Raw genomic sequence first — 144,179 nt, forward strand, 5'->3', positions numbered from 1 at the left:
TTACATTCTAAAATGTTGACCTTTAGGGAGTCTGGCTTTTATACAAATCTGCATCTCTGAAAGATGAGAAGCTAGGTCTGGCAGAAACTTTGGTGGTCACCTGACCTTCCTCCTAATGCTACCTCAATTCTACCCTGAGGATTGAGCCCAAATGGCTTCACTTAGTTTACAAAGCCAGCTCCTGACCTGGGTCCCACTTGATTCTCCAGCTTCCATGTTCCCATTCTTCAGTGCAAAGAAGAAGCTGAATTATTTATTATTCTTTGAGGTCACCACAACATAATGGTGCTCCTAGGATAATAAATAGTCAACCAAATACTATTACTACTATGATTAACCTATTTATATCCTTAATTTGGCATGTCATCAGAAACATGGTTTAGATATGGATTGCTGCTACCAGCACTGCAGAACACAGACTACTCAGTGCTTGACCATAACACCACGTGAAAGGAAATTGGGGGCACAGACTATGTCCAGTTGTGGAGCCTTATAAGTATACTAGTGGCCCGTTGCACGAAGATTCATGCAATAGACCTTCCTTCACCTGGCTGCCAGCACCAATTTTCCTCTCAGCGATCGCAATGGGAGCTGCGGCGGCCAGCGGTGCGGGGCGGGAGCTGCCGCTGCCCAGTCCCGTGCCGCCGGCCTCCCGGGTCCCTCTCAGCGATCACCCCCACCCCAGACAGCCAGCCACCCGGGTCCCTTCTCAGCGATCGCCCCCGCCCCGTGCCACCGGGCGCCCGTGTCCCTCTCAGCAATCACCCCTGCCCCGCGCCGCCGGCTGCCCGGGACCTTCTCAGCGAAGCGATCGCCCCCGTGCCGCCGGCTGCCTGGGTCCCTCTCAGCGATCACCCCTGCCCCATGCCACCAGCCGCCAGGGTCCCTCTCAGTGATGGGCGGCCGCTGCTGCTGCCCTGCCCCGCGCCGCCAGCTACCGGGGTCCCTCTCAGCAATCGCCCCCGATCCGCGCCGCCAGTGGCCGCCTGGGTCCCTCAGTGATGGGGGCCGGGGCAGCGCGTGGGGGCCACCATCTTTGCTGGGTTAATTTGCATAGTGCTCTGATTGGCTGTGGGCATAGCAAAGGTACGGTCAATTAGCATATTACTCTTTTATTAGGTAGGATATCTCTCATTAGTCGCTTGTCTTCCTATGTATTTGTACAATTTTTAAGACATTGAGCTACAAAAAGTTTATTGAAACAAAATCTTACACTAAGTCTAATGTACAAAGTAAAAGTGTGTCAGTGTGGGGTGGCCCTGCTGTCTGCCTGTCTCCCTGACATGTACCCCCAGCTGGACCTTTGTAGATCAATGGGAAACCTGGGGTCCCTGGACGTCTGGTTTAAAAACATTGACTTAAAGCACCAAACAACTTGTTCCAATGATCTTATTTTACTTGGACCATTCCCTATTACTTCACTCTATCAATAACTCCAAATCAAGCTTAAAATTAGTTTGTTTGTTGCAGGACAAAGGAGAAACCAATCTCTTTTCATCTTGTGCCCAAGATCCACTGCTTTAGCTGCAAATTAAAATTCCTCTCCCAAGTGATTTGGGCTATCAACACAAAGTCCTCTAAAAGCCCCTGTTTCTTCACAATCCTGTATCTATATCTCACATCCAAGACCCTGGTATCTCAACATCAAATAGGGAATTCACAGACTGCATGAGTCCTGGTAGAGGATAATGGAAAAGTGAACACTCCAGATATGTACTCCAGATAAACTTTTACACGTATGCCTAAAACGACTAGTATAGAAATGCTCGCTGTAGCATTATTTGTGATAAGAAAAATTTGGCAGAAACTTAAAGCAACAGAAAAATGACACATACATTACTTTATATGAATACAATGGAAGGCAATGTTGGTTGATAAAACCAGCTTGCAGAAGGACACAAAGAGCATAATAACATTTCTATAAGTTTAAAAACATATAGAGCAATGTTACTGTCTACAGACATTTCCACTGTTAGTAATAGCATACACATATGATGGTGGAAAGCAAATACTAAGTCAGGATAATTTTGTATGGAAAGAGAAGCAGACTATGGGGGTAGGAATCAGGTTTATAGGGTGCTTCGGATCCATCACCTTTTGTTTTAAAGGAACATCTGAAGTCAGTATAGCACTATCTCAAAAATAATTTAGTCGAGTTTAGTGGTAGATATACTAGTATTTGATAGGTCAGTTGCTGTACTTTTCTAAAAGTTTGAAATATTACATTTTTTTTAAAGTATGTTTTGGAGTGAGGAAACTTGAATTCAGATTCTGGCTCTATCTAACTAGCTATGTGATCTTGGTCAACTTAATGAAACCTTGGAACCTCCCTTTCATCATCTGTGAAATCAAATAATAAAATGCCTCATAGCGCTGATGGGAGAATGAAATGAAACATGTACAAAGTCTTTGGCTCTGAACTTGAACCTGAAATAGCACAAATATGAAAATGTTCACTATTATTATTATTAATGGTTTAAGGCATATTAATAATCGTCTACTCTTTATTTTTAAAAAATATTTTAATAGACTTTTAGAGAAAGAGAATGGGAGAGGGAGAGAGAAACATCAATGTGAGAGCGAAACATTAATCAGCTGCCTACTGCACACCCCCTACCAGGGATCAAGCAGCAACTACGGGCACATGTGCCCTGATCAGGAATTGAACTGGCAACCTTTTGTAGCACAGGAGGACGCACAACCAACTGAACCACATCTGCAAGGGCTGTCTACTCTTTATTTTTAATATGTGCATTGGATCATAGAAATCTGTATTTAATTCAGTTTTACTCTTCGGGAGAGAAATCGGTAAGTTGCCTCCTGTATGTGTCCCAACGGGGATTGAACCGGCAACCTAGATTGAACCCTGACTGGGAATTGAATCCACAACCTTTGGTGTACAGGATGATGCTCCAACCAACTGAGCCACTTTGCCAGGACAGGATGAAAGAATGTCTTTATCATTGAGCCCAGAAGAATTTTGCCTCCACTTTGTTTGTTTGCTGTCAATTAAAAGTCTGGGATTTGATGACTGACCTCTTAAGAGTCCATCTAATTGCTACATCCTAACATTCTTAGTGAGCAAAGGAGCACAAAAAGGTTCCCATAGACCAGATCCTTTTCAGATGGTTTTCTCTTGTTTATGGCATTGATTGCCGTTAGCAGATTATGTGTACTCTACCTCTTTATCTCATAAGCTATAAAAGGTCTTTGCTCAGAAAGCTCCTCCTCACTCTGACTGTTATTTAAGATGTTGTTGAGGCATTTTCTTACTTCCCTGGAATTGTAGTAATTCATTATCTTAACATGACCTACAAACTCCAGTGCATTTTAATAGATGCTATACGGATTCAGACATAGAGGACATTTTCCCAACTTCTGCAGAGCTTATCCAAATAATGACAACACATTGTATCCTAACTCCTAACATGTATCAGTTATTGCAATAATTAACTTTCATAAATTGTCTCTAATCTTTACAACCACTCTGAAGAGTGTTATTACTCTTGTGTGACTGAGGAAGAAACTGAGGCTCAGAGCAATATAGTGACTTGTCTCAGGGCACACATCTAGTAAATTGTAGGGATGGGGAGTTATGCTGGGATCAGTAGGGAAAAGAGGGAGAGATTCCAAACCAGGCTGTAGTCTTACCTTCTCTTTGATACCTTCTCCAGCTATTTTGTCTGTACTTGATTTTTCCATTTTAAAGACTCGTGAAGAATTTATAGCCTGGTCCACATATTTTGATTCTTCTTTATAGTATACTATTGTGCATTCTGGCAAAGGCTCAAAGGTACAAGAAGGGAATAAGTGTTATATAAGTGAAGAACTTAGTCTGACTTATGTCTGGTTCTCTCTTCCTCACAAAGTGCTGGGGTAAGACTGGCTAAAGTGACAACCCAACAAATGGCAGATTGGGGAATTATTTGAAAAGGCTAAAGGGAAACTCCTGAGAACACAGTGGTTCAGAGCTAAGGATGGATGGATTTGTATTTTTAAGTCCCAAATGGTAACTAAAGAATCATAAAGAAGAAAGTTGTTGCTCAAACTATTCTTGTAAGTCACCAGAGTAGTGGTTTGGAATAGCATGTCCCAAAAGGCCACTTCAGATTACTAAATCAGTAATGGAATAGGAGAGGATTTCTGAGTAGAGGGTGTGAAGGAAGTGGAAAATAACAAGATAAAAATAGAAAATCAAGTATTCATGATGGAATGCAGTTAAGCACATTTTCTTCAGAGAAAGCAAAGTGACAAAAATGAAAGAAAGTGCCCACCATCCCTTTATCTCTCACTTTTATAACCTCACTGAAGCTGTCCTTTCTATCTCCTACACCCTCTAACAGATTAAGCTGGGCCCATTAACTCCCTCTTTGGCTCCACTATCCCACACTTTTTCAGATACTCTTACTTCTTGTTCAACCTGAGTTATCTAATTCTAATTACTACTCATCCATACATATCTACTGACCCAGTGGCTACATGTGATAGCCAGTCTCCAAGATGGCCCTCATGTCCTGACCTCCCTGATATTCATGTCTTTGTATGATCCCCTCCTATATTGTATTATGGTTGGTCTATTTGATCAATAGAATAAAGCAAATATGAAGGTGTGTGACTTGTGAGGTTAGGTCACATAAGACATTGCTGTTCCCTCCTTGCTCTCTCTTGGTTGCCTGCTCTGCGGGAAACCAGTCACCATGTAGTAAGGACATTCAAGAAGCCTAGGGAGAGGCCTATGTTGAAAGACCTTGGAGGCCTCCTGCCCAGAGCTTGTGAGCAAGCCACTGTGGAGGTACACCCTCCAAACCCAGTCATGCCTCTCGGTGACCACGGCCCAGCTAACATCTTGACTGAAAAATCATGAGAGAACCCAAGGCAAAATAACCTAGCTAAGTCCTTCCTGGATTCCTGCCCATAAAAACTGTTGAAAATAAATTAATGTGTGTTGTTGTTTTAGCCCATTAAGTATAGGGGTAATTTTTTTTTTACACAGCAATAGTTAACATGTACACTAGTATAGCTGTTACATTAAAGATATAACTTTCACGAAAGTCCCTTGCATTCACTCCCACCACTACTGGGCATTTGCTCCTCCTTGGTCGTCAATACTCATACTTTAATTTGCAAGTGTACTTTAAGTTCATAGAGAATAGCCGGCTGATAGGCCTACTTAAAAACACCACCTGCTGCTCGTAATTTAACAGCACCCCAAAGCAAGCTGGAATAATTGGTGCTGCCTTTCCATGATAAGTCCTGACTTCCCATTTTATGTCTCTTCTGGGAATTAGCTTCTTTATTTCCTGGAAATAACAACACCTGCCTTGCCTTCTTCACAGGAATGGTGAAATGTGATATCCCTGAGCACTGAAAATCATATAAACATGTAAGAAGTTCTTAGGCTTATTCTTTCTAGCATCTTGTCTTTCCTACTTTATCAACTCTGTTATTTCTGCCTGTAAACATGAAAAAGTCATTAATAGGAAATAAAAACAGATAAAAAAATTTTTCAGTGGATTTTCCCCCCCAAAATCACTGATCAGGCCCCTCAACTTTATATAATTTTCTTTTCCCTTATTCATCCACAGAACACACCCCCTACCCCCCAAATGCTTCATGGATATCTTTATGGAAGTTAGATAGAAAGAAAATAAATACATAAAATGATTGCCCACAGCAGAGGCCACTTGATGTTGGTTGGCATGATTTTGCATCATTATTATTAGACAGAAACTGATGATCAGAAAGGATTAAAAAGAAGAAAGGATGGAAGGAAGGAGGGAGGAAGACAGAAGGAAGGAAAGGAGAAAAAAAAAGGCCAGAATCACAAAGAAAGAAGTAGCCAGGGCCATCTATTCAATTTGAGGGTCCCAGTACAAGATGAAAATGTAGTCTTGGTCCCTTAGCTAGTTTCATCTCTGGATAATTTATTATCCCTTTAATTTTTTAACCCTGTTTTCTTAAATTTCTGTATTTTGCTTCTTTATTAAACCAGCTTGGGTAAATTTGAACCATGTTAAATAAATGTCCAAAAAAGGAAAATCTATAGAAACAGAGTAAATAGTGATTGACTGGAGCTGGAACTGGGAATGGGGATTACACGAAAATGAGTTGATTATGGTGATAATTGTATTATGGTGCTCTTGATAATGTAGCAGTGGAGACAAGCCAGACTAGAGAGGGTTGAGATGTAAGGAAGTGAAGACAGCATGTCCAGACAACATGGCAGAATGGAGAAGTGGGAATTGACAATAGTCCTGTTTCAGCAGCAGGACTTGGTGATTGGTTGTGCCCAATAGGAAGAGTCAAGGATGACTCCAGGTCTCTGGCTTAAGTAATTAATGATATGAGATACTTTTTGCTGAGATGGGATATATTGGAGGAGGAGGAGCAGTTTTGTTTGGGGGAAGAGACAGCGGTAAGTTTAGTTTGGACATGTTGAATTTGAGTTGCCTCTAAAATGCCGATGTGGTGGTATTGAGTAGGCAGGGGAATAGTAAGCTTTTCTCTGTCTCCCACATCCATCATGGCTATCCCCAATTGTAGACAGAACCTTCTTCATCATTTACCTGCCAATACAAACTCATCTTACCTCTTCTAGAAATTTGTCTCTAGTTCACTTCCCTTCCTGATGCTATTTTGAATTTGTTCCCTTTTGGATAATATCTTTACTATTGTTACAAAAGGAAAGTAATGATAGTAAATCCTTTTGGGAAGGATTAAAAAAATAAGAGTTATTTCTCTCAGTTCCCTTTGTAAAGACACTTTTCCTTTTGTAATTAATAAGTAATCTGTGAGGTAATATTTTGAGAGCAAGAGAATATCTTATTTACCAACAATATTTCACGTAATGGGTTTAATATCTATTGATAATCCTAGTCCGAATCAAATATATCGAGGGCTGTAAAATGGTGATTTCCTAATTAGGTCATTTCACCTATATTAGCAGGAAATCATTTGAATAGAAGAGCTTTCCCTTTTGTAGAAATTAAATTTTTTTTTTTTGTATGTGTGTGTGTGTGTGCTTTTTTTCTTCTTCTTTTTTTGTTTTTGGTATGGTGATTGCCAGAGGGAAGGGGGCTGGGGCTGGGGATCCTTTGAGCAAGCAAGCTATTAAGATTTTAGGATTATGGGAAAAGAGAGGTAGGGACTGTATTGGAGATTTCTGGAGATGGTGCAGCCTCTGAGGGTGACATGGTCCAGGGTACAAGCTTAAAAAAATGAAAGGCTGGAGTGGAAGCAGGTGTCCTTGGTGATAAAGTTTTTTTTTTTTTAAAAATTCACTATTCCCCTGACCCAGGACAGTATGTGCTAAAGTCTCTTAATCTGTTGGATATATGGTGAAATCAGCACTTTTAGAAAAGACCCAACCAACGTTTCCTCAAAAACGCTTCTCGCTTTTGCTTTCCTGTCACCAACCAGAGGACTCTCCTCCACAGCTCACAGGAATAGTCGCTGCCCGGATTCCCAGGCTCGTCTCGCTCCCTCAACCGCGGCGACGGCTGGAGCCCAAGCTGCGCTCGCTCCGCGGTTCAGCCACCTCCGGCCTGTTGGTGCCTGAAGAGAATTTGCCTCAGAAAAGCTGCACCGAGAAGCGAGCTGCCAGCCTCGCACGTTCTAGGCCAGACGACCAGCATCGGAAGTGCGGGAACTTGGCGACAGCTCTACGCTGGTCTCGACCTAACGTCGTCCTCTGGCGCCCAGCCGCCAAGGAGCATCCGAGCCCCAGCGTGAGGCGTCTGCAGCTTCGCCTCAGCGACAGGTGACGGGGCCGACCGCGGCACCGCAGGAAACCTGAACTCCCTCAGGCGCCGCACAAGAGCAAGGATTCCCCACGCCTTCTCCCGCCAGAAGCTACGGCGGAACTGGCGGCGGGAAGCCCCTCCCCATCCCCCCCCAACAGCACGGGGAGGGGCGTGGTCGCGGCAGGCCCCGCCCACGCCGCGCGCTCTGCCCCCCGGCAACCGGCACAACACAACAAGATGGCCGCCGCGCCGCTAGGCACCTGAAGGGAGTGACGGGCGCGTCTCCGCCCGGCCTCGTCCCACGGGCCCGCTCGGCTTGGCTTCTCCGCACTAAGTGCCAGGTCTGGTCGCAGGAGTTCTCCGGGATGCGGACGGAACGGTGGGGGCCGGCGGCCAAGGCGGGAAGGCCTGGACCAGTTCCGGATGGATTCGGGGCGGGGGCGTGTGCTTGGGAGTTGGGATTGGATGTGAAGGAGGGGAGGGCGTGGGGAGGAGGATGAAGGCGGGATGTTTGGTTGGGAAGGGAGGGAGGTCCGGAGTGGGAGTGCGGGATAGTTGGGGATGGGGGCCCAGGGGTGCGGCGCCGGCGCCGAGAGCGGGAGGGTGCCGGGTGCCAGGGATAACGGATGGTTTGGGTATCCTGATGAGAGTCATGGTACCAGGCGAAATACAGTACATGGAAAAGATGAGAATTGGGATATTGGGAAGAAATGTGAAGAGGAGGGTTAATATAGGGGTGATTTTTGAAGTAAAAACTTGGTTCAAGTCTTGATTGTGTCACCTCATGAATCACTTAACCGGCTCTGTCTGTGACAAATTCCTGAGCATGTTTTTTTCTTTTGTACAAAAATAATTGCTAATTACTTTTGAGTGTACAGTATATGTCAGATTCAGTTCTAAATTGTTCCCATGTGTTAACTCATTTAGAATTTAAAATAATTTGTATGAGGTTACCATCCCCATTTTAAAAATGATGAAACCAAGCATCAGAGAGGTTAAGTAATTTCCCTAATTTCACACAATATGGAATTTGAATTTAAGCTGTTTAGTTCCAGAATCCACTCTTAATTCTTAATGATACACTGCTTCTTGTACATGAGGTTAATAATTCTGATCTTATGCAGTATCTGCAAGGATTTAAATTTGGTAATGTCTTTAGCGTCCTTAGAACAGTCCTTCATTCATTCAACAAGTATTTATTGTGCACCAAACAGTAGACAGAGTCCCTGCTGTCTCATCGCTTAAACTCTAGAAGGAGAAACAAGCAATAATATAGTATTTTCATAATAATAATTTAATTCTAATTAGAAGGTGCTATAAAGGAGACCACACCCTAGCCAGTTTGGCTCAGTGCATAGTGCATTGGCCTGAGGACTAAAGGCTCCTGGGTTCCATTCCCTCAGTCAAGGGCAAGGACCTCAGTTGCAGGCTCAATCCCCAGCATGCCGGAGGCAACCAATCGGTATGTCTCTCTCACATCAACGCTTCTCTCTGTCTCTCACCCTCCCTTCCACTCTCTCTAAAAAATTCAATGGAAAAATATCCTCAGGTGAGGATTAAAAAGAAAAAGAAAGGAGACCATTTTGTGCAGAGACCATATATAACAGGAAGATAGAATCCTGGTGTGCATCTTGAGTGTAGAAACCCTGTCTTCTCAGCTCTGTATTATTAGAGCCTATCACAGGTCATGGAGCAAAAAGTTGCTCAATAAAGGTGGATGACTGAATAAATAAATAAGGTGTGGGAAGCTTGTGTCTTAGGGTACCTGAGTGGAGTGGAGAGCGATATGAGAGGATAATTCAGGATGTCAATAGACCAGAGAAGGACACAGAAGTCAGGGTGTTAAAAGGGAAAAGCAAGCAGCTATGTAATTATATTGGGATGAAGAGAAATAGGTGGGGGTTGAGTATTTTCTTTGAGGAGGGAAATAATTAGGAGTCAATATTGGAATGGATTAGGGTGCCCGAATATTTGCTGGGATGAGCATTTGGGGAAATCATGATATATATGAGCAGTTTGGGAAATCAGAATGGATATAAAAGTGCTGAGGCAGAGTACTGAAAAGAGCTATCTTCCTATATAATAAAGAAGTAATATGCAAATTAACCCTCACGCCCTCACAAGATGGCTGCCTATGACCAGGGGGGTTAGTGAGGGACGACCAAATGACTGAACAAGCAGGCTGCATGGGGTGACCAGGCCGGCAGGGGGTTTAGTGAGGGATGACCAAACGACTGAACAAGCAGGCTGCTTGGGGCAACCAGGCCGGCGGGGGGGCTGTGAGGGGCAACCAGGCTGGTGGGGGGAGGGGGCAGTTGGGGGCGACCAGGTAGGCAGGGGGGCAGTAAGAGGTGACCAGGCCGGCAGGGGGGGATGCAGTTGGGGGCAGCCAGGCTAGCAGGGAGAGCAGTTGGGGGCAATTAGGCTGGCGGGGGGGGGGGGGGAGTGAGGGGCAACTAGGCTGGTGGGGGGGGGCAGTTGGTGGTGACCAGACCGGCAGGGGGGGCAGTTAGGGGCGACCAGGCAGGCAGGCAGGTGAGCAATTAGGAGCCAGCGGTCCAGGATTATGAGAGGGATGTCCAACTGCTGGTTTAGGGTCAAACCCCGGGATTGGCCTAAACCGGCAGTCGGACATCCCCCAAGGGATTCCGGATGGGAGAGGGTGCAGGCTGGGCTGAAGGCACCTCCCCTCCCCCCCAGGAAAATAATACAGTGTTAGAGAATTGGGACAGAATTCATGGGGAAATTTAGCAATCAGAATGGGATGAAGGATGGGAGGCAGAGACCATGTATAACAGGAAGATAAAATCCTGCTGTGCATCTTGACAATTGCCTTTAGAAAGAAGAGCAGCTGGATTAGAGACTTTGGAGAGGAATGGGAATGAGGACAAGAGAAAGTTAAAGAGTAAGCGTATTTAAATGGGTCCAAAGGTATGGAATAAAGTAGAATTGTAGGGAAAGTATTGAGAAGTGATTAAAGGGCTAAGGGATGTAGTGGAGAGGGATATGGAGGTCAAGAAATGGGCATGGATATCTGCATATTGGAGTGGACTGGGAAGAGATGGAAGGCTTGGGATTATTGAGGTCTGCCTCATTTAGAGAAGATCAGAGTAGAAGATGGAAAATTAGGAATGTTAGGAAAGGCTGGATAGAGTTGGAGGTGTACTCTCTACCAAGCTGTGAAGGTTGGGATTGTTAGATCAGGGCAAGTATCTGAGTCTTAAAGTGACACGATGAGTAGTGTTTTGTTGCCTTGCCATATGATTCTGATTATCACATCACTCCAGTGGCTTTCTCTTGCTCTGCAGACTACCTTGAGTGCCTTCAATATGTGTTTCCAGTTCTGAATTTTTGTTTGGTTTTATTTTCTTTTTGTCCTGCCTCTTCACACACTCTAGCCCTACCTCTCAGCTCTGTCTTCTCTGTTCTATTGCTTGGTCTTTGTTTATGTTATTGCAAACTTCATCTTAGGGCCAAGCAACATTCCCATCTCTCCTTTAAAGTTGTAGTTCAAGATTTACTATCTCCAGGTGGTAGCCTCTGAAATAATGCTAGCCATTTTCAAACACAGTATATCCCCAGTTCAGTGAGTTGGCTATTCTATGAGATTGTAATATACGTATATCTGTTATTTCAATGTCCAGGCTCTGCGGGAGCTATGGAACTCGGGGAGGGGATCTGGGAATGCACTGTGACATTGGAACCATCTCTTAATCTTTCGTATTACAATTCATAAAAGGAAGGAGCTGATTTAGATTTCTGGAATCCATTCTAATTTTATTTTAATATCTGTAAGTGAGTAAGGCAGAGTTTTCTATCAGGAGAGGTAACAGAGGACTTCATGATAGTCTAGTAAGGCCCAAAGGGTTTTGGTCGCTAGGATGTTATGTGAGGAATTCAGGATGGTTCAGTATTTTAAGAATTAAGAGAAAAGATTAAGATGCAGGATACAAAATAATTGCACTGCATAAAAATAAGATGTGCTTGTTTTAACCAAGAAACTAAAAACATATAAAGTGTATTTTTTTAGCATGTAGCATACACGATTATTTTAATTTTATAAATTTCTATCATACTATGGTATAGAGAAAGATATATAGAAATGGGAACTGAGACTTGTCCCTCCACTCTTTATTTTTTAATCTGTTACTCTTATTTTTTTTAATCTGTTACTCTGATAAAAACTACATTTAATTCAAGAAAAAATGAAATTTTACCTTTAAAACATATGCTTCTTAGATCTTCTCAAGTTTGAGTATATTATTTTTATTTAGAAAGCGAATACCAATACAGCTTAGCACTGAATCATTAATATTACTAAGCCTTTTTCTGTGGCAGAATGGTATAATATCCTATATAATAAAAGCCTAATTTGCCAAGTGTCCAGTCAACTGGTCGACTGTTCAACCAATCAAAGCGTAATAAGCATAATATGCTAATGATATGCTAAGGCTGCTCAACCGCTTGTTATGATGTGCACTGACCACCAGGGGGCAGACAGTCGACCGGTCGACCAGTTGCTATGATGTGCACTGACCACCAGGGGGCAGAAGCTCTGACGGGTGGGTTAGCTTGCTGCTGGGGTCCGGCCGATTGGGACTGGGCAAGATGGGGCTGGAAACGTCCTGGAGCCCTCCCGCAGTCCCTCCCTGGCCCCGATCATGCACCAGTGGGGCCCCTCAACCTGGCCTGCACCCTCTCACAATCCAGAACCCCTTAGGGAATGTCGAAGAGCTGATTTTGGCCCCATCTCGCAGGCCAGGCTGAGGGACCCCACTGGTGCATGAATTCGTGCATCTGGCCTCTAGTAAGACATAAAAAGTATTTACCACACTTGTGAAATCAGGACCAAAAACCTTGTGACTATGTCATAAATAGCAGTTATGTGAATTGGGGGAAGCTTTTCTGACTTATCTGGAGTTTTAACATGAAAAAAAATGAAAGAGAAAGTAAAGACACATAGAAGTTTGCAGTTTAAAGTGACTGGACTACTGGAACAAGGCTGTTGGCCATATTGTACCATATAACTGTGAAATAAACACTCTTTAAAAACAAATATAGCAGGTTTTGCTTCCTTCAAAGTAGATCATGAGTTCAGTGATGCTATGGTATTGAATTTTCTGGCTTATTCCCATGGGCATTATTAACTATTTAGGGAACACTGGAGGAGGAACAGGACTGGAGAAAAATGGAGAAGTGGGGAAATGATAAATTCAATTTGGACATGTTGGATTTATGCCAGTGAGGTGTCAAGTAGGCAGTTAGGATTAGAAATCTGGAACTCAAAAAAAGTTGGATTGAAGATATAAATATTAGTAGACAGGTGGCATTGGGAGCCATGGGTGTTGTATTAGATTGTTTAAAATGTGATTAGAGAGAGACTAAAAGAGACTTGAGGACTCTGACATTTAAAGATTGAATAGAGGAGTGTAAGCCAGCAAAGGAGGCTAAGGAGTGGCCAGGGAGGCAGGGTGATACCTGGAGAGTGTGGTATCTCAGAAGCCAGAGGAAGAAACTGTTTCAGGAAGGAGAGTGTGCTCATAAGTATTAAGTACTGCTAGTTGCCAAGTATTTTCAGCTTCCTACGCTCTAGGACAGTGGTCACCAACCGGTGGTCCGCAGACCACTGGTGGTTCATGAGGTTCGAAAGATTGGTGACTGCTACTCTAGCACACCTTGCGGGTAGAAGGGGCTTTGTGACTAGTTCTGGCCAATAAATTGAGAACAGAAATGACAAGTAAATCTTCTGGCTGGAGCATGTGTCAATACAAGACCTTATGGAGGTCTTCTTTCCTTCTGGCAAGGTGATCAGCAATGTTTGGAATAGTGTACGCTCTTGTCAGCGTAGTGTGGATCCTAGTATCTATAGCTTCTGAGTTTATAACTTTGTAGTCTTGAAAATTCTAGAAATATATTAATTTGTTTTGTTATCTCTAAAAAACTAACCTTGTTAAATATACTGAAAACTCTTACAGGTTTTGGTGGACACTTGGCTGCTTGCAATGAGGAAAGGTTCCCAACAAAAATTTTCCAAGCCAAAGATGCCATCATCATCTCTTATGCCCAGTATGAGATCTAGGTCACTTTCACCTTTAGGCGGATCCGAGACTCCACCTTTTCATTCTGGAAGACAGTGGTGTGAGCAAGTTGGGATTGCAGATGAAAACACTATACTATTGGACTACCATGACCGTAGAGGTACCACTTTCTAATCTAAGAATTTGACCACATACTCTTAAATAGAGATGGAAAATAATGAACTTAACTATTTTGGGTCCAAATGTAACATACATCCTGGTACTAACTTGACCTATTGTTTTTATTGACAGACATTGTGGAGGATGGAGGTTTCTGGGTGAGGGTGAAGATATCTGAAAGATGTTAGAGAAGGGCATTTCAGAAAGAGAAAACTTTATTTCTTATGGTGGGAGAGTGCCTTAAAGCTCATCTGCCAAATTTATCATCATCCTTTCCTTAGGGGGGTTCACTTCAGAATGGAGTGCCTTAATTCCGTATAAACATGTTATCTGCCCTTGGGCTATCCACAAGCTGCTTATTGGCAAGCTGCTTATCTGTGAATGGACTGATTTCCATGTGTGGACATATATATGTTCCACCAAGGTTTTTATTTTTTTTTCTTGAAAGCATTCTGTTTGGGGAAAAAATAGGTGATTTTTTCTAAGAATCTCTTTAATTGATTAAATGTGAAAGAAAACTATAATTTATTTGCTAAGTCACTAAATCAGAACCATCAAACTCTCTTGACCTGAATATGTAATCAGTTTTTATTAATAAACATTATCAGCATTGAGTTTAGATTATACCTTACTATCAGTTGGTATACTGTTATTTCTCATTTGATTGATATTTTAGAGTATTAGTCATTTTCTTTCCTAGAATAGCCAAATTACAGAAAAAAATCATGATTATTTATGAGTTAATATTACATTTCTTTGCTAAATAATCATAGGGAGTCTTTGGCACACAACGTGAATCTGAACCCAGGATTAATTTTTTTCTGACTCATAAAGAGAGAACCAAGAGGCAATTTTTTTTATGATTGTTTTGTAAACTGTAACATGGCTTACATAAACTCTGATGGCAATATGGCAGGATGTGTTATCCATCATGTTAGTACTTTAATCTGTATAAAATATGATATGATCTTATTTATTTAAAAGAGCAACAAATTTGAGTTTCTCACTATTAAAAAAAAATAGGAAAAGAGGATTTTTTTTTTAGAATTTAAGCATTTTTTTGTTCTGGTCAGTGTGGCTCAATTGGTTGGAGCATTATCCTCTGCACCAAAAGGTCGAAGGTTCGATTCCTGGTCATGGCACATACCTAGGTTGTGGGTTTAATCCCTGGCTCCGGTCAGGTGGGTACAGGATTCAACTGATCGATGTTTCTCTCTCTCTAAAAATTATGAACGCGTCTTTGGGTGAGGATTTAAAAAAAAAAAAAAAGAATGTAGTGTTTTTGAACTTTAGATTGGAACAAACAATAAATAGTGCCAGTGTTTTTTAATTACTAAAAACGTCTGTGCTGCATATGATTAAAAGTGTAAGTCAGGGGTCCTCAAACTTTTTAAACAGGGGGCCAGTTCACTGTCCCTCAGACCGTTGGAGGGCCGGGCTATAGTTTAAAAAAAAACTATACAAATTCCTATGCACACTGCACATATCTTATTTTGAAGTAAAAAAACAAAACGGCAAAAACACCCGCATGTGGACCACGGGCCGTAGTTTGAGGACGCCTGGTGTAAGTTTTGGATTCATCTGCCAGGATTCAAGTCCTGGATTTGCATATTGCTAGTTGCAAGATTTTGAGCAAATTATAATTTTTTAAATAAATGTGAATTGTAATGTCTATCTCAGAGATTTGTTGTCTAAATTACATTTTTAAAATGTAAAGCATTTAGCACAATGCTTGGTACACAGCTAATACAGAGTGGGGGCAAAAGTACATTTACAGTTGTGAGTAATTGAAACAGAGTTTATTCTTGTATTATTACTCTAAATCTATTTTTGTTCCACACTGTATAGAGTATAACTATTGTTGTCATTATTATGAAATGCTATATAAAGTAAAATGTTGTTAAAGTATTGCAATTAGAACTCGCCAGATGTTTTTGCATTTGAATGGCTTAAAATTATTTTGGTTATTTAACATCAAAATAATTTGTTTTTCAAAATATTCATGTCTTCCTCTGCTGATAATGATCTGATTTGTAATTTCAGAAGCTGGTTCACGTGCAGGAGTTCGATATATTACAGAGGCTCTTATAAAAAAACTTACTAAACAGGACAATTTGGCCTTGGTAAAATCTCTGAACCTTTCACTTTCTAAAGATGGTGGCAAGAAATTTAGGGTAAGTTACTAACATTTCTGAACATAGGCATTATTTTTTATGTTTCTGTGCTTTAAAACTGAAAAAAAAAAGATTATATTAGATTTACAGTAACATCTCATCCTAATGTCACCTAATTTGTAGCAGACCTTTTATTTATTTATTTTTATTTTTTAATTTTTAAATATATTTTATTGATTTTTTACAGAGAGGAAGGGAGAGGGATAGAGAGTTAGAAACATCGATGGGAGAGAAACATTGATCAGCTGCCTCCTGCACACCTCCCACTGGGGATGTGCCCACAACCAAGGTACATGCCCTTGACTGGAATCGAACCTGGGACCCTTCAGTCCGCAGGCCAACGCTCTATCCACTGAGCCAAACCGGACAGGGCTGTAGCAGACCTTTTATTGTTTCCAGTGAAATTTCTACATCAGAAGTATATGACATCATTAAATTCATAAGTACCTATTATCTTATACATTATTGACTCTAGAGAAGGAGTTGGCATACTACAGTGTGCTAGATCAGGCTTGCTATTCACTTTTGTAAATAAAATTTTATTGGAACATAACCACACTCATATGCTTACATGTTGTTTGTGGTTGTTTTTACATTACAGTGGTAGAGGTAAGTAGTTGTCACAGAGACTATGTGCCCACAAAGCCAAAAATATTTACTGTCTGGCTTCTTGCAGAAAAAGATTGCTGGTCTCTTATTCATGTAAACTGTACAACATGAACACATTATAATAGACAACTTAATTTTTAAATTAAGAAATATAAACTTAGATGCCTACAACATTACTCACAAAAATTAATCCCAGAAGGTTGAAGATCTTTATGAAAATAAAACAAAAGTCAACAAAAATGCTATGAAAGTACTAGAGAAGAATGTAGGCGAAAAAATTTCAAAATCTTAGAGTTGGGAAGGCTCTTCTAAGCAAATACCAAACCTAATACCATGAAGAAAAATATTGACAGATTTAGCTCACATAAAGATTAAAAAATTGTGTTTAATGAAAGATATTGTATAAAAAGTTAAAAGAAAACAAACTGGCAGGTAGTGTTTTCAATATATGTAACAATATCCACATACTATAAAGACTCCTACAATTCAGTAAGAGATAACTCAATGGAAAATATTCAAAGGATATGAACAGGCATTCACAAAAGTATTAGAAATGGCTAATATTAACATGAAAATATGTTCATCTTTATTAATATCAAAAAAATGTGAAATAAAATTCATCAATTAAGTTTATACTTAACTGAGTTTGTATTCACCAACCCAGCAGTTCTCTTTGATATCTACTCTGTTTGATACTATTTGCCTATGTATCCAAAAGCGTCTATATAGTTACGTTTATTAAACATTATTTAAAATAGACAAATTGGAAATAACCAAATGTCCGTCAATAGGGGATTGGTTACTAGTAAATAAATTATGGTGCAATGATAGACAATGGAATACTATCAAGTTTCTTTAAAAATAAGTTAGAGCTCTGTGCAGTAATGTTGGAGTATGTCCACAGCATATTTAATGAAAGAAAAAATTCTAAAACATTTTATATAGTAAGGTCTCAAAATATTTTTAAAAATTCTTTTTTTCTATATGTGCTATCTTTGAACAGTGGGATTTTTTTTTTTTAACAAGGGCCTGGTAACCAAATGAGAACTTTTTTTTTGTTTTGTCTGAAATTTTTACTAGAATATATTTATGTCTTACTCGTGTAGTTAAAAAGGAAAAAGAATACATGCTATAGTGTAAAGGTTGCAAAAATGAAATAATCAAATTAGTAAATCTTTACTGTCTGATTATTATGTCAGGCATTATGTTAGGATGTGGGAGTACATAGAGAAGTGAATAAGCTTAGTTTCTAATCTCTGGGAATTTAGAGTTTAGTGTGAAGAATGCCTAGGATTAAGAGGAGAATAGTGAAGGAGAACCATAGAGCAGGGGAGAGGCCAAACAGGCAGGAAAGGATAATATGAAATATCACAGGACAGTCAAATAGGGTGAAAATTTAGAAGTCACTTGAATTTAGCAATTAAAAAGCCCTTCCTTCTACTTCTCAAATCTACTAAGTTGATTTTTTCAGGGCCTTTGCATCTTTTTTCTCTGCCTCCATATATTCACACACCTAGCTTCTTGTTATTAAAGTCTCAACTCAGTGTACTTCCTCTGTAAGCCTTCTCTCATCACCCAATCACAATTAGCCACCTTCTCCTCAGTCACTCTCTCTTATTTCAGTCAACAAATATTTTAGTACCCATTATTTGCCAACAACAATACAAAAGAAATCCCTGTCCTCTTAGTGCCTTGTATTCTGTCACATCATGCTATCTTTATTTTCTTGTTAGAATACTTCACTCTCTGAAATTTTTATTTATTTTTGATTTGTTTATTGGCTTTCTCTGTGAATGAAAATAATAACCTTGCTTTTCTAATTCATCATCATATTTCCAGTACCTGAACAGCTCCTGGCAAATAAATTATTCATAAATATTTGTGTAAAGGATGAATGATCTTGGAGAGAACTGTTTGAATTCATAGTAAGGGCAGAAGATACATTACCTTACCAATAGAATAAGAATGAATGGAAGGCAGAATGAGCAAATGTACATAATTTCTGTGAGAACATGGTGGCAAATGAGAGATAAGATGATGCCTTGATAGGAAAACAAGTTCAGTCTGAGCTGATCTGTTTTATATAGAAGAGATTGAGTATATTGAACATAGGCTTCTACAGCCAGGCAGTTATCTAGTTCACTGGTATATCCATTGCCTGGTGCCACACCTGGTATGTAATAAGTATGTAATGAATATCTGTTGAATAGTGACTGCTTTTAAACTTGAGGGGAAGATCCAGGAGGGAGAAAGAGATTGAAGATGCAAGAGTATGGGGAAAGGAGCTGGGTAAGGTTATGCAAGAGCCTAAGTCCCTTGTTGAACTTTGAAGAAAGGAGAGGAGGGAGGGAGAAGCATGAAAAAGTTAAGATGGAGGAAAAAGTTAAGTTGAGGTGGGGAATTCTTGTTGGATAGTCTTGGACTTCTTAGTATATAGGTAATGTTTTCCACTTGGAGAGTTTGTGGGCTTGAGGAGAGCTGCTACTCCTGGTCAGGAGAGCCCCTCCAAGACCTTGTGCAGGACAGCAGTAAGGGTGTATTATTCTCTTATGACTGATCAAAATAGCCTCTGATACATGTATTTATATGTTGTGCTTATGTCAGGGCATCTGTTGTATAAAGTATCCATTTGTTTTCAATTAGTATATCGAAAATTTGGAAAAATGTGTTAAACTTGAAGTACTGAATCTCAGCCATAATCTAATAGGGAAGATTGAAAAGTTGGATAAGCTGTTAAAATTACGTGAACTCAACTTATCATATAACAAGATCTGGTAAGTAAGTACTTCTTTAGGTAGCATTGCAGGGTCATTGTCTTTGTTAAAGAGGTAGATTAATGCTGCCCACATTACTGAAAGAAATCTTTGAAGCAGCAGGCACTTTGATCCTTTATTCATTAATAATCTGTCCCTTCACAAATGATAATTGCCTTCATGTTTTGGCATTACTAAAGTATGGAATAATATCTATAGAGTGTTATCAAAGAAGGAGATAATGTTTTTTGAGTACCAAATTTTACCTTAATTCCTTTTTAAAAAAATATATATATTTTATTGATTTTTTACAGAGAGGAAGGGAGAGGGAGGGATAGAGAGTTAGAAACATCGATGAGAGAGAAACATTGATCAGCTGCCTCCTGCACACCCCTTACTGCACACCCCCTACTGCCTCCTGCACACCCCCTCCTGCACATGCCCTTGACTGGAATCGAACCTGGGACCCTTCAGTCCGTAGGCCAACGCTCTATCCACTGAGGAAAACCGGTTAGGGCCTTAATTCCATTTTTGACAGGAAGTTTTCCCAGGTAGTCTTTTGATTCATTGCCTATTATATTAAGAAAGTTGGCCCTAACCGGTTTGGCTCGGTAGATAAGAGTGTTGGCCCGCGGACTGAAAGGTCCCAGATTCGAATCCAGTCAAGGGCATGTACCTTGGTTGCGGGCACATCCCCAGTAAGGGGTGTACAGGAGGCAGCTGATCGATGTTTCTTTCTCATCGATGTTTCTAACTCTCTATCCCTCTCCCTTCCTCTCTGTAAAAATCAATAAAATATTTTAAAAAAAGAAAAAAGAAAAAAAAAAGTTGACATGAAGCAGTATGTTTTAACTCTCATTTTGATGGCAAAGGTATTTCAACTCGTTTTCATCCTGTGTGTTTATCATGATGTTCTTTACTTATTGATATAAGAAATATACTCCCAATCTTGTTTCCATTTCATAATATGTATTACTGTAAGATAGAAACATAATAAAGTTGACTGGCTAAAACTGCACATAAAAACTTGTTATAGACAAAATGATGCAAATGTTTTTGCATCTGTATACTTTCTCTACATTAGACTTGGTATATATAATGACCAAAAAACAACTAACAGTGGCAGAAGTTCTGATATGACAAAAATAAATGGGAAAATAACTGGTTAATGAATCAAATCCTTAATATAAAGTTTGTCTAAAAATAATCTCGATAAAAATAATTTCAATAAAATTAATATGAAAATAAAGAAGCTTGGAAATATTTGCCCAGTATACTTCCCTCTTGATCAAGTAATGAAATTGACAATTAAATTGGAATTAACTTGGGAAAATATTTTATCAGTGATAATTCATCACTACGGGTGATAAATGTTTTATTAATTTAAATATTTTCATTAAAATATTTATGTTTCTAAATACAGTATTATTCTGGGGAGTCCACAAGCTCAAAATGGCAGGCCTATTCTGCTTGCATACCTAATCTTTTGGTAATGATTTAAGATAATAAGGATATCTTCTCTTGTGCAGGGCTGTAACGCTTAGCCCTGTGTGCTGTTGAGTTTTCCAGCTTTCCCACTGCTAGTACTCTTTATAGTGGCTAGTAAGAATGCCACAGACAGACTTTTCTTTTCTGTGGGATCACAAAGTTTGATAGTAAGACAGGTAGGATTCCTGGCAACAGTAATGAAGAGCTTACTAAAACTGTTGTGGTAGATTTTTTTTTAGCTGCTTTTTTGGGTTCTCACTTATGAAAAGGATTGATAAATTATAATTGTGAAAAGTAATCCCACATAAAACAAAGGCTGTTAATTCTAAAAATACAATAGAAGAACTCTATTATGGTACTTACCTAGTTTGACTTTATCCTTTGATTTCCAGCAAAATTGAAGGCATAGAAAATATGTATAATCTGCAAAAGTTAAACCTTGCAGGAAATGAAATTGAACATATTCCAGCATGGTTAGGGAGGAAGTTAAAATCTTTGCGAGTCCTCAATCTGAAAGGCAACAAGATATCATCGGTAAGTTATTCAAAAAATCAAGAATGTTTTTCAATTTTTTGGGCTTGTTAAAAAAAAGATTAAAATTTAAGTTTTTAAAAAATGGGGTCTCTTAAGATCAATGGTCTTTTGATGAAACATTTAATTCAGACATAGCCCTGGATTCTCTAGGGCAGTGATGGGCAACCTTTTGAGCTTGGTGTGTCAAACTTCGCCAAAAAACCGAGCATAACTCAGGTAGTGTGTCACTTTGAGGAAAAAACATTATTCCGCGGTATTTATAGTTTAAATAACATAAATGTTTCATCCTCAGCATGCGGCCGCCTCAGCGGCTGTGTGTCATCAGAAATGGCACTGACACGCGTGTCAGAGGTTCGCCATCACTGCTCTAGGGTAATCCTAATATATAAAAACCCTGGGTCTGTCACATTCACAATGACTGGGAGGCTAAACCAACTGGAAGTCAGTCCTGCAGTCAGTGCTGGGTTGCCGTGGCGACCCAGCACTGACTGCTGAGGGGGCTGTGAATCAGGCCTGGAGAGAGGCCTGAAGAGAGAAGCAGGGTCTGATTTGTAGCCTCTGTGGCAGCTGTTGATCAGCACTTGCCTCTCTCTTTAGCTCTGGGCCTGGTCAGCAGCTACGCCTCCATTTCTCTCCAGGCCTCCACCTGGGCTGCTGATCAGCCCTGCCTTTCTGATCAGGCCCTGTTGATAGGCCCAGAGATGTTGACTGGCATAGAAACCAACCAATCAGAACCAAATCTGGGTCAACTGTGAGGAGCCAATGGCTGCCTAGGAGGCAGAGCTTTTGACACTGACTGGCATAGAAACCGACCAATCAGAACCAAATTGGCCGGCAGAGGAGGGCATTTGGGGGTGAGATCAGGCCTGCAGGGGAGGGCATTTGGGGGTGAGATCAGGCCAGTAGGGGAGAGCAGTTAGGGGTGATCAGGCAGGCAGGGAAGGGCAGATGGGGGTGAGATCAGGCCGGTAGAGGAGGGCAGTTGGGGGTGATCAGGTCGGCAGGGGAGAGCAGTTGGGGTGAGATCAGGCTGGCAGGGGAGGGCCGTTGGGGGCGAGATCAGGCCAGTAGGGGAGGGCAGTTGGGGGCAAAATCAGGCTGGCAGGGGAGGGCAGTTGGGGGCGAAATCAGGCTGGCAGGGGAGGGCAGTTGGGGGCGAAATCAGGCTGGCAGGGAAGGGCAGTTGGGGGTGAAATCAGGCCGGCAGAGGAGGGCAGTTGGGGGCAACCAGGTTGGCAGGGGAGGGCAGTTGGGGGGGACCAGGCCTGCAGGGGAGGGCAGTTGGTGGCCATCAGGCCGGCAGGGGAGGGCAGTTGGGGGTGAAATCAGGCCGGCAGAGGAGGGCAGTTGGGGGCGAAATCAGGCCGCCAGGGGAGGGCAGTTGGGGGCAACCAGGTTGGCAGGGGAGGGCAGTTGGGGGGGACCAGGCCTGCAGGGGAGGGCAGTTGGTGGCCATCAGGCCGGCAGGGGAGGGCAGTTGGAGGGGACCAGGCTTGCAGGGGAGGGCATTTGGGGGTGACCAGGCTGGCAGGGGAGGGCAGTTGGGGGTGAGATCAGGTTGGCAGGGGAGGGTAGTTGGGGGCAACCAGGCCATCAGGGGAGCAGTTAGGGGGTAATCAGGCTGGCAGGCAGAAGCAGTTAGGGGCAATCAGGCAGGCAGGCAGGTGAGCGATTAGGAGCCAGCAGTCCCGGATTGTGAGAGGGATATCCGACTGCTGGTTTAGGCCCGATCCCTGGGGGTTCGTGCACCGGGCCTTTAGTTGAATATAAGCAGTTCTGGTTTTACATGGTTCCATGGTAACTGAGAGTTGACCTCTTAACATTTTCACATCCTTCATTTTATTTGAGACTGAGAACACTGTTGTTAAGGAGAGAGTGCAGGGATTATTTTTACAAAATACTCTGAGTTAGGTACTATAGTTTTATTCCCATTTTTAAGTAAAGTCTCAAGAGAGGTTAAGTCTCTTACTTAAAGTCAAAAACCTTGTACCAGAATTCAGGCTACTGAATTCCTGGAACAGATTTCTTTTTTTCAAATGTATGAATTAATCTCAATAATAGTTTTGGGACTAGCTTTTTATAGTAGAGGGACTTTATCATGGTTCATATAATCTGGTAATGATGTATATTTTTCTGTTGAGTGCAATTTATGATTTTATTTGATATACAGTTAGATGTTCAATAAACATTACTAAGTAAAAACATTAATATACTTGTCTGTAGTAAAATTGGAACAATCTGTTGTAATTTAAAGAACATCAGTCTTAAAATAGAAAATAAAAGATGTGCCTTCTAATATGTATCTAGACTTGCCTTCTGTGACCTTGGAGAATTCCTTCATCTCTCTAAAACTCACTGTTTACTTGGAGAAAACAGTTTCTACCCTGCCTCCTTTACAGGAGTGTTTATAAGCTCAGATGAAATGATAGATGTGAAAATACTTTAAAACAGTAACTCTAAGGTTGTATTCCTTAAACCTTTGTTAGTGGAAACCAGTAATAATAAACAACACTCGTTTAATGCTGTGCAGTTAACACTGTCTATGCTTTCTTATTTCATCTTTATAAAGATCTGATAAGGTGACAGCCCAAGAGCCTCAGAGCCTAAGCCCCATGCCATGTTGCACAGCATAACCTTAGAACTCTTAGGGCTTATGGGCTGATAAGAAGAGAGAGTAATGAATCCAAAGTTTGCCACAAATATTCCTCAAATAGTTGATCCTTAGATAGTACTAAACATTAGCTGATGTCAACAGGAAAATTATTCAATAAATACTTACGATTATTTCTAATTTTGTATCACTTTCTTATCCCACTTCATATTTGACACTAGAGGCCCGGTGCATGAAAGTCGTGCACTGCGGGGGTGGGGGGAGCCCCTCAGCCCAGCCTGCACCCTCTCACAGTCTGGGAGCCCTCGGGGGATGTCCGACTAACAGCTTAGGGCCATCAGTTAGACATCCTTAGTGCTGCCGCGGAGGCGGGAGAGGCTCCTGCCACTGCTGCTGTGCTCACCAGCTGTGAGCCTGGCTTCTGGCTGAGCGGCACTCCCCCTGTGGAAGCGCACTGACCACCAGGGGCAGCTCCTGCATTGAGCGTCTGTCTCCTCATGGTCAGTGCGCATCATAGCGACTGGTCGTTCCGCAGTTTGGTCGATTTGCATATTAGACTTTTATTGTATAGGATTACTTCTGTTAGGTATGTTTATGATTTTTAAATTATACCAATAATTTTATATATGTCATTTCAGCTTCAAGATGTAAGCAGGTTGAAACCACTTCAAGATTTAACTTCTCTGATCCTAGTTGAAAATCCAGTTGTGACCCTTCCTCATTATCTCCAGTTTACCATTTTTCACCTCCGTTCACTAGAAAGTTTGGAAGGTCAGCCAGTAACCACTCAGGACAGACAGGAAGCTTTTGAGAGATTCAGTTTAGGTAAAGTAACTTTAAAAAAAATTTTTTTGGGGGTGGGAGAGGAATAATTTAGAAGTTATCCATAAAAATGTATTATGAACTTTAAAATGCTGTTAAAATTTGCACCATAAATGAAAATGGCACCATAAATCAATTAATTTAATAAATAGTAATTGAGCCAGGCACTGAATCTGGTACCCAGGACACAATGGTGAGCAAGGCATATAGTACTGGTTTTTGTGCAGCTTGCATTTTAGTGGAGAAGATGGACAAAAAATAAGTAAACCCTGATAAAGTAGTAGAGGAGAATCCGCTTTTGGGGAAAGTGGTGTAAAGAAATGGCTCCCTGAAGAAGTAACATTTAAGCTGATGGCAAAGGCAACAATGGAGCGGGAAAAGGAACAGCTTATACTTTGAGGTTGGATAGACCTTGTTGAGTTAGGGAACTGAAAGAAGATGAGTATGACTGGAGGGATAGCTCATGAAAACGTTTGGAGAGATGGGGAGGGGTGAGATAGTGCAGGTCCTTAGGGTTTGGATTTGACTTCAGGTGCAGAAGAAAGCCATTGACAGTTTTTAACTGTCATGAGCAAGTTTATTATATATTAAGATTATTTTTTATACAGTATGGAGAATGATTTGGAGCAGAATAAAATGGAGCTATAGGGACATATGAGGAGGCTATTGCAGAAATCTAGGCTAGAAATGTTGATGGCTTGTATTTAGGTGATGGGTATGGTATTGATGGATCAGTTTTGGAGGTTCAGCAGCACTTTCTAATGGATTGGAAATTCCCAGACATTTGACTTGAGTAAGTGCTTGGATGGTGATGTTAAATATAAAAATGGGAGAACTTGGAATGCTGAATTTGAATGTGAGACAGACAAGAAGAATTAGAAATGTGAATCTGGAGTTCAAAGAGGTCAGTACTAGAGATATAAATTTAGGAGTCATCAGCATAAAAATTAATTTCACCAAAATCATTGAACTCACCCAGACAGGGGTTAGGATGAGCAAGAAGGAGAGCCAGCTAAGGAAACTTAGAAAGAGAGGTCAGCAAGGTAGGAGGAAACCAAGAAATAGTGGGTTGCAAAAGCCCAGAGAGGAAGGTTTCAAGAGAGGAAGTGGCCAGCTATGTTGAATGTTGCTGATACAGGAAGAAGTAAATGAGCACAGAGAAAGTGCCTTAGATTGGCAACATAGGATAATCTTCACAAGAGAAGTTAAGGCGTGGTTAGGACAGATGCTAGATTATAGATGGAAGAGTGAATGGGAAGAAGACATTTGGGTTAAGATTTGAAATTTTCTCTCCTAATGCCTAATAAATGAGTTAAAAAAATTAAAAGTTTAAAAAGTTTCACCAATAGCTTCTAGATCAGGAAGTGGGCAGAAGCCAATACTGTAAACCTCAAAATTAGTAATTAAAGAAACAAAGAATATTCAAAAGCAGAGTTGGAGAGACAAATCATGGCTCAGTTCTTTTGATCCTTGAGAAGACATGGAGATGAGATCAGAGAAAAAAAAGGAAGTCTTTTGATGAAAGAGGAACGGACACTTTCTCCATCAGAAGGGAGAGAAGATGTGTGCAAGTGTGGGTAGTTTTGTTGCTTTAATAGTGGGGAAAATGAGGAAGTTTCCACTGGTGGGGTCTGTTCTGTCATGAAATATGAGGTCATCAACTGAGAAAGAAAATAGAAGGAATATGGGGGGGTTTGTAGAGAAAGAGGAAGGTATGAAATATCCATTTTAGAATGTTAGGAAATGAGTTTGTGTATTCAACCATTTGAAATTGATGTTAGTCTACTTTGACTTACAAAAATGAAGATTTCACCCGTTGGTGTGGCTCAATGGTTGAGCGTCCATCTATGAACCAGGATTCCTGGTCAGGGCACATGCCTGGGTTGCAGGCTTGATCCCCAGTGGGGGGCGTGCAGGAGGCAGCCAATTGATAGTTCTCTCTCATCATTGGTATTTTTTAAAAAATATATATTTCATTGATTTTTTTACAGAGAGGAAGGGAGAGGGATAGAGAGTTGGAAACATCGATGAGAGAGAAACATCGATCAGCTGCCTCCTGCACACCTCCCACTGGGGATGTGCCCGCAACCAAGGTATATGCCCTTGACCGGAATCGAACCTGGGACCCTTGAGTCCACAGGCCAACGCTCTATCCACTGAGCCAAACTGGTTAGGGCCATCATTGGTATTTTTATATCTATCTCCCTCTCCCTTCCTCTCTGAAATCAATAAAAATATACTTTAAAAAAATGAAGGTTTCGTATGGTTTGAACCAAAACATGAGAAATATAAATTTTTATTAGTTTGAAATTCCCCTTAACTCCACATTTATTACCCTGAAATTTATGTTTTAGAATCATTAAGAATATAAATAATGCAAAGAAAAGTCATCATATAAATATTGTCTTGGAGAAAATGTTTAAATTACGATTCATTTATGATTTGGAATATTAATTAAGAGCCTTTAATGTGCTGAGCTCTTGGAATTCATTGGTGAGCTAGATAGGTGCAATTTCTGCTTTCACAAAGCTTTAGTGGGAAGGGCAGATAGCCAAACTATTTGATCACATTGTACAATTCCCTATGTGATGAAGGGCATAACAGAGGTGCAGAGTGGTCTGAGAACATTCCTGAGAAGCATCTAACCTGGGGCCAAGGGACAGTTAGGGCAGACTTTTCAAAATATTTCTAAAATGAAGACCTGGAGGATGCAAAATATTCTAGTCGTAGATAGAAGACAGTTCCAAGTGGAAGGTATGAATAAAAGCCTTCAGGTGAGAAGAGGAATTACAAATTTGAAGAATTAAAATCATTTCAGAAAGGCTGCAGTGAGTTGTACTTGCAAGTGAGGCTGGAGAGGGAGTTTGGGACCAAATCATGGAAGAGCCTTGTCATTCTTCATGTAGGCTTTTTGGATCCTATCCTGAGCATAATGGGGAGCAGCCTTTGAAGGATTTTAAGATAGCATAGTATTTTGTAAACATGCTTGCAGCTGCCTTTAATGTGTAATTACTAATATAAAATAAAAAAATCGCATATTTTTTTTACAAGAAGAGAACAGGAAAAAACCTCATTTATCAATATACTAATTGAATCAAATACTTGGAAGAAAAATGTTACCTTTAAAATTGTTATCCAAATTATGACTTCTTACCTTTTAATTAAATCACTCTAGTTCAAGATATTCTCCCCCCACAAAAAAAAAACAACAGACACACAAGTTATTCATAGTGAATAATGTTTTAAAATGGATTTTTAGAGAGAGGAAGGGGGAGAGAGAGAGATTGAACTGTTGCCTCCCATATGCACCTGACTCCCATATGCACCTGATTTGTAAATATAGATTATATAATGTTATAACAATATAACATTTGCTATAACAATATAACAAATATAGATTATATAATGTTATAACAAACCTGCAGCCCAATTTGTGCACTGACTGGGAATCAAACCTGCCACCACACCAGCCAGGGCTCATAGTGAATAATTTTAAAAGTAGAATTCTATTTGCACTATTCTAACTAATTTAGTTAAGTATTTAGTTAAGTAATATTCTTACCTTTCTTCGACTAGGCAGTATAATGTTCAATAAACTATTAAATTTGTATTGGCAGAAGAAGTAGAAAGATTGGAAAAAGACCTGGAAAAGAAGATAATGGAAACTGAAGAGCTGAAGAGCAAACAAACAAAGTTCCTGGAGGAAATTAAAAATCAAGATAAATTGAACAAATCATTAAAAGAGGAGGCCATGTTACAAAAACAGAGCTGTGAGGAGCTAGAGAGTAACCTAAACACGAAAAATGAATTGGTAAGTTTATATTTTACATTGCTTTGACTATTTATGTTATCTTAAAATAGAGAATTTTTTGTTTTGGGATTTAAAAACACAACTTTCTGACTACAGAATGGGGAAGATGTGGTTTAACAGAAATATGTGCAAAAGATTTTAAAAGTTGTATTTGACTGGTACTTATGATATGGCTGCCCAAAAGATGAATGCTATCTTGAACTGCACTATGTGAAGTGCAGTAACTAGAACAAAGGAGGGAAGTGAAGCCTTTCACTATGAAGAGCTGGTCAGACTACCCATAGATGTGTATATATTTTTAACAACAACATTGTTGATAAGACTGTACACTGGCAAAAACTTTCAGAAGGCAATTTGGCAAAATTATCCAAATTTAAATGGACATACCTAAGTCCTATATATTGGAAATGCGATATGTGTTTATATATTATAATATTTAATTATTATTATATAATTGTTATAACATTATATAATCTATATTTACAATAAGATGTTCTGTAGAAATGGTAGCAAGAATATGTAAAGATATTGTATATTTGCATACATACATATATAAATATGCATATGCATAAGTCTTCATGTAATAGGTCAACCTATAAAAGAAATGTAGTAACATTGAAGTAAAACTTCTGGTGACCATTAAACAATAATAGTCTCCCTCTCCTGCCACCAACAAATATTAACTTTGATTATCTTTAACATTAATATTGCTCTTTGTCTTTTCAAAAGTTACTTAAGTCCTGTTCTTTAATTTCCTCATTTTTAAAATGAGGGTGACTTATGTGTCCTGCCAGTCTCTCAGAGTTGTGAGGACTTAATGAGGTAATGAATGTGAAAATAATTTGAAATGAATCCAGCTAAGTAATGCAAGGTGGTAAATCTGTAACTTGTAGAATGATAATAAAATATGTCCATATAAGAACAATGCAAGTACTAATAACTATCTTTTTTAGGTAAGTTGTCAGTAAAGAGCCATTTACATTATTACAGCCTCACTCTCTAGATTTCTCCTGGTGATGGTTTCTGTTTGCTTCTTTCTCCATTTAGCTTTTGTCTTGGTTTCTTGCAGACACTTTTCTGCTGATTCTTTATTCTTCCTTAAAGGTAGCTCCTTCAGGACTGAATTGTACACTATGTTTTTCATGGTTTGCATGATAACTTGTATTAATAAGCTTGTGTATATTTTAAGTTTTGAAACTGGTTTGCCTGTCCAAGAAATGTGCTTGTGTATGTTTTTTTTTTTTTAATGGATGTATGTATAGGAGAGTGACTTTGAATGTCGGGGGAAAGAATTTGTATTATTTTTCCTATTGGTAAAAATGTTAGCTTCAGTCAGCTCTTGATTATCCACAGCTAATGCTATAACTAGCCTACTTCCCAGGTCCTTTGACTCCTAATTTGCTCTTATTTATGCATTTCCTCAATGGGCATTTATTGAATGTTTACTGTATACTAAACCTAATGCTATAAAAGACACAAAGGTGCTTTAAGATGCATATTTATTATTATTTGCCTGCAGAGACCAGTCCATGCATTCTCCATGATTCCAATCATATTGGCCTTTGTTTGGCCATATTGCCAGTGATCTTTAGGAGAGAAGCCCAAGATTAGTTGATACTGTTGGTTGTGAGTTGCTTTCTTGAAACTTGGGGGCTTATGAGCATTCACTGAAAGAGCATCAATGTGGGAAATGTGCTAGAAACCCTGCAGCAGGACATCGGAGGCAGTGTAGTAAATAGACAGTGTTAGGTTTTAAAACAGGATACTTAGAATTGAACTCTGCCTCTTCCACAACACGCTGTGCAACTGGGCAGGATATTTAACCTCTCTGTGCAGCTTTTATCATCACATAAGGTACTTGAGAAGATTCAGTGAGAAAGCACAGGTAATATGCTTAGCACTGTGTCTGGCACACTCGATCAAGATTACTTCTTACCTAGCTTAGCATTACTTTCCTTTGATGGATAATCAGGAGGTGACTGTAAGCTAAATCATGCACGACTTTGATTCCCTGGGCCTTGTAAAATGTTTATGTTTGTTTATTTTTCATTCTCTTGAGCTTGCAGTTTTATATTAATAGAGTTTTTATGCATGGTTTTTGGTCTGGTATCTACTATCAAACCCTGACAAAAAAAAAAAAAGGTGAAAATCACTTAGTAGACCTTTGAAATGAACTCAAAGGATCGGCGTAATAGAAAGGGGACTGGTACTGATAGTTAATAAACTATTTAGCTTCTGCCACTAATCTAATATGTGACTTTGACAAGCCAGTTCACCAATCTGGGATTCAATTTTTTAATTTACAAATTCAGAGAACTAGGTTGGATCTTTTTTTAATTCTAGCTCCAAAAATTTCTAAGAATAACTAAAAAGTTGTATTTATAGTAGAATTACTTTATTAAAAATTTAATGCTACATATTTGGATCTGATTGATCTTAATCACATTTCTTACCCTCTATTACAAAGAATAATATTCTGAAAACTTAAAACTGAAATGCCATTAGCAAAAATACTACAGCAATAACAGTACAGCAGTTAAAACCAAACTCTTATTTTCATCCTTCTTATTCCTCCTCCTGATTCCTCTATAATTGATGTTAAGTAACATTTCCTTGCATGATTTGAAGCTATCATTAAAATCATAGAGTGAGTTAAATTAGTGCTAATTATTGGGAAATCAGGAAGCAAGTACTTAGCAGACTAGTTACTTCAAAAATTATTGATACAGAGGTATTTTCATGTTTGGATAAAGCAAATTTAAATGATTTTTAAAATCTTCATTCATTGCATCCTGTAATAGCATATAAACTTCAAAGGTCTTTTATGTGATCTCTTATTAAGTGATACTTTTGTATTTCATTATTTATAATACTTTAGAATTATGATAAGATGCTCTGAATGTTGTGCTATTTGCTGTGGGGTTTAAAACAATCTACTAATTATGATTAGAACCATTGTACCATTGTACCTTTATACTAACTTACTGACACTATATGTTGTCTCATATCAAATTGGGCCAATAGCTAAAACAGAAGACCATGGAACTAACGCGAGCATGTCAGAAACAGTATGAGCTGGAACAGGAATTGGCCTTTTATAAAATCGATGCCAAATTTGAGCCACTAAATTATTATCCATCAGAGGTGAGTTGTTTTAACCTTTCAGTAATCCGAAGTTAAAGCCAGCATATAGTGGGGCAGAGGAGGGCAGGTGGTAGAGACTTTCAAGGGAGTTTATCAATAATCACTCTATTTTCTTGTTATGAGGGCATCAGCAGAGTAAATATATTTTGGTTGAATCTGAGGATTATTCAGCTCAGTAAGTAGAGCAGTATCAAAAACAGGCAAAAAGCCCAGAAGGATCTTTACCTATAGCTGTATTCATAGCCCAAAGCAGCTTTCCAACCCTCAATTACCTCACTCAAGAGTATGGCTGATCATCTCCCTTAAACCTAAACTTCCAGAAAAAGTACATTGCCTGCTGGACAATCATGGAATAGTCAGCACTATACATTGTTCAATAATCACTGGTCCAGTATTAGTCAACCATTATTTATACAAATGCCATAAGTGTTATTGCAAAAGAAAAAAGCATCTTAACTTCTAAGACCCAGTGATTCCAACCAACAACATATTCTTTAGTTAAAAATGCAATTATTAAAATTTATTAAACTGAGATTTTACTTATATATCAGCCAAGAAACCAAGATAAAGTACCTAGATTTCTGATTTGAAAGAGCACTGCTAAAAATCACATAACTGAAGATAGTTCTTTTATCAATCAAAGCTCACCTTTTGGAAATAGGAGGAGATATCCTTGGAGACCAGTTTTTGCTCTAGTTCTTTTTTGGTTTATTAAGAATAAAAGAATAGCCCTCACCGGTTTGGCCTGCGGACTGAAAGGTCCCAGGTTCGATTCCGGTCAAGAGCATGTACCGTGGTTGCAGGCACATCCCCAGTAGGGAGTATTGCAGGAGGCAGCTAATCGATGTTTCCCTCTCATTTATATTTCTAACTCTCTGTCCCTCTGCCTTGCTCTCTGTAAAAAATCAATTAAAAAAATGTATTTTTAAAAATAATAAAAGAATAGCCTGGCTGGCATGGCTTAGTGGTTGAGTGTCAACCTATGAACCAGGAGGTCAAGGTTTGATTCCCCATCAGGGCACATGCCTGGGTTGCAGGCTCTATCCCCAATAGGGGGGCAGCCTATCAATGATCTCTCATCAGTGATATTTCTATATCTGTCTCCCTCTCCCTTCCTCTCTGGAATCAATAAAAAAATATATTTTTAAAAAGAATAGAATAATGATATATATATTTTTAACTTCTAGGCATGTAGGATTATAATTTAGGCAGTTCTATGATATGTTACACTAATAAAATGAATAATGTCACTTGACTGCTTATAAGTTACTTATTAAACCATATATCTGTTCATTTATTTTGCTTTTAGTATGTTGAAATTGATAAAGCCCCAGATGAAAGCCCTTATATTGGCAAATCTAGATACAAGAGAAATATGTTTACCAGAGAAAGTTACATTATTGATAAAGCCCAGCCAATAAAGATCAAGAAGATGGAGCCAGATGAAGGGGAACAACCTATAAATGAGCAGAAGAACTTGAGAGCCCATATGCCACTGGACATACAGTTGGAAGACAAAGAAAGAAAAATAAGTGCAGGTTTTAAAAAGTTATTTTAAATTCTTTAAAAATATAAAAACGTTGAATGTGTAGGCAAATTGTGTTTTACTAGTATATTCTTTTAGTTAACATGCTGAAGGCATTTATTAAGTTGTTGTTTACATCAAAAGTTTAAAACAAAAGTAGTGATTTATTGAACAGATTTTTTTTTAAATTTCTATTATGAGAGTAATTTGATGGGAATATATCCAGGGGGTACAAGAATGCTTAAATCTGCTCCTGCCAACAGATCCTTCTTACCATTGGAGCTATACATGCAAAAGCCTAATTAGTAATACTTGAAGCAAGTGAAGTACCACTTTATTACTATTCATGTAGCCAAAACCTAAAGCAGTGCTTTGGATAAGCTGGATCAGTGCAATCTCCTTAGGCTTGAGCCTGAGGCTGGCCTTTGACTCTTCCCAACCTGTCCCACATTCCACCTCCTCAAACTTCTCTCCTACCCCCCAAACCCCAAAACATCTAATTCAAGGGATCTTACAAAGAAGTAGTTAATCCAACAGGGCACTTAGAGACTCTGACAATGACAAACTCTGAGTCCACTTACCCACTCAGCTGCATGGATATGAAAGAAGGAGAAAACAGACCTGATTTCATGCTTCCCACTAGTAACCATGGCCATTATGGGGCTTTCACCAATCAGATCATCTTCTCTTGGTTGGTAGCTAAATGGAAAATATGGAAGGCCAGTAGAGGTTGACTTGGAGAGGGAAGAAAAGAGACTGAGTTGTCCATGTCTAGATATATACTATATGCCAGGCTCCAGAGGGGAAAGCAAAAGTAAGTCAAACATTTGTGCAGACTAGCTTCAAGGGGCTCATCGTTTAATAGGAGTCAGGGAGAGAGGGAGGGAAAGAAGTTGGAAATGTGAGGTAGAAGGTAATTGATTTGAGATCACTTTAGCTGAGAAAGACTCTTTAGTAGTGAATTTCTTGATATTGAGTCCCTCTAATACAGGTTTTTAAAAATAGCTTGAACCTAATTATAACTTAGGATGTGTAAGTGCATATTTACCAATAAAATCCTTATTCTCCCAAAAGTTCTTTAGTGTTTGAATTATCCAATAAAGCTCCTTTTATGTTAAGAATTTTACAAATTAAAGGATCGATTCTAGTTATATAGCACATTATGAAACTATTCCAAAGATTAATGGAGAGGAAAAGCATCATTGGAAATTTACTTTTTTTATTCCTGTGATATACTAGTATAATTTAATATAATCTATATTTTTAACTGGGGGAAGGAGGTTATTGTGAATTTTAAAAATTTGGTAGAACTTTGAAAATTTAAGATTTTTCTTGTTTGTGTCTGTGTGCATGGTTTTAAATTTGCAGCACAAACTCGACTATTGGAACTGCATGATGAAATAGAAAAGGCAGAACAACAAATTTTAAGAGCTACTGAAGAATTTAAACAACTGGAAGAAGCTATACAGCTTAAAAAAGTATGTAAAAGCAAAGCAGCAATGCTAAGAGGAAATGTAAAAAGTGAACTGTATTTTATACCTTCAAAACCCTGTAAAACAATTCTTAAATTAGTGCTGCCTAATTAATTGTGGAATAACAGATTTCAGAGTCAGATACGGTTTTAGCCTTTCCAGTTACATTTTTCTTCCAATCATGATAACATCCTATTAGCATTTATAATGTAGAAATAAATCACTTATGATTTATGTAAAAAGATGTATTTGGTCTACTTTTACTATAAGAGCACCTATATTACCCAGGGAAGTTGCTTCTTGATATATCTCCTAATTTAATTAAGAACTCCTTACCTTTAAGATCCTGGGATCTAGATTAAGAGCCAGAAGACATTTCTACTACACCATGACCATTATCAAGCAAGCAGCAGAAATGTAAATGATATAAAATATGGTGTACAAAAATATGGAAGTGATACATTCAGAAATTACAAAATGTATCATGAAGAAGTAAGCAGTTCAAACTCATGGTGTAATTGCATAGGGAGAAAATTCAAAAAAGGAAGTATTTGACATTTTAGTTTTTAAGTGTGTAAAGGTTTTAGTTATTTGCAACTTTTAAAAATCAATATTTCAAAATTTTGATGGTAATTGCATTCATTATTATAATAGGTAGGACAAGAATGTAAAGTCCAAATTGATTCAAGTTTATTGGAAACTTACTGTATAGCAGTTGCTGACTGGGCCCTGAGTAAATGAGCAAAACAGATATGTGTCTCTTCCTCATGGATAGGAAATAGGTAAAAAGCAAGTAAAAAAAGAAAAAAAGAAATGTATAGTTAAACAATATAAATGTTGTAGGAAACAAATAGAAAATTAGAAGAGACAATAAAAGGATATAATTTAAATTGTGGGACCCCACAAAGTCCTCTCTGAAGAGGTGATATTTAAGCTGAGACCCAAAGGATGAGAGAAAACCAGCAAGACAGAGTTAGGAGACAGGTATTTCAGGCAGAGGTAACAGTGTGTGCAAAGACCTTCAAACTAAAAGATTCCTCTAAGCATGTCAAACGTGTGGCTGGTGGGCCGAATGCCTCGTAAATGAGTTTGACAAACTTGCTCTACAGCTTGAGGGAGTATAGTGGAAAATGAGGTTAAAGTCCATGCCAGGCTTCATAGGCCATTTTAAAGGGTTTGAATTTTGTTCTGATTGTAATGGGAAACCTTTGAAGGACTTTAGGTAGTAGAGTGGCTGATCCTATTTGTATTTATATAAGAGCATTCTGGCTACTGCAAGAGTGAAGTGAGAGGTGGAAAGAATGGAGTTGTGTGCAGCTGTTAGGAGGCTATTTATACAGGCAAAAGTTGATAATGGCTTGGACTAGGAAGGCGATGGTGAGCATGGAGAGAAAGCACTGATTCTAGGTAAAATTTGGCAGTAGAACTGATTGATAGGTCTTAAAGATGGATTGAAAGTGGGAGATGGCCCTGACCAGTGCAGCTCGGTGGTTGAAGTTTCCCTCCTCCCCACTCTACGCGGAATGGTCTCCAGTTTGATTTCTGGTCAAGAGCACATACCTGGGTTGCAGGTTAAATCCCTGGCCCCAGTCAGGGTATGTGTGGGAGGCAACCAATTGATGTGTCTCTCACATTGATGTTTCTCTCTCTCTCTCTCTCTCTTTCTCTCTCCCCACCCCCCTCCGCGCTCTCCCTATCCCCTGCCCTCTTCCACTTTTCTAAAAATCAATGGAAAAAATATCCTCCGATGAGGATTAAAAAGAAAAAAGAAAGTGGGAGATGAGGTGTAAGGAGCTAACAAGAATGATTTTAATAATTAAATAAGAATGTTTTGTAATAGTACTGGCTAAAGTTTTATATAGCAAATTGATAGATGTAAATAATGGACATAATTTTTAAACAAAATGTGCTTGGTAAAAGTTATTTTAAATGAGTATAAATCTAAATTTTTCATGATACTATTAATTTGCTTATAACATGGGTAAGTACAATGTAAATACTGTATAAAGTCAGCTACCATTAATATGGTTATTAATACTTTATAAGTTGCTTATACTAGAGTGACAACTTTATTTTTACCTACTTATTTTATTAAAGTTTATTAGTTTTCATAAACTTTTATAAAATAAGATTTTCTACATATATGGAGCATAAAAGTATCCTATCTAATAAACGAGTAATATGCAAATTGACCATCACTCCAACACACAAGATGGCCACCCCCATGTGGTCTAAGATGGCCGCCCCCATGTGGACACAAGATGGCCATCACAAGATGGCCGGCAGGGGAGGGCAGTTGTGGGCAATCAGGCCAGCAGGGGAGGACAGTTGGGAGGGACCAGGCCTGCAAGGGAGGGCAGTTGGGGGCGACCAGGCCTGCAGAGGAGGACAGTTGGGGGGGACCCAGGCCTGCAGAGGAGGGCAGTTGAGGGGGACCAGGCCTGCAGGGGAGGGTAGTTGGGGGGAACCAGGCTTGCAGGGAAGGGCAGTTGGGGGCAACCAGGCCTGCAGGGGAGGGCATTTGGTGGGGAACAGGCCTGCAGAGGAGGCAGTTGGGAGGGACCAGGCCTGCAGGGGAGGGCAGTTAGGGGAACCAGGCCTGCAGGGGAGGGCAGTTGGGGGGAAGCAGGCCGGCAGGGGAGAGCAGTTAGGGGTGACCAGGCTGGCAGGGGAGGACAGTTAGGGGTGACTGTGCTGGCAGGGGAGGGCAGTTGGGGGGGACTAGGCCTGCAGGGGAGGGCAGTTGGGGGCAACCAGGCCTGCAGGGGAGGACAGTTAGGGGCAACCAGGCTGGCAGGGGAGGGCAGTTAGGCATGACCAGGCTGGTAGGGGAGGGCAGTTAGGGGCAATCGGGCCAGCAGGGGAGCAGTTAAGCGTAGATTAGGCTGGCAGGGGAGTGGTTAGGGGGTGATCAGGCTGTCAGGCAGAAGTGGTTAGGGGCAATCAGGCAGGTAGGCAGACGAGCGGTTGGGAGCCAGCAGTCCTGGATTGTGAGGGGGATTTCCGACTGCCTGTTTAGGTGGGATTGGGCCTAAATGGGCAGTGGGACATCCCTCAAGGGGTCCCAGATTGGAGAGGGTGCAGACTGGGCTGAGGGACACCCCTCCGCCCCATGCACGAATTTTGTGCATTGGGCCTCTAGTAAGGTATAAATGCCTAGATAACTCCTACATTTTACTGTTATTTAAAGAACGGATAGAGCATAGAATACCTTTAAATTGTAAAAGTTGTTTTCTTTAAATTTGTAAATCAGTGTTGCTGTCCTCTGTTAATTGTGTGTTGTGGTGTGGGGGATTAGGTTTCAGAAGCAGAGAAAGACCTTCTTTTCAAGCAGTTGAGTGGTAAGATACAACTTCTGAATGAATTACGCCAAGAAGCTCTGGATCTAGAAATGCAGTTGGAGAAGCAAAGGCAAGAAATGGCTAAAAAGCAGAAGGAGATCAAAGACCTTCATATAGCCATAGATAGCTTGGATTTCGAAGACCCAAAACATGTAAGTAAATGAAGAGATTTTGGCTTATTCTATGGGGACTAGAATAAAATTTTATCTACATATTATGTCTCATAATTTTTAGCCACAGAATCCTTTCTGAAATTCTTTTTTTAGTTTGATGCACAAATTTGAGTAATATATATATTTTTTATATGTGTATATATATGTGTTGTATATATACTTATGTGTATGTGTGTGTATATATACACATACTTATATATAAAAATATGTATGTGTGTTTAAAACACAACAACCTAGGTTTTGAAGAAGGTAGCTTTCAGTAGAATGAGGATTGCATGGTATACTTATCTTTTTTAAGGGGTTGAATTTCATTATATTTCAAGTCAAGAGAAACCTGCTCCAAGGTGCTCTCTGAACTTCTTATCCTTTCTCTCTCTTTGCCTTATTTTTTTCTTTCTTAAGAGCTAGGTGGTGAGATAGAAGAACAGAAGTAGGTTTAGAGTCCTTTTTCTACCTCTTCTTTAAGTTTTTACGTAAATATTCCACTAAAGCTATTTATTGTTTTGTTTTGTCCTTAAAAAGGAAACATTTCTCTAGAGTATGTATTCCTAAAATGTGGCCAGAGGTGGTCAGGTGGCTGGATGATGGAGTTAGGTTCTTGTCTCTTTCTGTCTCTACCGTGAGAAGTCTTACTAATGGCTTATAGTTTAGCCAATATTTATACAATAGAAGTGAAAATATTTTCTGCATATTTTAATGATATATTTTGAATAAAGGGTGCTTTTAAAAAACGTTAAGATCTCTGGATCAAGAGAAATCATAGAATTTAACATGGCAAGGACAATGCACTATAATTGCTTTAAGTATTTGACAAGTTTTTAATTATTCCTTTAAATATTTTTTTAAGATATCATAGATATTTTTTGCAGACCAGCTAATTTTGACAAAAGGTGACTTTATCACCATAGACTTAAGATCTTTTCTAACAAAAGCCTAAGACTTAGTATTAAAATTGAAACCAAAAGTCTTGATTATTTTAAATAATTTTCAGTATATGAAATACTAGAGGTTTTGAATAATATGTGTAATATGGTCAGTATTATATTACTTTATTACATTTATTTATTCAGATGTCTTACCACCCCATGTGAGGCCCCTGAGGATTGGAACTGTATCCCCAGGGGCCAGCCCTATGTTTATGTATGCTTGCATCAAGGAAATTAGGAAGGAATCTGCTTATAGGTACTACCTCAGGCTCCTTTGTTGCCTCTTCAGTTCTGTGATCTATGAATCTACTTAGAACCTAGATTGTATGTTCACTTTCAGTAAATGACTATGATGTTCCTGGCAGACAGGGAGTCTAATGCTCACTGTATTTATGTAAAGAATTACATACTGGAAGGAGTTAAATGATAAGTAGGAATGGCATCCAAGTTTTGAAGGTAGCCAAAATCAATTTGTGTTAGTGGGGATGAAACATAGAAACCAGATTTAAGGTTCCTTTTTAGTATTGTTAAAACTACTATATGCTAGTTCTTAAGGTTTCCGCTTTAGTCTGAACACCAGAGGATATGTCTTTTGTGTGTCTGGTGAGCAACTTTTTCTAATTAGCACAAAGTCGCCTTATTGGCTAGTGTTAGGCACACCATTTTAGGCTACAAATATGAACATTTTAGCAAAAGGGATAGAATCCCTGCAGGAGTGGGATCCCTGCATATTTTTTACAGATGTAGATAGGCTTTTATTCAATTAATTTTTATCTAATTTAGATGAGGTATCTTTCTGAATAGCATATATAATTTAAAAGTAAAAGCTTGAGAGATTAGAAAACAGTATATGATTCTGAGATATGATGGAAAGCAAATATATTAAGTGCCAACAAATGTCTTACATAGTGCTGGTTTTTGCATATACTGGTGAGGAACTTTATCATAGCATTCCTATATCTGTTGACTTTTCATTTTCCATTTGCAGAAGATGAGAATATGATTTAGAAAAATTAAATGATTTCCCACACTCACCCTTTTAGGAAGAGGTAGAGCCCATGCTTATTCTGTTACAATGACCCTCTTCCCACAAAGGAATTAAAGGTCTAAAGAGATTAATTATTTTTAACTGAGCCTAAGTCAGGTTTTCAACAAACATAAACATTTAACTAGGTTTCAAAAGAAAAAGACATTAAAAATCAAATCCTCTTTTGGTTTTAAAAAGTGGTCATAGCTAGTAGCACATATATCACAAGAGCAAATAATAAAGGAGGATTTATATGGCTCTTCCCTATATGGCCATGCCCTGTGGAAGCAAACGGTAACTATTCTCTGTGGGGATTTAGCCTGAAGTAAGCTTTTGCAAAGAGTGTGCGTGATTGGCCCTCGGGAGCTTCCTGTGTTGTGGGACCAACGGAGGCTGCTCGTGATTGGACCAGCTGGGCTGCCACTCACTCTAGGCCCGGAATGTGGTTTGAAGAGCTGGGAAGTTACAGAGACTTGGAGGCGTTTACAAAAATGTGGCTGTCAGAGAGGGAAGTGCACTTAAAATTTGAAGACTTTAGAAAGCGTTCCGCCCACAGTTTCCTTGTTCTCAACGGCTCAGTTTTAACAGGACAAATTCTAAGTTAAGGTAGGAGCATTTTCTCTCTACAAAGGGCTTAAAAAGAGGTGGAGTCGTGTAAGTTCCTGTTTTTACCATAATTCTTTTGTGAGCTTTTGCTTCCATGTGTAATGCAAATCATGGGCATACTGAACCAACGTTTTGTCCTGCGTGTAAAAAGATTTCAATTAACATTTTAATGTGAATTTTAAAGATTTATTGATAGAGATATGAATGCAGGAGTTTTTTATTGTCTTGAGCCATAAAAATCCTAAATTTACTTAGGATTTAAGCTGTACCTGCAGTTACCTTTTCAGAAAGATTTTGGATGGGTATTTTGGGAATGTAGGGAAAAAGAAGAGTTTTGAAAAGCCCATCAAGTTTTACCAGTAGTACATTTAAAACCTTCTGATCAAGCTGCCATTCATTTGTTCTTGTCTTTGGAGGCAACGAACTTCTAAACTTGAAAAATGTTCATTTATTTATAATCAGTTGAGTCTTGGAGTTTGTTGTTTAGACTGTAATATAGTTCTTTTTCTTGATAACTTGATTTATTGTTCTTTTCCTCTGATGGGGGAAGGAGGTTAGAGCCTGTGAGGTGTTAGTGAGAGGGCAAAGATTCTCTGGGGAATTATTTTGTTTCCATATGAACAGTCTCCAAATAACCTGGGCAAGTCATTTGATGAATCTGAGACGTAGTTTTCTCATGTGTAAAAGGAAGAGTTTGACTGCTCCCTAGTTGTTAGTTTTCCCCCTCCCTGTCCCCCAGCACACCTGAGAAATACAATCCAATCTTTTCAGTTACCAGTAGCTCCCTAAATTGATTCCTGTTAGAGTGTGAGATGGTGTATGGGTTTGAAAGCTCTGTTTTCCACCAGTTGGATATGTAGTTAGTAGAGGAGTTGACCTCCTGAGGGCTGGTCCTCCATCTTGAGAATCACTGGGTCTAAACAGTCTTTGAGGTCCCTCTGAGCTCCCAGTTTATGGAACCTAAAAACAAAATGTGTCGTGTAAGGAATTGAAAATAAACTTGAATTTCAAGTAAGTTTTCATTTCATGTCCCTATTCTGTAAAAAAATCTTTTTTAAAAGTACATATGTTGTACAGTGAGGGGGAGGTAAGGGCAGAGGGTGGGGTGGGAACCGGGTGGAGGGGAGCTGTGGGGGAAAAAAAGAGGAACAATTGTAATAATCTGAACAATAAAGATTTATTAAATTTTTAAAAAGTACATTTTTTTTTCATTAAAAAGGTATCACTTGTTTATTATAAAAATTATTTTAAATATACAAAACTCATAAAAAAAGAAAAAAGCCTCTTGTAATCTTTCCACCCAGATATAATCCTTGTTAACATTTGGAATATATTATTTTTCTAGATGTATATGTAATCAATTAACTGTTTGGAAACCTTTTTAAAGAGACATATTTTAATGCAGTTCAATGAACTCTGAGCATTACCTACTAGCTGTGCCCTTACCCTCTTTTATACACAATTTGCTCATCTCTAAAATGGAGGTGGTTCCAATATCAAGTCAAATGAAAACTCATATGAAAAAAACAAAGGGCCTGACACACCACATATGCAAATTGTTACATTTTATTTTCCAGTTTTCCTTTAGAAATGTTAAGGATTATTATTTTTAAAAGAGTTTTTTGTATTTGCTTGTTTTTCAATTCAGTGCCATATGAAGGCTCAGAAAAGGGGTAAAGAACAACAGCTTGACATTATGAACAAGCAGTACAAACAACTTGAAAGCCGTTTGGATGAGATACTTTCTAGAATTGCTAAAGAAACTGAAGAGATTAAGGACCTTGAACAACAGCTTACTGAAGGTGAGAATTTAGCTGATTTAAAGGTAAATTAGTTTCAGTATTAAAAACAAATGGCACCCAGACCAGCATTAATCTAGATATTAGCTGAATATGTTTCAGCTCTTAGTGCTAGTATTTGGTAGGGAAATATTGACACAGTACACAGTATATAATAAAAATTTTAAAAATTTATTTAATTTTGTGTTGATGTCCTAGTGAGTCAGGTCATTGCAGTCAGTAGGCAAGAAGTTAGCTACATGATCATGATAAACTCTGGCATGGAATTGTCTTCCTCAAGGCATAAAATCCTTTCAGGAGCAAAGAGCCCATTGCCATCAGAGCATTCAGTGTCTAGTTACAAAGAGAGTGTAGAAAGAATTTTAGGATCTACTTTTGCAATGCAGATTTAAATTGTGACATTGCCATTGTGGAAGGGGAGGATGAAAAGTTATAGTGGTGAGAGCCTTCGCTTGGCATAAGATCCCAGTCCCTGTTTTGCCATTATCAGCTGCGTGACCTGGGACATATTATTATTGTCTAGGTCATTAGTTGTTGGGAAGATTAAGTGAGATAATGTTCATAAAGTGCCTGGCACATACTAGGTACCTAATGTATGGTTGAGGATGATTTTTTTTTTTTTTTTGTCTTTAGGATTCATGTTTATATTCTCAGTCTTGGATTAGTCTTGTTTGTTGAGTGGCTTTTGTTTTGTGTTTCTAGCAGCAATAACTCAGTTTTGTGTACATTTTTAATTTTATTTGGAAATGATTACTTTAAACTTTTTACAGCAAGAATTAAGCATTTTATAAGCAATGTTCACTGAATATGCTATTTTTATTATATACCTGCTTAATACTCCTGTACTAGGGATAATACAGGGAAAACTTATTATATCTTGAAAAAGAAAAATAAGGTAGTAGGAAATAATTGAAAGCTTATTAGACTTTCATTCTTAGTTGGTAACAAATGACTAAGGAGTCTAAATGCTGTATTATTTGTATATCTTGAAAGCATTTTCTTATATACACTATTACCTTACCTTTTTTTTTTTGTCTTAGGCCAGATAGCAGCAAATGAAGCCCTGAAGAAGGATTTAGAAGGTGTCATCAGTGGATTGCAAGAATACTTGGAGACTGTCAAAGGCCAGGCAAGTCAGGCTCAGAATGAGTGCAGGAAGCTCCAGGATGAGAAAGAGACATTGCTGCGGAGACTGACCGAGGTTGAGCAGGAGAGGGACCAACTGGAAATAGTTGCCATAGACGCAGAAAATATGAGGAAGGTATGATTTGATTTTTTCTTTCCTGTTTTCCCTTGCCTCAGAAATAGATGATGTCGCCGAAACCGGTTTGGCTCAGTGGATAGAGCGTCAGCCTGCGGATTGAAAGGTCCCAGGTTCGATTCCGGTCAAGGGCATGTACCTTGGTTACGGGCACATCCCCAGTAGGGGTTGTGCAAGAGGCAGCTGATCGATGATTCTCTATCATCGATGTTTCTAACTCTCTATCCCTCTCTCTTCCTCTCTGTAAAAAATCAATAAAATATAAAAAAAAAAAAAAATAGATGATGTCCAAATTAAGTAAGCTAAACAAGTTAGCAGCCGTGCAATTGTAAGTGGCAAAAAGTATTAGTGGCTATTTAGTCTTGTTTTTTCCCTTTAGTTGTGATACACTTGGAATTATTGTTTTCCTTTACTAAGAATGGAAGCTTATTTTAGCTGAGTTTCTGTTCCTGAAAGACATTATCAAATAACTCTAACTAATATGAAGTTGTGGCTATTATAAATGTGGTATTAAATGTTTATATTTTATTATTTGAGTCCTAAAATTAAGTACAACAATTTTTCTTATTTTTTTGTCATTACTTCATAATTTTAACATTAATTTACAGATAAGACAGACACAGTATTATACCCTTTTACCTTATTTGTTGCCATTTATTAGGAGATTTCACGTTCTCTTTTTTAGTTGTTTGGCAAACTACCATGCATGAAAACCCAGGTTCCCAAACCTCATCCTCAGTAGGGCTGGCTCTGGAAATTTGAATATTTTAACATGAAAATTTTCAGGCCTATAAAAATACCAAATTTAGTATTTAACACCATGTACTCACAATTTAGCTTAAGAAATAAAACATTGCAGATGTAGTTGAAACTCTCTGTGTACCCCATTCCATAGCTAACAAAATCCTGAATATGGTTATTTCCCTGAATCTCTCTTTCTTATTATATACTAGAGGCCCCGTACACAAAATCTGTGCATGGGTAGGGTCCCTAGGCCTGGCCACTGATCAGGGCCGATTGGGGCCTTCCGGCTGCCAGCCAGGGCCTTCTTTCCCTGGCTGCCGGCTGGGTCCTTCCTTCGTTCCGTGCTGCCCCCTGGTGGTCAGCGCACGTCATAGTGAGTGATAGAACTGGTCTCTTGGTTGAACTCCCAAGAGGACACTTTACATATTAGCCTTTTACATCTATAGATGTATGCATTTGAAGCAATATGTAGAATTGTTTGACATCATCCATCCCTTCAGTACACATCTCTTCAAAACAAGGACTTTTGCCCTAACCAGTTTGGCTCAGTGGATAGAGTGTCGGCCTGCAGACTGAAGGGTCCCAGGTTCAATTCCGGTCAAGGGCATGTACCTTGGTTGCAGGCACATCCCCAGTAGGGGGTGTGCAGGAGGCAGCTGATCGATGTTTCTCTCTCATTGATGTTTTTAACTCTCTATCCCTCTCCCTTCCTCTATGTAAAAAAATCAATAAAATATTTTTTCTAAAAACAGAACTTTTTTCCCCCTACATCACTATGATACCATTATTACATGTAGGAAAATTAATAATAATTCCATAATGTCATCTAATATTTGAACCATATTCAAATTTTCCCAGTTGTGCCAAGAATATCTTTTAAAATAGCTTGTGTGTGTGGGTATGTGTGTCCAGGTGGTAGTCTTATAGAGTGTCCCACATTACAGGGATTTGTCTGATTGTTTCTTCATGGTGTGTTTAACATGTTTTCTGTGCTCTGTATAAAATAGTGTCTTCTTTTAACTTTATTTCCCCCTGGTTTACTGGAGAGGTTGAGCACCTTTCATTTGCTTATTTACCATTCAGTGTTCCTCTTCATTGAATTCCCTATTCAATGCTTTGCCCATTTTTCTATTGGATTGTTTGTCTTTTTCTTAACAATTTGTAGGAATTCTTTATATATATAGATACTAATCCTTTGTTGATTATAGATGGAGTCTGCATTTCGAATAGGCAACCCAAATGATTCAGATGTGCTTTTTGGACCATCCATTGAGAAACTCTTCTATAGAAGTTCTCATCGTAGGATTCCCCTGTTTAATCCAAAATAGTTTGATCTAATTCTTTAAGATCCCAAATAAGTAGATACAAGCTGTAATGTTTAATTAAAATACAGATGGGCTAAAATGACTCAGAATTGAGGTATGCTGATCAATATGTACTTGTATTATTGTTAGCTACTCATTTAAGTTACTCTGTTATCCTTAATATTTGAGAGTGCTCATACCATTTTGTTCTGATAAGTGAACATACTGTGGTTTAATATAAAGAGTATGGGCTTTGGAGTCAGAGATCTCAGCTCATACTCTGACTGTGTCTTTTTTTAGCTACACAACCTCATGCCATCTACTCAGGTGTTCATTCTCCTAACTGGAGATAGAAGAATGGGGGGAAACAACAAAAATAATATCTTGTCATACACAGTAATTATGAAGATGAAATGAAATAATGAATGTGCAAACATTTATTCCAGTGTCTGATAGAAAATAAGTTTTAAATTTTATTGTCCTCTCTTTTTCTTTTCTTTCTTTCTTTTTTTTTTTTTTTTTAACCTGTGCAGGCACATTTAAAATATTACACTTTGGGAAACATGTTGGTAGCGTACTGGTTTTTCTGATTACATTTAGTCAGATTATATTTCTGATTACATTTACTTTTCAGCCTGGCCCAGCCTGTGGCTTCATGATATTGCTAATGAACACTTTCTGTGCCAGGCTGGCCAGCATTTGGTTTACTGTTATCAAGTTACTTATAATGATTTGCCGATGCTTAAACAGCTCAGTGGTGGTTTTGTAGTTCAACATACCCCGAATCCTTCCAGGAACTTGCAGAGCTAGAAAGTGCCCTCCAAGAGCAGCATGAGGTGAATGCATCTCTGCAGCAGACCCAGGGAGATCTCAATGCCTATGAGGCTGAGCTCGAGGCTCAGCTGAAAGTACGAGATGCTGAAGCCAATCAGCTCAAGGAAGACATGGAAAAACTAACAAGTCTCAGCCAGGTAAGTAAGAGCATAAAGCCGTCTAGAAACCAAGTAACCTGTGGCTTTAACATATCAGTCTTCCTTTAATGTAATGTAAAATTGAGTACTTAGTATAATATATGTGGAGTGATGGGAAGAGCATATTTTTGGAGTAAGACATTCCGCGTTCAAATACTACCCCTATGTGAACAAGTATAAATCGCTTCATTGTTCTGAGTCTCTGACAAATGCCTCTTCCTCTGTAAAATGGTTATGATGAGGATAAGGGAGATAATGGGCATGAAAGCACCTAGCAGTTGGTATTCAATAAATTCTAGTCTTTCTCAAAACAGCTTTAAGAGACCTCTTTTAAGTTGATGTTACATTTTATTTTGCAACTTTGTATTTTGATTGGATGAAATATCCACTCATTTAAATTATATTTGCAAATTGGACAAATAGTTATTTAACCATAAATACTTATTGATTGGCCATTGAGGGTCAGGTGCTGTGAATGTTGCAGAGAGCAGCACAGACATGGTCACTGTCCTTGTGAAACTGACAGTCCAGTAGTGAAAGAGGTGTGGGAGAAAGAAAGGGGTAGGGTTTTGAGGCTGGGAGAGGGGCGGTCAGGGAAGACTACTCTCCAGAAGTGATGTTTCAGCCAAGCCATGCATAGGGAGTGGGATGAAAGTCGTAAGGGTAAAAAGGCTAAGTGTTGTAGGCGTAGAGGCAAAGACAAAGAGCATAGTGCATTTCAAGTGCTGAAAGTATACTTCCAGTATCCCAGGAGCAAGGAGAGGAGTAGGGAAAAAGGGTGAGAGATAAAGGCAGAGGCTGACAGAGGCCAGTTATAGTATAGTATATTCTTTATCTGATTAAAAATACAGATTTATGTAGCACTTAGCCAAATGGGCTGCATCTTCCTCCAGGTTCAGGGTCACCCTGACCTTCACTGTCTGCCTGCTAAAAATCTGGGTCAGGATTCTGCTTTGGTTTTCCAATAACCTTGTGCTTGATCAGAGCAATTATCATGTGTCTGGTGATCATTTGTTTACATTGTCCATTTCCCCCCTAGACTCAGAGCACAGTGTGTCTGTTTCTGTTTTCTCAGAAACAGACTGGAACATGAGGGAGAGTTAATATGTTCTTATTCGATGAAAGTGAAATAAAATAAGATAGTTTGAATCCCAGGAATTTATGTGAAATAGCATTTGGCTGATTAGAAAAGGAAGTAAAAATAGGTCTTATTATATTAATTATTTTGTATTCCTTTATCAGATATCAAATGACCACTTGCCAATTGTCAGGATTATATTTTTTAAGATTATCAAGTTTTATAAAACTATAGTTGATAACAGCATTGGGGGGGGGGGAACTACAGTGCTATGATCAAAGTGCAGAAAATAGAAGATTGGGGGAAAACAATTAAAATAACAAAGTCTTGACAAAAATATAAACACCCTGGCCTTTTCACAAATTCACTTGGTATTGAAGGGTGCACTCCCTTCCTTGGCATTAGGACTGCTAGGATTGATCTTCAAAGCACACAGTGATGGTAGATAGCATAATGGATCTCTCTTTGTTCTACAGGTCTTGATTGGTACATTTGGTTATGTGAAATCACTTGTGAAGCTTGTTGAATATAGATCCCTGGGCCCCACACTAGATATTCTGGTCCATCAAGTCTGAGATCAGTCCAGGCTTATGCTTTTTTTTTTTTTTTTTTTTCTTAAGAGAGAGAGAAAAACATCAATTTATTCCATTTATTTATACATTCAACCTTGTGTTGGGAGGACTCTCTAACCAACTGAGCTACCTGGCCAGGGCAAGGCTTATGCATTTTTAACAGGCTCACCAAGTGATTTTGATGCAGGTGTTTGAGGACCACAGTTTGAGAAGAATTGGTCTAAGGGGAAGTATAGCAGTAATTGTTGGATCATTCACTGAGCTTTTGAAAGGAGGTGCTGGGCCCCCTACTCCCATGGAGATTCTGATTTGGTGTATCTGGGCTGAGCTGATTTTGATGCTTACTCTCCTTTAAGTATCAATATTTAAGGAGGCATGTGAAAAAAATTACCTTGGATCTTTAAATTTGGAAGTACAAACTTAAAATTGAGTTGTTATAAAACCATCGCTAGCAAGGGACTGCATATATATGTAAATTTCTTTTTGCCTTTTTAAATCATAAATTATTGCTATTTTGTGTTTTCATATCATTGCTTCTTATGACAATAGTTAGAACAATTAGCCCTTCAAGCAGAACTTGAGAAGGAGAAGCAAGCCCTCAAGGATGCCCTTGGAAAAGCCCAGTTCTCAGAAGAAAAGGACCAAGAAAATAGTGAGCTCCGTAAGCAACTTAAACAGCTGCAGGTAGAGACTTGTTGGTTTAGAATATATTCTTACATGGGGCACTGAAAATGTTGACATCGTTAGTTAGCAACTTGACAATCTGCTCTAACATGTACTAAGCAACTTGAATGATCGATCTATCTATCTATCTATCTATCTATCTATCTATCTATCTATCTATCTATAAAAGCCCAGCAACCAAATGGCGGAATGACCAGAACAACCTGTCGAACAGTTGCTATGATGCGCACTGGCCACCAGGGGGCAGACGCTCAACACAGGAGTTGCCCCTGGTGGTCAATGTGCTCCCACAGTGAGAGCACTGCTTGGCTGACCAGGATGAGTGGCGCTCGAACAGCAGGTTGATCCCCGCAAGCCACGTCCCCAACCAGTGCACGAATCTGTGCACCGGGCCTCTAGTTAGAAAAAAGAAATTCTAAGTGGGACAGTATGAAAGAGAGTCTCTGTTCCCTTGAAATTCTAAGTGGGACAGTATGAAAGAGAGTCTCTGTTCCCTTGGGAGCCCATTGTTTTAAAATTATTAATGTGCATATCCTTATGTTGTTATGATGGTGCAAAGAGATGGAGGCAATGTCAGTAGTAAAGAGAATATTGTGTAAACTCAGGGGCAAGAGCAATATCTCAAAAACTCGTGGGTGAAAGCAGTATCTCGCATTTCTCCTAGAAGCACATTTGTCATCAGACTGAACTAAAGTTATCAGATTGGTTCCCTCTTTTTCCACTGAAATATCTACCCAGGAATTTAACTAGAGTGGGCTGCAGTAGAACTTCTTAACTATAAACAGTTTTTACAATCCCTGTCTCAGAAAGAATGCTATTAAAAGTGCATCCTTTTCATATTGGTGGAAGTTTTCTTTGGCCAAATATTTTTATAGCTGTTGTCACAATAATGTAACCAACTGCAGGAGAAACAGGTGGACAGGGTTTTCCAGATGATTAATTTCTCTCAAAGAGGATAAATGTCTGAACAAACAAAGTACCTGGGTCAATACTCAGTTTTCAAATCCGTGAGGTCAGGGGCCACTTGGCTGATGGGAGTGGCAGCTGTTACCCTTGGCTGTTACCCCAGAAGTGAAGGGGCAGAGTTGCTCTGGTTTGGGAAAAGCTTCCAAAAAGTCATGCAGGGAGGTTTGTGACGAATAAGACTAAACTCGTCCAAATTCTCTCTCTTTCTCCAACTCCTTGAATATTTTTTTCCTCAAAGTTTAAGGAAATTTAAAAACCTAGAATTTAATTTTTACTCCTATCAGTTCAACTCCTGAAACAAATAGCATAAAAGATGTACATGTTTTCCATTTCTGTGTGTGTATGTGTTGGGTATTCGTCAGATTATTTTTTTATTTTTATTGTGGAAAATTTCAAATAATCACAAAAAAGAGAACAGTCTTATGACCTTTTATTGACCCAGCTTTAACAATTCTCAACATTCTGCCATTCTGTTTCAGTTAGTCCGCTTTTTTTATTTTTATTTTTTTGCTGGAATTTTTAAGGAAAATCTCATGCATCTTCATTGCACTCATAAATACTTCAGTATACTTCTATTAAAGAAAAGGACTAAAGTCTATTCTTCAGGGGCCTTCTCAAAGTAGAAACTGGAGTCAGCTTTCCAGGATGCTGGCCCATGCTATGAGACTATCGTAGAACTCATTTCTCTGGTTATTTAACTTACTAACCTGCTACAGAGTTCAAGTTAAACTCTCCACACCTGTCTGTCAGAAATCATTTAGTTGCAGTGAATTGAAACCTACCAACACTACACCAAGAAAAGAGACGACTTGCCAAGAGCCAGAGCTGCTCCAACAATCTTTCAGAGGCTTCACGGCCCTCTTCTTTGTCTCTTTCTATCTTTTTGGGCATTGCATGTAGTCCAACATGGATTTCAGCCTTGAGCTGGCATAACTTTGTAGGTCCAGCTTTTATGCAGACTTGCTGTACTGGATATTGGTTCAGTATCTGGAAAGAATGAGAACTTGTTTTCAGTGGATTGGCTGACCTTGGGACAGATCACCTGTAGCCAGGATTAGACAATAGTATAAATATAGCCACCTCAGGGCATTGGGCAGGGACAGTTTACAGATAAGATGACTCTAGGTAGGACAGGCACTTAACAAGTTCATTGTAATTCTAAATTCTCTATATTTTAGTTCACAGTGTTACACTGAGTTTGAAGTAAATTAATCACTCAGGAGGTAGGAGAATAGTTTTTCAGTTAATAGTTTTTTATTCTAGATTTTGCTGTTTGCATCCCCATGTATTATGTTACATATGGAAGTTTATTTAGATTCAAGTTAGTTTTTGGCAAGAAGACATTCGTAAGTAGTGTTCATAAGAACTTCTTTTTGAATCACATCAAGAGACATCATAAGTGCCTGGCTGTGTCTTTTGTGACTTTAGATTGATCAGTAGATTTAGATATTGTTAGTTTGAGTGGAAAGGGTTAAAAGAATTAGTAAAAGGTGTTGAATAACACTAACATATGGTAAGTAATACAGGTTCTATATGTTTATGTGGGTATATTTTTAATTTTGTTTTGCTAACTTACCTCCTCATTTTACCTTCCTTCACAGGATGACAATAATCTATTGAAACAGCAACTTAAAGATTTCCAGAATCACCTTAACCATGTGGTTGATGGTTTGATTCATCCAGAAGAAGTGGCAGCTCGTGTGGATGAGCTACGGAGAAAACTGAAATCAGGAGCTGGGGAAATGAGGTAATGGAAAATCAAGACCTCCAAGTATATGGTGGGCCGAGTTGTGAGGTTAGTGATGAACTCACCTTTCCCAGTACAGTAAAATGGCTGAGTTCTTTCGTAAGCTTTTCCTTTATCATATTTCCATAGTTGAGACAAAAGATTGCTTAATTCAAATTGCCTGTCGCTGATTTTTTTTACATTTTAAATATTTTATACTTTTTGGTATTATTTCATTTTAAAAACATAAAGGTTTTAAGAGTCATTCCAGAAAGTTCATTGCATATGGTTAGGAAGTAGAGACACTATGTTCTCCTATTTTAAATAGAGAACAAAATATCAGATGAAACTAAGGCTAATTTAAACATATGATATGGACATTTATTCTTTGAGAAAACGTTGTTAGCCTATGTTTCTAGAGCCGTGGTCGGCAAACTGCGGCTCGCGAGCCACATGCGGCTCTTTGGTCCCTTGAGTGTGGCTCTTCCACAAAATACCATGGCCCGGGCGAGTCTATTTTGAAGAAGTGGAGTTAGAAGAAGTTTAAGTTTAAAAAATTTGGCTCTCAAAAGAAATTTCAATCGTACTGTTGATATTTGGCTCTGTTGACTAATGAGTTTGCCGACCATTGTTCTAGAGTAACTAAGAGTCATTTGATAAAACAATGTTTTTCACTTAGGAGATGCTCAGTAAATTGTTATAGATTGACACCAGTCCCATTCCACACTCTTTTTATTCCTGCACTAATATTATCAGTATGTTTGTACCTGGCATCTAGCATCAAAAAAAAATGTCACATTTATACCATCTTTTTTTCCCCTTACCAGAATCCATAGTCCTTCAGATGTCTTAGGGAAAAGTCTTGCTGATTTGCAGAAACAATTCAATGAAATTCTTGCATGCTCCCAGTGGGAAAGAGAGGAAGCACAAGTAAGAGAGAGAAAACTCCAAGAAGAAATGGCTCTGCAACAAGAGAAACTGGCAAATGGACAAGAAGAGTTCAGGCAGGCCTGTGAGAGAGCCCTTGAAGCAAGAGTAAGAAAAGGGCAAGAGGCAGCTGGAGGGAAGTGTTTGGCAAATATTCGAAATTTTCAGGAAATTACAATGCTCCCTTTCTCGTGTAAATAAAGTATAAAAGTTATTTTCACTCATAACAAGTCAAGCTGGGTGTGACTAAAATTCAACCTGAATATGGCTACTGATGTTAAAATCAGGCTTCTTTGTGAAACTGTGTTTTCCTTGTCCTAGAAGCCAGGGAGATGTTTCTTAACATGCAGGCAAATAATGCCACATTGCTGGAGTAGAGTATGGTGCCAGAATGGGATTTTTCTTGATGTAATTATTTTAATGAGACAAGCATTAAAATGGATGATAGAGAATATTCAAGAGAAAACCATCCCCAGTAACTCTGAGTACAAAATTTTGTTACATTTTTTAGTAAAATGAAATATAATTCCTTCAAAAGCTTTTATTTTGAGTAAAACATATTTTTGCTTAAAAATCATCTTTGAAACTCCCATTTCCTCACAGATTAATTTGGATAAGAGGCAACATGAAGCAAGGATCCAGCAGTTGGAGAATGAAATTCACTATTTGCAAGAAAACCTAAAAAATATGGAGGAAATCCAAGGCCTTACAGATCTCCAACTTCAGGAAGCTGATGAAGAGAAGGAGAGAATTCTGGCCCAACTCCAAGAGTTAGAGAAAAAGGTGGGGAAGACTAGGAAAGTGAGACACATGTGTTCCTGCTGCTTCATCCTCCTGCCCCCAGCAATCAGGCCAGCTGAGAAAGGGGTGTGACCCTCAGTAGCCTCTGGCTGCATTGCGGCCCCCCCCCCCCCCCCCCCCCGTGAAACTTACCGAAGAGAAACCTGGATGTATGTCATCCAATCAAGGGACTGAGACAATAGTGCCATTATAGATGCAAAGAAAGAATTAGAATGCTATGGAGTGACTTTATAGTTGGTTAGGTGGTAGTTAAATGCTATTGTGATGACTTTGCCTCTTTCAAAACCCCTTGCCCAATTGGACACATCTGTGGGAAATTACTTCTAAACTCCTCATCTTTCTTTCTAACACCCTGGCCTCTCTCTGGACTTCTCAATCCTACATAACCATCTTCTCCCATTATCAGATCCTATACCTTGTTTAAATTGTGCCCACCACCTTTGAAATCACAAATTGAAGCATCACTTTGATCATCACCTCTTATCTTATCAGCACCCCCATTCTGACATTTTTCTTTTTTATATATATATTTTATTGATTTTTACAGAGAGGAAGGGAGAGGGATAGAGAATTAGAAACATCGATGAGAGAGAAACATCGATCAGCTGCCTCCTGCACACCTACTGGGGATGTGCCCGCAACCAAGGTACGTGCCCTTGACCGGAATCCAACCTGGGACCCTTCAGTCCGCAGGCTGACGCTCTATCCACTGAGCCAAACCGGTTTCGGCGGATTCTGACATTTTTCAACATTATTGAGAATTTCACTGCATTAGCCCCGCCGTTTCTGTTTGTTAAGCCTTCCTATCTTTATTTTCCTCCTTGTTCAACTTAGATTCCATAGTCTACCACTGTAGTCATTTTTGCAAATATCCTCAAATCCCTTGCCCTTTTCTCCTGTCTGTCTTCTCTGACAAAACTGTAGCTATTTGCTTTCTTTGGGCTTGCAGACAAGCTAAGTATTCCTGGAGGATAAGTTGCCTTTCCAGGCCTAGTGGTATCACTGTAAACTCTTGGTTAACGTACCTTAACTGGGAAACTTTACCCTTTTCTCCAATAAGCTTATTCTCCTATGCTCTATTGTTTCATGTCTTCTCACTCCTCACACCTATCGTCTACCTTCTCCCAGCCTCGGTGAATGACTTGCCTCATACTGAGAGCCCATCAGTCCCCAAGTCTTACTAAGCCTGCCTCCAAAATATAATATATCTGGAATATATGAACTATGTTCTTCTCCAGTGCCACCACCTTCATTCAGCCATCATCTGTCTTCTGGACAACTGCTGTGACCACCTGACAAGTCTCCCACTGCGGCTCATGACCCTGCTCCACAGAGCAGCCAACATGTTCTTTCAGAAATGTGAATTGGCTCTTGTCAGTTCCATCCATGTCTCCCCCATCTCTAGTAGCTTCTGTTGTTCTTATTATAAAGACCAAAATTCTTAAGCTTATGAGGCCCTGCATGATTACCTCTGTTTAGTTCACTCCTTTTCTCAGTATGCTCTTTCCTTCGGCTCATCAAAAATGCCAAGTTCTGTCTTCCCTCCTGGCCTTCTTCGCACCTGCCATTCCCTCTCCTGGACCATGTTCTTTACTATTCTTCTTCCTGACTGCCGCCTTCCCACCAATCTAGGTCTCCCTGCTTTTCTCTCAGACAGTGCTCTGTTCTGTCCCTTGATAGCACTAATCACTTTTAGTTATTTGTCTCTGTAGGTGTTTAATGACTCTCCTAAGCTCCTTGAGGGCAGCAGCCAAATCTGTTTTCTTTGCCACCATATGCCTACGGCCTGACTCAGTGATTCAAAGCAGGTAGTCCATCACTTGGTGATAGTGCCAAGAAATGTTTTTCCAATCAGTGAATGAATTTATAATCACTAAGATTCTTGACTAAGAAGACTGATTTCATTCTAAGTTTATCTTACAGTTTTGAGATGATTTTATTTATTCATTCACTTAGTGAGTATTTATGGAACACCTACTATGTACCAGGTATTGTTCTAGACATGGGGTATGTAGCAGTGAATAGTGTCCCTGCCCTAATATTAATTACATATTAACTCTTGTTACCAAATGATTCATATGTTTAATATTTCTTTTATTTTAGAAGAAACTTGAAGATGCCAAATCTCAGGAGCAGTTTCTTGGTCTAGATAAAGAATTAAAGAAACTAAAAAAAGCAGTGGCTGCCTCTGATAAGCTAGCCACAGCTGAGCTCACCATTGCTAAAGACCAGCTTAAGTCCCTTCATGGAACTGTTATGAAAATTAACCAGGAACGAGCAGAGGTGAGTTCACGTGTACAGAACAAGTTTCCACCAGTGCTGCTGCTGTCAAAAAACATAACAACTTGTATTACTGATCTTCTTACAGACTTTGGCTATTTATTAAACCACTATAAAGTTGTATGTTTCCTTTCAGACCTGCAGATTGCATTTCTCCTCTCACAGCCCTGCCATGGGTCCTGCACTCTATTGAATCCTGAAAGGAACCATCAAATGAAACATACCATCCCTCCCTCAAAGTGTAGGGATCTGCTTAGGGAGATAGCTGTCTTTGCAGACCCAAGTAAAGGTCTTAAAGGCTCACCTTGTAATCCTCCTGAATCTCAGACTTTTCATCTTGTGCAGTCAGATGATTAATATGTTCCCTCATAGGGCTGTTTTGACTCCTGACTGAGATAATGTCTGATACAGTCTTTATAGAATGCAAATGCTAATGAGATTAAGACAGTAGATCATAGGAGAGAATCTAATGATGAGAGTCCATAGAGACACCAGTCATGGAAGACTGTAGAACAGTGAAGGAAAAATTGAGCCCTGCTCACTTCTGATGCAGCACCCTACTCCACCCATAGAGGGGTGGAGCAGCCTGCCAGGTGATGGGAACAGCAGAGGACAAGGTGGGACTTGGCATCACATGTACATGGGATAGCCAGGCAGGCAATCTGATGAAATCAGAGGAATCAAACTAGGAGGGAGAAGAAAAGAAAACAACCTATGAGAACTGTGGTGCCTTACTCATACCTCTGTCCCAATAGGAGTTGCAGGAAACAGAGAGGTTCAGCAGAAAGGCCATGCAAGCAGCCAGGGATCTGACTCGAGCAGAAGCAGAGATCGAACTCTTACAGAATCTTCTCAGGGGTAAAGAGGAGCAGGTCAGTGCTGGTACCTTGAGACTTCCTCCTGATTGGGTCCTTGTCAGTTCCTAAAAGATTGATCACTGGAGGGGACATCACAAATGATTTTGAATTGCAGTCACTAGTCAGTGCTTTATTTTCTGTGTGCCAAGCACAGTATAGTTTAACTATAAGGAGTGAGGCAGTTTCCTTGTTAGTAAAGTGTACTAAGTAAAAATTCTAGAATTACAGTCAGTGGCAAGAATAAGTGCAATATGTGAAAGAATATTCATTGGGAACTGTGTGTGTCTGATTTCTCAATAGTTTCGTATTGAGATCGAGAAAGCAGATGTAGATACCACAGGAGCAGACTCACAGGTACTGGAAATGGAGAAGCTGAATGAGACCATGGAGAGGCAAAGGACAGAGATCGCAAGGCTGCGGAACTTACTAGACCTCACTGGGGCCGGTAAAGTATTGGCCTTTGTGGTAGTGGTACTGTAGTTCTAAAATTAAAATTTTTTTTTTGGCTTTTGACCTTTAGAAAATTTATTTAACTGTTACAGATCAGTTCTATGCTTGATTTACCAGCTGTGATAATTAGCTTAATAAATAAAAGAAAATTAAAAATTTTTTATGTAAGTATAGTATTGTATTAAAGGATTTGATCACAAAGAGATGAGATTATTTTTGTATTTTCAAAATAAATAATGTTTACAAATCTGTTTATTTTCTTTCTCTGGCTTACTTTATAAGTGAACAACAGAAGGCTATGTTTGTGCTCTTTAAATGTTAGCTAGGCAGGCTGAAAGTCAGCTTTGAGGAATTGATAAAAGTCATTGACTCTCATCGAATCACTTGTATTTTGAGAGAGGAAGGAAGTAGATGGTTTCATAGCCAACTTTATATAAAGGCTTTCCTTTACAGATAAAGGAAACTTTGAAAACATTTTGGAAGAAATTGCTGACCTTCGACGTGAAGTTTCTTGTCAGAATGATTACATCAGCAGCATGGCAGATCCTTTCAAAAGACGAGGCTATTGGTACTTTATGCCGCCACCATCATCATCAAAAGTAGGAAGTCTGTGGTGCTGGGAGTATATACTGAATTTTCTTGAAGAAAGTGTGACAGTGTTCTTTTCCCCAAATTTGTGAACAGGGTTCAAGAACACATATCTAGGCTAAGCCATGCATTGAGGTTTTAAGTCTTTTCCATATTTGAGATGAAAGTAGGGCCTTCCCAAGGAATGTGGCAGTTACCCATTCATGCTTATGTGGTATAGTGTGGGGTCCCTGATTGGGAATCCTATAAGGGGATAAGATGACTTGAGCCCAGAGGGCCTGTTAAAACGTGGGTATAGAATTGTGCAGATACTCAGAAAAATAGGCATCTGGATTTCATTTCATTTTAACTAACATTCATTCAGTGGTTACTGAAATCTAGTGCTAGGCAATGGTTGGGGACCATGATGAATGATATAGCCTCTGCTCTCAAAGAGCTCATGGGCTGGCAGGGAAGGCAGGCACACCAATGTAATTACAAAGCGGTGACATGCATGTGACAGCAGACTTGACCTGTGTACTCTGGTTGCAGAGAGGTGTGAAGGATTCACTTTGTGGGGAGTTCAGGAAGGAAGGCTTCACAGGCAGGGTGGTGAAGTCAACACTTAGCAAACATTAAGGAACTGGCTTTTAGGAAGGAGGGAACATCTTTTGTGGAAGTAACCTGTGGGGCTGGAGGGTTGGATGGGAACAATGAAAGGTGAAGCTGGGAAAGTAGATTGGGGTCATGCTTTTTAAAAAGGGCTTAAAAAATCCCTTGCACTTAATTATGTAGGCCTTGGGAAACTGTGCATTGTGATGGTGGTAATATGATCAGAGCTATAGTTTAGGACAAATAATTGGGCTGAGTATGGAGGCTAGACTTGTAGTGGCTGAACTCTGTGTGAAGCTGTTTGAACACATTCAGTTGAAGGATAGAGACTAGAGCTAGAGCAGTGGGACTAGATCAGAAGAGATGGCATTGAATGATGTTCAGGAGACAAAATGGTCAGGGCTTGAGACCTGAATATGGTGTGGAGAGTGAGGAGAGGACTATAAGGAGCACTCCTCGAAAGCAAGGGGCTGAGTAACATCTTGCCAGATTTAGCTGACAAGCATCAGTCAGAGAAGCAGTGTGACATGCTAGGATCCTAGGGCTGTGTAGACTTAATCAGCACCCCAAAGAGCAGATTCTGAGATTCTTCACTCAGAAAACTAAAGGAAGCCAACATCCTTGGCACAACCAGGGCTGGTGGTGGAAGCAGTGTGGGTGAGGATTTGGAGGATAGACCTACGACTGGATAGACCATCTCCTTAGAGAAAGAGCAGCACTTTAAAGCCATGCCAAGCTCCCAGGGCAGCAGGAGGCAAATATCCCCAGATTCCCTTGAAAGTTGACTGGTGTATTTTGCTTCAGTTGCTGGGCAATCAAGGACAAGGCAAAAGAAGAGAAACCACTAGGAAAGATAAGTCCTGGAATAGTGAGGCAGACACCCAGGCATTTTACCTGATCATGTAATCACATCTCACTTCTATTTGTGAAAAGTGAGAATTGTGATATATGAAAAAATAGTTTTGTTGCTACATCTCAGTTTTGCTCTAGATTTTATTTCTCCCAATCAACCTTTTCATTTGTAGCTAGAGGCCTGGTGCACGAATTCGTGCATGAGTGGCAGGGTGGAAGGGACCGCTTGGGGGTGGGGCCAGCTGGAGGGAGGGGCTGCGGGTGGTTGGACGGACGGCCCTGCCCCCTGGTCAAACTCCAGGTCAAACTCCCAGTCGAGGGGACAGTTTGCGTATTAGCCTTTTATTATATAGGATAGATAGTGTGCTCTACTGTCATTTGTTTTAGGTTTCCAGCCACAGTTCCCAGGCCACCAAGGACTCTGGTGTTGGCCTAAAGTACGCAGCCTCAACTCCTATTAGAAAACCGCATCCTGGGCGGTCAGATGGGAAGGAAGGCAGTGGACCTCCACCTGCCTCAGGATACTGGGTTTATTCTCCCATCAGGAGTGGGTTACATAAATCGTTTTCAAATAGAGGTAAGTTAGGTCACACAAGGTAGATGTATTTCTCTTGCCTGTTTAATAACTTTTTATTGGTTCCCTGAAATCCATAAGACACAATCCAAACTCCTTAGCTTGCTCTGCAAGGACCTTTGTGACTTGGTCTTGGCCAGTGTCCTCTTGTCCTTTTATCTCACCTCCCATCACTCTCCCACACATCAGCCATATCCAGCTGCCTAAGATTCAGCATGCTATGTTTTCAGACCTCCATGTTTAAGCCCTCTGTTTGGAATGACCTTTTTCTTCCTTCCTCTCCCACACCTATTTCTACTTATCCAGGTCCTCAAACACCACTCCTTTTATGGAGCCTTCCTCTACCCTGTCTCACCCAGGCAGACTGAGCCGCTTCTTTGCCTGTGCTCCTGGAGTGTGGCAGCTTACATCCTCGAATCATGGCATTAATATGCTTGACTAAAATAAAGTGTTAGAAGTCTATTTTCTAAAGCTTTGTGGGAATGAGTCAGACCTGGGGTAAATCTTGGGTCTCTCACTAAGTAGCTGTATGACCGTAGGCAAATTATTTAGCTACTCTGAAACTGTAAATCTTTAAAGTGGAAGTACCACCTTCTGAGAATTTGTTCATTCAGGACCTGTTTATTGAGTGCCTGCTGTGTGCTAGGTTCTCTGTCATCAGTGATAAACATAGTTCCTGCTTGGTAAGTAAGTAAATCAACACCTTAGAGAGTGCTGTGCATTGTGATGGTGGTAAATGCTGAGAGCTGAGGGATTTCATAGCATATCTCCTTTTACATCGAGCGAAGCAGGCACCCAAATGGTTGCTGAATAAATGAATGAATGAAGACAAGGGGAAAAAAACAAAACCAACACAAACCAATAGATAGGCATAAGAAAAACTCAGGTATCGGCCATTGAAAATAATTTTGAATCCCTGTTTTCATCTGCTTTTCAAAATTGCTTTTACCTTTTTTTTTATAGAATTTTATTCTAAGATTTCTGGTATCTGGCCTAAATGCTGCTGTTTTCTGCTAAATTTGTTTACCTAGTAAGCCATGGGGGTAAAACACTCTTCTTTTTTTTTTTTAATTTAAATTCTTTATTGTTTAAAGTATTACATAAGTCTCCTTTTCCCCCCATTGACCTCTCCCTGGCCACCCGCCCCCACCCCCCCCCCCCCAGCACGTGCCCTTCACCCTCTCCCACTCCCACCCGCCACCTCCGTCTGTGTCCATTGGTTTTGCTCATATGCATGCATACAAGTCCTTTGGTTGATCTCTTACCCCCTCACCTCTTCTGTTTATTTCTTTCAAGATGCAGACAGTAGAGGAGACAGCCCAGAAGAGAGCGAGCTGGATGACCAGGAGGACCACCCATTTGTGCCTCCTCCTGGATACATGATATACACTGTGTTTCCTGATGGCTCTCCTGTGCCCCAGGGCATGGCCCTGTATGCACCACCTCCTCCCTTGCCCAACAATAGCCAACCTCTCACGCCTGGCACTGTTGTTTATGGCCCACCTCCTTCTGGGGTTCCCATCGTTTATGGACCTCCACCCCCCAACTTCTCCATCCCCCTCATCCCTGTGGGCGTGCTGCATTGCAACGTCCCGGAACACCGTAACTTAGTAAGTGCAAAGATATAAGACCCCCTATTCATACTGCTTCCATGGGAGACTGAATAAGGTTACTTAATAAATTGGCCTACTTATGAATGGATTATATCCCCAAAGTATGTTTGTAAGGCTGTTTAGAACTGAGCAACCATTCTCTTATTAAAATACTGGACAGGATTTAGGGTACCAGATCAGTCTACAAACCAGGTTTATAGAACAAAATAGTACAGAAAATAATCATTTTTAGAAAGCTTATATGTTTTTCTACTGATGAGTACTATATTAATGTGTATGTGTAAGTATATTCATATATGAGTGCCTGTACTTATACACATACATGTGTTTATATGTGTGTATATCCATACACATATGGATGAGTAGCACACAGCAAAGTTTTGATGGGGATTATTTCTGGGTGGTGAGGTTTATTGATTATTATTTCTTTTCATAGTTTTTTTTTTTTGTACACAGAATTTTGTATCTGTTTGTCCCCTTTAATGTTGCAAGCATTTCCCCACGGTTTTACAAATGCTTCTAAATAGTATGACTGCACAACATTTATTTGTAGGCACTATGGTTTGCTTTACTATGTGTAAATTTTTACTATAGCTCATGTTCTTTTCTTAGTTTAGATTCCAAGCAATGATTATTTCCTAATCACTAGCTTACCTTATAACTTTATGGTTCTAAAAAAATAAAATTTATTTTACAAGCTCCTCCTCCAAACTCAAGACACCTGGAGCGCTTTATTTTTTTTCCTTTTCTTCTTAGCAGATTGAAAAGAAGGGAAGGTAAAGGATAGGACACTTGGGTGTCAGCCACCATCCCATTTTAATAGGTCAGACTAGTTTTAGAGGGACTGTGTGCATTCATATGGTTAAAAATGATAATCATTCACATTGTCTTGAAGTTTTTCAATGCACATCGAGTTTTAGCATTTCTATTGGTTCAGTGTTTGATAATCTCTTAAGCTGGTTCTTTTACCCCCCAGTAGTACCCAGCTGTTTCTATAGTTTCCCAGGTGCACTTTTTTTTTTGTTAAAGAATAGTTTATTGATTTTTAGAGAAAGAGGAAGGGAGAGGGAGAGAAACATTGATAGGCTGCCTCCTGCATGCCCCTTATCAGTATAGAGCTGCAACCCAGGCATGTGCCCTGACCTGGAATGGAACCGGCAACCTTTCAGTGCATGGGAGGACGCCCAACTAACTGAGCCACACCAGCAGGGCTCCCAGGTGTACTTTTACACCTCCGTATAATGTGTACATGTTATTTCCTCAGCTTAGGTCTTTCCCATATCATTTGTTCTTCAAAACCCAGGCAAAACACCTCTTCCTCTGGTCAGCCTGCTCATAGAGCTTCTCTCCCATGTGCCCAGAGGAGCGAGAGGCCTGTATCTCTTCTGCTAGATGCTGAACTCTGGAGGCAGAGGTGTCCACAAGAGGTACTTGGTGAATGTTTATCAACCATAGTTAGACTGATGGAAAAGTCTAAAGTTTTATTAATACACTCATTTCATCTATGACTTGTGAAAAAATTGTCTTGACTTACTTTTTCTTCATATACTGAAGCTTTAAAAACTACCACCATTTTCAGGTCAGATATGCCACTTTATTTATTTATTTATTTTTTTAAATATATTTTATTGATTTTTTACGGAGAGGAAGGGAGAGGGACAGAGAGCTAGAAACATCGATGAGAGAGAAACATTGACCAGCTGCCTCCCGCACATCCCCCACCGGGGATGTGCCCGCAACCAATGTACATGCCCTTGACCGGAATTGAACCTGGGACCCTTCAGTCCGCAGACCGTCGCTCTATCCACTGAGCCAAACCGGTTTCAGCCAGACATGCCACTTTAACCATATTTAATTTCAGCTTTTGGGCAGGAAAGAGGGAAAACATGACGTTTCAATATTGCATTTTTTCTTGGTTTAGGAGAGTGAAGTTTCTAGATTGGAAGACATAACGCAGCATTTAAAATCAAATAAATGGGAACAGTGGATGAGAGTATCCAAGCAGCAGTCTGAGAAAGAAATGGAAGAACTGCATCATAATATTGATGGTCTTTTGCAAGAGAAGAAAGACTTAGAGCATGAAGTAGAAGAATTACATAGAACCATCCAGAAGCATCAACAGCGAAAGTAATTAGCCATTTTATTTTTATAATTCAGATGATTATAATATTTGTTCATTAAGATAACCTGAATCAGTGTTGTCCAATAGAACTTTCTATGATCTTGAAAATGTTCTAGATTTGTATTGTCCAAAGCAGTAGTCACAAAGCCACATGTGGCTATTGAGTATGTGAAATGTGGCTAATGGAACTGAGGAACAGAATTTAATTTAAATTAATTTAATATCCACATGGTGATTACCATATTGGACAGTGTAAGCTTCAAGTCTTTTAGCCAGTAATTCAAATCAACTCTTCTTATAGTCCCTCTTGGAAAATGGCACAACCATTCCCCCTCCCCCGTTACCCTGCCAGGTGTTGTCAACATCTCCCTTTCCCTCACTCCCCCCAGCATCCAGCTAGTCTCCAAGTCCTACTGACTCTACTCAAAAGAGCTCTGAATCTGGACCCCTTCTTTGATCTCCACTGCACTGGCCTTTAATCAGTTTCATCCTAGGTCATTGCATTAGCTTCCACACTGGCCTTCTACATCTTAATCTCTTTTTTTCCTTCTACCTGTTGACTTGGTTACATATCTCACTGTACCACTCATCTGTGTGACTCTCAGTCCCATCAGAATGTACCCCACCCACCAAGATCTGAATCCTGCCTGCCTTTTTCATCCTGCTGTCCCACACACAGTGTTTGTTCTGGCTCTACTTACTTTGCTGTGGTTTCCCTAAGCACCACATTTTCTTCTGCCTCCCCACTGTTACACATACTGTCCTTTGTCTGAAATGGCTTCATTACTCTAACCCTGCCTAACTCCTACCTGTCTTCCAAGACAAAGGGCAAGGATTCCCTTTTACACAAAGTCTTTCTCATCTTGGGCTCTCACAATTTGGGGTTGGCAGCCTTGGGCATAGTACTGTTCACACCATGTTTTAAGGAACAGAGGAGGACGGTAGCTGGGCCTCCCTTTCTGTGCCGCAGCACCTGGCATAGGGTCTGTGAATGAATGCAGTATCTGCGGAGTGGGTCACTTATGTAGAAGCTCCTCTTCTGCAGTAGGCCGTGGATTATGACAATTCCCCAGTTTTTGTCATTTAAGCCAGACTGGCCCAAGCTACCAGGGTTGAGGGGAGTCCTGTGAAGGACACAGAGGTGAGTGAGATATGGTCTCTGCCTTCTAACAGACCTGGCAGGGAAAAGCAAAGACTTTTGGATAAGATGTTTGAGGGTTTGGGAATGTTTATTTCTATTATTTTTATAGGTGTATATGTGAGGGATAATTTTTTGAGGAGGATGGCAGGGCAGTGGGATAACCGCTTCTTTTCCCAGATATAAAAGTGTAACTTAAATGATCATTTTAGGGAATTTGATAACATAAAAATGTTCAAAGGAAAAAGTAAAAGTTTCTATATACCTCCATTTAAAGATAAATCTGTGAATATATTGATAGATTTACTTTCAATTTTTTTTTCTTTTGCCATAGATGGTCTTGTTTTCAAGTAATTTTGACAAGATAGCCTTGAGTTACCGAACCCTGTATCACGTCAGATATTGTCACTGTGCTTATTCTAGCAGAACAGACGAAATTAGGCAGTCTTTGGGGCTAGCTGTCTCTTGAAGGATAATTTTGAGGGAATGGATCATTATTGTGGTAGTGGTTTTATTTTTATTCCACAGAAGAATAGAAATATCCACATTGGTTTAGGCTCAAAGTGTCTGTATTATAACATTTAAAATACTTTGATGTGCGTGTATATGATTTTTTTAGAGATTTCATTGATGGAAATGTGGAGAGTTTTATGAATGAACAAGAAATGGAAGAATCACTCAAACACCATGAGGATATTGTAGATGAAATTGAGTGTATTGAGAAGACCCTTCTGAAACGTCGAGCAGAGCTCAGGGAAGCTGATCGACTGCTGGCGGAAGCTGAGAGTGAACTTTCATGCACAGAAGAGAAAGTATGTTCAGTTGTGGTTTGGGGTGAGACAGCTTACTGTTGTCAGCATGAAGGATTAGAAAGAAAATGTGATAAGATTAAAGTTGTCCAAGTCAGACAGCCATGTTGTAGGCTAGTAGATGCTGCTAGTTTAGGGGCTATGAAAATTTGGGCAAGTCACTTAAGTCCCTGAGCTTTGCTTTCCTCATACTTAAATTCAGATTAAGAATACCAATGCTGTTAAATATTAATTAAATGAAGTAGCATAGTTAAAGCTTCTGAAGTCATTAGTTCCTAATACTTGCCACTTCCTTATCTATGTGAGTCTTTGTTTATTTGGTTTGATATCTGTAATTATTAAATACATCAATCTTATATTTTTATAAAGCAACATTGTACCTTACAGGACTCCTAGTCTTACTTTGTCCTCTAAGTTGATAAGGATATAAAAAATCAAATATTTTTTTGTCTGAGATAATATTGGATATTTTATTTATTTTCATTTTACCTTCCTGGCAACCATGTAAAGTGATTGTTAGCCAGTTGACAGATGTAGCTCAGAGAGGCTGTTAACTGGCCCAGGGTCACACAGTTAAGGTTCTGTCTCACCGAGAGAGCTTTTTTTCAGTTAGGTGAGAATTTCAGGATAAAGTCCCATACCCGCATGGAGCAACTTCAGGAATTACTATTTTTTAAAATTTATTTATTTATTTTTATTATTTTTTTATATTATTTAAAAATGGATCGGTTTAAAGAACAGAAATCTATTACCCAAGAATGGAAATGAATGACTTATTAAAGAAATTCTTTGAGTGATGGTTTTAATAAGAATGGAAAACTATCCTCATCTCTTTTCAAATGATCAGTTCCTTCTTCTGTCACGTGTTATATTACTGTGAGAGAAAATAGGTGTGAGCAGGACTAGAGAAAAACTTATCACTGGCATATAAAAGGAAATTGATGATACCAGAGGTGGGCAGAGATAGTAAGTGAACCAAAGCTAAGCTCTTCTCCCTTCATCTTCCCAAAATGACTCAGGGAGGCAGCTTGCTAAGGAGGAAGAGGAAGGGAGAAATGCTATATTTTGTAAGGAATGTGCCAGACAAGTTAAAACTTGACATGGAAAGAGACAAAAACAAACAAACAAAAAACTACTTGGAAAGAGTGGCATTCTGGAGTGCATACCAAGCTTTGTTCAGTGCTTTGCTGATGAAACTGACAGAAACCAGTCCCCATAGGGGGCATGCAAGAAGCAGCCAATCAATGATTCTCTCTCATCATTGATGTTTCTATCTCTCTCTCCCTCTCTCTTCCTCTCTGAAATCAAAAAAATATATATTTTTAAAGTATTTAATATCTGTGTTTGTCAGCCATAATTAAATCATCTTTAGATTGTTCAGGTTTTACTTAACATGATAATAGCTAGAGTACAGCCAGCATCTCTGTGTGGAGGGAATATTAGTAAAATCACTTCATTGCTACTTAATTGGGTAGATATTTTTAATTGAAAAAAAGTAACATATAATAATATTACAGATTATTTCTTAAATAAGATCATCCAGTCTCATTACCCTTAAATGATTATTTTTATTTTTGTATAGCCTTTCTGTCTTTGATGACACAGATATAGTTTTACATAGTTGCTCTTACAGTGCTTGTAAAATTTTAAGTCATCATAATATCATTAACATTCTCCCTTGTTGCTATATTGTCACTCTATTTTAAAGGCTGCACAGTATTCCATTGTGTTGATACATTAACACTTGTTGAATATATTATTTGTCCACTTATATAATTTCCAATATACATTGAGTATTTCTGTGTGGTAGTTATTTACTTCTGAATTTTTTTCTGAGAATTGGACAGTCACAGTGAATGAACATTTAAAGTTTTTCTGTATTGCCTTGTTTGCCAAGAGTTATACCAATTTACACTACCAATAGCTGTAAGAGAAGTCTGTAACTGAATTGCTTTTAATGATAGTTTGTTTTCTAGACAAAAAATGCTGCTGAAAAGTTCGCTGATGCCAAGAGAAAGTTATTGCAAACTGAGAAAGATGCTGAGGAATTAGAAAGGAGAGCTCAGGAAACTGCTGTCAACCTTGTCAAAGCCGACCAGCAGCTCAGGTAGGTGGAATCCCTCAGCCATTGATATATTCAGTGAGATGAATGAAAAGTTTAGTTCTAAGAGGATAATAATTGATTTATGATAAATAGTGCATGTTACGTCTAAGGGCCTTGGAGAAATAAATCGATGTTTTAGATTGATCCAGGCTGACACAAAGGATTTGGAGCAGCACAAAATCGAACAAGAAGAAATCTTGGAAGAAATAAACAAGGTTGTTGCAGCAAAAGACTCAGACTTCCAGTGTCTAAACAAGAAGAAGGAAAAACTGACCGAAGAGTAAGTATTCCGGCCTCTATGGGGCTTCAAGGGGCTTGTGCTGGTAGACAGATTGGGGGTCAGTCTCCATTTGGATCTGCTCTATTATTGTGTGCTTTGTAGGTTGCAGAAACTGCAAAAAGACATCGAGGCCGCAGAACGCAGTGAGGATCATCACTTGCAGGTCCTTAAAGAGTCAGAGACCCTCCTGCAGGCCAAGAGGGCAGAGCTGGAGAAGCTGAAAAGCCAGGTATGGCAACAGATGCCTTGAATAACCAGTGCATGCTGCTTTGAAACCTACATTCATGTGATGATTATAAAAAGTAATACATGTTTGTAGAAAAGACTGGAAAATACAAAATAAAACTTAAAGCATAAGTGAGACTATATATCGTAGAGGTTAAGAGTAGAGTCCAACCCAAGTTTTAATCCTAACTCAGTAAAACATGTTATTGAGTAAAAGGAGTCTCAGAACAGGATATACTCAGATCATTTATGTTAAATCTGTTTACTTATGTTTGTATTTGTAATCTATACCAAAGTACAAAAGGAGTCATTTGATAAGGGGGGGCTGTGAGGATTTTCCATTTTCTCTCTTTTGCATTTTTGCTTTTTCTGTAAATAAATATGTGTTGCTCTTAAAATTATACGCAATTTTTAAAAATATATATTTTATTGATTTTTTACAGAGAGGAAGGGAGAGAGATAGAGAGTTAGAAACATCGATGAGAGAGAAACATCGATCAGCTGCCTCCTGCACACCCCCAATGGGGATGTGTCGCAACCAAGGTACATGCCCTTTACCAGAATCGAACCTGGGACCCTTGAGTCTACAGGCCAACGCTCTATCCACTGAGCCAAACCGGTTAGGGCTATACGCAATTTTTAAATTTACAAAATGAATACATTTTAAAAATCCCTGCCTAACTTCCATTGTCAAAGTAGTTGTCAAATGGAATAAGGTAGAGATAGGAAAGTTCTTTAAAAACCATAACCTGAGGGATCATTATTCTACCACTTTTGCTTTTGGTATGATTTGAGTGATTTTACATATGTGAGCTCAAGGTCTTTATTAGGCATTTCATGCCTGTTTCCACGCCTGGCTTTTCTCACTCTTGCAACCCGGGTAATTATAATTAGGCTAGCTCCTAATGTCTCCCCACAATTTTTAGGTTGTGGCCTTTGTCAAGCTTTATATTCTTCACTTTTCTTCAATGCAGGTGACAGCTCAGCAGCAGGAGATGGCTGTCTTGGACAGGCAGTTAGGGCATAAAAAGGAGGAGCTGCATCTACTCCAAGAAAGCATGGTCCAGGCCAAAGCTGACCTCCAGGAAGCCCTGACACTGGGCGAAACTGAAGTAACTGAGAAGTGCAATTACATTAGGGTATGTTTCCCAGTGGATTTTCTTAAGAGTCCTAGGATAGTGCTTGGCTACAGGTTTATTTTGAGATATTTTTATAGGTTCCCTCCCAAATGCAAATGTAAATTTCCAAATCTTGACTCTTCTGTATCATCAGTTTGGTGGTGTGTTGTATAGCTATGCTGTGGTTGTCATGTGTAGCTCCCCAGTAATGTTTTCTGGACGTGCCCAAGGCGTCTGCCTCTGTACTTTCCTCATACTTGTTCTTTTCCAGGAATTCTCTTTCTGAGTATGTCCAGATCTTACCTATTTTTCTTGGTTCAGATTCATGCCACTAAGACTTCCCTGACTTTTCCTTTACCCTGGAAGGAGTTTCTCTCTCTTTTGAATTTCGTAGCACTCTACATGTTTCCTAGGGCATCTTAGCCTTTCCTGATCTTGTTTATGTCCCCAGCCTTACTTCCCCACAAGGCATGAAGCCCCTGGAGGGCAGGAGAGATACCTGAATCAGTCTTTTTTCTCCGCAACACATTGCCTTGCACATGGCAAATGTTACAAATACATTTTAAATGAAGAGAGTATGTTACCTTTTTACTTCTACTATACAGAAATATGGTGGTGTAAAATACAGTGTTGTTCTTGACATAAAAGGCAAAAATGAGCTTGTTTCCAAATTAGAATTTTTATAAAATGAGACAGTAACAGAACTGATATTAGTTTCCATTCATAATTTTGTGAAGGCAGGAGGTGACTTTTTATTTTTTATTTTTTTGCACAGGAAGTAAAATCTCTTCTGGAAGAAATGAGTTTTCAAAAAGGAGAACTGAATGTCCAAATTAGTGAAAAAAAAACTCAACTTACTCTTATAAAGCAGGAAATTGAAAAAGAAGAAGAAAATCTTCAGGTAGTGTTAGGGCAAATGTCTAAACATAAAACTGGTAAGTTTAAAGGAAAACAATCATATAAAGGTCTGAGGTTGGAAATGTCTATATTCCAGGTCATAGAAGAAAAATTGTCAAATAAACCTCTTTTAAAAGTTAATCTTACAGATTATAAAAGGAAAATGATATTTTCTGCCATTCAAATTGATAGTTTATTTAAAAGCAAAATAATCATATTCCTTGCTGACCAACTTGTAGGCTATTGGTCAAAGTATAAATTGGAACACTCTCCCAGTTTCAAGACTCTTATAATTCCTACCTATTGCACCAATTAGCCCATTTCTAGTTATCTAAAGAAGGTAAGCATTTATGCCCATCACGGGAATATTTCTTTTTAAAGAGAAGCCTTTACTTCCTTGTTTCACAAATTAAGCTGCCTGAGTTGTTTACTTGCAGCAAAATTTATGACAAAATTTGGAAACATGACCACTTTAAAAGCTGTATTTTTAAAATGTAATGACAAGTAAAAATGCTGGTGTGGAGAGTGAACAAAAAAGGTAAAAACTGAATATAGAGTCTAGTCTGAATTCATTTAAAAATGTGTTTGTGTGTCTATGTGCTCTGGGAAGGAAATACATCAAAATGTTACTGGATTAGATGGTGGGATAATGATGGGTTTTTTCTTTTATGCTTTTTTCAAATTTTTTATAGTTAGCAAATATTTTTATAATAAGAAAAAAGAGTTACTATTTAAAAATCTATATTTCAAGGGAAAAGAGTTGTTATATGTAAATCTCAACTTACATATTGTAAAGTTCTTCCTATTTGTCTAAAATTCTTTTAGGTAGGATTAATGCCTTTAGAACTAGATCTTTGTTAAATGTTTTTTTATTAAAATGTTTTGTTAACATTAATGCTTAGCAATACTTTTAAATGATTTTTTTCATTAAAAATACAATTAGCTCCATTAATTCAGCACAACAATTTTTTTTTATTATCTTTTGTTTCTAGTATCAGTCAATAGCATTGTTTTCAGTTTCACTTTATAAATGTTTCCAAATTCAATTGATAGCATGGACCATGTTTTGTTTCTGTTAGAACTAAAGAATATTCTGGACATGCTGCACCTTGAAAACAATGAGCTACAAGGTTTGAAGCTACAGCATGACCAAAAGATGTCTGAGTTAGAGAAGACTCAGGTTGAAGTATTAGAGGTAATAAACAAAGCTGTTTTACCAATACCAAACTGCAGTCTTTGTCTCTTAGCATGTTTGAGTCATCTTTTATCTGATTTAGGAGAAACTGGAGTTAGAGAATTTGCAGCAGGCAGCCGTGCGACAAAAAGGGGAAATAGAGTGGCAGAAGCAGCTCCTCGAAAGGGACAAACGGGAAATAGAGCGAATAACTGCTGAGAACCGAGCATTGCAATCATGTATTGAGTCTTTGTGTGAAGAAAAGCAAGATCTGGAAGAGAAATGTGACAGCTGGGAAAAGAAGTTGGCACAAACCAAACGGTAAGAATGGGAACAAATGAGCTTTCAAGATCACTTCTTGAAAACTAAACCATAAACGCTCTATTAGTATACAAAAATTTGGAAAATTGAGAAAGGGAAGAACAGTACGCCACAAATTCAGTATCAGAATGAAATTCACCAATAGCATTTTTGGGCAAATTTCTTTGTTTTTACACTTTGCCCCCCCAAAGCATTTTTTTAATCTGTTGTGTGGTTTTTTGTTTGTTTGTTTTGTTTTGTTTTATTTTTTAAATAAAATAATACTTAAAATACTGGGAGATAGAAATAAATGGAGAAATATACCTTGTTTGTGGGTAGGAAGATAATATTGTTACAATTCAGTTCTCAGATCTATAAATTCAAAACAATCACAATCAAAATCCCAACAGACGTTTAAAATAGAAATAGACAGTTTAGTTCTAAAATTCATATGCAAACAACCTAGAATAAAGTCTAAAACTTTTTAGATATGACACAAAAACAACTTTGAAAAAGAAGAACAAATGTTTAGTGCTAACACTACCTGATTTCAAGAATTAATATACAACTATGGTAATCAAAACACTGTGGTATTGGTATAAAGATAGACAAATATATCTATGGAACAGAACAGAAATTCCAGAAGTAAACTCACAAATATGTGGCCAGCTGATTTTGACAAAGATGCAAAGACATCTTTTTCATTAGAGAAAAGATTGTCTTTTCAAAAAATATTACTGAAACAATTGTGTATCTAACCTCCCCCCCCCCAAAGAAAGAACCTCAATCCATACCTCACACTGTATATAAAAATTAACTCAAAATGGTCCATAAATGTAAAACCTAAGTATAAAACTCCTAGGAAAAAAGCCTTTGTGACCTGGGGTTAGGCACATTTTTTTTAGCTATGACACTAAAAGCATGATCCATGAAAGAATAAATTGATTAATTTGGACTTCATCAAAACTTAAAAATTCTCCCAGAAGACACTGTTAAGAAAATGAAAAGACAGATGGGAGAAAAATATTTACAACCACATATGTTATAAAGGACTCATACCCAAAATGTGTATATATATATAAACTCTCAAAACTCAATAATAAAAAAATGGAACAATCCAATTTTTCAAATGGGCAAAAGATTTGAACAGAGAATTCACTTAAAGAGATATATGGGTAGTAAATAAGCACATAAAAAGATGTGCAGCATCATTGACCATTAGGAAAATGCAATTAAAACCACAATGAGATATCATCATACACCTATTAGAATGGCTAAAGACTAAGCATACCTAATGTGAGCCAGGAACTTTCACACATGATTGGTGGGATTGTAAAATGTTAGTAAGACCACTTTGGAAAATAGTTTGGCAGTTACTTAAAATATCAAACATATACCTATCAGAAGATCCAGCAGTTGCACTTCTAGTTATTTACTCATGAGGCATGAAAGCATATGTCCAAACAAAGACTATATGTGAATGTTCATAGCACCTTTTATTTGCAGTAGCCAAAAACTGGAAACACCCTAAATGTCAATCAACTGGTGAACAGATAGGCAAATTACAGTATATCCGTACCATGGAATACTACTCAGTAGTAAAAAGGGATGGAGTTGCTACAAGAACATGGCTGAATCTCAGAATAATGATACTCAGTGGGGAAAAAAACAACAAAACAAAACACAGGCAAAAGCAAATGCATACTGTGTGATCCCAGTTATGTAAGAGAATGCATGCACATGCACGTCTGCTTATGGGCAAATCCTCTGATACAATGTGTTTCTTGCTTTTATACTTATCAGGAGTTAGAGATTCATTTTAACCAGTTGGATTTTTTGAATTCTTAGTGCTAGTCATATTTTCATCTCTGGTTTTTATAAAACTTCAATTTAGCGAGTGTTTTTTTTAAATCTCCTATTTTTAAATAGTTTTTTTTGAAAATGCATTGAAGAGCCTTAAATTTTTAAGATTTATAATCATTCAGAGTTCATAACTAATTTGTGAAAGTGTAACACTGCCCCTCAGTGGTCTCTTGTGTGTGCTTGAACAGTTCATATTTGACAGCCTATCTATTCTTTACTTGGATGGTAGGGTTTTAGCAGCTACAGAAGAAAATAGCAAAATGGAGCAATCGAACTTAGAAAAACTTGAATTGAGTGTCAGAAAACTGCAGCAGGAGCTAGACCAGTTAAATCGGGACAAGCTCTCCCTGCATGAAGACATAGCAGCAATGCAGCAGCAGCTACAAGGTATGAGGCCACACAGTAGGAGCTTCTTCCTTTTCTTAGGGTATTCTTTTAATTGTTTTATATTTCTTATTATAGAAATAACTCACACAAATGGGCCTGAGGTTTCTTTTAGAAATGACAAAAATGTTCTGAATTTAGATTGTGGTGATGTTTGTACAACTGTGAATATATTAAAAGCCACTGAATTGTATACTTTAAGTGGGTGAAATACATCCTATATGAATATCTCAAAGCTGTTTAAAACTAATTTTTGTTCTTAAAAGAACAATTTCAAAACAGCAAAAAGATGAAATAAAAATTACTATTGAGAGGGAGAAACCAAGATGGCGGCATAGGTAAACACCTGAACTGCTGCCTTGCACAACAATTTAAAAACAACAACTAAAAAACTAAATGGACATCATCCAGAACCACAGGAAGGCTGGCTGAGTGGAAATTCTACAACTAGAAGGAAAGAGAAAAGCACGCTGAGACTCACAGGAGCTGCGGAAGTGAAGTCCAGAGGTACAGAGGTGTGTGCGCACATGGAGAGGGCTGGCAACTGAGTATGCGGCTGGCTTTTTCAAGCGGGTGGGAGACAAAAGCTCCCGACTGCTCTGAACTCCAGTTCTGGGCAAGACTCGGGACCCAGACTCATTTGGGGAGAAACTGGACTGTCTGGCAACGGGCGAAACTCAAGGGCGGCTTTCTCTCAGAGGTGCTTGCAGCGATTACGGGGGGACACTGAGACTCAGGGGCCTCTTAGGGCAGGGCTGATGGGAAGCCATCGCTGTTTGCTCCACCCTGAGACTCCACCCCATCCAAGCTGAGCGCAGAGGCTTTTGCATATGAATGGCCTTGTCCTTTGAATTCTAAACTTATCTAACAAACTGCAGCTGCGTCACTGAGACCCAGAACATCCGAAAGAAGGCCCAAGGCCCCACAGCAGCTTGCATTGCTTCACAGCTGCACCTCATCTGGGCATCTCCAAAACCCAAACAAAGAATAGGAATCTGCAGATCTCTGCGTAGCTCCTGCTAGGTGGCCTCAGGCAGAGGCTAAATTAGCACCTCCTTGGAGATCCAAGAGCCAGTGTACCCAGGGGTCAGAGTAGGACCATTCAGATTACAACTCCTCAGATCCATAAGGGACACACTCAGGGGGCAGACTCAGTGAGCACCAAAGCCCCACTGAAGCAAGTCTTGTCTCATAAGGGTGTCTCCAGCACAGAAGTTCTCCCATCGTAGACACAGCTGATCCTCACAGCCAATTGGCCTGGAGGTCAATTCCTCCCAGTGATACCAACAACAATCAAGGCTTAACTACAATAAGACTGTGCACACAGCCCATAAAGGGGAGCACCTAGAGTGTCCACATCAGGTAACTGGGGAGGCTAAGCCACTGGGCCCTATAGGACACCTAGCACACAAAGCCACTTTGTCAACTCAGGGAAGCAGCCAAAATGCAGAGACAAACAAGTCAAATGAAAGAAATGGAGGAAAGCTAACTACAGGATATAGAGTTCAAAACCACTGTTATAAAGTTTTTCAAGAATTTTCCAGAAAAGGCCAATAAATTTAGTAAAACCCTCAAGGATATGAAAAAGGACCAACTAGAAATTAAGCATACACTGACTGAAATTAAAAATAATATACAGAGATCCAACAGCAGACTAGAAGATCACAAGAATCAAGTCAAAGATTTGAAATACAAAGAAGCAAAAAACACCCAACCGGAAAAGCAAAAAGAAAAAAGAATCCAAAAATATGAAGATAGTGTAAGGAGCCTCTGGGACAACTTCAAGCATACCAACATCCGAATTATGGGGGTGCCAGAAGAAGAGAGAGAGCAAGATACTGAAAACCTATTTGAAGAAATAATGACAGAAAACTTCCCCCACCTGGTGAAAGAAATAGACTTACAAGTCCAGGAAGCACAGAGAACCCCAAACAAAAGGAATCCAAAGAGGACCACACCAAGACACATCATAATTAAAATGTCAAAAGACAAAGAATATTAAAAGCATCAAGAGAAAAACAGTTAGTTACCTACAAGGGAGCACCTATACAATTGTCAGCAGATTTCTCAACAGAAACTATGCAGGCCAGACGGGAGTGGCAAGAAATAGTCAAAGTGATGAATAGCAAGAACCTACAACCAAGGGTACTCTACCCAGCCAAGCCGACATTCAGAATTGAAGGTCAGCTAAAGAGCTTCACAGATAAGAAGAAGCTAAAGGAGTTCATCACCACAAAACCAGTATTATATGAAATGCTGAAAGGTATTCTTTAAGAAGAGGAAGAAGAAGAAAAAGGTAAAGATAAAAATTATGAACAACAAATACATATCAACAAGTGAATCTAAAAATCAAGTGAATAAAAAATCTGATGAACAGAATAAACTGGTGAATATAATAGAATCAGGGGCATAGAAAGGGAGTGGACCAACAATTCTTAGGGGGAAAAGGGTGTGGGGGGTGCGGGAAGAGACTGGACAAAAATACACCTATGGATGAGGACAGTGGGGTAAGGGTAAGGGGAGGGGGTGGGGTGGGAACCAGGTTGAGGGGAGCTATGGGGGGAAAAAGGAGAAACAATTGTAATAATCTGAACAGTAAAGATTTATTTAAAAAAAATAATCTGGACCTCATCCCTCAAAGGGATGACTTTTCCTAGGGATGTGTGTGTGTTTATATAGTATTGAAAAGAAAAACAAAGGTGCAAATAATATCTTTATTACCAAATAATTAATAATCTTTATAATTATTTATGATTATTTAGGAGAAGTTACTAGGTAATTCTAGCTAATAGTATACTTGTTGATTACTACTATGTCTTAGACATGATGATACTTTATATGCATTTTCTCATTTAATTATTATAACAGTTTTATGTGATAACTATTATTTTTACACATTTTCAAATGAGGGAACTTTAGTTTCCTTGTCACTTGCTTAAGGTAAGTGACTTGCTCAAACTCACACAGCTAGTAACAAAATTAATATATATATATAAAATTTATTCCCAAATTGTCTTCCTGAGAGGTTATACTAAATTATATTTCTACCAGCAAAGTTGTAGGTGCCTAATTATAAATCATGCACTGCATCAGCACTAGCTATTATCTGTAAAATTTTTTGTTAGGATTTGAAAATGGAAGTCGTCAAAAACCTGGGCACCAAGCCCAGATCTGGGTTGTGCATGTACCTCTCTCTTTTGGCCTTTAAAAAGAGTGTGGCATAGTTATACATTGAGCAGAAATATGTTTAAATTCACTTCCACTCCACTTTTTGGGGGAGCTAATGGGAATCTGGAAAATGCATACATATGTATTTTTTATATCATGTAAACGTTATTTCTGTAGAAAAACGAGAAGCAGTAAACTTGTTACAAGAAGAACTAGCTGATGTTCAAGACCATTTGAATCTAACAAAACAGGTAAGCTTAACATGTAATCTTCTGGTGGTATCCTGAAGGCATTTAGACAATTGATTGAAATAGCAATCAAATAGGCTAGTTCCTTTTCATACCAGTAGGTCCCACAGGGCCATTTATATAACACAAACATCATATACACATGCCGAGCAGTGATTTTCTAATTTATTTGAGCCCTAGAACTCTTTATTCAAACAACATTTTACTCAAAGTTAATAAATAAGGTGGTGGCTAGACCAGAGCCAACCCCTCAGTAGCCCCTGTGGAGGCTTTAGGGACCAGAAGAACCATCTCTTATCTGTTGCACAGATGAGCCTCCAAAGGCTGGGCTTAGATTTGATGGTTCATTGAGCTGTAGAGTAACTGCCAGATCTGGGCCCCTATCTTGCCTAACATTGAATAGAGTGGATTCTTGACCCTTATACTTCTGATAATCTTAAAAGTAATTCAGTGTTGTCCTATGAGAATAGTGTTGTAATTTGAGTTTCAAAGAACTTCAAGCAAGTTCTGGGCCTCAGTTTCCACTATGGAAATTAGAGGTTTGATTAAACATCTAAATTCTCTCCCTTCTACCTGTAGGATTCTGTGTTTCTAAGATGTATAAAATATAAAATCAAAGTGTTCTATCTTTTAAAGTCTTAAATGGGTTCTCACGAATATTTTTTGTGGTACTAGAAATATGGTAACTTTTTCAAATATTCTTAATTTGAAGAAAGTATTTGTTTTCTGAGTTTTTTAACCTATATATTTCAAATTATAACAAAACCATGACTTTTGGTTCATTTTCAATAAGAATTAACCTTATTCACAGTTTTTCTTAATCTTCTTAGCAAGCCTGTGAAGTGGGTATTGTTTATTTCCACCTCAGTGACCTAAAGCTCAGAGGAATTGAATCTCTTGCTGAGGTTCTGACATCTTCTGCCATCTTATTTGGTTTTTTTTAGGTACTAAAAAGAGGAAAGCCAATGATTGAGTTCTGGGTACCTTTGTGTAAATTTGTTGAGAAAATAAAGGATATGGAACTTTTATTCTGTCTCATTTTGCCAGACTTAGCAGATGCTGGAGTGGCACTAGCCACCTCTAGTAAAGATGGCTTTGTTAGTAGTTTCAATGTATCCTTTCACCTAAAGGACCTGCTCCACACCACCAGGAGGAATGATGCACTGCTCAGTGAGCAGACCAGGCTCCAGAGGGACATCAGTGAGTGGATAAAGAAGTTCGAAGACTGCCAAAAAGAAGAGGAGACAAAACAGCAACAGCTTCAAGTGCTCCAGAATGAGATTGAAGAAAACAAAGCCAAACTAGCGCAACAAGAAATGGTACTACACGCTTATTTTACCTAACAGGAAACACTTTGTCACAGGTGTGAGCTTTTTTCCTCCTGGCAGAAACCTGAGAAGTACCCCCCAAGGGAGTGGCTTCCCTTAACTGCCCTGGGTAACCAACTCTTTCTTGGTATTAATATTTCTAGACTCTAAAGGCCTTAAAACATTGGTTTTATAAAGAATCTTGATGGCCACCTGTCATTTGCTACTTGCATCCCCTTCTCACAAGCTGACCAAATTGTTTTTCCAGTCCCTGCTTGGTTACCTTGGTAAAGGAACTCACTCTGTCACGGTGGGCTGTTTCCTACTTTCTATTGTACTAGACTCTATCCATGAAGATTCTCTCATCTGGGACACTATTTGTTATTGCATGACTGACTAAGGTTGTTCTTTATTAAGATGTTTCAAAGACTCCAGAAAGAGAGAGAAAGTGAAGAGAGAAAATTAGAAGCAAGTAAAGCGACACTGAAGGAGCAGCAGCAGCAACTGGAAAAGGAAGTAACAGACCAGAAAAGCAAACTGGACCAGGTGCTCACAAAGCTGCTGGGGACAGAAGAGCGTGTCAGGACTCTGCAGGAAGAGGAGAGGTGGGGTGAGGCCCTGGAGAAGACACTCTCCCAAACCAGTATGTATTCTGGAACATCACATTCTGGGGGAGGGGTGCTCTTCTGGTGTTTTGTGAAGTATGTACAGGAGACCCAGGGCCCACACATAGCCCAGAAAGGAGGCAGAAGCAGCACAGCAAGAAGTACAGTACAGACTCGATCCTCGTAGCCCTGCGAGAGAGTGGCATTGAGACTGACTATTAAACCTTTTTTGCTTCACCATATTGTCTTCTTTGAGAACGCTATCCCAAGAAAGTGGGACAATAAGGCAAAGTAGTGCCAAAAGGTACTCTACAGGCTTTCTGTGAAGTACATTACTTATGAGCTCTGGGAACAATGATCCATTTCATCTCAGCCAGGGAAAAAAAAAATATTAACTGTTCTACTTCTATCCAACTTTAACAAATACCAAAAACAGGTATTTGCCTTTAGATCTGTTTGTTCTTACTTAAGCCATCTATAAATAAAGTTGACATGGGAATCCAGGGTAAATGATAGTTCTAACATCAATAATGATTTTTTTCTGCAGGGTTTAATAATGATTAGAAAATCCTTCCCCTCACCCCTGAGTGAACCCAGTGGACTTAAGGATCTAAAAGGGTTATTATTTCTTTTCCTTGAGAATTCTTTTTTTTTAAAAATATATTTTATTGATTTTTTACGGAGAGGAAGAGAGAGGGATAGAGAGTTAGAAACATCGATGAGAGAGAAACATCGATCAGCCGCCTCCTGCACACCCCCTACTGGGGATGTGCCCGCAACCAAGGTACATGCCCTTGACTGGAATCGAACCTGGGACCCTTGAGTCCGCAGGCTGATGCTCTATCCACTGAGCTAAACCGGTTTCGGCAGAGAATTCTTTTTTTTAATCCTTACCCAAGAATATGTTTTTACTGATTATATATATAGAAAGAGAAACATGGATGTGAGAGAGAAACAGCGATTAGTTGCCTTCTGTACATGCCCTGACCGGGGATGGAACCCGTAACCTAGGTATGTGCCCTGACCAGAAATAGAACCTGCAACCTTTTGGTGCACGGGATGATGCTATCACCAACTGAGCCACCAGCTAGGGTACCCTGAGAACTCTTGACCGAATCAGACCCAATCATTTCATTATGAAAATGAAACTTAACAAAAAAAAAACTTTAAAAAAAGTGTGGCCATGCCAGAGGTGTAAAAAGTGAAATCTGGATAGGGTGTTACTCTAAAGGGTGTGATCAGACAGTTTGTTTTAAATGTCACTATTTATAAGCATTATTTATTCAGTCTGACTATGTACTGGGTATTTGCATACATGATTCCCATTGAACACCAGGAGATAGTTTCCCCTGTAAAACAGGGCTCATATGGCTCTAAATCCTGTGTTCTTTGCACTGCATCACCTGCTGTAAAGGAAGAAGTACTGGTGTGCCTCCCTTTATTAAAATATTGAGTCCTAGCTGGTTTGGCTCAATGGATAGAGCGTTGGCCTGTGGACTGAAGGGTCCTGGGTTCAATTCTGGTCAAGGGCACATGCCCAGGTTGCGGGCTAGATCCCCAGTAGGGGGTGTGCAGGAGGCAGCCAATCAATTATTCTCTCTCATCATTGATGTTTCTATCTCTCTCTCCTCCCTTCCTCTCTGAAATCAATAAAAATATATTTTAAAAAGTAAAATAAAGGTTGATTAAAAAAACACTTCAGCAGTCTGCACCTCAGGATTGGTGCTTTTTTTGAGTCAAATACTCAAAAAGGAGATAGTCGCTGTGTATCACTTTGGAATCAGGCCCTCCAGGCCCACTATGTCAAGAGGCACCTTATCCGGGCCTTTTTTGGGGCCTTGTGTGGGTCAGAGGGGACTTGGAAGACTCAGTGATGGAGTGAGTGGCAGGTCATTATGCAATCTGCCCTCGAGGGAAGGAAAGCTCTGCCTACAGCCAACTCAGGGCCTCTGGCTAAAGTACTCAAAATGCTCATTTCAGAACAACAGCTTTCAGAACGGGAGCAGCAGTTAGTGGAAAAGTCAAACGAGCTGCTTGCTCTCCAAAAAGAGACAGATTCTATGAGGGCCGACTTCAGCCTCCTGCGGAACCAGTTCTTGACGGAAAGAAAAAAATCCGAGAAACAGGTTCTCAGCCTGAAGGAAGCACTTAAAATCCAGCGGAACCAACTGGAGAAAAACCTTCTTGTGAGTACCTGCCACCCTGGCAGTTTATGAGGAAATGATGCATTTAAATGTTTAAACTAACACTGTTTCAACATAGAAAAAATAGATTACCTGCAGCCCAACTATTGCTTTTGGCGAATTTCTGCATAATTTGTTCTTGAAGCTGATGGTAGATGTTGTCTGCATCTGGGCTGCAGCCCTGGCTGGAAAGATGGTCCTGTAAACAAGACAATGTCAGCACAAAGCAGAGAGCATTCTCAGCTGGCAAGTTTCTTCTACTGGCTGCAGTCAGTGCTCATAGATTTTTCCCATCCTCCCCTTTTGGTCAACATTAGCTTTAATTAATCATTATCCTAAAACCAGGAAGCCCAATCTAGCATGCTTTTATCCCTGAAATAAATTTTGGGAGGTTATACACAGATGAATTCAAAACAGTTTATGGTGGGTGGAGGCAGATGGGCAGCAACAGGGACTGTCACAGAAATGGGTTTATCTAACACCGTCTGAAGGAATTAATGAACCCCTGTGGTGTGAATGTAACTTTAAATCACGTGTTTCCAAAAAGGTGATAGATCCCCTTGTAACTAGTGATAGGGTAACATGATTATAAAGATAAATATGCAGATATCTAAACTTAAACCCTTTCAGTAACCCTATGATGATGGGGTCATTGTTCCCATTTTACAGACTATTAATGGAGGCTTAGAAAGAGAAAGTAACTTATCAAAAGTAATGTTGCAGATCTAGGATTCAGGCTTTGGGCTAACAGACTCTGGGTATGTATGTACTCCCAGCTCTACCACAGCTGCTAAAGAAGGCAGGTAGAATTACCCCCATTTTACAGCTAGACAAGCTGTGTCCCAGATGGGAAATGAAGTTACAGAGCTAGTGAGTGTGTAAGTCAGCAACGACATCTCCATATATTGGACCACAGGGTCATTTTCCTCCTCCTGTGCTAGGAGCAAAAGCAAGAGAACAGCTGCATGCAGAAGGAAATGGCAACAATCGAGCAGGTGGCCCAGGACAACCACGAACGGGCCCGGCGCCTGATGAAGGAGCTCAACCAGATGCAGCATGAGTACACGGAACTCAAGAAACAGGTGCGTCCAGGAGGCCTGGCCAGCTGCCGGACAGGGGGCCGTGGGAGGCACGCTCACTGCCCAAGGCCTCAGACGGACTTCGCTTCTCAAATAGCTCATTAAGAGGAGTATTTCTTTGTGAAAGCTGAACATATAGAATGTTAAGTCAAATTTGTTTTTCTAGTCTTAAAATATAGCAATATACCTTCACAAGAAAAACTTAACTAGTCCAAAATACACTTTTAAAATTCAAGCTTTATATGTTACTTTTGAGAGAAAATTGAAGTTCTTCATCATGTCCCAAAGAAGTATGTTGAAATGTTAGATTTTATGTCAGAAACAAGTCTGTAAGAGCCAACCACCCTGGGTAAGAAAGAGTGACTCCAGGGGAACCTGCATTACCCTGCAGAGGGTGTGAGAGTAGTTCATGCTTAGACTACTAGTCTCCTTCTAGATGCCCCTGGTGTCTCTTCACCGGTGTCAGCACTTGGGCCACTCACTTGACCTGCCACGCTTTATCCTTTGGACAACCCCATGTGGCCATTTGGTTTCATCTGTGTCTCCAAACTCTCCCCCAACCCCAATATACACTCCCTTTGGTTGAAGAAAAAGATATTTTATTTCAAAGCTCCAAGTCTCTGCTAACTTGGAAGGGCAATTAGCAGTGGGTATGGCTATATTATCTTCCCTGAGCTCTTTATGGAGAGAGCCACATAGTCTCAGGTATTCAGCATAGTCTGTAACACCTGAGGAAACTCTGTCTAACCACCGGAGTCTTCACCTATAAAATGAAAGCATTTGATCAGATCACTTCTAAGGCCCCTTTCAGCATTAACATTTATAATCTAGATCACTCATGACTTGTTTCAATAAATGGTCATTTTCTCCTTGCCGTTTAAGTATCGTAGTTGCCATTTATTGGATACCACTAAGGTGGTTCATATAAATTCTCACATTTTTTAATGCAAGGTGTTATCTTAATGTATAAATGATTTAACAGGTTAAGAAGTAACTAACTTGCCCTGACCGGTTTGGCTCAGTGGATAGAGCGTCGGCCTTCTGACTGAAAGGTCCCAGGTTCGATTCCGGTCAAGGGCATGTACCTTGGTTGCGGGCACATCCCCAGTAGGAGGTGTGCAGGAGGCAGCTGATCGGTGTTTCTCTCTCATCGATGTTTCTAACTCTCTATCCCTCTCCCTTCCTTTCTGTAAAAAATCAATAAAATATGTTTAAAAAAAAAGAAGTAACTAACTTGCCCTAACTCATTTGGTAATGTTTACTGGCAATGAGATTAAAATCCAGCTCCATCTAACTCCAGAGAGACTGACTTCTACAGAGCAATATACCATCAAGGAACACTGTGCCCATGCTTTTCTTTTTCTTAAATATATTTTTATTGATTTCAGATAGGAATGGAGAGGGGGATAGAAACATCTGAGACCCTTCAGTCCGCAGGCTGACGCTCTATCCACTGAGCCCAACGGACTAGGGCTGTGCCCATGCTTTTCTAACGGGAAGCTGCTCCACTCAAAATGCCAATACAATCGTTTACTTGGTAGCTTATAGGTACTTCAGTGGTTGAAAAAGCACAAGTTTTTGACATACTTATATCTTTAAACACGACACATTAAACAGTTTAATTCCAGTTAATTCCCAAACTTTACCAATGGTATTTGACTCTTGCTCTTTAGATGGCAAACCAAAACGATTTGGAGAGAAGACAAATGGAAATCAGCGAAGCAATGAGGACACTTAAATCTGAGGTGAAAGATGAAATCAGAACCAGCCTGAAGAATCTCAACCAGTTTATTCCAGAACTACCAGCAGATCTGGAAGCTATTTTGGAAAGGAACGAAAACCTAGGAGGGTTGGAAAGTTTGAAGGAGAACTTTCCATTCACCATGAGTGAGAGGCCATCACCTTTGGAAGAAAAACCTAATTTTTCCCAGGTTCACATAATGGTAAGGGTTTATCCTGCCATTCTCTGGACTTTGTAGAAGAATAATTTGGCTCCCACCTCCCCTGGATTAGCTGAAAAACAGGCTTGATGGTGGGGAGTGGGGGGGAAAGGCTGGTTGGTTACTGAGAGTGGTGTGTGGTGACTGATGTTTCCCTTTCCTTCTGGAAAAGGATGAACACTGGCGTGGAGAAGCACTGCGAGAGAAACTGCGGCACCGTGAAGATCGGCTCAAGGTTGCTCTTTACAAACGACATGTATAGCATGAGTTACTTGGCCTCTGAGGAGGGGGAGGCGAATTGCTTGCATTCACATGCTGTTGTCACATGTGACAGCATGTACTGCAGTACTCACAGCAGCTTTGTAGATTACATGGTGGGAGCTCAGAGAAGTTGGCATCACACAGTGAACAGCAGAGTCAGTATTCAAAACCGTGAATTCTGGTGTTAAGCCCAGCATTGTTTAACCTATACAGTGCTGCTTTGCCTCAGCCAAAACTGACAGAACCTAAGCATCTGGGACAGGAAATAGAGATACAATGATAAGCAATAAGGAGCTCAGAGGCCAATGTTTTGGGGAAAGATGGGTAATACTGGAAAAATAGGCTTGGGTATCAGATAAGAAGTTGTTTGGCTCAGGGCATGTTGAGTTTCAAGACATCCAGAGAAGCATGTCTATCTGTAGGCAGCTGAGAATAGGAGTCTAGACTTAGTGGTCAGAGTTGGACTAAAGATTTGGAGTTGAGAGTTGAAAAGCGTGAGGTAGAACAAGAGGACAGAATGCACCTTTGGAGAAAAGCTATATATCATGGGCTGAGAGGGAGCTGTTTGTATATTGAGGGAGGCCCTGGACCTCCAAAAGCCTTCAGCCCCATGTGGGTATTTGTATGTAAATCCATTCTAATTATATCAGATTAAAAATTCAGTTCTTCAATTGGCACATTTCAAGCTCTCAATAGCTTCATGTGACTATTGGCTACTATATTGGACGGCACAGACAGACAACAATCCCTTCATCATACAACGTTCTGTTGGACAGTGCTGCTGTAGACTTTGAGAGAATCATCTCAAAGGTACAGCAGCGGGAAAGCCAGAAAGGAGTCTGGGGTTGAGGATTAACTACATTGTGAGAGACACTGAAGACATTGAGTAGAAACCAATCTTCTGAGTATGGGAAGAAAAGAAGAGAGATGAGCAGTAATTTAATGGGGAGGCTGGGGATGCAGGAATCCTTAGCATCGTTACAGTAGAGAGAATAGACTGAGTAAAAGGCCCAGTTAATTAAACACAGAACAGCACACGTTTACACACACTGAGAGCAGTGTGTACCTCTAGATTTTTTTTTAGGACAAGCATTTTCAGCAGCCATTCCTACTTTATGATAGTTAGATTTGCCTATCAGATGTTAAATGTGAGGAAACTACTGAGTAATAGTTCTGGTACATATAAAACCGTAAATTTCACCCTAACACTTTCAGGCGCAACTTCGACGCTGTATGTCTAAGCAAGCAGAAGTGTTAATCAAAGGGAAGCAGCAGACAGAGGGCACATTACACAGCTTGAGGAGACAAGTCGACGCGCTAGGGGAACTGGTCACCAGCACCTCCGCAGATTCCATATCGTCACCATCACCCAGTCTGTCTCAGCTGGAGTTTTCTTTTGCAGAGGACTGTCAGCTTGGACCAAGCCAGGTAAAAGGAAGCTCTTCACAAGGGGTCTGATCTGTACTTGGAAAGTACCTGAAGTTTGGGATACATAATCTAGAGGACACTCAGAAAGAAAACAGTGCCACCTTCCAATCTCTGGAAAACTTATCCTAGTCAAGACTTTTTTCATGATCCCTAGTAAAACTGGAATCAACTGAGGTCTTAGGCAACGGACTAGACCTGGAGACAGGAGGACCTGTGAGGGACGTACTTAATGCTGCTATTAAAGTCCTCCACCTCTGGATTTGCTTATTCTCTCCTGGGTCATACAGGATTTAGACCTGTGAGGCCAGTTTGAGCCCTAGTTTAACCTGTCCATCCCCCAGTATCCTGGGGAAAGATGACTGACTGTGTCTCTTGTTATTCCTCAGCAAAACTTGGAACATAGACTTCTTAACCCAGAGTCTATGAGAAATCCTGAATTTCACAAAGGTTTTCTGTGTGACATTTGTAGTTAATCATTTAGGAGGAACATGAAATATACTCATGGATTGGTAAATAGTAACATAGTACTACTTTCAGAGACAGGCAATAGCTACTATTTTTGACTGCCTACTGTGTACATGTACTAAACCTTTTGTATATTTTTTTCTCATTTAAAAAAATTGTATAAAATGAAACCAAGACATAGGGGCTAATCTGTCTTTACTACAGAGCAATATATGGAATGGTTGAGCCACAAGAAACATTAAGGAAAATTGCCTTTTTATTAATAGGCACAAGCTTATTAGCAGTGGAGCCAGAATTTAAATATGATTATCTTAAAACCTTCTATGGTAGGACCCAAGTCCGGTATAGGCCCAAACCATCTGGGCCTCAGGGTATGCCTGAAGGAAGGTGTCAGGTGGCTTTGGAGGTAAGACAGCCCCAGTAATGGGAGATGAGTGCACAAGGGTTTGGAGGACAGGTTCAATTATCAGTTCATGGTGGCAGCCAGAAGAGTTGAGGTGCTTTAAATTCAAGAGGATAACGGAGAGGTTAGACCAGTGGTCGGCAAACTCATTAGTCAGCAGAGCCAAATACCAACAGTACAACGATTGAAATTTCTTTTGAGAGCCAAATTTTTTAAACTTAAACTATATAGGTAGGTACATTGTTATTAACTTAATTAGGGTACTCCTAAGCTGGCCTTTGCTAAAAAGTCCTCAATCTGATTGAGGCATGTGGCTCTTGAGCTGCCGTTTGCCGACCACTGGGTTAGACTCTAATGGAGAGGCCCAAGGGGTAAGGGTAAGATTGTTAGAATTATTTTGGAGTCTGGGGTAGTAATCCAGGTCTCTGTGGGATAATAGCCCATACTACACAGGAGTTGGGGGGCTAGCTTCTGAGCCTAATATTTTATCTCCCTTTTCAGAGCTGCTTCCAACAAGTCTTACAAGGTCCATCAAAATTACGAGACAGTTACCGACATTGATGCCATTCCAGGCTTCCTGCTCACAGGGTACCTGTTACAAATAGTTCTTTTAACCAGCACTTTCAGTTGGAACATCTTGAATTCTAGCTTATAATCTTAAGAAAAGTAACCTCTCAACTTTAATTTTAAAATATTTTTTCAAAGTACTCAAATATATACTTTACCTATTAGCCTTTATGGTATCACTTTGTTCTGTTAATTTATATAAGACCTGTTTTTACAGTTGCAAGAATTCATCCTTTCTTTCTTTGTCTTACTGTAGGAAACAATGGTTCAGCCAGATGAGTAGTACTATCTTGCATAAATGTATCTGAGGAAAGACCTCCACTACCTCACTAACTTCATTGTTGGAATGCCACTTGGTTTTTATCAAGATCCAGTGAATTCAGATGCTGAAACTCCACTGTAGTTTATCATACTTGAACCATTAAGGCCAGGGTTTTTGTAAGTCACGTGCACATATGGGAACAGTTGTATAAAATTTAAAACAGGGTCCTAGATTGCTGAGCATTTTTAATCTTTGAAATGTGCTATTATAAAAACCAATGCTGAATGTAACTGCAAATTTGAATCTATAAATTGTTAAAATCTATAATTACAAAGAAAAATATATACTTAGGCCCCTCTTCATTCAGTGTCAAAAGTTATTTTTGGATTTTGCTTAAAAATCTATTTTCGTATGAAAATAAAAGGTAAAATAAATTTGGGGCTATCGTCTGACTTGACATTTCACAGATATACAGTAAAGCCATTACCTTAATTCTAAGAAATGACAATCTTTCAAATAGTTTCCTATTTGTTTGAAGGTTGAAGTATGTTTTACCTATCAGAGAATATGTTTCATCTTTTAAAATACCTATTATAAAACTACTAGAAGCCTGGTACATGAAAATTCATGCACTAGAGTCGGGGGGTCCCTCAGCCTGGCCTGCCTCTGCTCACAGTCAAGGAGCCCTCAGGTGGGAGGCGACCCAGCGATCAAGAGAAGGTGACACCCCCATCACACCTCTGCTGCTGCCACTGGCAGGGGCGCAAGCCTCGGCTGGCCCTGCTTGCCTGACCCTGTCAGTGGGGGGGTGCAGGAGGACCCAAGGCCCCCGCAGGGCTGAGGGGACTCCAGTGGCAGGCGCGCCGAGCCACCAGCCCTGCCCCCACTGTGGGCGTCATGTTGTGATGATGTGATGGTCAATTTTCATATTACCTCTTTATAATATAGGCTTATATTTCAGATGCTTTTCCTCAACCAAAACAATTCTTTGGTGGAAAAGTAGAGAATCTGACCCAGAGTAAATTCAAACTGTGTTCAGGCTTAAAATTTTTTGAATTACTAACTAATGCCTCAACTCCATGGTACAAGAATACATTATTTCTCTAAAAATAAGAATAGCAGCTCTTGGTCACAATGAAATGTGTGGCAACAGAATTATCTCCATGGGATAGTGAAGTATGAAACCCCATGTAGATTAGGTTTTAAAATATTTCCAAGGACTCTTTTCTAGGCCCCCTAGACAGCTGTTGATCCATAGCACATAGTTATGCCATGTTCCTACAATACAGAATAGCAGTGCAGTAATCCTCATCACTTAGGTTTATATTCCTAAAAAGTTGTTTGGCTACAACTGGACCATTTAGGATATGGGATAAACAAAGTACAATGAAGACAATGGAAGTGACATAAAATTTACTAGTACATAGCAAGTTCTAGAAGGCATCTATTCCAAAACAAAAAATGATTTGGTAGTCTTTTGTACTTACATTCTTCTTGGTTTCATTTTCACAAATCTTAGCAAAATGTTTAAAATCTTGGCCTATTCAGTTTTTGAAATCTTTCAGGGATACATTTTCTTGTTCTATCCATGTACTGTACGTGAGGGTAAAATATCTTCTTTCCAAACTACCACATGAACCCTCTCTATATTCTCAAATAAACAGGAATGGAAGGTAATCATTAGGTCTTCTGTTTAAGGGTAGTGAACTGAACCACAAAAAAAGATCATACTTAAAACAACAGATGTGTGGGCAACAAAGTTCTCAAAACTTTTAAGAGTCTTCTGGAATTAAAGAGGTGAGGTAATTAGTGTATGAAGCCAAACATTTGGTTCTAAAAGACTTTTTTCCAAAGAGAGTTTATTACCTCTGACTAGTATTATGTGAATATCATCAAACGCTTCTCTCCCCCCCCCCCACCCCCAAAAAAATCAAGGTTACTGTATCAAGTACTTACCCACGGAAAATACTTGGAACATTGTGGAATGTCTAATACATAAAAGGTACTAAGCACCAATTACTAATCAGGAGGGCCGCCTCCCTCATAGGTTCGAGGGCAATAAGTAACCCAGAGAACCAGGTGACCACATAAGCAGTAAACTCTCATGGATTAAAAATTAAAAGAATTCACATTCTCTCCAAAGTGCACTTGCCCAGTGTCTGGCACATGAATGTTACAATATGACAATTTGCTCCTTTATTTTTGAGCACCCAAGTTTATTGTAGGGGATTAGACATGCAAATTACAGAATTTGGCCCCAAGTACAGTGAAGGGAGAACACCATCAGGCACCAAATGTGATCTCACACTGAAAAAGGTTGACTGAAAACACTGCAAGTGTGATCTAAACACAAGGATAAAAACTCAATTAGTGATGTGGATTTATATGCTATGTACTAGACTTCTCTATCAACAAATAAGGATAATTCTGCAAAAACTGACAACTTATGCTAAATAATTGTTTACCTGAAAAAAATATGAAATCCTATTATAGTTCAGAAAATAATACAAACAATTTTAATTTAATCTAGATACAGGTACTTTATTTACAAATATTTAGATTAATAGCATTTTGTTACATCAAATGAAGAGTACAGCAGTCTGAATAAATCCTGTCACAAAACAATAAGACCCACTGTAACTAACTTTGGAAATCAGGGTATTGCACCTAAACAAGCCGCAGTCTTTAGTTTGTGATTGCTACCTTATATCCCAATGGGTGGTTTGTTTGTTTTGTCTTTGTAAATATATACACACACCGGGAGGTCATGGTCCCTGGGTGAGTCCCTTGTGATGCAACAGTGTGAGCAAAATGGATCACTGTAGGTCTTTAACAGAATATACCAATCTACTCCAGGAATCTTCTTTTTAAAAAAGTTTAAGACAAATAAAAATGAGTCCCCAAATTAACCAAATCCTATTTTCTGCACATTCCAGTTTTGGCTTTTATTTAACATTGACTATACAATACTCTGGTACTACCATGTTTACAACCCAGAAAGTTGTATTTTTTTACTTTAGTGTCTGTAAAGAGGGATTTAAAATGTGTATTTTAAACACAGCAGTTGAGCTGAGTGCATTTTATATAATCTACCGAGGTTTACCTATCCTGTACTTCAGTAACTTCTGAATTCCCAGCCTGATGTATAATCTCAGAAATCAGTCAACAGAAGTAAAGAACTTGGTAAAACCTAAGTTTCTTATCTAAAGAAATAAGATTGTTTCCCTTGTAATACTGTATTCTTCAGTGGCCAAACCATCTCAAGTAAAGTAATAACTTACTTTGTATCAGCACAAACATTGAAACACTGTTAGAAACACTTTCCCTTTTATAAAACAATGTATGCCAACATGACCAAAAATAGCACTTCATACTAAGAACACAAGGGATATCTTAAATTATTTCACTGTAGTGTTAAAAATGCACAATTTAAAATCCCTTAACAGCAGACCTATGGTTCTGGCTGTCTCGTTCAGAATCTCAACCATTCCAAGATAAAGGTATAAAAGCTTAAAATGTGCAATAATAAACCCAGCCTTTTTTCTTTTTCTATACAGTAAGGCAAGAAATGCAGCCTGTAATGCAAAATGTTTACAAAAAGAGAAAAGCAGGTTTGCACATTGTTGATTGCACAAGAACAGTTAAGAAAATTTGCAGGTAAGCCACAGTGCAAAGATGAACAAAGATGAGCTAGTGTTAATCCTCTCACGCTAGGAGCTCTTTACAGCATAATGTCCCCAAATTGCCAGCACCAATGGGTGGAGCCAGTATTACTTGTGAACTGCAGTTGTGTCTATTTCCTTGTGTGAAATGGAAGGGAATAACATGGTCACATATAGGTCTTACTGTACAAACTGGTATTTTATACTGTTCCAATGCCAGTAATCAATTTATTTTCTTCATTAAAAGAATATACACAGGATGTATTGTTAGTTCAGTTCCTTCAAAATTTATACATATTTACTTTCTGCTAAAGAGAAAAGGATAAAATGATGTAAAAAAAAATAAAGCTATTAAGCACAAGAGAGAAGCTGATAAATGGATATTTTCCCTGTACAAGGCTAAGACAGAAGCAAACCTCTTCAAGAAAAATGCCACCCACACAACAGGGAATTTATCTGACAAAAACAAAACAAAAGCAGTTATAGAACCCCTTCTCTATCACCAGAAGCCATTTCACAGCAATAAACTTCTTGGTTACAACAGACATACTTGAACAGTTAAAAGATGGGGAGAAAGGCTTAAGATATCAAATTAAACCATACAGTGAGACAAAGCCCTGCCAAAAAGAGGGAGGGGTAAAAATCATGAAGTCCAGCATCAGTGCTCGGTTTAAATCATGTATTGGTGACATACCTAACATGAGGACAATCAAGGGGGGAAAAAAAGTCTAGATTTACCATGCAGGAGAGATTACTTGCTTTTGATAACCTGATTACACCTAGTTGTTTAGCAGTTTAGTATTGTGTTAAACTGTTTTTAAACAGAGTTGTTTTTTTTCTTTTGTTTTTTTAATTAAACCCAGTAAGATGTACAGAAGACAACGAGGCAGTAAAAAGTACTGCTTCCAACAGACAGAGGTGAAAGGTCAAATGAGAGCCACAGCAAAGAGGTCACTAGCAGCCACAGCCTTCTCTCTGGGGTTGGGGTTCACTGGTTAGCCGGCCTCCCTGCGGAGCTGAGGGTTTGTGCTGTACACCAGACTCGGCAGCATTCAGATCCAGGCTTCCATCCTGAATGTTCTGATAGATTTTCTTGGCAGCCTCGAGGAAAGCATCTTCTACGTTCTCTCCCCTAAGAGGCAATTGACAACTTTATTCGAGAACCACAGTTTTCTACAAAAGATAAGACATTATACACTGACCTTTTGCTAAACTTTAGTCAACTGCCATGATGTCTTCAACTTAGCCACTGTCATCTTATAAGAGATTACCAGAAGACTGAGCTAAGAGAACAACATGGGGAAATATTTTCTGTGGAAAGCATATAAACACAGTACTGAGCTGTTTCTACAAACCCTATTTGATAACTCTATGTGTTCTAATCATTAAAATGCTAACATACTAATATATAACAGTTAAAATAGGCCATTTCTGTAATAATAGAGTATTCCACTAGAAGTGAAATCTCCAAACATACACAAATGATTCCTGGATCTGAAGAGTCTGATTAGCCAAGCATGAACTGTACTGTTTTTATCATGTGATGGTGGCATAGTCATGCTTAGCCATATTCACACTTCAGTTCTCTTAGGACTAACAGTACAGATGAATAAAAAAGGAGCTAACTTCTTACCAATGCAAGGAATTTTTGGCTTAAATAAATATAATGAGAGTTCCAGGGTTCAATAATGGACATGGGAGAATAGAAAATGTTAATTATGCTTCTAATTTTTCTTAGACATTGAGTATTTCCTTAACTCATGCTTTTTATCATGATCAGAAGTATTAAATAGGTTGGCCAAGCTTGAGTCCATAATGCCAAACTCAACCTCAGTTGTGAAAGTCAAACACTTGAAATGTTTACACAATTTCATTTATTAACATTGCTTACCAGTGGGCAATCAAGGTATAATCTTTTAGGTAAAGTAACAAAAAATCTTATTTTGAAATGTCAAATAGGAAGCGAAGTATTGCTTACTGTTCTCCTCTAGCCATAAGCATTAGGTATTTATGTACCATACATTTTATGTACAGGTAACCCGTGAACAACGTGGGGGGGTTAGGGCACCGACCTTCCTTGAAATCAAAAATCTGCTCTGAACATGCAAATTCCCAATGATGGAGTTGTCCCTTGAATTACGTGGGTTTCAACTGTGCCAGCCAATTGAACTACACAGGTCAATTTAAAAAATCCTCATATGGCCCTAGCTGGTTTGGCTCAGTGGATAGAGCATCAGCCTGTGGTCTGAAGGGTCCTAGGTTCCACATTCCAGTCAAGGGCACATGCCCGGGTTGTGGGCTCGATTCCCAATAGGGGGCGTGCAGGGGGCAGCCAAGCAATGATTCTCTCTCATCATTGATGTTTTTATCTATCTCTCCCTCTCCCTTCCTCTCTGAAATAAAAATATATTAAAAAAAAAATCCTCATATGGCCCAGCAGATGTGGCTCAGTGGTTGAGTGTTGACCCATGAACCACGAGGTCAACCAGTTCTGGTCAGGGCACGTACCTAGGTTGCAGGTTTGATCCCCCGTAGGGGTGTACAGGAGGTCGCTGATTCATGATGTTTCTCTCTCATCTATGTTTCTATCTCTCCCTCTCCCTTTCCCCACTCTCTAAAAATCAATAAAAACATACTGTTTTTTAAATCCTCATGATTGGAATCATGCAGTTCACATCCATGTTGTTTATGGGTCAACTGTATATATACATTATACATTTTTTTCATATCTATGTTCTATTTTGAGAAATTGGAATGTAAATGAAAATGATCTAATTTTAGCCATACTTACGTTTTTGCACTTGCTTCAAGAAACAATAAGCCTAAAAGTAAATTTCAGACTGATTAGGACATTTCAAATGACCTCACAAGGACATTCTCTTTAGCAACATCTGAATAAAAGTTAAAGCTTCCCATCAGCTTTCAATATTTTATGAAAGAATATGAATGTGAAATAAAGGGAATAATAGTACTCTTCCCCCCAACACATGAATTCTCAAACACATTTTGCAATTTCCTCACCCTTGAAATTTGAATAGTTTGCATTAAAAATAACTGTCAAATAATTTGCAGGAGCAAAATCCTTAGGAATTCTCCCAAGGGTGACCCTCCCAAAAAGCCATTAAAAGTCTTAAAAGAAACCCACCATTTTCTTCAGCAAACTGTTTGGCTTCTTCATAAGTAACATCTCTCTGTGCCTCCAGATCTGCTTTATTTCCTATGAGAATTATTACCTAATGTGTGACCAAAAGAAAAACATCTTAAAATAAAACCACCAACTTAAATCAACCATAAAAATTCTGAAATCCAAAAATCTTGATAGAAAAAAATGTGGGCCTAAAAAGAAAACCAAGTACTAGCAATTATCCACCAGACAGGACTGTAGAATCATGAAGCCATTAGTATTAAGACGGATTCTCAGCAATCTTCTAGGCCAGGGGTTCACAAACTTTCTGTAATAGGCAGAGAGGATATATTCTAGGTTTCTGAGCCCCGTGTTATGATTTCTTTATATAGGCTTTTTTTTTTTTTTTTTACAATTGTTTAAAAATGTGAAAAACACTCTTAGCTTAAAAGCCATTCAAACACAAAATAGCCCATGAGGCACACCTGGTCTAGGCCAAAGATTATGATTTATCTATGAAAGATTACTAAGTGTCCATGGACAAGCTCCAGGGGATCTGTGAAAGCACAGAATGAAACAAAATGCTGTAAACAAGGACAGTTCCTCAAGAGGAAGTTCGTGGCTTTCATCAGATTTTCAAGTTTCTGGGACCCTCAAAAAGTTTACAAACTACTAATTCAACTCCTTCAGGCTACTGGTCAAGAAATTAAGGCTCAAATAAGGCAGAGACTTGTCAAAGGTCAGTTAATGAGTTAGTGGTAGGAGGACATTAGAACCCAGGTATAACACTCAAACTATGAACTTCAGACAAATACTGTCCTACCACTCCCCCCACATTGTCCCTAGGCAGGACTAAGTTTGTAGCAACTGATAACAAATGTCTGTGTATCCATTGAGGTAGTAGAAACACATATGCAGTGAATTCAAATCCAAGGCAAAATATCATACAACTATATCCACTTTGGAATCATTTTATACAAGTGGAAGGCCAAAGTTAAAGGCAGCTCTGAAAAGTTCTAAGAATAAGTGTGCAGCCTTGGGAAATAGGTTGTGTGTGTTGTTGTTTTTTGGAGGGAGGGGGGACGACAGATTTATGAGTAGACTGTTTCTGCCTATATGTTATTTGACACCAACTAACAAACCCTCTCTCCCCCTTCCAAACAGATGTGCTAATCCAGATATGGATACTTTAGAAATGGATGGTTTCAACTAAAAGAGATTTCCACAACCATTAACTTCTTTTCATGTGAAAATACAACCCTCCCACTTCCAAAAACTGGTGTCTAATAAAACTTTTAATCTGAATGTAATTGAGAATAGTTAAGTAGTTTAACAACCTACTTCAGTCAACCTATAGGTTTGTTTATACACTTAGAGTGAGTTTAATGTGATGATGGATATGAAAGTTCTAGGTACAGTCCCCGTCATAATTGGCAAACCATGTTAACGGACTCTCAATATAATTAAATTGCTGTTCCCTAATAAAAGCCAGTGTTACCACTGACTACATATTTATTGAACCAGGCTTCTACTAGGTGCTGGGGTACAAAGCTAAGTGAGACACAGGCCTTGTTCTGGAGAAGTTCAGAGTCACATTTCTGCCTTTCCTCACTTGGCCCTGAAATACCCTCAGCAGCATCTACTAAACCCCCTGAAATCCCAGCTCAAACGCCCTACCACCTCTCTAAAGCTGATTTCTCCAGATGCCACTGCTCATCCTGGGCTCCCATCAGCACACCAGTCACTCTATTCTAACTCATATTTTATTCTGCTTTTCAGCACAGTTATTTGTATTCCCATAGGTAGTCTCCCTGTTAGACTATAACATTTTGTGGGCCAAGGATCCAAATTTATCTTTAGTTTATACTACAGAGTCTAGTATGGTGACTTGGCTCCTAAAAATCTCAGTAGCTTCTCAGTCTAAGAAGCTAATTTTTTAAAGCATGCAGAACTCTTTACTTTTAATTGAAATTTATTGAGGTAATTGTAGATTCACATGTAGTTGTAAGAAATAATGCAGAGAGATCTACACTTTGCCCAGGTTCCTCCAATGGTAACATTTTATGAAACTAATGCAGATCCCTTTTAAAGTGGTAGTTTCAGATTTCATAGTCTCCACTTGACATGAGATCACCATCTATTCATAACTTTTTTTCAACCACAAACATGAATAAAAACCAAATAAAAAATGTGAGACCTGGGGTAATTAGTACTGGAAAAAAAATAGTATGTATTCTTCAATTAATTGAAGAATAAAATAAAGATTCTCATTCTTAGTACCCAAATACAAAAATCCCACTAGCAAATGGCTTTCCTTTTGGGTTTAGCTTAGATCTTAGATATCATTTAACTTACAGTATTTGGATTGGTGAGATTCCTTGCATCTGTCAACCAGCTGCTTAAGTGGTTATACGTACTTCTTCTGCAAAATGTAAAGTTTACATTTATGACTGCCACATATAATTGCCATTTCAGCAGGAAAAAAAGAAACTTCAATAAGTATTTAAAATATAGACTTTAATCAACAGATCCTAAAAAAGTATTTTTGCTTTGACTAGATTGTAAACCTAAAGAACAACAGTTATAGAACGCAAAGACATACAATACACTGGTATAAAATTCACCATTCCAGGGAAGGGATTAGATGTACAAATTGCCAGCTGTAAAAACAGTCAAGAGGATATAAAGTACAGAATGGAGAATATATATTTCAATAACTGTATGGTGTCAGATGGGTACTAGATATATTGAGGTGATCACCTTTTAAATTATAGAAAGGTCTAATCACTATGTTGTACACCTGAAACTAATATTGTTATGTCAACTGTATTTGAAAAATATAAAAATTGTTCAAAATTAAAATCCACCTTTTCTTAAAGAATAAGCTAATTATAGCAGCATAAAAACTGGCTTTAAAGCCCTGGCTGGTGTGTTCAGTGGTCAGAGCATCGGCCTGCTGACCAAATGGTCTTGGGTTTGATTCCTGGTCAAGGGCACATGCCTGGGTTGCAGATTGGATCTCAGGCCCCAGGAGGCAACCAATCGATGTCTCTCTCACATCTATGTTTGTTTCTCTCTCTCTCTTCCTCCCTCCTTCTCTCTGTCCCTCCCTTTCACTATCTCTAAAAACCAACTGGAAAATATATCCTTGGGTGAGGATTAACAAAAAATAAAAACTGGCTTTAAAAAAAAACATTTATACTGATTTTGATGAATACATGTGACTAGAAATTCAAGTCCCCAGATACCAGAATGTGAGTTTATCCTAACTTTGTACTCTTATTCATCAGAACTAAATCATTTTGGGATTCAAAATGCCCTATTTCTCCACTTTCTACAAGAAAGAGTTTAAAAACTCATAGGCTCATTTGCACTAGCCAAGAAAGCCCTGAAATAGCAAGCAAACACAAATAATTTACAATATTATAAAGGGTATAATATTAATCAGACATTACCAAAGGGGTCAAAAGAATAAAAATTTTAAATGTTAAAAATGTTTTTATTTATTTATACAGATTCACAGACCATTAATCCATCTTATTCATTTAACAGGTGAGGAAACAGAAGCCCACAATGATTTAAATGATTTCAGAGCCAGGCCTAGGACCTTTATACACACTGGATCCTAAAAGTGTTTCAAGTTTAGCCCTGTGAATAATATATTCCATAATATCCAGTTGCCAGCGCTCATTTGAAATTCAATATTCAAAACATTTAATTCTTTCCTAGTGGAACTGAAAGGAATGCCTTACTCAGACTCTCTTTTTTACTGTGCTATATCATATACACAAATTACCATTTAAATGTACAAAAAAGCCAAATAAATAATAATTTTTCCCAGTGTTTTAAAAATTTTAAGTAAACAGTAGTCAAATATTTTTTAAAAGCATAAGTTTTATCACTGCTCAATATTTGTAGTACCAGCATACCTTGCTTTTACACAAAAAATTTATCTTACTTTGTGCATAAAACCTTAACACAGTTCCAAAACATTTATACTGATTTTGATGAATATTAAATTGTCAACGCTGGCAAAACAGTGAATTACAAACTGGCACCACTTTAGTAAACAGAAAAATCTACATATCCTTTGTAAGTGGTATCAAGATTATGAAAACCATATTATTTACATGTACCATATAACTTCTGCTCATTGATCTGGTAATTGTTTTATTAATTTAAAATTCACAATCATAATTTCAAATCTATAAATACAGTACCATCCAAATATTCATTACATGGTGGTATTAGAGCTAAAAAAAATAAGTGTGAAAATATCCCTAACTTTGTCATGTATGTTAGATATAGCAAACAATTGATAGAGCCATACAAACTACCATGATAAACTATGCTATCACTTTAGGAATGTATCCTGTAACAATTAGAGTTAATGCCAAGAATAAAAGTATTATTAAAGCAGGAACTTCTAAGTTTGCAAAATGTCAAGGATTAATAGAAAAAAATTGGGGTGGGGGAAGGGGAGGAAACCCTGTCATGGTTGCAACATCAATGTCACTGTGAAGTATCACTGAGTCAAGAAAATACCTATCTAAAGCCTAAAGTACTTTTTACCAGTAAACAGTTTTATTGGGATATAATGAACATACTATAAAGCTCAACCTTTTAAGGTCTACAATATAGTGGTCTTAAGAATATTCACAAAGCCGTGCAATGATCACTACTTTCTAATTCTAGAACATTTTCATCATGAAAAAAAGAAACCCCATACCCATTAGCACTCACTCCCCATCCTCTAGCAATCTTCTTTGTCTCTACACATTGGCCTAGTGTGGGTATTTCATATAAATGGAATCATACATGTGGCCTTTGTTTCTGGCTTCTTTCACTTAGCAAAATGTTTTCTAGGTTCAGCTACTGAATAGCATGTATCAATGTTTCTTTCCTTCTAATGGTTGAATTTTATTCCACTGTATGCATATACCAAACCTATTCATCCATACATTCATTAGTTGATGGACATGTGGGTTGTTTCTAGCAGAAGTACTTTTGATAACTTAAACAGACACACATACCAAAAGCATTTACTATGCTTAAAAAGTATGTTTAAAAGCGAAGTATATATGCATCAAATCATCACACTATATACCTTATACAATGTTATATGTCAATTATATCTCTATAAGCTAGGGGGAAAAGACACATACACCAAAAAGACAAACAAACTACTACTCTATACATTGATATATTGTAAGCACATATAGCAATATTTAAATTTTATCAATTCATGGAGTTTTTAATTATGTGAAGTCTTTGGGAATGCATCTCTCATAAAAAGATGTCTTGTACAGATGGCCAAGTTTTTAAATAGTCTTCTGACAAAACTATTTACTGATCTCTGTCTGGCTATATAGAACCATTAAGGTTATTTCACTCTGTTTTAACCCTGAAATCATCCAAGCCTAGGAAACAGCATAAAGCATTTCCCAAAAGAAAATATGCTTGAAAGTCTAATTATCACTTGGTCCCACTCACTTGTTCCTACCCCACCACCTCAAAGTCAGAGTCACAATGCTTTAGACTGACACTTTGCATTAATGTGAAAGGTGATTCAGTTCATTTTCTAACTTGCAGTAGACAAACAGAGTTTAATGAAAGTGACACAATTTTCCATGTTTTCCAAAGTCAAACATCCACTGTCCAATTTTGTTACTTTGTATAAAGTGCTTTGACTTTCCAGAAATAGTTAAGTTGAAATAAATTTAATCTCACTGCCTCAAGTACTATAAACCACTTCACTCCATTTTAGGACAAAAAATAATTAAATGCTCAAACTTCAGATGCAAGTGTAAGAACTTTTTATAATCTACCATGTTGGATTAGCAAAACTACTTAATTTCTTGCTTGGCCTTATTTTGAAGAAGTGTAAACTTTAACAGTAGACACTAACTCCTCAAGACTTGTTTGCTTTTTTTTTTTTTTTTTTAAAGACTTGCTTGCTTTTTACTGAAGTGAAAAGAACAAAGTTTGGTATAAAATATTATTTCACCTCAAATAATTCAACTGATGCTGCTTTTCAGAATAGTATTCTTCTGTCAGCTCCACCAGCATCTCCTAAAGTTTTTCTTCAGTCATACCCACTTTCAGCAAAGGAAATCAACACATTATGTCAAGTCTTAAACAGCAATTTAGAGAAGAAACCATAAAACCCAAATAACCACATTTATTATAGTCACACAATTATAAACTAAGAAATGTTCAAATCAATAAAAAAGAAACCATACTGCCTACAGTAGATTTTTTTTCTAGTATGAAGGTTGAAAAGTTAATTTCTTACCTAGTGATATCATACACCATAAGTGCTCCTGCAGCTCCTCTGTAGTAGCTTCGTGTAACAGCCCTAAACCTCTCCTGTCCTGCTGTATCCCATATCTGCAGTTTGATTTTTTGGCCACTAACTTCAATTATTCTTGTACCAAATTCAACACCAATTGTGTGAGGACAATCGGCCATAACTGTTAGGGAGGAAAAGAAATATAGTATAACATCCCAACTTCAAGAAAGTTTCAAATTTCTTGGCTGCTTCAACACAAATTAATATCAGTGGGGAGGAAAAAATCCACTGTATAATCAAATGACTTAGTAATGCTTATAGGCTATAAACAGACGAAAGCTTGTACATAAATAATAAATAAATAAGCAAAAACCAAGAAGAAGTCATTGACATGGACTAGGACAGGGGTCAGGAAACTTCTGTAAAGGACTAGTTCATAAATATTTTAAATTTAAAAATGAAGACTGTAATAAAGCTTTTCAAAATACCAATGTTATATTTATCCCTCTGACAATCCTTACATATAACAAATCAATCAATGGTCTTAGAACTCAAGATTTATTAGTCAACCAAATTTTTATCCTGGAAAATATACTAATACCTCAAAGAAAATCACCACGTTTAATATATATTTATAGTTCTATACTGGCAAGTTATATATGTCTAATCCAATAGAACAAATTTATTAGTCCTCTCCTTATAATAAGGCCGCTGGAAACCTAAACCTACTATTCTCTGGTACAAGCACACACAGACCAATGGACACTTCATAAAATACTGTATTATGGGGAAAAAAAGCCACAGAAATTATTTCAACTATATGGAAACAATTTCAACTATATTAGCCTATTAGTTACATAAAATAAAATGGCCCCTCCCATATCACCCAAGTCAGAGTTGTACTTTGAATCTTAATCAAGTCATGAATGCAGACAAGATTCCATTTTAAGTATTTCCAATCTATTGTTATATAGTTAACAAATGATACATGCAGCAAAATTCCCCTAATAAGGTAATTTCTATAATGAAAGTCTGAGAATATAAAGATTTAAATTTGACATTACAGTATACATTTTTAAAAATTAAGTTTTACCATAAAAACGTCTCAAGTGAATCAAATTATATATGACATATAAAAATTAAAACTGTATATGTGGGCATATTTCATTTTATCTGCACCTATTTAAAAATAGAATCATTCCCTAAAGACAAAAGTACGTATGTTCAAATGCATAGAGTACACTAAAAATGACACTTTAAAAGGTAGAAAAGTGACAAGAAATAATTTACTAATGTTTTACCTTACATTTTAAACTTACATTTTTTTTCTGTAAATTGATGAAGCAAGCAAGATTTTCCTACTCCCATGTCCCCTGTTTAAAAAAAAAGTTTCAAGTGGCCATTACATTTCTCAATTTTACACTCATAATTATATACAATGTCTGCTATACAATATCATAAATTTCCCTAATTTATAATGAGTTTAAAAATCCTACAGGTCAGTTTTCACTGAGATGTACAAATTCACTATTCCCAACTTTCAGCAGTAATAGAGTCTGGTTATAAATTATGGTACTAGCCACCAGCTGGGAAGTGTGAGTTTTTTTAATTTTATTTTTCTTGTTAATTCTCACCAGATAATATTTTTTTCCATTGATTTTGAGAGAGGGAGGGTGGAAGGGAGGGACAAGGATGTGAGAGAGACACATGGATTGATTGCTTCCTGGGGCCTGGAATCCAACCTGCAACCCAGGTACATGCCCTTGACCAGGAATCGAACCCAAGATCCTTGGGTCAGCAGGCCAATACTCTAACCACTGAGAAATATCGGTCAGGACAAAGTGCCTTTTTTTTTTTTTTTAAATAAATCTTATTGATTTTTTACAGAGAGGAAGGGAGAGGGACAGAGGGATAGAGAGTTAGAAACATCGATGAGGGAGAAACATAGATCAGCTGCCTCCTGCACACCCCCTGCTGGGGATGTGCCCACAACTAAGGTACATACATGCCCTTGACCGGAATCGAACCTGGGACCCTTCAGTCCACAGGCCGACGCTCTATCCACTGAGCCAAACCAGTTAGGGCAGAAAGTGTTTTCCTAACAGAGAAATTGTTCTAATTGTTTTTTTCACTTTGAGCTGTTTCAAAGTTTTATATTGTTCTTTCTCTTAACCATGCATAAAAACAAAAGACTCCTAGGAGTGACAAATAGGGCAGCAGCATATAACAAGCAGAAATGAGTTTTCAAAACCTGATTCACTAGATCCTATCTTATCTCAAATTTTGTTGTTGTTTTTTTTTTTTTTTTGTAAAATTCCACAAAAGAAAAGAATATGCACTACATGGAAACCATAATAGAACAAGTGTCACCTCTGTACTACAGCAATTTAACCTTTGGTGAAGGAAGCATTCCACTATAGTCACTTAAGATCAACATTAAACCAAACTGTTCTCATTTGTAAAATTAACTGCAAAGTATATGTACTTTCAACTGTGCTCTTACAACTATATTTGGATAAACAGCATTGTCTTTCAATTTGAGTAAAATCATCTTGAAACTTAAGGGAAAACCATCAATATTATATTTTACTAGAGGCCTAGTGCACGAAATTTGTGCATTGGGCAGGGGGTTCTCTCAGCCCAGCCTGCACCCTCTCCAATCTGGGACCCCTCGGGGATCAGGCTTAAACCGGCAGTTGGACATCCCGCTCACAATCCGGGACTGCTGGCTCCTAACCACTCGCCTGCCTGCCTGCCTGATTGCCCCTAACCACTCTGCCTGCCAGCCTTATAGCCCCCTAACCGCTGCCCTGCCAGCCTAATTGATGCCTAACTGCTCCCCTGACGGCATGATCGTCCCCAACTGCCCTCCCCTGCTGGCCCAATCGCCCCCAACTGCCTTCCCCTGTGAGGCTGAGGGGACTGGGGGACTCCGGCTGGATGAGGCAGGACTGAGGGGACTGGGGGACTCTGGCTGGATGAGGCAGGACTGAGGGGACTGGGTGCTGCCATCTTGTGAGGGTGTGGCAGTCAATTAGTACATTCCCTCTTTATTGGCTGCGGGCGCCACCATCTTGTGAGGGTGTGATGGTCAATTAGCATATTCCCTCTCTATTATATAGGATGTGTATTACACAATTGTTCTGAATCAATGTTTTGAATCCAAAAATTGGGTTCTGAGGGCTTTTATGATATTTTTGGAATGTATCCTCACTCCTAGGAAATTAATTTATTTTTCAGTATTAACCTTTTGCACTTGGATGTCGAGTGTGACTCGACAGGGTTAGCATCGGTAGCAGCTCTTTTTATACTCTTTGAATGTATCAATAATTTGAAATATAAAAATATTCAAATGAATAAGTTTGTATGAAAAGAAACTCATTTTTTATTCTACTGCCGCGCTTTGTAAAATCTGGGGTATTTAAAAAATTAAATCCCGAGTAGAATAAAGGAATCGAGAAAAAAACAAGCGAGTGCAAAGGGTTAACAAGCTTTCAGGTATCCCCCAAGAACAATCAAGATCACTTCAACCAAGATACACTGTTCTACAAAAGTATCCAGAGCCACAAAGCAAAGAGTCCATTGTTAATGCAACTATAAATCTCAAAAGAGTTTTAATTTTGCACTGAGAAAGTCATCCACTTCTTCTGGAGTGGTGTGTTAATAATTAGTATATAAATATTTTATATGTTAACCTTCTTTGGAGAACAAGAGTGTAAGTTAAATAAACTTACCAATAATAATATATTTAAAGATGTAAGAGTAGTTGTATGGTGCAGTTGCCATGGTGGCACTAAAAACAAAGAAAATGTTGTTACTTCAGTAGAAAAGTATACATAAGTTATTCAAGCTGATAACTGCTATCCTTTAAAGGTACATAAAATAAAGCACACTAATTATAAACAAAATGTTGGTTACAGTAATTTGGCGTAAAACTGCATTTCCCAAATTGATCAAATGCACAAATTTTCATGAATGAACACTGCTTTAACATTTTCATGTATTATCCATGGAAATATAAGAAACCATTGTATCAAAACAATTCCAATACTTCACATTAGAAAATATTTAATAACAAATGTTATTCTGGAAAATGTTCAACAAGGAAATATTTATAAATCTGAATTAACTATCATTATAAATAGTCCTCTTCTCTTTAAGACCCATCCCTATTACTGGTCAAGTGACTTACTGATGGCCTACTTATTCAGAACTCGCTGATTTTTAAAACAGAATCTTTTATTTTAAGTAACCACTAACTTATAAACACAATGTAACTTTTTTATTCCACTATAAATTAATGGTTAGCATAGTATCCAAAGAAAAAGTAATCATTATTTCCAAACCAAATTAATGTCAGATTTATATAGAACCATATGAAACTGTTCTTGTAGATTTTTCAAAAAAGGCAATCATTGGCAATTTCATATGGTTCAAACCAATGTAGGACTTAAAGATTAACAATTTATCAAATGTCTGCTATTTTAGGAGCTGAGAGAAATAATGGCATAAAATATTACTTGTTGTAAAATTTGGAAGTTTATGTGTCAGAATATATTTCAAAAGATCACAGCCCATTCCATAACTTCAGACAGGCTTACCCTAAAGAATTATAATTTCACTCCTCCTTTTAATAAGTTAAAAAACTACTCCAATTTATTCAAATGAACGCCTTGAATGTGTCACATACTGTCAGGTGCTAGAGAAGAGGTGAATTCTAATACTATTAATAACTTCCAATAAAATTGTTCTCAAACCAGTTTTCAGTTTAAGCAAAGATAAAATTCTTTATATATATGAAGGTTTAACCTTCATTTTAAAAAAATTGAATTCCAGTAATTTTTAAAATCTGGTTCTTACTGTTTTGGCCAACTGTCCATTACACAAGCTATACAGTTGGTATGACTGAAGAACTGAAACATGTATTTCAAATAAAATTTCTATATAACCTATAGGAAAAGTATATATGTAAAATAAGTGAATTATTATCAGGGAAGGGAAAGTTATAAATTACTGGACAATCATTTCACACAATATAGTCTCCTCTCTTAGTTATATGAATTACATTCAACAAAAGTGGAGGCCCTGCTACTCATTCCAGCTTGACTTGTTTGAACACATTTATAATCAGTCTTTGACATCACAGAAAACTCCCTTAACCAGTTCTTTCAGGAAAGGGGTTTTTTCTAGTTAGATTAACTCTAATTCTGATCATCACCCTAATACCCTTTTTTCAGACACTAGGGACTCAAAATTTTTAAAAATGAACTTGGTCCTGAGGCAAAAATTGGTCTGAATTATTCACTAGATCTCTGAACCATATCCCAAACACAAAGAAAAAAATAACCTCTCTCAATAAAAATGGTATTTAAAGATTATAATGTAAAAAAAAAAGTAATAGTAATAAAAAAATAAAGATTATAACGTCTCAGCTTGCACTCCTTCCAGACACTTTTCTTCTAATTAATTTGTAACTCTTCTTTCCCCATTCAAACTTGGGGGAAATAATAATTTAGTAACCTTTAGCTTACTGTTTCTCTCATGTTCTTCCCCTTCTGATTTTCCTGTTTCTTTTCTCCGTTCTTATTGAAAGTTGTAGCTGTACATACTTTGCTTCCTTCCATTTTATATTAAAACTATCATCTCTAACAATATCAATTTCTACTTGAAATGCTCTAAAAGCTAATCATGAAATTACAACCCAATTCTAGTCATACTAATTTGCACACCAGCTAATTATCACACAAGTATTCATTAATCAAACATCTACTAAGATGACTAATTTGGAAAATGTTTTTTTAAAATTACCAAGCATTAATTGCTATCAACTATTTCCAAATAAAAAATGATTATTTCATATCTAATACCTTTGCTGTCTCTACTTCACCACACAATTTTCTAGTTCAAGTTTCTTAAAAATTGAAATAAAAACCTTGAAAGCAGAGTTAAAGAAAAATGACTCAAATTTACTCATTTCAGTAGGTAAGGAAAGCAGAAAATATCTAGCACTGTAGCTACTAATGCATCAGGTTCTCCCTTTCTTACTCTAAGGTAAGATACTAACTAGGTTTAAATATACTTCTATAGTTTATTGATAGCATTCACTCAAAATTATGTATTTGCAGTAGAACTATATTCAAGTGGCCTCTTATTTTTATTTACTTTTCTTTTATTAAATTTATTGGGGTGACATTGGTTAATAAGATCACATAGGTTTCAAGTGTACATTTTTATGATACATGATCTGTATGTTGCATATTAACTATTTAATGAGGTTGGGAAATCCTTAAAGCAAGGATTTCCAACCTCATTTCTTGAACATGAAACTAACCACTGTTAAAATTGATGAGAAACATATTTGTAACTAGCAACCAGCTTTGGAGGTGGGGGGGGGGAGATGTTTTTTCCTATTAAGGGGTGCTTTTGCTTCATTTATTCAAAAGTAAAAAAAAAAAAGGCATTAGAAATGTTAATTTAGTTCAAATGCTCTGAAAACATGAGTCCAACTTCTCAGTACTATAATCTCCACTAATTAAAAAACCTTGGTAATATTGTATAACTTGTGCACAACCACTAGTATGATTAAAATGCACTTTCAGGTTTTACAAAAAGCATTTGAATAAAATCCAAATCATATAGATCACTTTTAATGTCTTTTGATTTCTTTAGGGGAAAAAGAGCACTACATTCAGACGACAGGTATCATTAAATATATGAACAACTTGCAAACTAATAACAAACTGTTACAGTTACCACTTTTTGGGCATTTAATATATTCCAGGGAATGTGCTAAATACTTCACATGCAATGTCATTTAAGTCTTACTACCATCCTTATAAAATAGTGACAATTATCCTCATTTTGCAGATGAGGAAGGACCAAACAGGCAAGTAACATGCCCATGTCACACAGCTAATTGGTCAAGTCTCTATTAAACTTAGACTGTTTTGACTTTTGTGTTTAACCACAACACCATCATCCCTCCTCCACAATTATGAGATATACCTGTTGAGTACATCTATGAACCCCTATAGTGGTACACTGGGACACAAATCTTTCTCATCCACTCACTGGGTTCTAATTTAATATTCTGAATAAGCAGTACTAAATGATTACATTCAGAGGATTCACTGTAATCAGGATTTATAGGTATGGATAAATGATAATACTAGTAATAATAATTCATATTATATTTACTTTAAAAAGTTTCTGAATGGAAATAACATTTGTTGAGAGTAAACCATATGATGATTTGCATTTTCCTTATATTGATTATCTTACATAATTCTTAGTTAATTCTCACAACTCTGCAAAATCATTATCATGTCTATTAAAACTGAATAAACAGAAGTTTGAAGAAATTCACATTTGGCCAGTGTTACAAAGTTAGGTAGAGCTGGAACTTGATTTCAGACCTAATTCCAAAGAACTTGATTTTCTTTAAGGTAGCTTATTAAAGGCACATAAATATGTAGACTGATAAAAGCAAAGCAAAAACTCAAAATTAGAGAAAGATGGAGGATAATTATACCAAGAAATTAAGGTAATAGTTTTACTATCAGTGCATGTAAAATTTAGCTCAAAACTTCCTGGCTATCAAGAGAAATGTTTACTAAATGCATAATTAAACACTAATAATAGTTGTGTGGCCTGTTTTAAATATTAACTATGCTTCATATTGCTTTAACAGGATTTTGCAACCTCATCTCTTTAACGTGAAACAGACCACTGTTAAGGTGAGAAGTACATTTTTTAAATGGAGTTTGCTATTGCATAAAATGCTTCAACATGTTTTTCACTTAAAAGAAATTATGGATGTTTTCCCAGGCCAATACATATAGATCTAAATGGTTATTAAATGGACATTAAACATAATCATAATTGTGACAAAATTAAAATTGCATGGTTTTCATATACTGGATGAGACATCTTTTCAAATAAAATTATACAGACATATAAACGACCAGTTTTGAAATGTGCAGGTAGAGATGTGAAGGTAGGCACTTTCATACGCTTTGCTTGTGAAAGTCTGAACTGCCACAACATTTTTGGGAAGTAATCGGTATATATTTTTAAATCTTAAAAAAAAAAAGACCCTCAAAAAAATCCAAATCACTCTTTGGCCAAGAAACCCACTTAAAATTAGTCTACAGAAATAAAAGTTTCAGTCCACAGGTTTAAACGCATTTAATGCAGCAAAAAACAAAACAAAACAAAAAAATACCAAAACAAAAAACACACATCTAGAAACAATCTAAACTATCAACAGGGAAATGACTAAATAAAGTACATCTGCACTATGAAACAATACACATCTAGTTTAAAAACCATTTAGAAATATATGTATTAACCTGGAAATAATAGCCATGACTTTAAGTGGATTAAAAAAATAAAAATAAAAAGCCTGGTGCAATAACATAGCGCATTTTAAACAAACATACACCCTTCAAATCCTATATACACATAATATGGAAGAATACACATCAAATTGTAAAAAATGAACACATAGGCTGAGAATAGAAAAAGGGAAGAGAGAAATTAACTTTCGTTATCCATCTCTGCACTGACAGTATAATGAGCATGTACTATTTTAAAATATTCAAAGTAGGAAAAAAATAAAGGACTGTTAAATATTTTTAAAGCATTTTATATGCAATTCTGATATAAAACAAGTTAAAAAATAAACCAAAAAAGAACTCCCTTTCATAATATTTCCAACAGTACTTCCACATTTACCAGTAATATGGGGAACATAAAAAGTCAATCATATGATCAGTCTAAAAAAATAAACAAAAAACACCCCAATGATCAATGACATTTCCAGTTGTTGTTTTTTATAGTTTGGCTCCTTATTGTGTTAATTTATGCACTGTCTGACTAATCCTTTCACAACTTATAAGGTATTTTATTCTACTCCTTAGAATATATGATGTTATTGTGTAATTTTTACATAACTGACTCAAGACAACGCAGGAGAAAAGCAACCCACTAAACATTTCAGGTTATTTAAATTCTAATCCTCACTTTAGAGACATTTTTTTTGTGTGTGTGCAAGGTACCTTATTAAAAACACCAGAGAGGCTGTTTTGTGATTCCAATATAAAAATCTTTGTTGAGCATCTACTAAGCACAAAGCCTTATGTTAGATATGACAATATAGTAATGCTTAAAAAACAAAACAAAAAAAACAACAACATTGTCCCTGCCTTCATGGAACTCAAGAACAGAAGCATTTGGATTTGCTTATAGGCCCAGTAAAGTGAATTACTACTTGATTTGTCAGTCAAATGAACACAAAACTTCAGGAGTCACTCTAATACTCTAATCTAATCAAAATGAGTGGTCAATTTCCTTTCCTCAACCATAAAACAATCTCTGAAATTCACCTAAAAAAAAACAAAATAAAAAACCACAAAACCTCACTTTTGACAAGCTAACACACTTTTATACAAATCAATAATGTGAATAAGAAAAAACTTGAATTTCCTTCATGTGTCAATAGAAAGCTTGTTTCAGGTAACTGAGGGTATGCTATGAATAGGAAATAAAGTTCTCCAATACTGCATGCACCTCAGTTCACAGAAGTCCTTAGGAGAAAAACAAAAACCCTGCCCTTACTACTACAGTTAAGAGGATTAGTAATAATGAAAATTTTACTGGTGAAATATGATGTCTAAGATTTGCTTGAAAATAACTTGGTGGAGAGGGTACAGGTGAAACAAAATTGCTGATCATTGATGACATTGGCTGATAGGTATATGAAGGTTTAACATACTACTCTATAGTGTACATGTTTAAAATAGCCTAGAATAAAAGTATTTAAAAAGTAAAGTAGATCATCTTTGATACCTCTACTTGTACATTGCTGTCTCCAGCCATAATGGGCATTTAATCACATACAAATGTTTCAAGCCTTTTTAAAAAATGAAGCATCTCTCAATAGCCCTTATTTCAACATATTCTATTTGCTTTAACCAAACGTTTCCTCCAAGTACAATATCTTACTACGATTATGGAAAGATATTTAATACTGATAAAAATCAGTTATAAAAGCACCCTAAATTCTGTTGCATGGTTGACGCACACAACCATAAAGTTTAACATAAAATATAAAGAGCAAAAACTTTATAAAATGTAGTTTTAATTCCGATAAATTTTTTAGATTTTTAGAATCTAAAGTTTTACATCTTTTAAATAACTGCCATTTACTGAGTGCCTAATATATGCCAGCTACTTTAAAAGTAATCTCTAATCCTAAAAACTCATTTTACAGATAAGGAAACTAGCTCAGAGAAGTGATGCATCCGTGGAAAGCTAAGTGGAAAGCTAAGCTTAAGGCCCAGGTTAAAATCTACAGCTAGCTCTCCAAAGTCATGCTCCTCTCATTTAGTCAACAAATATTAAACACTCAGTACAAGCCTGGCAATGGGACACTAACTGTATGCCAAGCAACGAGCTAAGGGTTTTTAACCACATTTAATCCTCACAAAAACTCAAAAATATAGGTACTATTATCCCCTGTATAGATAAGGACACTGAGTCTGAGAGGTTAAGTAACTTGCTTATGGTCACTAACTAGGAAGTCAAAGTACATTACACATGACATGCATCAAGGCATGACCAGCAACAGTGCCTAAGCAGAAATCTTGAGGAAATTTTTTGGAAAGCCTTACGGGAAGGGGGAGTGGGAGCTGAATTAGTGCAAGGTTAAGTTTGTCCTTAATAACCACATCTAAATAAAAGGAAGTTATGATAGTATTGAAATGAGCAATAAATTGCAAGAGTTAGAATCTGGGCTCCGACACCCGCTGTGGGGCCACCAAGAAAGCACTTGCTCTCTGGAGAACCCCATTTTTTCTTCAAATATAAAATGGAAATCTTGCCATCTCTCCCCTGGAATTGTGAGAATAAGGACTGGCAGTGTAGTGGCTGACACGACAAGACTTTGGGTTATAAAGGAGCAATCCACTGTCATCCAATGCTACCTTAAAAATGGTCAGGTCTGTAACCCTGGCCTAACTTGAGTGTAGTGAGCTCCAGCCCCAGGGTGGGGAGAGGCCAGTTTGCACACCATCATTAACCAGCCACAGCACAACTTCAAGCCTCAGTTTCCTCACTTGTAAAATAAAGATAACTCGACTTATCACCAACAGCTACGTGAAGTGTGAAGACACCCAAATCTGTGCCTGGCACACAGTAAAGTGCAAACGATCCAAACAACGCCCGTTCCTTCTTTTCAATCCTAAAAATGCCAAAACTTTTGGTGGTCTTCGTCATTTCTGGATCCCATCTGGGCTCGGGGCCTTATAGGATGTCATGGGCCTTACAGGGACTCGCTCCAATCAGAACCTCCCAAGCACAGACCCACAGACCCTCTTCTCCAGCCCGAGTCCGGACAGTCCACCCACATCGACAAGGACACCGGCGATAGTCCAAGATGCCGGCGTGCTGCCTTTTGTACTCAGGGCCAGACGCGGCCTATGGGACGGGGACTGCCACGTCTGGGGCTCGTGGGCTGCAAGGCGCGGCTCGCGCGGATAAACACCGCGGGGGTGGTCCTCAGCCGCCGGGAACGGCAGCAAGGGGAGAAGGGCCTGCGGAGAGGCCAGTCTGCCCAGTGCGGCCGAGGAGGCGGGGAAGGCGAGGCCGAACACACCCTTCCCCACACGCCTCTCCACTGGGCGGGGAGGACCAGAGGCTTCGGCGGGCGCAGTGCAGGGACACATTCGCCCCCGCATGGGAGTCCCGGCAGGCAGGGCCCCACGGCGCCCACCGCGACCCCCGGGTTCGCTGCGGCCTGACAGGGCCTGTCCTGCGGCCCCGCCCGCCCGCCCGCGGCCCCGGCTCGCCGTCGTCCCCACTCTTGGCCTCCGCCGAACCAGGCGAAGAGGCCTCGGCCGGACGGACACTGCGGAAGGCCTGGGTTACCTGGGGGGTTGCTGGTGGCTGGGCAGCTTTCCGGGCGGGAGGGGGGGCGTCAGGGCGAGGAAGAAGAGTGCGGGCGCAGCCGAAAAGGGGCGGGGGCGGTCGGCCCAGGCCCCGGCAGGTAGCGGGTTGGACGAGGAGGTGCAGACGCGCTAGCGGCAGTAGCGGTGGCAGCAGCGACTGCTCCTGGGGATCCCTCAGGATCTTCCTCGGGCAGGTCCAAGATGGCGGCGCTCCCTGCACAGGGTTTCCTGTCACCCTCGCAATGGGCCGGACCACAAAAGAAGGGGGAGAGGGATGCGCGCGCAGCTGGCGGAGCCCGGAAGAGAGTGGCCAGGCCCAGCCGGATAAGCCACGCCCCTTCCTCAGTCCTCCCATTCTGATTTGTCACGCTGCCGCGAACGCCCGCCCACTGACACTCACGCTTGAGGGGGCGGGAAAGCACTTATGCGCAAGCGCAGTTTACTGAGCAGGTCTGTGTAGAAGTTGAGTGAGGTACGTCTGGGGCTAACAGGCTTGGGTTGTCATTTTGAGGACTTTTGACTATTTTTAATGCCAGCAACTACCACTTACTGGACACTAAGCGCACGGTTACTGCATTCATTCATTCAACATGTATTTATTGAACGCTGTACATGAGGTCCCTGGCCATCAATCCCAGGAGGTACATATCCCCAATTTATCGATGACGAAACTGAGGCTCAGATTGATCAAGTCATTTGCCCAAGATCATGCAGCTAGGAAGTGGCACTTTCCGCCCTATGTTTCTCTTCTGTCTCTTTTAACCTTTGGGAGTGACTTTGACAGGAGAAGAGAAATTGTGACCACATTTTTCTCAATTTTGTTCATCACCTCCCATATTTCAATTTGGTCTGCTATTATCACCTTCCCAGAAAGTGTAGCACAACCTAGTACAAGCCGCATTGTGACTTTTGTAGACCCTGAGCACTTTTGCCTTGTGCTTGTGGATCTATATATATAATTAATATTTTACAACTGCATTGGTATAGAGATTAATCAGCAGGCGTCCTCAAACTACGGCCCATGGGCCACATGCGGGTGTTTTTGCCGTTTGTTTTTTTTTTTACTTCAAAATAAGATATGTGCAGTGTGCATAGGAATTTGTTCATAGTTTTTTTTTGTTTGTTTGTTTGTTTGTTTTTATTGATTTTTTACAGAGAGGAAGGGAGAGGGATAGAGAGTTAGAAACATCGATGAGAGAGAAGCATCGATCAGCTGCCTCCTGCACACCCCCTGCTGGGGATGTGCCCGCAACCAAGGTACATGCCCTTGACCGGGAATCGATGCTCTATCCACTGAGCCAAACCGGCTAGGGCAGTTTTTTTTAAACTATAGTCCGGCCCTCCAACGGTCTGAGGGACAGTGAACTGGCCCCCTGTTTAAAAAGTTTGAGGACCCCTGGATTAATGTATGAATGTTATATAGCAAAACATTTTCTTTGACCTTAAAGTTTATTTTTCTTTCTGACTTTAAAAGAACTTAAAACATTATTGTGGGCCCCTAAAAGTATTATGAGCCTTGGGCACTCTGCCTAACAGATAAGACCACTCTGCCTCAGTTCCCCAAAATGGAGTTCAAGCTCCCTCTTGGCATTCAAATCTTTCATAAGCTGGTTCTGTCATGGATAAGTGAGATTTCATTGGAAAAGTGTATGGCAATTTACAGATCTTATTTTCAGAAGGACCTGGGTGCAAATCCTTGTTCTGCAATTTACTAATGATATGATGCCATTGGGCGTATCATTTGATTTCTCAGATCCTCAGTCTCTTCTGCAAAATAAGGGTGATGATACCTATCTCACAAGGGCCCTTGTAAAATTAAATGAGATAATATATGCAAATTGTTTGGCATACAAAAATTTAATATATGGGAATGGTTATTACAAGATAATCTAATATAAAGTAATATTGATATCCCTTCCAGCCATAGAGGTCTATTGCTGTGTTCTTTAGTTCTAATAAATCATTTGTGGTCACAGTTGAACATCTCTGAAATCAGGAAATTTGCCTGTGCCAAATAAAAGAGAAGCTGTGAACCAATTGTCCTTACTTGTGCAGCAATGGACTTAGGCCTGACTAGGAAGTTTCTGTATATCCAGTTGTCACCTGAATTGAAACCTTAATGCATAGCTAATGCTTATGGAACTTAAGTGCCAGGTGACTTATTATGTTCCAGGAAATGTCCTAAGAATCATGCATGGTTCCTTATTTAATCCCTATAACAACCCCATGAAATTGGTGCTATATTCACTTATTTTATGAATGAGAAAACTGAATGTCATGCAGGTCTAAAGTCATATAGGAAAAATTGGTAGTGCTGGGACTTGAACTCAAGCATATGTCACTTCAGAGCTCTTATTCCTAAACACCACTCCATACTTCATCCTTTATATGCACTTGTAGCAGTTTAAATGTAAATTCCTAATTGCTGCTTAAGACATTACAATTTTATGCAGCATTAAAGATAAACCCTTCTGAATGCAGAGTACCTGTCACATGCTAAGCAATGCAATTAAAGTAGAAATTGTCAATTCTTATGATAAGTCACAGAATTTTCAAAGTCAGGAGAGACTGTGTGACTCATTGCATCATAAAGAAGGACTATCCATTGGATGCCAAACATCTGTCAGGATTTCTAGTTAACTTTTTTTTTTCTTTTTTATAGAGAGGAAATGAGAGGGATAGACAGTTAGAAACATCGATGAGAGAGAAACATCAATCAGCTGCCTCCTGCACACCTCCTACTGGGGATGTGCCCGCAACCAAGGTACATGCCCTTGATCGGAATCGAACCTGGGACCCTTCAGTTTGCAGGCCAATGCTCTATCCACTGAGCCAAACCGGTCAGGGCTCTAGTTAACTTTTTTTAAATGCTGTTCATATGAAGAGATGTATACACAAAATAGTCACTGCAGCACTGTTTATAATAGGAAAATCCTAGAGACAAACTATTACTAGAAAGCTGTTATAATAAATTTTAGTACACACGTATTGTGGAATATATGCAGTGCAGCAAGTAAAAGAAATGAGGTACATGTATATGTCTTGATATGAACAATATCTAAGAAATGCTTCAAGTAAAAAATACAAAATGCAGAAAACTCAATAGTATGCCAACTTTAGTTAAATTAAAAGGAAGGGGAAATAGACATGTGTTTGTGTGACTAAACATTGAGAGGGATTTTTCCTGTTGTCTTGAAACTGCTGCTGAGGCCCAAATCTGATTAAAAAAAAAAAAAAAAAAGTCCATAGGAGCCCTGTTCTGAATTTAAAGAATTGCCAGTGGTTGGAACCAGCTCTATTACATCAGGGCATTCGAAGAGCCATTATTGTTCTACCAGCCCTTCCACCAACCCCTCCTCCCTACCTATTCCCCATTTCCACCTCTCTCCCCACAGGCTAACCATCACCACTACATGGAAAGAAAGAATGGGAGATGGGAGGGAAGTCAGCTTTTAGGGAAAATAAGTGTTCTGTAAAGACCCATCCTTTCCTCTTCTTTCGTGAGAATCACTAGTGAACATTGGGCTTGCCTGCAGAAGAAGAGACTGGCAACCCCCCTCCATTCCACTCCAACCCTCCCATATATGTTTGTGCAGCAGGCTCTCTGATCTGCTCTGCCCCATTGTTTCCTAAGGAAAACACAAATGGAGAGAGACCACATGGCAGCGGCTCTGGATGGCATGGTGGGTGGCTCTAGTTGGAGAGGGTCTAAAGCTGCCCCCACCATGTTCACATATACCTTGACTTCCCAGTCCTAGATTGGAGAACAGCCAAGACCTGTTCCAGCTGGAAGTCAGCTGGAAGATGCAGCAAATATATGAGGAGTCATCCATTCTTAGGGGAGATTCACGAGATCACTCCAGGTACTGATACTCTGCCATATCCACTGCTCTTGTTTCATTTCTACTTGTTGATACTTTATAAGTTCTTTTGTTATTCTATTCTTTATCTTTTTCCAGAGCTTAAACATTTAAGTCATTTTCAGATCTCTCTATTGTGTTTATTTAAGCTAAATTAATTCATCTCCTTGTTAGTTTTATAGGCTTAATTATTTTGTTAATCTTCCACATATATTTTAGAATTTTGGTTCAGAGGCATTTGTTGGATTGTAGACTGTTTTTCTCTATCTCTCTCTACACTTACCCCTTTTTGTATAGTGGTTTTGGACTTGCCACCAATCCAGAGCCAGATATTAAAATATCGGTGTCCCAATTTTTACAGTAAAATAAAAGATACAGTTTGTACTCTGAAATTTATTACTATGTGCATGTGCTATCTAATTTTTAAAAACAAAAATATTTTTAGGTGTAGTTTATTGACTTTGATATATAATTCAATTAAGTAGAAGGAAATACTTTAAAAAATACTGGTTTAATAAAAAAGAAAAGGTCATTGCTGTACTTCAAAATTTAGCAGGCTGACCAAGAAGTCAAAATCAAATTCATGGAAGTCTTTAGTCTCTGGATATGAAAAAGGACTAGATTCAAATCCTTTAGAAGAGATGTATAAATGTAAGGATACCTACATGCTATATTCCATTATAAAAGAAATTTTGTGACCATTAAAATAGCCCCTCTTGCCTGGCTGGCATGGCTCAGTGATTGTCAACCTATGAACCAGGAGGTCATAGTTCAATTTCCGGTCAGGGCACATGCCCGAGTTGTGGGCTCCATCCCCAGTGTGGGGGGTGCAGGAGTTAGCTAATCAATGAGTCTCTCTCATCATTGATGTTTCTATCTCTCTCCCTCTCCCTTCCTCTCTGAAATCAATAAAAACATATTTTTTAAAAATAGCCCCTCCCCACAGCCATGTACCTTATACTGACCGCCCCCTTTCCCATTATAATCCTCTGGAGTCAAACTTATGGGGGTGTGACCTTCTAAAGTGGACCCATAACAACAACAAAAATCACATAAGGTGAAAAGTGTTCTTAAACATTTCTCAGAAGAGCTTGGCTCTGGAGACTGATTTATTGTCTCATAGTTTTCCTTTGGTGTTTAATCTGATAGCCCTCTCTTGGCTGACTACCAGAAGAAGTGGGTGGTTTAGATTTAAAGGCCATGTTATATGAAAAAATATGCATCTTTGAACTTTGGAACCATATTCAGTATGGCTAATGACCATGTCATGAAATCCACATGAAAACTAAGATCCACTAAGAATATAGCAGATTCAACTCTTTATCACATCTTACTCCAAGGCATGCACTTACTTAGAATAAGGGAGGGCAGAACAATATTTAAATTTTCTCTATTGGTTTGTTGACCTTATAGTTGAAATAATGTAAGTTATTTAGTTGAAATAATGTAAGTAATTTAGTTGAAATAATGTAAGTTAAAAATGTGTGATGTGACACACTGTATTAAATGTGATGACTCTCACCATGGCACAAACATGGTAGGTACTGTCAAGAACTGAGATCTTATCCTAGTTGCAAGCTAACAACTTAGCCTAATGCAGTTTCATGGATACAGGCAGAAGTCATGAGATTTCTTGGGTTGGAGACAAAGGACTTCATTTTTTGTAGCACTGCATGTAACACGAGCATCAGCATATTTGCATCAGCTCCTGGATGTCTGAACACAGTGTGTTACAGGAGAGGAACCCTGAGCTTAGTGAAACCAAATATTTTATAGTGAAGAGTAAGCATTTCTGTCCTTTGCTCTGGAGGGAAACTATCTTGAAAGTTTTTTGTTCTACAAACATCCTTGAAAAGATAGTTTAGGACAAATGACAGTCAGAGCCCCTCTGCTCTCAAGATGTGCAGAAACACAAGAGACCCACGGAGGGGACAAGATTTTATTGTGCTGTATCTATATATATATTATAAAAGGCTAATAACCATCTGACCGGCGACTGGCTGGCACCTATGAGGCACACTGACCACTCAACGCCAGAGCTGCCGAGCTGCGAGCTGCAGTGACTTGGCAGTGGTGATTCTCTGGTGACGCATTCTGGAACCAGAGAGGAGGGAGCCTCCTGATTCCTCGCGATTCTACCTTTAGCCATGGGTTATGTTGTTGCTGAGGCACTGTTGGCCCTGAATCTGGTTTAATTCACACTTGCATTTGCGTTCCATACCCTATACAACAGCAACTTTGCAGAGTGCCCTCTCACACTCTGGGTCCCCTTGGGGGATGTTGGAGAGCCGGTTTTGGCCCGATCCCCACAGGCCAGGCCAAGAACCCCACCTGCCTGAGGGACCCCGTTCACTCTGCAGATGCCCTTCGAGGCACCACCCCTTGGTGCTGCCAGCCAGGAAGGGACTGAGGGAGATTAGCTCCAGGGCATGTCTGGCCCATGTTGCCCAGTCCTGCCCCCACAGGCCACCTTCTAATTAATTTCCTTTCAATGTGCATGAATCCATGCACCGGGTCACTAGTTGTATTATATTTGGAGGAAGGGGACAATAAGTAAATGGCTTGCTATAGAGGAAAGAATATGGTTTTGAGCCCTAGCTGGCTTTGTTCAGTGGATAGAGCGTCGGCCTGCAGATCAAAGGGTCCTGGGTTCCATTAGATTCTGCTCAAGGGCATGTACCTTGGTTGTAGGCTCCTTCCGGGCCTGAGCGCTGGTCCGGGGCATGCAGGAGGCAACCAATCGATGTGTTTCTCTCATATTGATATTTCTCTCTGTCTTTCCCTGTCTCTTCCACTCTCTCTAAAAAAATCAATGGAAAAATATCCTCGGATGAGGATAACTAACTAAATAAATAAATCAGTTTGGAGAAGAGGCTTTTGGACTGATAGCTAATAGTGAACCCCAGAACCAGGCTGCAAAGACTAGGGCAGGCACCCTGCTGTAGGGGTGTGGAGCCATAGAAGCAGCCCCCTCCCAGTAAGAAGGACAGTGCTGGGTTGAGCATGACCAGGTATTCTTAGATTTACCCAACAGATCAGTCCTTCCTCTACCCAGAATGTGCTCATAAAAGGAAAGAAAACTTCCTCATTGAAACAAGAACTAGGAAAAAAGGATTCATCCCCCTCTTCCATTCATAGTGAGCAAAAAGTGAGGCTTAGAAATAGCCGAGAAAACAACTATAACACAGCCCACAGATACAAGAAGGACTCAAGTTGCCAAGTCAGAAACTACCCAACTTTATAGTTAGATTGAGTCCCAGCTTTGCCTCTTAGTAGCTGGAAGGTTTTAGGTAAGTCCTGTAAACTTTCTAATTCTTTACTTCTTGCCTCTAAAATGGGGAAATATCTAATTCCTTGGGTAGTTGTGAAGAGAAAATGAGGCAAAGCATGAAAAGCTCTTAGCAGAGTCCCTGGAAGTAAATAAGCCCTCTGGAAACAGTAGCTGTGATGATTATTTCTGAGAACCAATCAATAGCTCCTGAAGCAGTTGCTATCATGGAATTCAACAGAGATCAGAAGGGTTTCTGCAAAATAATAAAACAGTTGGGGAGAGAGGGAGGAGAGGGGGAGAATGGGAAACAGGCCTCTGCAGGCTTAGCTGGTTTGAAAGATTGACTGGACTACTGTCCAGGGTAAATTGGGCTGGCCCTTCCCTTCCCCCTGCCCACTGTGCCACGGGAAAGACACACTCTCATGCGCGTGCACGCGCGCGCGCGCGCGCGCACACACACACACACCATAGACCAGTCCGTATCCAGAGTATGGCATCACTACTCCCTGTTTCCTGGAGAGGATATTGCCTTTATAGAAGTATTCGTTAGGAGAGGCTAGATTTTGCTGTGTAACAAATGACCCCAAAGTCTCAGTGGCTTACAACCACAAAGGTTTACTTCTTACTCAACCCTATCTCCATGATGGGTCAACTGTGTCCCTATTCTAGGACCCACACTGATGAAGCACTCTTTCTCTCTCTGTGAACAATTGCCAGATTTTGTGGCAGAAGGAAAAGAGACATGGTGAACACTGAGTCTTCAGCTTCTATTCCAACGTGAACACACATCACTTGTGCTAATATTCCATTGGCCAAAGCAAGTCTTATAGCCTCACGTCGGCAGAATTGGGGCACATAATTCTCTTCTGGGGAGATGAAATAGGTAAAGAGTAATCCAGTCTACCACAGTGGACTCCCTCCCCATTCAGACACACTCACTTCCAAAGGGCCTGCCAGCCACGGAGAGCTGTTTATTAGCTGACTGACCCTGAGCCTTCTCTGAGCCTCAGCTTTATACTCTGTGAAATGGAGATAGTAGTACTTGTCCTGTGAGCTTCACAGAGAAGGGATAAGTATAATGCAGATGAGATCACAGGTCTGAATATGGTTTGTAAATATAAAGTATTACACTCCCATGAGGGGGTCTCATTACTAGTGTGATTTCATGAGAAGAGATAATAAAGGGTTGTTTTTGTGTGTGTGTGTGTTTTAAATATATTTTATTGATTTTTTTACAGAGAGGAAGAGAGAGGGAGAGAGTTAGAAACATCGATGAGAGAGAAACATCAATCAGCTGCCTCCTGCACACCTCCTACTGGGGATGTGCTCGCAACCAAGGTACATGACCTTGATCGGAATCGAACCTGGGACTTTCAGTCCGCAGGCCAACGCTCTATCCACTGAGCCAAACCTGGTAGGGCAATAAAGGTTTTTATAGAGTACTTCTTCCTCTCTCTGCCCACAAAAAGGATTTGTTGAGCTTATTAGCACATAACCCAGTATCATGTGCAGCACTTTACTTCACTCAGTCTTCACAATTACATGGCAAAGTAGGGAGTGTTATTAATTCTGCTTCACAGATGTGATAACAAAGAGTTAAAGTTGCTTGCTCAAGGTCACATAGCTAGAGAATGGTAGACTCAAATCCAGGGCCATATGCTTTGGAGTTGCAACTGCTAATTTTAAAACAAAATAAAAAGAGATGTTCTAAATAAAATAGAAAGACTAGCTAATGTTTAAAAAATAAGTCTTTCAGTGTCTTCAAACCTTGAGTGATCTGGCTCACACTGTAGATACTTTAGCCACTGGGTAAGTTGATGATGACATTTTTGTGGCCTGGTATTTTAAATAAATGCTTCCAGGTATAAATGTTGCTAATGAATTGAGGATGAGAATGGAATAGAAATGGGGTTAATAAAGTACTGAATTGAGAATGAGGGCTTGATTCAACTCATCTGAAACCAGTTGTGTGACCTTGGGTAGGTCACCTCCCCTCTTTGGGCCTCATTTTTCAGATCTATAATGTGGAGAGGTTATATGATCTCAGAGAGCAATCCAGTCCAATGATTTTCAGATGAAGGGACTGCAGAGTCTACCAGGGAGACTCTCAAAGAACAACCACATAGCACTTAATTTCTTGAAGGGTTTTATGGATGGGACTCTTGTTCAAAAACTTTAAAATCAGCTGGATAAGGGAATCTTTAGGTTCTCTCCACTTCTAGGGTCTTTAATGTTTTGTGTATTCTGATAAGAAAGCTGTGAGATCCACCCAGGAGAGGCCATTTAGTGGTCACATATCACAGTGAACAGGGCGCTCACTCATTAGACATCAGCAATTCACTCATCACTGACCAATGACTATGCTTGAACTCGGGCTTCCCTCTCCTGTCCATTGGAGCTCCTCAGTACTCCCTCCCTGTTTTTGTCCTCAGGCCCTCATATTGGCAGGCAGGAAAGGTCAATGGACATCTATAAAATGGGAATGGTGGCCCTTAGTTTATGGGATTGTTGTGAAGGTTAGAAATTTATATACTATCCCACTTCACTGAAGCCCCTAACCCTCATTTTCATCCCTCTGCTCTCCTGCCAGGGTTTCAGCTACCTCCTTAAGGAGGCCCCTACAGCCTTCAAGGTTGATTCTGAACATTGTTCCTGGTTTCTCTGAGGGGGAGGGGAGAGGGAGAATTTTCCCTCTTAGTTCATCTAGTCAAGTAATCAAATTTACATTAGACAACTTAACAGGATAAAATAACCAAATTTAATTACGTATGTACATATGGGGGTTCCATAAGAATATAGGGCCCCAAGACAAATTAGACACTTGAGGCTTATCTGTCATCTTGAGCTAAGGAGAAAGAGGGTTGTAGTTTGGGACTTCAAAGGGGAGGAAGGCAATTCACAAGGAGATGAAAACAAATGTTTGGTAGATAAATGTTTGCTGGGCTAGCTTTAATGATGGGACACACAGAGGGCTTTGATAAAAGGGGCCTTACTAGATTCCTCCTTGTCTATCACACTTTAGTTCATATTAGACTGTAGTTCTCTATGATGATAGTTTCCTTCCTGGGGCAGATCCTCTATCTAAAATCTTGTAGGCTGTGAGGGGGAGGTCAACGGTGTTTCCCGAGTCTTTTCTTTCTTAAAAATAACCAGCTTAAAATAATAAATATCCCCAAAGGCATATTTTGGGGTGGCAAAACCTCAGGGCTATATTCTTCCTCTGATGCCTCAGTACAGATGAGGATTTAAATATTTTTAGGGTCCCCAGAACATAGTATCTGTGAGACAAATGAAACTTTTGAGAACAGATAGAAGTAATTTTAATTAATTATTATGCTTAAAAGTCTATCTCTCATCTTTGGTCTTGCCAAAGATCCTTTTCCCCTCCATATATTAAAGAGAAAGTTAAGGAGCAAAGGTAGTGTGAAGGAAGAAGAATTCTTTCTTGCCTTATATTTATTCTGGATGTTACAGGTTTAATGTCTGGTGTCCCCCACCCTGAGCTAAGGAGGAAAGGTGTCATTTGTGTTGGGTTCACTGCTTTATACCTGGTATGAGATGTAAAAACAGAAACAAACAAAAAAATAACGTATTTCATCAATAAATTAACACAGGGTAGCTGGGCTTCACTGAGAACTGACAATAGCTGGGATCAGTGGTTTTCAAAACTGAGAAAACCACTTCCTGCTTCCCCGTTCGTCTAGTCTGGTATTAAAATGAAAAAACTGGCAGAGCCGAGCATTTCTGATGTGCTCCACAAGGGGGTGTAACAGGCCCACACCGGGCCAGCTCCACAGCAGAAGTCCTGGCCCTGGTCATTGGTCCCATTGTGTTGCTCACGCAAATCTGGTTCCACAGCAGTATTTCCTCAGTTCATTTTTTAATTCCTCTCTTTTTCTGACCCAGGAAGAAGTAGAGAAGCTTTTGAAGTCAGGTGGGCTTGGATTAAAATCCTGGGTTCTGTCATTTGCTGAGATATTGGCATTTTGAGCTATTGTATTAATAAGTGGTAACTTACTCCCAAAGCCAGGGAATTACAGAATTATAGATGCTTGGTGCAAGAAAGGACTTTCAAGATCGTCCAGTAGAGCCCCCACATTTCACAGATGAGGAACACTGAAGTCTCTGAGCACTTGAGCCTGTGCTCTCAGCTACACACAGCTGCCTTCTTAGAAATGCATAGACAAGAGAGCATTTGCAGTGACTGACTGACTGAATGAATGAATGAAAATGTAAGTCCTTTAACCAACAAGCATGTGCCTTCCTTTAGAAAAGGACTTTGCATCCAGAAAAAAAACACAGGCTGCTGTATTTATCATCCAGCTTTAGCAGTGACTAACTTGAGCAAGTTACTTGACTTCTTGTGCCTCAGTTTCCTCATCTCAATGGGGAAAAGGGTAGAAATTGGGGATATTAACAGTACCTACCTCAAAGGGTGTTTGTTTGTTTTTTTGTGTTTTTTTTTTATTGAGGTATTATATGTGTACATATCTTACCATTATCCCCCCCCCATCCCATACCCATACATGCCCTCACTCAAAGGGTGTTTGTTGTGAGGATCCAATGAGCTCATACATAAAGTGCTCAGCTCAGTGCCTTGCACATAGGAGGCAAGGTATAGATGTTAGTTCTTATCTAGGTCATGTCACCTTTCCGAGCTTGTGCTCACATCTATAGAGTGATTTTACATATCATTATGGATGGCACAACCTCAGCAAAGAAACTTGCTCATGATAATGATATAAAATACAATCTACATATAAAACCCTAATATGCAAATAGACCAAACAGCAGAATAACCAAAAAACCGGTCACTATGATGTGCGCTTACCACCAGGGGGTGACGCAGAACATGGTAGGTGACAGCTGCGGTGGGATGGTGGAGCAGGTGAGCGGGGGTGGGGGAGGAGGCGCCAGACCATGGTGGGGTTCTGGTCGCTGTCATCAGGGCGAGCCTCTGGTGGTTACTGAAAATTCTTTGCTCCCACATGCCATGGTCCTACCTGCTGCCACCGCCGGCCCCACTCACACCCGCTGCTGGTGCCTGGCGCTGGCCCCGATCTCTTGGCGCTGTCAGCTGGTGCAAGCGGCGGCTGCCAGCCCCGATTGCCCCTCAGGACTTCTCCACCTCTCCCTGCTCCTGAGGGGTGATTGGGGCCAGCAGCTGCCGCTCCCATCCGCTGGCGGCACCAGAACCGTTGCTTGCACCCACATACCGGTCCCGAGCTTGGTGCTGTCAGCAGGTGCGAGTGGCAGCTGCTGGTCCTGATCACCCCTGAGGGCTTATCCACCTGCCACTGCTTGCACGTGCTGACAGCACCGGCCCCGCTCGCACGTGCTGACAGCACCGGCCCCGCTCGCACCCACTGCTGGCACGGGCCACAATGGCTCCACGCCATGGGCGGGTGCGAGCAGGGCCTGCGCCTTGTGCGTGAGAGCAGCACCGGCAGGAGTGGGGCTGCCAGCAGACAGAGGACCAAGGGGCCATGGTGGGAGGGGCTGGGTTGGGGCTCGGAGGATGGGCCAAGACCCGCCTCTGTGCCTACCGCAGCCGCTGCAGCCCACAGTTCCTTTCAAGGGGCACGAATTCATGCACTGGGCCCCTTGTGTATAATAAGTGTTACTGTATCCTTTTCCACGAGGTAAAGAAAGCTCTTCACAACCTCCCACCCCTCTTTGCTACTGCAATAGTTGAGATCTTATGTCTTTTCTCCCCTGGACTACTGCAATGGAGTCTGCACCTTGGGAGGAAATGAGCAATACCATGTGGCTGGAGACTTAGCTCCAAGGGGTGCCCTTGCTGGGCTCCAGCCAATTGCTGCTAGGAAGGCATATCGGTTCCTTGTATTAGTTTCCAACAGCTGCTGTAACAAAGTACCACAAACTTGGTAGATCAAAACAACAGAAATGTATTCTCCCATGGTTCTAGAAGTTAGAAATCTGAAATCAAGGTGTGGACAGGGCCCTGTACCCTCTGAGGTTGGGGAGAATCCTTCCTTGCCTCTTCTAGCGTCTGCTGGTGGCCATCAATCTGTGTTCCTTGGTTTACAGCTGTATCATGGCAGTCCCTGCCTCTGTCATCAGCCTCATGGCATCCTCCCTCTTGTGAGTTCTTGTCCCTTCTCTTCTTATAAGGACGCTATTGATATAGGATTTAATGGCCTATCCTATTCCAGTATTTATATCCTAATTCTCTCTGCAAAAACCCTATTTCCAAATAAGGTTGAATTCACAGGTACCAAGGATTAGGACTTCAACATTTCATCGGGGAGGGGGTGTTAAGGAGAGGAGCACAAGACAACCTACAACATTTGTTAAAAGATTTTTTTAAAAAAAATGTAAATTTAATGAGCTCTTCCAATTTAATAATATTTTATTTACATATAAGGTATATTAATAATTATATTGATTTATTTTGTTGATTACATAAAGTTAATGCATTTGTTATTATAAACAATATATGAATTCTAATTCCATTAATAAATTATTAATAAAACAAATTGTTTGAATTAATTTTATAATTTATTATAATGAATCAAAACATTTCTGTGGACCTGAAAGGCCCTTAGGCCATCACTTTTCAACCCTGGCTTCATGGACTATCAGGGTGGTTTTTCTATAAAGCAAAGATGGTAATGTTATGCCCTCCATGATGGCGAGTAGCTGTCAGCAATAGCTGACAAAAACATCCTTTTAATGAACACTACCAGCTACATCTCCCCAAACCCCCTGGTGGAGCCTGTGCTCAGGTGTAGCTCCCCTGTCTGAACCTGACCTGGAACAGACCTTCACTGAGTTTTCTCCAAAAACAGCCTCCATTTCCCCAACTCTCCACCCCCAACAACCCACCCCCCTGTTTTCTCTACTACTCACTCCAGGCCCAGTTCAAAAGCCACCTTCCTCTCCGAACCCTGCCAGGCATCATAGTGTCTCCCACAGGGTTCCACAGTACCTTGCTTCTGCATTTTGCAACACTCTGGTTTTCCGGGTATCACTGAGGTTTTACTAGTCACTGCTTCTCAGGAACTTTACCTTGGTTGTTGTCTTAGTTTGTCAGGGCTGTGACAAAGATTCTTTGCTTTAACAAACTTTAATCAGGGTTCTTCTGGGGAACTTTGTGCACTTCCTAGTAAAAACGAATTTCAGCAAGAATTCTTCTAAGTCAGTTTAATCCAAACCCTTGACCCTTGATATCCGATCACCCTCGGTATCTAATCAGGTTCTTCATCCTCTCCCGTTTCTCAAGTGATGTCTGTCTTTAGCAAAAATCTTGTTAGGTCAATTTAGCAAGAACTCCCCCTTACCTATGATGTATTCTTTTAGTAATTTTCCATCCACTGACTCCACCCTGCTCCCTGGCTGTAAATTCCCACTCGCCCATGCTGTATTTGGAGTGGAGCTCAGTCTTTCTCCCCCAATTCTCCCTGTGTGTCCTGCATTTCCTCTTTCTCTAAAGACACCACTCATATTGGATTAGGTCCACCCACATGATCTTATTTTAGCTGAATTTCCTCTTTAAAGATCCTATCTCCAAATACAGTCATATTCTGAGATATTGGGAATAGGACTTCAACATGAATTTTGGGTGGTATAATTTAGCCCATAACAGTCATTTCTTTAAAAAATGTTAATAACCCAAGTAATATAGAAACTTGTTATTATTGCCTCCAACAATACAGGTAAATTTAGCTAAAGTCATCCTTTCCCCACCCCACTCCACCCAACTGTTAATACTGCTACCAGACTGTTTCTAGCCTCTGCAAATATGGTGAACTCACATAAAAATGCAGTTGATTTTTCTTTTACATAAATAACATTGTAGTGTCCATACTGTTTTGCAAATCCTCCTCCTCATTATTTTAAATGTGTATATTCACCCGCCCTTGCTCAGACCCAGAGTTTAGCTATGGCTAAGTATGTTCAGAGCATTTGTTTGAATATTGAAAAGAATCAAGGCATGGAATATAAATCCACTAGTGAGTTTTGTAGCAGTCACCTAATATCACAGGGCCTCATTTTTCTTGAGTGTAAAACGGAGAACATTAATTATAATACTCATCTCCTCCAGTCCTCAATTGATCAATTAGAGATTATATCCTTGTTCAAAAAGAGACAATGGGCCCAAAATGGAGTCACTTATGCTAAGTCCACGTCACCAAACTGAGACTTAATACCTAGCCTAATTGTAGTTTCAACCTCCCCCAGGAATATAATCTTAACTGATCAGTCTGGAATTTCCTGGTCAGCACTAATGAGATAATTCACCTGATAGACCCCCTTTATCTTGCCTGAAATAATCCTTTCTTTTGAGTTCCTTGTGCCCCCCCCCACCCACCCACCCCAACCCACACACATCTTTCCGCCTTTAAAAACCTTTCCTTTTCTGTAGCTCTTTGGAGCTCCTTTCTATTTGCCAAATGGGATGCTGTCTGATTCATGAATCATTGAATAAAGCCAAATAGATCTTTAAATTTACTCAGTTGAATTTTTATTTAACACCCTTCACTATAATACTCAACCAGCATTGTCAACAGGAAGTCCAATATATTTATTCAGTTTCATTTCCTTGATATTTCTGACAATCTGGGGAATGTTTCCATTTTCCATAAAACCCATCCTGATGGGAGCTAACATCTATTGACCAGGCCGCTCTTCTGAGGGTCTGTCTGCTCTCTCTGTTCTTCTTTACCCAGACTCCTATCTCTCAGTTCCCCAAAGCACACCTAATACCAGAAGGTTCAGCTTAAAGTATTTTACCACAGCCTTCCTGATGGCATCATTATCCTCCCCCTCATTATTACCTCTCAGAGAAGCCTGGGGGGTAGGTCCTGTCAGCGTTTCCCTTTTGCAGGTGAGGACTCACAGACTCAAAGAGGTTGAGGAACTTTCTCAAGTTCACTCAGCTAATGGGTGGGAGAGCCAGGCCCAAAGCATTTACCAGCGTTTGGCTAGTTATCAGTGGTGGAACCACAGCTCATTTAAGCTGTTTCACACAAAAGCATTAAAGTAACTGAACCACATAGTGAGATAGTATTCTATTTTCAGTTATCTTCCATTCCTTCTGATTCAATCGAGGAAAGCCTCAGGTGTTTCTAATACCCTTTGAAAAGTGCTCTAATGTACCAGTCTCCCTTTCTAACACAGTAAGAGCAGGCAACAGTATCTAGCTGGAGTTTAATGACATTGTTTTGTTTTCCTTGTATTTACTTTTATGAAAACAAGGTTGGCTTCCCATATACATGCTCTATAAAAATATATTTAAGTTATTAAAAGTGAGTAGATTTACAGAACAGTATTAAGTCAACAATAGTATGGTTAGTTCATTAAAATGGCCAAAAAACTGTGAGGTTTGGGGCCTCAAGGCTGGGGAATAGTAATAAGGAGGAACTTAAGACAGGATGCCAGAATCCATTGCCTGGCCTGGCCTCTTCAGTCCCCAGGGGTCACCTCTCTCCTCCGTTCCTGGCAGGGACCCCTAGGCCCCAGAAAAGCCAGTTAACATCTAAATACTCCAGACCCGCCAGGAGTGTAGCCTTTCCTTTATGCTGCCTTATTGTCCTAAATTTCTCCATTTCAAGGAGGTGAGGGGTTCCATCTCTCTTTGCATAATAAAAATCACTGGCACTTTTCTCTTAAACAAAAAAAGAGCAGCCAGTTTTCTCCTTAAATGCAATTAAATGACAGGCAGCTTTGCCAAGGTGATCGTTTAGGTCCATTAAAGGCCTGGCAGAGCATTAGGTCCTAAGAGCAGCCTCCCAACAGGGAGGGGTTTGCTCCTCCCTGCTCTGAGAGAAAACTCTTCCTAAAGCCAAGTTCTGCAAACTGCGGCTCACGAGCCACATGCGGCTCTTTGGCCCCTTGAGTATGGCTCTTCCACAAAATACCACGGCCTGGGCGAGTCTATTTTGAAGAAGTGGCGTTAGAAGAAGTTTAAGTTTAAAAAATTTGGCTCTCAAAAGAAATTTCAATCATTGTACTGTTGATATTTGGCTCTGTTGACTAATGAGTTTGCTGACCACTGTCCTAAAGCATGGCTCTGACCTTGGCCTTGGCATCTTCTCTTCAAACATGCCAGTTTTTCTTGGGCCAGTCTCCTTGGCTTGGCATTCGAGACCCTTCACAATCAGTTTAGTAAGGTGAGGTGAAAAGCACATTGGGCCAGGACTCTGGATACCGGGGTTCTGGTGCTAGAGTGAGCCCTAATTGCAGTGTGACCTCTGTGGGTTCTGTTTAACCATCAGTAAAAAGAAGGGATTGGTTTAGACGAGTCTTTTCTAGAGCTGACATTTTGTGGACTGTGGCTTGAGCCTGAATTAATTGACCAGCTCAAGATCTAAGAGGCTGAAAGAGCCAGAGCTGCGGTCCAGCTCTCAGACTTGACCATACCCAGCCCAGCCACAGGGAGGACTTTGATGCTTTGCCATTTCAAATTGTTTTATGCCTGCGGCATCCCATGTCAGGAAAACACAGGTCTGCTGGGAATTAAGCTGGCCTCCTGGCTTCCCAATGGGTCTTCTCATGTAAATAATCAGCCAAAAAGCCCTCTAGGTTGAGGAAGCTGCTTGCACTTGATCCCTCTTAACACTCCTCCCATCCCAAATGACTGGTTTCAGCAGTTTTCTGTCTTGTCTTTTAAAAAGGAAGATAGGTGCTTTTAAAACTTGCCAGAGCCCTAGCTGGTTTGGTTCAGTGGATAGAGCGTTGGCCTGTGGACTGAAGGGTTCTGAGTTCGATTCCAGTCAAGGGCACATGCTGGGGTTGCGGGCTCAATCCCCAGTAGGATGAGTGCAGGAGGCAGCTGATCAATGATTTTCTCTAATCATTGATGTTTCTATCTCTCCTTCTCTCTTCCTCTCTGATATCAATAAAAAAATATATTTTTAAAAAAACTTGCTAGAAAACAGATGTTCAGCATAAAATATTTGGACAACATAGAAATGTACGAAGAAGAGTAAAAGTCAACTGAAAATATTATCTGCCTACCCCTGTCTGAGTGATCCTTCATAAACATTTTTGTGTTCATACTCCTAGTCTTTCTCTAAGAAATGCAGGGTGGGGCAAAAATAGGTTTACAGTTGTGAGTACGTGAAACAGAGTTTATTCTTTTTTTTTTTTAAATATATTTTATTGATTTTTCACAGAGAGAAAGGGAGAGGGATAGAGAGCTAGAAACATCGATGAGAGAGATACATCGACCAGCTGCCTCCTGCACACCCCCCACTGGGCATGTGCCCGCAACCAATGTACATGTCCTTGACCGGAATCGAACCTGGGACCCCTCAGTCCGCAGACCGACGCTCTATCCACTGAGCCAAACCGGCTTTGGCAGAGTTTATTCTTGTGTTATTATTTACTCTTATATTATTTTCCATAGGAACAACTGTAAACCTACTTTTGCACACCCTGTATAAAGACATATCCTATATAATAAAAAGCTAACATGCAAATCAACCAAATGGGGGAACAACCGGTTGCTATGACGCGCACTGACCACCAGGGGGCAGACGCTCAATGCAGGAGCTGCCCCCTGGTGGTCAGTGCGCTTCCACAGGGGAGTGCCCCTCAGCCAGAAGCCAGGCTCATGGCTGCTGAGCCTCTCCCACCTCCACGGCAGCGCTAAGGATGTCCGACTGCCTACTTCTCTCGGCCTGTGAGAGGGCACAGGCTGGGCTGAAGAACCCCCCCCCCAACCCCCCGCCAAGTGCACGAATGTTGTGCACTGGGCCTCTAGTATCTTTATAATGAAGATAGGACTATACTACAAATACTATTATAATTTTTTAAAAGTTCAAATTGTGACTTATGAAAATACAAAGTGAACATTTGTCAAAGTTTTATTAACTTAGTAATTAATGAATTGTCAACTGAAAAATAATATTGACTAGATGTTTTGTCACCAAAAAGGATTTATTCTGGAAAAAGAAGGGGTTGCAACCCAGTGTATGCAGATAGGGCTAGCCATGTACCTACCCACTCTGGCTTTCAGGCCTAGGTGGAGGGGTAGTCATAGAAGGGAAAAGAAAGTTAAGGAAAGAGGAAGTTAGAATCATAGAGCTTTATTATAAACAGAGTTCTTCTTGTAGGGTTTGGCCTGTAGGGTTCTCAAGATTCCAATTCCCATAGAGTGTGTGAACTTCCATAGCCCTAGGTCTTCCCATTAGTCCTCTGCAGAATAAACCAGTCATATAGTAAAACCAGTTCAAAGGAGAATCTGATTAATATACACATAGCGATACATACACATAATCAAGATTGCAGAAATACATTTTCTAATAGATGTAAAATTGATAACTATCTTTAGTACAATAAACTGATGTTTAGTATAATTTTTTAAATTGTACATTTACAGACAAAATCAATTTGTATTTCTATGAGCAAGAATAATTTGCATTATTATCATTTTTCTATAGTTTATAGGGTTGTGAAATAGCTGAGTCAAAGATAGTGAAAGATAAGCCCTAGCTGGTTTGGCTCAGTGGATAGAGCGTTGGCCTGTGGACTGAGAGGTCCTGGGTTTGATTCCGGTCCAGGGCACATACCCAGGTTTCGGGCTCAATCCCCAGTGGGGGGCATACAGGAGGCGGCCAATCAGTGATTCTCTCATCATTGATGTTTCTCTCTCTCTCTCTCTCTCTCTCTCTCTCTCTCTCTCTCTCTCTCTCTCTTTTTCTCTCTCTCCCTTCCTCTCTGAAGTCAATAAAAATATATATTTTTAAAGATAGTGAAAAACTCAGGCCCCTAGAGAAGCAGGTAATCCCCAAAGGTAACACCCAAAATTTAATTGGAAGGACACTCAACAAACTTACACAGTTTTTCTCCCGAATGTATATAGGCTACCATAGCTAATATTTTGGGGTTGTTTGCTATGTATCAGGCACTGTTGTAAGTAATTGATGAATGTTATCTTATTTAATCATCACAACAAGGCTGGGAGGTAGACCCTATTATCATTCCATTTTTACGGATGAAAAAATGCAGAGGCTAAATGACTTGCCCAATGTCACATAGCTAGAAGTGGGGAAGCCAGAATTCAAAGCCCTAACTACTATCTTATATCATTATTTATGTATCCGTCTTTCCACTGATGGACATTTGGGTTGTTTCCAGTGTTTTTCTATGATGAACATTGCAATGAATATTTTTATATCATTTTCCACTTCTCAGAATTCGAAGTGGAATAGGTGGGTCCAAGAATTAGTGTATTTTACAAAGATGTGACCAAATTGCCCTTCGAAAGGTGGAATCAATTTACACTTCCATCAGTAACCAGCTGAGGCAACTTTATTTCCCTATATCTTTGCCAACAATGAATAGTGTCTATCTTTTCAATACTTGCCACTCAGATAGTTCAAATAGGATTTATTTTTACCCCAATGATTCTTTAGGACTCTTTTAGAAGAATAATCATCAGTGCCAGAGGTCACTTTGCCTCTCACCCCCCAGTAGAACTTTGAACTCAGAGCAAAGTGCCCGGTGGGGAAGGGGCCAGTCCAAAGTCATCTAGACTTCTAGGGGCAGACCTGGGACTCCCCTCAGGGTTTTCTGACTTCTTTCTGAAATAAATAGAGCCTTTCCTTGAGCTCCCCTGCGACCAGAGTTGTTTTCCATCCGAATACTAATTGTGGAGGGACGGGAATCCATCGGAAGGAAGCTCTTCTTTGGCTTAGTCAGCCACTGGAGATGATATAATTAGCTAAGTCACTTAAAAATTTTTTTAAAAATGTCTACCTCATCACCAATGGACCAGCACTTAAACATAAAAAAAAAAGTCAAATAAATAAATGGACTACACGAGTAGTAAATTAGTTCTATGATTTTTAAAACTAATCATGCAAGTTTAACAAAGTTGACTAACATGTCTACATAGCAAACAACAACAAGCCACTACAAATGAGTTTGAAAGGCAAGAGGAGAATGTACATGACATCCCACTTTTTTAAACAAACAAAAGTGTACCAGACATCAGTTAGGCATTCACCAACTTTTAGATCAATTATAGGATTAAAAAAGATAATGCCTGTGAATGTGGTTTATTCAAAGCCACTTCATCAAAGTTGGCACAGTTGGCACACTGTCATCATGACCTTTATGATTGATTTCTAGTGATGCAGCCAACATCTATGTCGTAAAGCAACAGATACTGTTGCAGGTATGAAGGGGGCTATAGAGGTGTAGGCCAATCACTTTTCCTCACAAGAGGAGGAGCCCAGGTTTTGAAACTACCTAGGATCTGAATCCTGCCGTTGCTGGCATTTACCAGTCCTTTGACAAGATACTTGACAGGTCAAATCCTACCTTCTCATTAGCAAAATGGGGCTAATGATACATCTGTCTCAAAATGTTTTTAAGGAATCAGTAAGATGATGAATGTGGACTGCCTGGCACAGAGCCACTTATTAAAGTGTTCCATTCCCATTCCCTTCTCTGAGAACTCACAGAGATTTCCTGGACTCTCCAATTCATTCATTCATTCAACAAGATTTATCTTGTACCTGTGCATACTGGGTACCCCGCAGATGTTGGGGAGACCAGTGTAAATAGAGAGGCCGTCTCTGCCCTCCTGGAGTTTTACAATCTGATGAGGACTTTAGATACAGAACAGATAACTTGGCAAAAATGAATTATTTATAGTTGAAGGAGAGCTATGAAGAAAAGAAACCCAGAGTGTAGCAGGAGTCTTGGGAATGTTCTATAAAGACCTCTGAGGAAGGGATACGAGAGATGGGGGCAGTTAGCACTGGTCACAGCTGAGGGAAGCCCTGGTAAGGCCTGAACAGGACAAACCAGGGTTAGCCCTGGAGAAACCAAAGGAGGATCAGTGTGGCTGGAACCTGGGCAGAGTGTTTCCAGCTCAGGAATTCTAGCTCTGGCATCCCACCTTTAGTCCAGGCATTCTAAAGGGGCAGGAACTCAGAATTTCTGAGGTGACCTGGTCTATCTGGGATTTTATAGGTGCTCCCAGAAATTCAGATGCAACCTGATGGCTACTGTACCACTACAAACAGGAATTGGACAGCTGGCCCCAAGTTCTTGGTCCTAACCTGATGCAATCAGTCGCTCTCCTTTGCCAAATCTATCCTTTTTTTTTTTTTTAGCATTTGTCTGTGTTGTAATCATTGGCTTGTATGTCTTCTTCCACTATCGTTTGAGCTCCCTGTAAGAAGAGAATGTGTCTCTCTCCTCCCTCTGTCCTTAGATTCTGGCACAGACCTGGCACATTTGAGGTGCTGCTGATTGTATGTTTGTTGAATGAATAATAAATGATGCTTTGCAAAGATTTACTCATTTGATCTTAGGTAACTCTTATCTCCCAATACGAGCTATGTTTTATTGAACATCTACTATGTGCCAGACATATTACTAATGTTATCTCATTAATTTGCTTTTTGGAGATTGGCATTATTTTGCCTCCATTTTCTCCTCAGCCTTATATGTTGAAGAAATCCAGATAATGAGAAAAAATGAAAGAACAATACAATAGCCCTAACTGGTTTGGCTCAGTGGATAGAGCGTCGGCCTACAGACTGAAGGGTCCCGGGTTGGATGCCAGTCAAGGGCACATGCCCGGGTTTCGGGCTCGACAGGAGGCAGTCGATCAATGATTCTCTCCCATTGTTGATGTTTCTATCTCTCTCCCTCTCCCTTCCTCTCTCAAATCAATAAAAATATATTTTTTAAAAAGAAAGAACAGTACAATAAAAACCTTACATCCTTCATCTAGATTTGCTAATTTTGCCACAGTTGCTTTATTTCTGTGTACTGTATGTACAGACACACACACACACGCCTTTTTCCCCTGAATCATCTGAAAGTTGCTGGTATGATGTCTGTTTACCTCTAAAATCATTAGCACATATCTCCTAAGAATAAGAATACTTTTCTACATAATCATAACGTTATTGTCACATTCAATAAATATAAGATTAATGCAATAATACCTAAAAACAGTTAATGTTTACATTTCTTTGATTGGCCTGATTATGTTGTTTTATAACTTTTCAGTTTTCATCCAGCAGTGTAAGAAGGATTTAATTTCCATGTCTCTTTAGTGTCCATTGGTCTGGAACATTCCCCCCTCCCCCCACCTTTTTTTTGTCTTTCCTGACATGGGCATTTTTGAAGAGTCCAGGGCAGTTGTTTATAAAATATTTCACAATTTGAGTTTGTCAAATGTCTCCTCATTATTCAATCAGTTCATACATTTTTGGGCAAAATGCTATTTAGATGATGCCATGTCTTTCTAGTGCATCCCATCGGAAGGCATGTTATCAGCTTGTCCCATTATTGACAATGACCTTGTCGGTGTTTTTGGGCAAGTGACTTCACCTTGTTGAATCCTTGACGTTTCCATCCGTAAAAAGGAATCATTCATATAAATTGCTTAGTCTAGTGTCAGACACATGTTAAATGCTCAATAAATGAAAGCTACCTTTGCCAACAGTGTGTTATTATTTAAATCTGAGAAAATTCTGTTATTCAGTGGATTAAGGGGATAGAAACAATGAATTTGGTTTTGAAGATGCAGATCCAGCTCTGTGACCTTGAACAGTTCTTGTCTTCATTCTGATGAACTTCATTTCCCTCACCTGTAAGTCAGGGCTCAGAATCCCTACCCTGCAAACTTCATAGCATCATTCAACAGATTGCATGAGTCTCTACTATGTGCAGAGTAATCACAGTCCTAACGCTAAAATCAAAGAGTGAACGTTGCTGTTCTCCTCCTTTAACACATGGTTAATTGGCATTTCAGAGCCAAAGCATAGCAAAGCAGCAACCCCATCCAGCCCTCCCTGACCTCTATGCCTGTCCTCTTTCCTTTAGGTCACAGTTTCGGAAGAGCAAAGGAGCATTAGATGTGAAAACGCTCCATGAAGCTGCAGAGCCCTATAAAGGTAAAAGGGTGTTTCATCAGCCTAATTACATTCCTTCTATGGAAAATGTAACAGAGGACAGCAGGAGACTTTTGGTACATTTTTTTCTTTCTTTCAATTCTTGAGATAATTCATGAGAGTCTTAGGTTGATGTCATTTACCAAAGACTCCTCCTATATTCAAACAATTACTAGGTGAAGATAGCAGAGATCCAGCCAGCCCAGAATCAAATCCTCAATTGAAGAAAGCTAATTAGAAAAGCTTTCTGAAGTTGTAATTCATTTAGGACACTATTTTGAAGAAGACCCAGAAATGGCACAGGTTATTCCCACTTATATTCCCCTGGGGAGAATTCAGACACACGGTCACCCTAACCACAAGGGAGGCTAAGCAAAGATGGTTTGGTGGGGCAGCCATGTGCCTGGCTACAGGTCTACTCACAGGCAAAAAAGGGAGGAAGGGTTTGGTGAACAGTCAGCAGTTTCTGCCATATGCCATTCCAGATAGCCTACATACCTTGAGGATCTGTGCTAGTTTTCTAGGCCTGCCATAACAAAGTACCTCACATTTGGTGGCTTAAAACAGCAGAAGTTTGTTGTCTCACATTCTGGAGCACAGAAATCCTGGTGTCGTTGGGGCCACGCGTCCTCATGTCTTTTCTAGCTTCTGGCCACTTCAAGGAGTTTCTTGGCTTGTAGATGCATCACTCCCATCTCTGTCCTGACGTGGCCTTCTGTGTGTCTCCGCATTGTCTTCCCTTTTATGTGTCTGAATTTCCCTCTTTTAAGGACCCCACATGTATTGATTAAGGCCCACTCTCATGACCTCATTTTTAACTTAACTACTTCTGTAAAGAACCTGTTTCCAAATAAGTCCACATTTCAGGGTTAGGACTTCAACATATCTTTTTGGGAGGCATACAGTTCTGTTGATAGCAGGATCTAATATCTGCAACCAACTTTTGGGCACTGATATCTGGATCACTTGTAACAGAAGCAAACAGAACATATTGAAGAATATTGGGAAACTCCTGGAATGGAAGGAACACTTGAATAATCAGGCTTTGGGAGGCAGAAATCAGGGCCACCCCAGGCCCAAATGTGGACATCTCCTTAGGGCCTGCCTTCTAGATGACACCGCTCCTGAGTACTTCTGGCCAAGTTTCCCTTCTCTCAAGACACAAATTCTTGGAAGAGTCCCTTAGGTCAGCCTATAGTGGAGTCAGGGTTAGGAGTATGTGGATGAGATAAAGTGATGGACAGTCTAGCTGGACCTCATGGGGTGTGGGAGGGGTAGTTCCTCCAAAGAAAGAGAGGGGCTTCTATCAAAAGATGGGGAGGAATGCCTGGCCTGTGTGGCTCAGTGGTTGAGCATTGACCCATGAACCAGGAAGGAGGTCACGGTTCCATTCCCAGTCAGGGCACATGCTGTGGTTGCAGGGTCAATCCCCGGTAGGGGGCATGCAGGAGGCAGCCAATAGATGATTCTGTCTCTTTCTCACCAATGATGTTTCTATCTCTTTCTCCCTCTCCCTTCCTCTCTTTGAAATTAATAAAAACAACTTTTTAAAAAAGATGGGGGAAAGATGTGTTGTGCAGGCAAAACCACAGCTGTTTGCTACACATTGTAATTCATTTGAGAAAGATTGTCAGCTCAGGCAGTTATATTTCTAAATATTTTGGCATTTAAAGGAGCCATTTAGTCATCTGGAAAATGCACATTAGTGGGAAAATGCAGTATCATGTGGTAGAAAGAGCACTTATGGTGGAACTAGGAGAGCAGGTTTTGTTTTTTTTTAAAATATTTGCAGATGGTATAATCCTATGCTGAAACCTGAAGCAAATTAACTGAAAAGCTCTTGGAAACAGCAGGAATGCTCAACCAAGTATCAAGTTTCTAACTGGAAATAAAAATAATGCAGTATAATCAATTAGGAAAAAAAGCATAACAGAACTGAAGATGTTATTCAAATTAGCTACCAAGGCAATTTGTAAAGGATTAAACTCAGCAAAAACTGCAAAGGGTCTCAGATTCTAATTGGAGACATAAAGGATGGGAAGACTTGTGATTATAAAGATATCATTACTCACTAAATTTATTTATTCAGTGCAAAAATCTCAGTAAAAAAATAAAGTCACCTCAGCCAACTAAAATCTTCATTAATTTTTTAACTTGAAAATATGAGTGTAAAATTCATAGGAAAATTGCCTGACCTTGGATGTCAGGCCCTCATAGCCAACAAGCTTCCTTCCAAGGGACAGGGCCTAGGTTTTTACTCTGGCTCTGCAAGTAATGTAATCTTTTCGGGACATAGTGTCCTTACTGTGATAATCATCTTCCTGCTTACAGAGCTGAAGCAAGTATTACATGAGAGAAAATATTTGAAATAGTTTTATAAATTGTAAGGCACTCATCAAGCTATAATACAATTTTCTAAAAGTCCTCCAGCAACACCAGATAAATTCAACATTGTGAATTTAACAATCACAATGAGATATGTTTTCATTGCTCTCATTTTGCAAAAGGACCAACCCCTTTTCTCTCATTAAACACAGTTACAGATGATTAGTAAATACCTGATTCCTCCAGAGGAGAGAGAAAAGCTAATGTGAGCTGCTTATTGCACTAGAGAGGCAGCCATTGGTGTGGCCACTCCGGGGTCATGTGAACTGAGCAAGATGCTCATGCCTTCCACACCCCCTCTGCTCCACCCTCCTCACCTTGAGTTATCATTTATCTTCTGTAGAATGAAAGGTTAGAGACTTCATGAAGTTTGAGAACAAAAAGCCTGAAGTCTTCACAGATCTCAGTTTGAACCCTGGTGCCAGCATTTACCTTGAACAATTCACTTTTTCTTTTCCTGGGTTTAAAAATCTATCAGACAGGATGATAATATCTACCTTATCAAGAAGACCCAAGGCTTAAATGTAATAATACATACAAAGTGCCTGGAACATAGTAAATGCTCAATAAAAATGGCAGCTGTTATCGCTTCTCGGCCTTTTGGCTAAGATCAAGTGTAGTATCTGTTCTTATCAGTTTAAAAATGGCAGCTGTTGTAATTACCATAAAATATTATATGTTAATATGATTATTATTATTGCTACTACCTCTAAGGGCCTTTGAAACTCTGAAATTCTAGGATAATATGTCAGAGAAAAGCTAAAACAGGAAGAAAAGAGAAAAGATTCCCTTAATAGGACTTGAGTCAGTATTTGCAAGTGGGACAGTTTTCTAGAAGACAGGCCCTTGTGCTCACAGAGCCTTATTTAACCTTGGTGACTCACAACCAGAACTCACTGGCCCTGTCTGCTCTGGAAAAACGGGGAGAGAGTTAGACAAAGCCAGATGGGGCTGAACAGGGGAAAGTCCTGGCCTGGGAGGCTGCAGCTGATGACCCCTCAGAGAGTCTAGTCAGAGAGTTAAAAACTCTTATAAAATATATATTGAACTGTGGATATTTTTTCTGCAATTAATTTTTGAGATAGGCACCACTGGTGGCCAACCCAAAGCTATGCCCCTCTCTTTCCTTGACGGCAGAATTCTGATGTGAGTCAGGAGAGAAGAATGCAGCCTCAGGGCAAGGGCTAGGAGGAATTTTGATCATTCTTGCCGGTGGTTGGCTTAGGAATGGCCATGTGACACCATTTTGGCTAATGAGATAGGAGGGGATGTCTACTCTGAGGCTTCTGGGAAAATTTTCCTCATTGTTTAAGAAAAAAAAAAAAAAGCCCTACCTGTACTTTTCATAGGACTGCAAAAACAGTACAACCACTATGGAGGATGTATTAGGTTCCAGTTGTTACAAATTACCACAAACTTGGGGACTTAAAACAATACAAATTAGTCTCTTAAAGTTCTGGAAGACAGACGTCTCACTGGGCTGAAACCAAGATGCTGACAGGATGTGCTCCATCAGGAGGCTCTAGGGGAGATTCTATTTCCTCCCCTTTTCCACCTTCTAGAGCTTCATTCTTTGTATTCCCTGGCACATAGCTCCTCCCTCATCTTTAAGACAAGCAAGATAGTATCTTCAAAACTCTCTCTGCTCTGTTTTCTTATGGCCTTCTCTTCCGTGGTAAACTTTCCCTCTGCCTCCCTATTATAAAGGAACCTTATGATTGTATTTAGGGTTTGCCTAGATAATCCAGGATACTCTCCCTCTCAATATTCTTAACTTAATCACATCTGAAATCTCTTTGCCATAGAAGGTAACATACAGGAATTAGGATCTGATTATCTGTGGGAACCATGAATCAACCCTCCCTCCCTCCCTCCCTCCTTTCCTCCCTTTCTTCCTTCCTTTCTTCTTTCCTTTTTTTTCTCTCACTCCCTCCTGTGAACCTCCCTTCATTACATCCTCCCAGAAGCATTTGTTGGTTCCTACTGTGGATCAGACCCTAGGCTTGAAACTAGGGATTAAAGACAAATGAGACATGGTTACTGTTCTGAAAGAGCACAGCAGGGAGACAGATGTATACACAGCCCAAAATGGACATAATGTGGATGCATCACAGAGGGAGGGAGGACATTTAACTGGACCTCAAAGGGTAAGTAGCATCACTGGACAGAGTGAATGGAGAAAAGAAGGACATCCTGGGTGGAGGGAAAGGAAGAGCAAATGCTTGAGAAGACAAGAAAGCATAGACTGCTGGTAGGGAGGGTAGGGAAAAGGTCCTGGTGTTTAGGAAAGAGTGAGAGCAGATGAAGCTGGCGCTAGATCAAAGGTGGTGCTAAGAAGCTTGGAAGGTGCCTGGCTGGTGTTGCTCAGTGGTTGAGCATTGACGAATGAACCAGGAGGTCACGGTTCAATTCCCGGTCAAGGCACATGCCCGGTTGTGGGCTCCATCCCCAGTGTGGGGCATACAGGAGGCAGCCGATCAATGATTCTCTCTCATTGATGTTTCTACTCTATCCCTCTCCCTTCCTCTCTGAAATTAATAAAAAATACATCTAAAAAAAGAAGAAGCTTGGAAGGTGATGGTGGCTGTTAAAGAGTTTTAAAAAGGAGCATGGTAGGATCCTGTTTGTAAGAAAGATCATTTGGAGGCCATCTTGTGGTGGATGATTAGAATGAGGTTAGACTGGAGGGGGCCCTGAGTTCAGTTAAGAGATTGTTGCAACACTCCAGACCAGAGATGATAAGGTAGGATCTGAGGCAATGGAGATGTCTACTCTGAGGTGAGGGGGGAGCCATTGCACAAGCGATTTAGGAGATAGATTTGGTAAGAGTTGGCAGTGGAAATACCTGCAGGGTGATATTTAGGAGATGTGGAAGAATAAGTATGAAGTGGCGACTGCCATTTTAATTCCTTCCCAAATAATGTGACCTTATCTTCCATTCTTTTCAGAGGATATATTTATATTTATATGATCTCTCTCTGAAGCTACCATCTTTCTTTTTTCTTTTTTCTTTTTTGTTATGAATGGTTCTTCCTGATTTTAGTGGGCCATAATGGCTTTTTCTTCTCAGCCCCTGTTTCCTGGGGCCTGGTTCCTCCATAAAGATCTTGGTGAAAACTAGCCATGCCCAGGGACTTCCCACTGGTCACCTGTGATTGGGCCAGGTGGGCACGTGTGCAAGCTGGGCCAATCAGAATCCTTCTCTGTAGTCTTGAAACTGGGTCAGAGGATATGGCTGCTACTCTCTGGAAAAGAATTAAAAAGTAGGTAGCTGTTGGCTGATGGTTCAAGTGGCTGTTTTTTAAGAAGTGAAAAAGGCTGTTTTTCAGTGAGTGGGAATAATGAAGTATAGGCTCAGAGAAACATGAAAGAAGTAAAGAGGGCCGTGTGTGTTCCCCACAGCACTCAGGGTCCTGATTCCTCCTAATCCAGAGGCTAGGATGTTTCTAACCGTGGGGTTCCTTTTGCTTTAGCTAGCTCTGGCCAACGTTACTGAGCCCAAAAGCACTTTAATATTTTTGTTTACAGAAGCTATTACAAAAGTCACACACCAGTGATTGCATCTTCCAGAAGTGCCTTTGTGTTTGTGCAATTTACTCTCCCAATACTTCCCTTTTTTGCTTCTTGTTTGTTTTTTAGAATAAATTTTTTAATTGAAGTATAATATACACACAGCCGATGTTCATTGTTAAAAGACCCATTTGCTATTATTTTTTAAGTCACTACTTAAAAGTAAATAGAAGGCAAATTAATCAATTCTTCCCCAAACATTTACTGAAAGAATTCCCAGTGCCAGTAGGTAATGGGGAAGTGAAGATGAATAACATCCAGTCTGTATCATCCAGAACATACAACCTATAAGGGGGTGGGTGTATGGGTGTGAACAAAGACAAAGTATTATTTGAAAAATTCTAAAGTAAAGCATTTATTTGACAAATATTTATTTAGTGCCTACTATGTGACAGGCTTTGTGAAAGTGTCTATGGCAGGAAGTCAGTCTCATGGACCCTAAGTGCTAATGGAAGTGTCTATATATATATAAAAGGCTAATGTGCTAAGTGTCCGTCTGGGTAATGACATCACGTAGCAACACCCGGCTTCCTCTTCCTAGTGACTAGCCTCCTTGCAGTTTCTTCAGCCCAGGAACACAACTTGCTTTATAGCCAGGTGGAAACATTTTATACTTTAACCAAATGTCTATGAAATGTTTTCCCTTGCCTCATCTCATTTGATCCTCACGGAAGTCCTGGAGTAGGTAGATAGGAGACTCAGTGGAATCCTATTTTCTTTTCATTAGTCAGAAAACAGATTTAGAAAGCTTAGAAACTTGATCTGACTGAAAAGAAGTAAGAAATGGTGGACCTTGAAAATGACTTCAGGTTTTCTCACTGTGCAGAATATGGTCAAACATTGCTGCAGTTAAATAATTTACCCTTTGTTCTCCCTGCATGATCTACAATAATAATCTGCTTCGTGTTGATACTGCTGTGTTGCTGACAATTACCTGAAAGAGAAGTTAGGGTGCTTCACTGGGCTGGAAAAAGTTTAGCTAAATCAGAAAGCAGGTCTAATTAAACAAGTTTATTCTATACTAGAGGCCTGGTGCACAAATTTATGCACCAGTGGGGTCCCTCAGCCTGGCCTGCAGGTTCGGGCTGAAACTGGCTCTCCAACATTCCCTGAGGGGTCCCGGATTGTGAGAGGGCACAGGCCAGGCTGAGGGACCCCACCGGTGCATGATTGGGGCCAGGGAGGGATGAGGGGGGTTGGCTAGCTGAGGAGGGACCGCGGGAGGGCTCCACGGTATGTCCAGCCCATCTCACTC

At 39.4% G+C, this 144,179-nt stretch overlaps 2 protein-coding genes across 4 annotated transcripts; one reads left to right on the plus strand and one right to left on the minus strand.

The window, feature by feature from the left end:
- Nucleotides 1-7,961: 7,961 nt before the first annotated feature.
- Nucleotides 7,962-88,357, plus strand: CNTRL (centriolin). 3 transcript variants are annotated; one of them, XM_079790436.1, is made up of 44 exons: nucleotides 7,962-8,083; nucleotides 13,718-13,940; nucleotides 15,983-16,113; nucleotides 19,366-19,496; nucleotides 21,356-21,497; nucleotides 24,747-24,933; nucleotides 28,548-28,741; nucleotides 31,766-31,885; nucleotides 33,195-33,423; nucleotides 34,779-34,888; nucleotides 38,181-38,375; nucleotides 42,604-42,757; nucleotides 43,795-44,015; nucleotides 46,858-47,034; nucleotides 49,234-49,368; nucleotides 51,936-52,081; nucleotides 52,888-53,095; nucleotides 53,591-53,770; nucleotides 55,892-56,071; nucleotides 56,824-56,940; nucleotides 57,226-57,370; nucleotides 57,829-57,974; nucleotides 59,794-59,983; nucleotides 61,277-61,590; nucleotides 63,515-63,720; nucleotides 65,473-65,665; nucleotides 67,639-67,769; nucleotides 67,906-68,046; nucleotides 68,149-68,275; nucleotides 69,246-69,410; nucleotides 70,165-70,324; nucleotides 71,366-71,481; nucleotides 71,564-71,781; nucleotides 73,853-74,010; nucleotides 77,353-77,426; nucleotides 78,554-78,742; nucleotides 79,148-79,373; nucleotides 81,316-81,521; nucleotides 82,460-82,600; nucleotides 84,271-84,540; nucleotides 84,710-84,772; nucleotides 86,014-86,226; nucleotides 87,596-87,682; nucleotides 87,918-88,357. In XM_079790436.1, the coding sequence occupies exons 2-43, from the start codon at nucleotides 13,745-13,747 to the stop codon at nucleotides 87,653-87,655; spliced, it is 7,005 nt and encodes a 2,334-aa protein (XP_079646562.1). In that variant the 5' UTR covers nucleotides 7,962-8,083; nucleotides 13,718-13,744; the 3' UTR covers nucleotides 87,656-87,682; nucleotides 87,918-88,357. The 3 variants fall into 3 exon arrangements, with proteins under 3 accessions (XP_079646562.1, XP_079646563.1, XP_079646564.1); XM_079790437.1 differs by lacking the exons at nucleotides 7,962-8,083; nucleotides 13,718-13,940; nucleotides 19,366-19,496; nucleotides 21,356-21,497; nucleotides 24,747-24,933 and having other exon boundaries at nucleotides 16,098-16,113; XM_079790438.1 differs by lacking the exons at nucleotides 7,962-8,083; nucleotides 13,718-13,940; nucleotides 15,983-16,113; ... (6 more) ...; nucleotides 34,779-34,888; nucleotides 38,181-38,375 and adding an exon at nucleotides 40,765-40,955.
- Nucleotides 88,358-90,418: 2,061 nt separating this feature from the next.
- On the minus strand, nucleotides 90,419-113,230 carry RAB14 (RAB14, member RAS oncogene family). The gene is made up of 8 exons (XM_079790440.1): nucleotides 112,930-113,230; nucleotides 104,736-104,794; nucleotides 102,321-102,374; nucleotides 101,005-101,182; nucleotides 97,065-97,131; nucleotides 94,731-94,818; nucleotides 94,377-94,407; nucleotides 90,419-92,717 (listed from the first exon to the last, which is right to left on the minus strand). Exons 2-8 carry the CDS (start codon nucleotides 104,785-104,787, stop codon nucleotides 92,540-92,542), a joined length of 648 nt encoding a protein of 215 aa, XP_079646566.1. The 5' UTR covers nucleotides 104,788-104,794; nucleotides 112,930-113,230; the 3' UTR covers nucleotides 90,419-92,539.
- Nucleotides 113,231-144,179: the final 30,949 nt, after the last annotated feature.

Source organism: Cnephaeus nilssonii (genome assembly GCF_951640355.1).
Source record: "Cnephaeus nilssonii genome assembly, chromosome: 14".
Lineage (NCBI taxonomy): Eukaryota > Metazoa > Chordata > Mammalia > Chiroptera > Vespertilionidae > Cnephaeus > Cnephaeus nilssonii.

What these genes read in the sequence shown, in the direction of transcription:
- CNTRL (XM_079790436.1), top strand. Translation starts at nt 13,745, where the DNA reads ATGAGGAAAGGTTCCCAACAAAAATTTTCCAAGCCAAAGATGCCATCA. An exon ending in TGAACAACAGCTTACTGAAG is followed by an intron (nt 42,758 to 43,794) that starts GTGAGAATTTAG and finishes TTTTTGTCTTAG; the next exon opens with GCCAGATAGCAGCAAATGAA. An exon ending in TTTCCCAGGTTCACATAATG is followed by an intron (nt 84,541 to 84,709) that starts GTAAGGGTTTAT and finishes CTTCTGGAAAAG; the next exon opens with GATGAACACTGGCGTGGAGA.
- RAB14 (XM_079790440.1), bottom strand. Translation starts at nt 104,787, where the DNA reads ATGGCAACTGCACCATACAACTACTCTTACATCTTTAAATATATTATT. An exon ending in ATGGTGTATGATATCACTAG is followed by an intron (nt 97,132 to 101,004) that starts GTAAGAAATTAA and finishes TACATTTTGCAG; the next exon opens with AAGAAGTACGTATAACCACT. An exon ending in ACAGTTTGCTGAAGAAAATG is followed by an intron (nt 94,408 to 94,730) that starts GTGGGTTTCTTT and finishes ATTTACTTTTAG; the next exon opens with GCTTATTGTTTCTTGAAGCA.